Genomic DNA, 125,144 nt, shown 5'->3' with positions numbered 1-125,144 from the left:
TGCTTTCGAGCTCCCAACATATTGCTGCTCCTGCTAGGATAATGCGTATCCAGAATATGATCGCCTGTCAACTGTATTGGCACCCCAGTCTGCGTTCAACCTACTCCGTACAATGGTATATCTGATTTTTGGTACATCAGACCATGACTCTCGGTGCCCCTCAGGTATCTGAGGATTCTTTTGGCTGCCAGCCAGTGCTCAGTGAATAATTCGTATTGAATTGACTCAGGAAATGACCGCGTACGCGATATCTGGCCTCGTAGATACCGCAAGATACATCAATGCTCCAATGAGACGTTGGAAAGGATATTGTCTCATTATCTTCTCATTAGCTCGTGACGGTTTTGTCAGTTGCACATTTGTATCGATTGGAGTCCTCGGGTTTGCAATCTTGCATGCCAAAACGCTCCAAGATAGCTTCAGTGTATTGACGCTGTGTTAAGACAACACTATAGTCATTCGTCTTGTTGAAATTCGATTCCCAGGCAATGATTCACTGGTCCCAAGTCTTTCATCTCGAATGACTCCGCCAAATTCCAGCATTCACCTCTTCTTTATCCATGCTCGGGTCGTTGGTTGCGATCACAATATCGTCGACATAAATCGCAATTATCATCACGCAGTTTTTCCTTCGCGACGTAAACATACATGAGTCTTGGTTCGTTGGTTGCATACCCATTTGCTTCAGTTTTGACACAAGACGACGATCCATTGCAACCCTGACTTGTCGCAATCCATAAAGTGCTTTCTTCAACAAGCATACACTATCTTGATGTTGCGTTCAATGCAGTAGCCAGCGTTTTGCAGTTCTTATAATGTTCTTCTTTCCTGACTATTTCCGCATCTGAACCTACGTGTTTCCAGCGATGATCTTCGTCCGTACCTCGCGTAACTGCTCAGGTACCTCCATGTACACGTCCTCTTCTAATTCCACCATTGAGTAGGCGGTTACCACATCCATTTGATGGATTTGCAACCCCAACCTGTCGACAATGCCGCCAATAATCGAATTGAAGTCGATCTTGCCACGGGAGAATAAGTTTCATGGAAATCCTCCCCTGCACGTTTGTGAGCAACCCTTTGCTACAAGACGTACTTTCTTCTTTGTGACTAGTCCACTATCTTTGTACAGACAACAATCTACTACCAATCACTTTTCGCTTTTGTGGTCCTTGATACAATTTCCCAAGTGTTGTTCCGTATCTGCGCAAGGTATTCATCTTCCATGGCTGTTCTCCAGTCTTCGACGTCGTCGCTTTGCTCCGCTTCTTGCCACGTTGCAGGATCGTGTGTTATTTGTTAGGTTACATTCCATAAACGCGTCATCATTGGTCTGGAGTCCTCACCAGGTAGACCCTCACATCCGAAACTTCACTATCCTCACCATCGTTTCCGTCATTGTTGTTAGTGGCCTGATATAGTTTTCTCGGCCTTCCAACCGATCCGGTACGCAATAGCATCGGTCTTCCCCTTCCACGTTTCGGTGGTTGAAGCCTCGTTGGTAAAGGAGTAGAGCCTTCCGTTGCCCTTCGTTTAGGGCGCTCTAACAATGACATCTTGAGGTACTTCTGTGTGATCCCTTTCCTTGATAGCAACTTGAGGTCCTTCGGCGTGATGCTCCTTTGCTCTGTCCTCAATCAACTCGTCTCCCTGTTCGTGTCCCCTAGTTTCGATTGGTCAGGTTTCTCGTCCTCAAGAAACTCTTGGTATTCACGATCAAAAGCTGACTCGTTCAAAAATTTCACGTCGCGACTCACGATTACTTTACGCGATTTCGGTAGCCACACGCGATACGCTTTCGATTCGTTTGAGTATCCTACGGAAAATACCCTCCTCCGATCTCGAGTCAAATTTTCCTTTTGGGGATTTTTGTCCGACACGAACACTCTCGAACCAAAGATTTGAAAATATATCACCGTAGGTATTTTTCCCTTCCATACTTTATACGGTACCTGTCCATCCAACGATTTTGTCACGCACCGATTTCTCACATAACACGCAGTATTTACCGCCTCTGCCCAAACACTGGAGAAACATCCGCTTGACGCATCATGCACCTGGCCATTTCGACCAGCGTCCGATTCTTCTCTCCGCCACGCCGTTTTGTTGAGGGGTATGCGGTGTTGATAATCGCCTCGCGATACCGTTTTGCTCCAAGAATTGGTCAAATTCCTTGTTGCAAGTATTCTGTTCCATTGTCCGACTGCAATGCTTTTATTTTTCTCCCTGTTAAAGTTTCTGCCGCGGCCTTGTATTTTTTAAATGCACTCAAAACATCGCTTTTGTTTTTCACAAAGATAACCTCGCACCAACGCGACCTATCATCGATAAATGTCACAAAGTATTTTGCGCCAGAATGTGACGCAGTTCTCATCGGTCCACACACATCTGAATGTACTATTTCTAATAAGTTTTTCGTACGACCGCCTTCACTTTTCGGAAATGGAGCTCGAGTTTGTTTCTCGCGAATACACACTTCGCATTTTGACATTGTTTGATCGATTTTAAGTTTTAAACCCGTGCACACTCCGCTTTTCGCCATGCTTTTTAAGTCTCGTTCGTTTAAATGTCCCAACTTGTAATGCCACTCGTCGATCTCACTTTTCGTATGATTCACGGACATCGCCACATTATCTCCTTTTCTCGCCGCATCGTTTTCATTTACCGCGTCTTTGCCCCTTCGCACGTAATACAAATTTCCGATTCTATCTGCTCGAAAAATTATTTCTCCGTGCTCACCGGTCACGGTCGCGTCTTTTTCACGAAAATGTACTTCATATCCGCGATCCGTTATTTTTGACACCGATAACAAGTTTGTACGTAAATCCGACACGTAATATACTTTTTCAAAGTTTACATTTGTCTCCCGTTTACCATTACTCACGGCCATTCGCACGTTTCCCGCGCCCGTTATACTCGTTGACCTCACTGTTCGCCAAATTCAATGTCTTATACACACTTTCGATTTTCTCGAACTTTGTCTTTTCAGTACACATGTGTGCAGTGCATCCACTGTCCAAGCACCATTCTACACCATTTACGCTCTCGCGATTAAATAGCACCGTCTCAACTGTGTTCAACATCGCCGTGTCCCCGCGCGCGCGTTCCGAACTCACCGATTCATTGTCATTGTCTTCCACCTGTCGTGCACTCACTTGTAAATTCGCAGGATACTTTGCCAGACATCTTTTGGCAATATGACCGGTTTTACCACAACGGAAACATTTAAGTTTTCCTTGTCCCGCACCAGCTTGGCTTTCGGTTTTATTGTTCCTCGAATCTTCACGACTGTCATGTGGCACGCGCGTGTTTTGACGAAACTTTGACCTTCTCGCGTACATAACATTCTGCTCTGTATTGTCGCTCGCTTTTCGCGATTCGTATTCTTCAAGTATTTTCACTCGCAATATCTCGGGATCTGGCAATTCATCTCGTGTCTCAATAGCGCAACGAAAATTTCCAAACGATTCTGGCAGACTGTATAACAATAAGATTGTTAACACTTCCTCGTTGACTACCAAACCGATCTCTTTTAATTTTGCCACTGCCTCGAAAAATTCCGTTAGATGGGTTCGCACATTGTCCCCCTCTTTCAATCGTGACAAAATAATTTCTCTTCAAGAGTATCGCTTTTCGCGCCGGTCCCTTCGACTGGAATGTCGATTCGATTTTTAGCCATACTTCTCTAGACGTTTCTAGACCACGGATCACGTTCAACTCCGACGTACTCATCGACAACACGATATCGGCTTTTGCTTTCGCATCTTTATTTGTCCATTCCATCGCATCTGTCCCAGACGACGGCTTCACTTTTGTCCCGTTCACGTAGGCCCATACGTCGTTTTTCACCAGTATAGCTTCCATCTGCATTTTCCACGTATCATAATTTTCGGCAGTTAACGGCTCGATTTTCATAATCGCTGACATTTTAACACCACTTTTACTGTCTTTTATTGTCTCAGTCTTTATCTCGCGATTTCTCTATTTTCGCGTACTGGTTCTCACACTAACGGTCTTCCCGTATACGCGACGCGCGGTACACCGCAACCACGTTTTCGCCGAGTTCTTCACTCGCGACTTTAAATCGAACACTCGCGTTTCATGTACTCTGGGCCCATAACCTGTTGGCGAGTAATAATCAGAGTTTACTTTATATAACGCAAGTTTATTCGGATTACTATACGATTACAATGATTACACGTGGTCAACCGTGCGACGCCAGAAAGAGAACTGAACTCGAATCTATAAGTATCGAAAAGAATAGATAGGCGTCGGTAATATCGCGACCCGTTAGTTCGAGTGGAGCCACTTCGTATCTCCAACAGGAACTCTTTAGAATTGAGAATGTTCAGAATTGAGAATTGAGAATTGAGAATTGAGAATTGAGAATTGAGAATTGAGAATTGAGAATTGAGAATTGAGAATTGAGAATTGAGAATTGAGAATTGAGAATTGAGAATTGAGAATTGAGAATTGAGAATTGAGAATTGAGAATTGAGAATTGAGAATAAAGAGTTTAGAATTACTTAGTTTAATTTAAAGAATCATGATACTGTACAGATTAAATTATTTAATTAATAGAGATTCTCTATTAATTCTTAATTATCCACTGGCAACTCAAGCTCTGGTTTTGTTTTTAAATTATTTAAGATTTTTTAGATTCTTAAAATTCATGGTGAAATAATAATTCGTCATAATTTAATTCTTACTAGAAAGAAGAGGTGATATCTATTTGTCGTAACTAGATTTCTTTTATATAAAGGACAGAGGGAATAGAAAATCGGGTTTGAATAACGGATACTGATATTTCTAAATTAAATAATGAATATTTATAATTAGAATTGAGAATTGAGAATTGGGAATTGAGAATTGAGAATTGAGAATTAAGAATTGAGAATTGAGAATTGAGAATTGAGAATTGAGAATTGAGAATTGAGAATTGAGAATTGAGAATTGAGAATTGAGAATTGAGAATTGAGAATTGAGAATTGAGAATTGAGAATTGAGAATTGAGAATTGAGAATTGAGAATTGAGAATTGAGAATTGAGAATTGAGAATTGAGAATTGGGAATTGAGAATTGAGAATTGAGAATTGAGATTGAGAATTGAGAATTGAGAATTGAGAATTGAGAATTGAGAATTGAGAATTGAGAATTGAGAATTGAGAATTGAGAATTGAGAATTGAGAATTGAGAATTGAGAATTGAGAATTGAGAATTGAGAATTGAGAATTGAGAATTGAGAATTGAGAATTGAGAATTGAGAATTGAGAATTGAGAATTGAGAATTGAGAATTGAGAATTGAGAATTGAGAATTGAGAATTGAGAATTGAGAATAAAGGGTTTAGAATTACTTAGTTTAATTTAGGGAATCATGATACTGTACAGATTAATTTATTTAATTAATAGAGATTCTCTGTTAATTCCTAATTATTCACTGGCAACTCAAGCTCTCTGGTTTTGTTTTTAAATTATTTAAGATTCTTTAGATTCTTAAGATTCATGGTGAAATAATTCGTCATGATTTAATTCTTACTAGAAAGAAGAGGTGATATCTATTTGTCGTAACTAGATTTCTTTATATAAAGGATAGAGGGAATAGAAAATCGGGTTTGAATAACGGATATCTGATATTTCTAAATTAAATAATGAATATTTATAATTAGAATTGAGAATTGAGAATTGGGAATTGAGAATTGAGATGTGAGAATCGAGAATTGAGAATTGAGAATTGAGAATTGAGAATTGAGAATTGAGAATTGAGAATTGAGAATTGAGAATTGAGAATTGAGAATTGAGAATTGAGAATTGAGAATTGAGAATTGAGAATTGAGAATTGAGAATTGAGAATTGAGAATTGAGAATTGTGAATAAAGAGTTTAGAATTACTTAGTTTAATTTAAAAAACCATGATACTGTACAGATTAAATCATTTAAATAATAGAGATTCTCTATTAATTCTTAATTATTCACTGGCAACTCAAGCTCTCTGGTTTTGTTTTTAAATTATTTAAGATTCTTTAGATTCTTAAGATTTATGGTGAAATAATAATTCGTCATGATTCAATTCTTACTAGAAAGAAGAGGTGATATCTATTTGTCGTAACTAGATTTCTTTTATATAAAAGACAGAGGAAATAGAAAATCGGATTTGAATAACGGATACTGATATTTCTAAATTAAATAATGAATATTTATAATTAGAATTGAGAATTGAGAATTGGGAATTGAGAATTGAGAATTGAGAATTGAGAATTGAGAATTGAGAATTGAGAATTGAGAATTGAGAATTGAGAATTGAGAATTGAGAATTGAGAATTGAGAATTGAGAATTGAGAATTGAGAATTGAGAATTGAGAATTGAGAATTGAGAATTGAGAATTGAGAATTGAGAATTGAGAATTGAGAATTGAGAATTGAGAATAAAGGGTTTAGAATTACTTAGTTTAATTTAGGGAATCATGATACTGTACAGATTAAATTATTTATTTAACAGAGATTCTCTATTAATTCTTAATTATTCATGGCAACTCAAGCTTTCTGGTTTTGTTTTTAAATTATTTAAGATTCTTTAGATTCTTAAGATTCATGGTGAAATAATAATTCGTCATGATTTAATTCTTTCTAGAAAGAAGAGGTGACATCTATTTGTCGTAACTAGATTTCTTTATATAAAGGATAGAGGGAATAGAAAATCGGGTTTGAATAACGGATATCTGATATTTCTAAATTAAATAATGAATATTTATAATTAGAATTGAGAATTGAGAATTGGGAATTGAGAATTGAGAATTGGGAATTGAGAATTGAGAATTGAGAATTGAGAATTGAGAATTGAGAATTGAGAATTGAGAATTGAGATTTGAGAATTGAGAATAAAGGGTTTAGAATTACTTAGTTTAATTTAGGGAATCATGATACTATACAGATTAATTTATTTAATTAATAGAGATTCTCTGTTAATTCCTAATTATTCACTGGCAACTCAAGCTCTCTGGTTTTGTTTTTAAATTATTTAAGATTCTTTAGATTCTTAAGATTCATGGTGAAATAATTTGTCATGATTTAATTCTTACTAGAAAGAAGACGTGATATCTATTACCTCGAAAAAAAAAAAGAAAGTGGTAGTATTATACCTCGAAAAAACCTAAGTAACAAGTGGTAGACGTACTCTTTGTATCTCGAAAAATCTCGAAAAAATCTAAGCAGTAGTATCTTTATTTCCAAAAAATTATAACCCATGTGATACACATCACAAAATTATGTTACCTTATCAAAGAAGAGTCGTGCTTCAAGTGATCTATTACAATTACAAACAAGAAATGATATCTCATTAAATTACAACGCCAATTACAGAGAGAACATATATATTGCCTCAAAAAATAATTGTTGCACTACTTTGAAAAATCTTTACATGGTGTCAATTAGAAAAAGAATGTATGATAACAATTTTATAAGATTAAAAAATTTTATTTAAATTTAACAAGGGAATACAAGATATTTAAATACAAAGTTTACATGTGTATTTTCTAGTGGTCACAAAGAATTACAGAGGAACAGTACAAAATAAAAATATTTTATTAAAATATTTAATCCAACGAGGGAATACAAGGTATTTAAATACAAAGTTTATATATGTATTTTTCAATAGAATAAAAGATTTAATCACAAAGAATTACAGAGGTAACAGTACAAAATAAAAATATTTTATTAAAATACATAAATTTTTCTTGTAAAAAAACTTGGCGCTGCTAGACCTCGAAATTTTAAATAAATAAATAAACTTATCCTATACTTAATTATAAGCCGCATTATTCGCCGTCGTCACGCACACCCATATCACTCGCTCGCACATACACACCACGCTGATAATCATTTTGTTACTCCCGTAGCATTCTTCTCTGAATTATTTTTATTTGTTGTTGTCCTTATTTATTTAAAATTTCGAGGTTTAGCAGCGCCAAGTTTTTTTACAAGAAGAATTTATGTATTTTAATAAAATATTTTTATTTTGTACTGTTACCTTTGTAATTCTTTGTGATTAAATCTTTTATTCTATTGAAAAATACATATATAAACTTTGTATTTAAATACCTTGTATTCCCTCGTTGGATTAAATATTTTAATAAAATATTTTTATTGTGTACTGTTCCTTTGTAATTCTTTGTGACCACTAGAAAATACACATGTAAACTTTGTATTTAAATATCTTGTATTCCCTTGTTAAATTTAAATAAAATTTTTTAATTTTATAACATTGTTATCATACATTCTTTTTCTAATTGACACCATGTAAAGATTTTTCAAAGTAGTGCAACAATTATTTTTTGAGGCAATATATATGTTCTCTCTGTAATTGGCGTTGTAATTTAAAGAGATATCATTTCTTTTTTGTAATTGTAATAGATCACTTGAAGCACGACTCTTCTTTGATAAGGTAACATAATTTTGTGATGTGTATCACTTGGGTTATAATTTTTTGGAAATAAAGATACTACTGCTTAGATTTTTTCGAGATTTTTCGAGATACAAAGAGTACGTCTACCACTTGTTACTTAGGTTTTTTCGAGGTATAATACTACCACTTTCTTTTTTTTTTGAGGTAACAACATATACACTACTATACGTGTACTTGGCGCCTTTCTTTACCTTTTTTTTTAAGAAAGGTAATTTTGTACGGATATATTTTACAGAAGGCGTATAAAAGATGTAAGAGGACTTGCGGTAAAAATTGATGCAAGTCTTAATAACTTCAAGGATTAAACTGACGAATATACAAAACCTACTAAATGTACTCAAAGCTACTTAATGATTAATACAATGCTAAATGAAGTGTTGTACAAAATTTGAATAGAGTCAAAGATTGCGGTCAGCTACATATTATATACACGAAAATGAATTACGAATGATTATTACGTAACGATGTTCATTGCGCCATATTATCGCTATATTTTCGCTTTGTTAAAAAATTATAATAAATTATAATAAATTGAGTTAATCGCAGCGCGCGACAAAGTTATGTACGTGAGCACTGTGAGCGATTTAATGATTGTAACCTTACTTGTATACATTTCCGAGAAAAATATTTCTATATTATGTTTAACAACAATATTAAATATTAACATTTCATAACTGCCAAACGTTTCCAGTTGAGCGCAATTGCACGAGTTACGAATCATTTATAGACTCTTTTTCTCAGTTAACTACACTGAAAAAAAAAATTGCTAGATTGAAGAAAATTAAATTTGAATTAAGAAAACCATTGTTTTGACTATTTGCAAGAAAATTATTTTCATAATTTGAAACATTTGTATTTTTAGAAAGAAAAAAAACATTTATTAATGTAGAAAAATTATTTCTTTAAAGTAAGTAAATGTTATTTATTAAACAAAAAGTATATACTTCAATTGAATAACTAATATTTTAAACTATAAAACGCATTACAAAATAAAAGAAATTTTGTTTTTCAAATAAATATGCAAATTTTTAAAATAAGTAAATCTTTTTTTTTAATGAATCAAAAGGTTTGATTTTTACAGTAGTAATAAGAAAATATATTTTTAAACCAAAAAACTGCTATTTTGAACAAAAAAATCATTACTAAAGTTAAAGAAGTAATTTTTTGTTTTAAGTAAATTGTTAGTTGAATTAAATAAGCAATACATTTTATAAACCTTCAATAACAAAATATATTTTCAAATAAAAAAACTTATTTAAAAAAATATATATATATTTTTAAAATAAAAAAATTCATTTTTAAATGGAAACCATGTTTATTAAATTTGAAAAACGATATTATTTTTAAGTAAATTATTTTTTTCTCTATAATAACAAAATTAATTTATAAATCTACAGTAACAAAATATATTTTCAAATAAAAAAACTCATTTTTCAAAAAAAGAAAATATGTTTTCAAAATAATGGCTGATGGACAAAGAACGAGACGTCTGTTGCAGTCATGGCAAAAACATAAGTTGCTGTTATAAGCTGTGGCGGTCAGCTGTCCGCCACGAGCGAACTTGAGAACGCTGTAGAAACTCTGCCGAGCTGCCCTAGATATAGGGGTCGATGTTGAATCTTACTTACGCAAAAGTATACTGGCGATGCGCCGCGTAGCGGGCGCGAGCCGAACCCTCTCGCCGCGCGAAAAATTTTCTGCGTGTATTTACTAAATTTGAAAAACGATATAATTTTTTTAAGTAAATTATTTTTTTCCGTATAATAAGAAAGTTAATTTATAAATCTGCAGTAACAAAATATATTTTTAAATAAAGAAACTCAGTTTTCAAAGTAACAAAATATATTTTTATTATTACAGATTTTTATAATTATTTGTCTGCATTAAAAATATGATTAATTTACATGCAAGTAATTTATTTACTTATTTGAAAAAACAATTAAATATATTCAGATAAGTCATTATTTTATTTGAAATAACTTATTCTTTCCATTAAGCTTTGATTTATTTATTTTAATATAATTGCATGTTTAGTAAACCAAAGTATCTATTTTTTCAAATAAAGAAATTCAGTTCGTAAATTTAATAAAATATTTATTTAATTTATGATATTAATATTTAAAAAGGCAATCTTTTTCATGTTAAAAAATAAATTACTGTTTTTGAGAAAATATTATTTAAATTAAAAATTTTATTTGAAGAAAATTAGTTACTAAAATCATAATACTTTTATTTCTTTCATTGAAGAAAATATATTTTTATATTTTTTATTATTACAAATTTTTATAATTATTTGTCTGCATTAAAAATATATTTATTTCACGTGCAAGTAAGTTATTTACTTATTTGAAAAAAATAATTAAATATATTCAGGTAAGTCATTATTTTATTTGAAATAACTTATTCCTTCAATTAAGCTTTCATTTATTTATTTTAATATAATTGCATGTTTAGTAAAGCAAAGTATCTAATTTTTTTAAATTAAGAAATTTAGTTCGTAAATTTAATAAAATATTTATTTAACTTGTTTTATTAATATTAAAAAAGGCAATCTTTTTCATGTTAAAAAATGAATTGCTGTTTTTGAGAAAATAATATTTAAATTAAAAATTTGTATACTTAAAAACAAAAAAATAAAATGTTAAACAAATATTTCTAATATTTAAATAAATATTTGTAAGCTTAGAATAAATTCTTTATAAAGTTACAAAATATTTCTTTAAATCAAGGAAATAATACTAAAATAAATATATTTACTTAATATAAACAAATTTTTTTTTCAGTGTAGTTTCTGCTGCATTGAAATCTTGCATAGAAAAAAATGTATTAGCATATCGCGCAAGAATCATCGATATCTAAGTAAACAATTAATTAAATATATACAGTATATATGCGTACATCTGGATTAATCCGAAAGCTTAGTCTCCATCTTTTAAAACATAAAAAATAATTTTATGCCACAACAGTTAAGTGCGGAATATTAAAAAAAATGCGCCATTTAACAATAACTTCTAAGGTAACAAGTTTAATCTACGGTGACCTAAATTTAAACGTGAAAAGAAATTAAATTATTTCAATGAGTTCTCGAATCGTCCCCAATCAGAAATAGATATAAGTCACGTAGAAACGAATTTCCTAATTCGTCTGAATTATTCGATACAATGTTCTAGTTTAAATGTGACACTACTTTGTAAAATGTTTAGTTTTATTGTTTTCTCTACTCTACGTTCAATATAGCAATCTTTATAAATTTCTTTCTTTCTAAATAAAAATGTTCTACACAATCGGAAAACTATTTTACAACATGAGTAAAGAACGAAGTCAAAAAGCGAAATAATCAATTTTGACGCGATTAAAGGGGATCATCAATGGCGATTGTATTAAACTCTAGTCCATACTGACTAAGAATCGCGGATTATGCGTGAAAATTGTAGAGTTTCTTGACAACTCTTATGTACAGATGGATTCAAGTGTTTCTGGCTTCATTCATCTGGTCCCGTGCTACTTGTTCAGCATGTCCGATCATTACCAGTTTTTCAGTAAGGGAAATTAGCTTTGAAAAAATCAATTAATTTCAATGAATTTGCGCATCTGCAAAGAGATTCTCGAAGATTAAATAATAATAACTACTTACCTCATAATTTTGTATCATAAAATAAATATTTTCATAAATATTAGTTTGAATGCGACCTTCAATCTGAGTTTGGGCAGCAACTCCCTTTGAGGAACAATTTTGTACCACATTGTAAGCTTCTGTCGACCATTTACCTGCATAGGAGTAACATCAAAGTATAATTACATACATATCCAAAGACAAATAATTTTGAGTAGAGATGTATATATCTAAAATCTACTTACACGTAGGAATTGATAATAATCTCGTTGATTGGAATGTGGCTTGGATCAGTCAACTCGCGAAACTGTAATATAATAATAAATCGATTAGAATTTTCGGATACATCACTTCATACGATTCTTTCACACGATGACGGTTAATGTTAATTTCCGATTACCTTATTATTATGTTTCGCGTGTTCTATACTTGTCATCATGACGAAACATCTGACCAAGACATTGCGCTTCTTGGCTACCTCAATGTATCTCTTTCTCGAAGCTGGATCGGGATTGGTATTGTCTATACCTATACTTTTTCTTTGATTCAAGTATTGTTGGACTGCGGCAATGCACTTCTGCCAGCTGCCTAAAGTGTCTCTGTTGACGTATCCGTATTCCTTCAGATAATTCTTTGCAAAATGCGATTTTCCGGAGTCTAGACTGCCGACCATAAGTACCACCTGTTAATGGATATCTATAAGCACGAGGAAAGAGCGGGCCTCTGTTCACATTTGACGTTCACGATGATATTCGTGTTATGCACGATGCTTCTGTCGAAATCGAGGAATCACATGCCGGAAAAGTTTTACCTAGGTATTTATCATTAAAAGAATACTTTGTATAATTCTCTTTTATGTTATTTTTTTATTTTTTCTCATTAGATTATGGTACAAGAGGAACGAGCACATTTTTCCAGCGAGTAGATGGGAACATTTTGATCCAACGAAAAGTTACGACAAGTATACAGTGTCGGATAAAAATAGGAAGAAAGATAAAATCTGATAAACTTAGATTCAACGAATTGTCCAATTTCGTTTAAAAGATTCAGATTCAAAGGACTGTAAATATTATAACCAGATAAATAACTTTGTTTCATTGTACAATTGATTCATTATACAACAGACATTATACATATATATATTATAATATATATACATATATTATAATATATATATATATATATATTATATAATATATATATATATTAAAATCACAGTCCTTAAAAATACAATGTAGCTACAATATATATACATATATATATATATATATATATTATAATATATATACATATATATATATATATATATATATATATATGTATATATATTGTAGCTACATTGTATTTTTAAGGACTGTGATTTTAATTCATTCAGTTATGTGATAATATTTAATTCATTTATTCGATTATGTAGCTCTACTAAATTACAGTCCTTTGAATCTGAATCCTTTAAACGAAATTGGACAATTCCTTGAATCTAAGTTTATCAGATTTTATCTTTCTTCCTATTTTTATCCGACACTGTATACTTGTCAAAACTTTTCGTTGGATCAAAAGGTTCCCATCTACTCGCTGGAAAAATGTGTTTGTTCCTCTCGTACCATGATCTAATGAGAAATAACATAAAAGAGAATTATACAAAATATTCTTTTAATGATAAATACCTAAGTAAAATTTTTCCGGCATGTGATTCCTCGGTTTCGACAGAAGCATCGTGCATAACACGAATATCATCGTGAACGTCAAATGTGAAAAGAGGTTCGCTTTTTCCTCGTGCCTAATTGCAATATTACATATATTAAAATAACATGCCAACATTGTGATATTGCTTCATAAGTTTTATCATTTAGTATCTTTACCTTAGTTACAATAAAATCGTAAAACGTATAATGGTAATATAAAAAAGATCCTTCTTGACATACATTAACTGATCTGCCATTACTGTTTTAAGCTCACTGAATTCACGCTTCAGAACTTCTAAACATCTCTGAAGAAGCTGATAGATAGAATTACCTGTATTTGAAAATTTAATTTATGCAGTAGAACATTATATATCACGCCAATGTTACTCCAAAAGTGACACTGGAGTATTTTAATAACTTAAAATTCTCTAAATTCTCTAAATTACTGAGACATTCACCTTTCTTCATTATAACACTCCGACGATAGCCAGATTCATCCCAATAACTGAATGTGATCTCAATTTCTTCTTCCTTCAACGCGTTCTGCTTTCTAGCCCATTCTTGCCTCAATTCTTCCTTAAGTTTATTTTCCTCCTCCTCCCTTTCTTTATCTGGCAAGAAACTTGTATCTACATCTGGATTTTTCTTAATCTTCTTAATCGCGAGGCCATCAGATTGCTCATTTTCTGACTGCGGGGATTTTTCGGCATTGTCTTCGTCCAGATTAAAAGACAAAGCTTGAATCTGTCTCATCTGTTTGTTCTTTTCTTTTCCTGCTCTTTTTCACGTTCCTTGTATCAAAGCATGATATGTATGACTAGATGACATTCAGAGCACTGGGCGAAAATCACATAACATTCAGAGCACTGGGCAGAAATCACATATATATATAATATATATATATATATATATTCACGGCAAACCGCATATATAACATCGTGTTATTTTTATTACATTTAGGAAAATTATTTCATATTAACTCAATAGACGTTAAACTTGCATACATATGGAGCTTTCCAGCAAGTGACACAAGCCGACACAAACGTCGTTCTATCTTTCTTTTTTGGCAATGAGTAACAAAGACAAAACGATACCTGTGTCGACTTGTGTCGCTTGCTGGAAAGCTCCCATAAGTGAATCTCGCGTTTTATGTAAAATTTTGTAAGAAATCGGTAATCTAACCTATACTACGTTTACGCGAACGTTACTTAATTCTGTAGTAACTTACGAACGATACGATAATTCCTCCGCATAAACGGGAGATTTTATAGTAACTACGATGAGATATCGTTCGTATAAGTTACTACAGAAGTAAATACTCACGTAAACGTAAACTATTATAATTCCTGTCACATGCACTTAGTCGCGTAAAAGAGTCACGGTGCGGTTTCGCTTCGCGTCGTATAATAATATAGACCGGGAGCCCGTAACACTAAATTTCTGTCAAATCTTATTCATCGGGAAACCCTATATATTCGATAGAGTACATCCTTCTAATATTGAAAAGTCATTTCTTACACCTGGAGGGTGGGACAACCCCTGCGGGGAAGTAAAAAAAAAAGCAGAGGGTATGTCAAATTTTATTCACCTTGAAACTTATTTGCTAGTTAGTTTTTAATAAATAATTTATGAAAAAACGTTTCTTACACCTGGCAAGCGGGACAAAATTGTTCTTACAGGTTGTAAACAATGTAATATTTCACGAGGGTGATGTCAAATATTATTCACTTTGAAATTTATATGAGAGGTAAGTTTGAACTATAAATAATATGAAAAAAAAATTCTTACGGCTTGAACGCGGACCAAACGAGTTCTTACACTGTTCTGAAACTAAAAACATCGTCCACGACGCTCTTTTGCTGCAGTGCGCACACAGTAATTTTCCTCTAATGTTAGTATACAAATCGGGTTTGTCACTTATGAACCTTATTCTTCTCGTGTCTGTTGTGAGAGAAACACATATTCTTGTGAAATATGTCGAAGAAAGTCTGTGTTTTCTGCGGCAAAAGGTCTCAAAAAATTCTCGATTTTACAAACGAAAAATTAGAAAAGTGTGCACCGATTTTAAATATTCGGAAAGAGTACAAGTTAAAATTTTCGAATGTGACGCTACCAAAAATTAATAGTTCCAGTAAAGGATATCATTCCGCTTGCTATCAAAGTTTCACTGCATTAAATAATAAATATAAAAAAGATGCAAAAATTGAACCACAGCAATCGACATCTCGTGAAATTGACGAAGGAGTTGCATCAACTTCTAGAGGGTAAGTTTAATTCGTTTAATAAGTAAAATTTCATGTGTGTTGCGTAAACAGAGGGTCGTTCACCTGACGATTCGAATACAACGGTTAGCTTTTATTTTCACGAATTTGTCCTTGTATACATTTGAAATACAGAGTTTATACGCGCTAGCAAAAAGTGAACTGTTCTTTTTACGTCTACTTTATTAAATTAAGAAGACACGAAAAACGGTGTTTAATAAAAATTACGTTTGGATTTTTTATAGCTCCGAAAGTATAGAATGTTCCGAAAGGGTACAAGCGCCTAGCGATGATGATACACTTGATTTGGAATCCAGGTAAGAATCAGAGAATTATTTGTTTAAGTATCAAAATTGTTCATGACATAATTTACTGTATACATGCATGCATTGAATGATTTATAATATTTTTTCAGCAATGACAATATCGAATGTACGAGTGATGCGCAACCGTCTGATAGTGCTCATGAGGAAAACAAAGAAATCAAAATATTTGATTTTATACATTATACGAATTACTTTAATAAAAATAATGAATAATATACAATGAAAAAATATTCCACATTTTATTGTCCATCTATTTTGCATGTTCGTAAGTGACAAACCCGATTTATATACTAACGTACTACATTAAAGGAAAATTACCATGTGCGCACTGTAGCAAAAGAGCGTCGTGGGCACTCTTAATTTTTAGTTTCAGAGTAGTGTAAGAACTCGTTTGGTCCGCGTTCAAGCCGTAAGAATTTTTTTTTTCGTATTATTTATAGTTCAAACTTACCTCTCATATAAATTTCAAAGTGAATAATATTTGACATCACCCTCGTGAAATATTACATTGTTTACAATCTGTAAGAACAATTTTGTCGCGCTTGCCAGGTGTAAGAAACGTTTTTTCATAAATTATCTATTAAAAACTAACTAGCAAACAAGTTTCAAGGTGAATAAGATTTGACAAGGACACGTTCAAAAATTACATGTTTGTTATAATTTTCTGCATCTATGTACCGCTGACCGACCTCGCCAATATCATGTACCTTTCTTACTCGATTAAGACAACTAATTCTATTAATATGGCGGTGAATAAGATTTGACAGAAATTTTGTCGCGGGCTCCCGGTCTAATAGGATAATTACATGTAAATAAAACAATTACCTTGAATCAGAAAAAATATTAACGTCGCGTCGCGTAAAGAGTCACGATCGGTCTCGCTCCGCGCGTATTTGACGTGGGACACTACCGTGTTATAGGTTAACTGACTGTGTGACAGCGCGCTGAGCGCACTATCTGCACTGCGCGCAGTACACACACGTATACATCGAAACTGGCGATACTAGCAGCACCGCCAGTGTCGAAAAAGTGAAAGTGACGCGACTCCAGCCAATGACATGAGAGATGAGAGACGGTCGACGTATCTTACGTATCTTACGTATCTTAATTATAAAAATTTTCACATTTGGACTTTGCGTCGCTATATCTCCGCTCGTAGGGCACGTAGCGGAAATATTATAAGAAACCCCCCCCCCCTAATTCGACCCCAAGCTATCGATCAAGCCTACTTAGAACTTGATCCGTTCACTCGTTATCGAGATCTCAACATCTCGAGTACTCGCAACCCGTCGCGTCGCGTAAAAGAAAAAGAGTCACGGTCGGTCTCGCTCCGCGTGTACTTGGCGCGAGACACTACCGTGTCTCTTGATATCACAAAATTACGTTACCTATAGTTCAACCTAAGTGATATGTATAAATCCAAAAATCCAACCTAACCTGCAAGACTTCAAAATTTAAACATTAAAATTTAAACATTACTACTAAAATTTTTGATTAAATAAAAAAACAATAAACATAATTTAGAGAAGAATGCGACGGGAATAAAAAAGCAGCGCCAAGTTTTTTTACAAGAAAAATTTATTTATTTTATTTTAATTAAATATTTTTATTTTGTACTGTTACCTCTTTAATTCTTTGTGATAAAAATGATTCTTTGTAACGTTACAATTTTGTTAAGGAGAATTAAGAAGCTATTACCACTTGGGTTGGAATAGGAAGACCTTTGAATGGGAACACAAAGATATGTACCACTTGGGTTTTATTTTTTAAAAGTAGTTGCACAACAATTATTTTTCAAAGCAATATATATATTCTTTTTGCAATTGGCGCAATTTAAAGATTTCACATCTTTTTTTGAAATACATGTCACTTGAGTTGAGTTAGGTAACATAATTTTGTGATATAATAATTTTGTTAAGGAGAAATTAAAGCCACTACCACTTAGGTTGGATTTTTGAATTTACAAAATACATTGCGTGTACTTGCCTTTTTTTTACCTTTTTTGAAATTGGTAATTTTGTATATCTACTTACGGCGTACGTCAAATTCTGCGCAAGTTTACCCTTGACCTTAGTCTCATATTTACTGACTACGTGTACATGATGGCCTTTATGAAGCAGGGCTTTAACCAAATGCTCCGTCTAGATGTGGTGGCTAGGCGACTGAATAGTCTCTATCAATAAAATCGACAATGGTTTCGACGCAGTCACAAGATCACTCATTAAAATACAGCAAACAAGGAAAATGACGACTTAACATTGTTACACAAAATATCTCGCGTGGTTTTTCAATCCTAAGACCAAATAATCTATATGCCTAGTGTAGCATTCCTCCTCTGCTCATTTCAAGATAATGGCGTTTATCATAATCGCGTCACGTAAAAGAGTCACGGTGCAATCTCGCTTCGCGTGTACTTGGCGCGAGACACTACCGTGTCTCTTGATATTACATCGGCTGCATTCCGATATTCACTGTCAGTATACTATTAACGTTAGTTAACGCTAGTTTTATTTTTTTATACCGTTATTATTTTCTATTATTATATTTTTATTTATTTTCAAATATCGTTCATTGTCGAATCTAACTGAGATTATTTAAAGACTGATATTTATAAATTTTTACTACTATACAATAAAAATTTTTAATTTTAAGACGGTGACAGATCTAACTTTTAAAATAGAGAGAAGATTTTATTTTAATTATATTCAAATATATATTCAAATATATATAAAATATAATTTAACTTAATATTTTATTATTTTTTATTGTTAAAATTTAATTTTGGTTTAATTTAAAAAAGATGTAAATTTTGTTTTAAATTATAGATAAAATTATAGATTAAAATGAAATAAATAATAGATATATGTATACTTATACTACAAAATTTAAAATATAATATCCTTTCTTGAATTAATATTAAATTAGATACTCCTAATCTCATGTAAAAATATCGCTAAATTTTATTCAATACCACTCACTTCAAAGTGTGATTTAAATTAATAAATTAGTAAAATACATAAAATTGTTTTTATATTCTATTATTCTTGATAAAATTTATAAATACAAATGTTTTATGATTGTTAGAGAAATGAAAAAGGCGAGACTGTGTGAAAGGCAAATGAGGAATTTTAGAATCAATTTAGATAGCATAAAGCTGGCAATGATATATTTAACTTACATTAAGTTACATTAAGCAATCTGTAGCTTATGTGTTTATGCGCGACTATAGCCATTCGCGATTGACGTAATCAATGAAGAGTCCAGCATCAAGAGTTCCGGACCTTACGGAACTACAGATGAAAAGTAAGTATTGCAAATCGTGCGACAACGACGATTTTAAGTACTACAGAATGAGTAAGAAATGCGAAAACTACGAACGTAAATTATACGTGCAAAACTTTTCGGCGAAGTGATTGTGACGGTTTTACGTCGTAATAACAATGTATCGATAATAATAACTGAACACTTTCTAAAAGACCGGCGGCTATATTTAACAATGTTTTGCAGCGATTAGCGCGTGAGATGTCTTTAATCGCGATATTCCCAAACAATAATGCTTACCTGTTTTATTTAATGTATATAAAAAATTAGTATATATTTATAACAGACGAGACAATTAATCAATATTTTATAGATAATGCAATTAAAACAATTTAACTTAAATAATAACTCATACGAGTAGGGGGGACCGGGGCAAACTCGACACGATTTTTTTAAAGGCAATTTTCAACAATTAATTAAAATTTTCAAGCAAATTTAATGGTACACATTTAAAGAGTGTTCTTTCAGATACAAAATTGCTTAAAAAAATTTTGCTGTACGTCGCTTAGTTTTGCCCCCAGGAAAGGAAAAGTGATACAAAGACAAATTTTCAAATTAAACAATCCCGGGGCAAATTCGACACTTTGCCTGATCGACAATTTAATCTGGAATTTATTTTTTATTGTCTGAAACTAAAAATACATTATTGTGTATTTAGAAAGTACAAAAATTCGGAATTAAGTAAAACAATCATTGGAAATAAGAAATAATGAGAACAAAAATTGTTGAACTTTCAATTATTTTCATCTAAACTCATGTCTGAAAAACAATTTATATACTTATTTATGCATCTTTTCTCCTCTTATTTTTATGACGGTACAGCTAAGTTGTTGAGAAAATCTCAATGTTAAGTACAAAATAAAAATATATTTAATTAAAATAAAATAAATAAATTACTGAAAAAGGGGCATCGAGCCATAACAAGGTGTTCATGTTTACAATGGCTCGATGCTCCTTTTTCAGTAATTTATTTTTAATCTTGTAAGCCTTTATTTTTATATAAAATAAATAAATTTTTCTTGTAAAAAAACTTGGCGCTGCTAGACTTCGAAATTTAAACATTAAAATTTAAACATTAGTACTAAAATTTTTGATTAAATAAAGAAACAATAAACATAATTTAAGAAAGAATCCGAAGGGAATAAAAAAGCAGGGAATATAAAGTCATCAAAAGTGAATACTTTACGAGATATTTCATATTTTATATTAAAAATATCATGACAAAATTTAAAATATCTCAAGAAATTCTTAATAAAAGAGAGCTTTGTTATAGTGTTTTGAAAACGTCTTGATAAGGCCTACAAAAATATGCAATAAAAAATGGAGATTCCATTTAAGAAAACATGGATCACATTGACCTGGCCTTGAAAAAATCGCTCAAAGTCAATTCCATATTTTTATCATCCGTCCCCCTTAATATCCTACAACTTTTATCTAAAACATTTTTCCATATCTAAAGCTGTTTCTGAGATCCAGGGGGCTGGGTCAGACTTTAGAGATACCTTGTATAATAACTATAATTATATTTCAAATATATAATTATGTCTATATTGTGTTTTTTTTTTCTATTTAAGAAGTGCTCTACTGTGTAAAGCAGCGGAAAATCGAAAAGAAGTTGAGCAAGCCATTAAAACTTGGCTGAGACGTGCAAAAGAAAGGGCAGGGAAAGAAGCAATATAAAATAAAACATATTCTTCATTGTAAACATTTGCATTTGCATATGCAATTTGTGAATTTATTTCATTTTTGCTCATTTTCAGTCATTTTTGTTTTTAAACAATGCAAAAGTGTGAATTTGGAGTAAAATTTCTAGAAAATCTGGGAATTTTTTTTACAAAATTTGAGTAAACACCCTTATTGAAATTTCCACATTAGTTTTTATAACTATTTTGAACAAAAATTACTGTTTTCTTTAATTAATCTGCAATACGCGTGTGCAATACGTTTAACAATGTATGTATGTGTGTGTGTGTGGATACATACATATATACATACATATATGTATATATTTTATATAGTTTTTAAAATAAATATATTATTTTAAAATATTTATATATTTCATTGTTTTTATCCTTTTAATGTACAATTCTGGATGTTTCCTTTTATCATGTCCATAGGACGTCCATTGGATATCCTGTGGACATGTTTTAGGGATATAAGCATGTCCACCAATTTCATAAACAGATATACTATGGATATGCATAGAATGTCCGAAGGACGTAAAACGGATAGCCTATGGACATCCTCAATATCCTTAAAGGACGTCTTATGGATGTCCATCGGATATCCGTGTGCTGTCTAGGAAGTTACCACATAACCCCGTTTACGCGGAGGAATTATCGTAAGTTACTACAAAAATAACGCTCGCGTAAATAATATACTACGTTTACGCGAGCGTTACTTCTGTAGTAACTTTCGATAATTCACTCGTTTACGCGGAGTAAATTATCGTAAGTTACTACAAAATCCCGTTTACGCGAAGGAAAATCCCGTTTATACGCGAAGGAATTATCGTAATTAAGTTACTACAGAAGTAACATTCGCGTAAACGTAGTAATAGTAATGACAGCGCGCTGAACCGGCTAAACGCACTATCTGTACTGAGCGCAGAACGCACACGTACGTATGTACATATGCTGTCACGCACTGCGACAGTGCACTGCGTGGCACTGCAGTGCACGGTCTGCACGAGCATCACTGTCCTCTCGTGTCAAAAAAAGCAAAGGTACAGATGCCATTTTTGTCCGACGACGACGACGTTTCTTAAAATATGAACTGGCGATACTAGCATCGCTAGCGTCGAAAAAGTGAAAAGGACGCGCAACTAGCGCTGTGGTGCAAAAGTGAAAGTGACGTTCTGACGACGATGACGTATCTTAATAAAAATTTACACACTTCGGACTTTGCATCACAAAATCTCCGCTCGTAGGGTACGTAGAGAAAAAATAAAAACACTTTTGTCGTATAATTCGACCCCAAGCTATCGATTGAGATTAGTCTAAATTCGATCCGTTCAGTCATTTATTGAGACTCAAAATCTCGGGTACTCGTAACTCGTCGCGTCGCGTAAAAAAATCACGGTCGGTCTCGCTCCGCGCGCACTTGGCGCGAGACACTACGCCGTGTCTCTTGATTTTAATGTGTTTCTTTCGTTTTTGAATATTTTTTTTATTTCTCCTTACTGTTTTCAGAAAATATTTGGTGGATCTATATATCATATTGTCTTCAAATACTAATAAATTATAGAATAATAAAAAATATACAATATGTAATTAATAAACAATGACTTTTAATTGGGGTGTAAAAATCACCCCAGGTGACCATTTATGCGAAAAAAAATCAGGCGCCCGTTTCTGGATATATATTCCCGTCAACGTTACGACGGGACGTCGCGGTGTTAAAAAATTTCCCGCGCTGGATGCGCGAAATTGAACAATCACGTGACCGAAATTTGGTAACTGTCGGCCAATCAGCATCGCGCTTCGTTTAATCGAGTAGTTGGAAGCGATCGTTTCCGCCATCTTTTTACTCCGTCTCGGTCGAATTTCGCGTATGAACGAGTATTCGGAGTACCGGATTCGGCAACGGATAATCGTCGCTGTGCGATAATCAGTCCCCGTGACCGCGGTCAGCACGTATCTCGGACATTCGCGATCGGCGTCCGTCGCGATGTCTCGCGTCCGCGCGTTTTCCAGCAAGCTTGTCTCGCGTACCTAGCTATCTCACGGCACTCGTTCGACGAGAGTGTCGCGAGTCGCGAGTGCCGTTCAGTGTTCGGAGTATCGAGGAGCATCGTCAGGAGCATTGAGGAGCAATGACAGGAGCGTCGGTGCGGATCATCAACGTGGATCATCCTGGTTGATTAATCGCGACAGGTGGATGGTCACTATAGTCGCAGCCGTCACGATTACCGGGTGTGCTTTCTCGAGATTTTTCCACGGTCAAGATGTGCCGAGATATGATTCGTTTACCACGCGAAAATGCCTGTAGTATTGCTTTATATGTAAAGGTGTCAGTGCATAAAAGTATATATTAAGTGCATAAAAGTGTGCGTTAAGCGCGGAAGAATAAAAGGATTAACAGAGGATTAATCGGAAGATGAATCGATTGGCGTTCAGCTGCCGGCCGGTGAGTCTTCCCATGCATGCTGTTTTTCGTTCGACTATTTCTTGGGTTTTTCCATCGCATGTTGTTTTGCTGCACGTTTCTCCGAATTGCCTAGAATTGTCGGCAAAGGCCGCGTCGTGCCCCCCCCCCCTGTCCTCCCCCCGCCGCTCTCCTTCCTCCCCTCATCGCTCGAGCGCTCGGGCGATGTTAAGTAAAAACAACCCGCGCGCCCTTTATCTGATTTCGGCGAAATGTGATCGGCACGAAAAATCCCGTAACAAGTCACGGGCTTGTGAGTTAAAAAATATTTAGTTAGAGTAATAAATATTTAGTCAATCATAATAGGGAAGATACTTTATTCTTTATTAACGACATTTATAAAAATTTAATCAATACTCATTGCCAGAAGAGAAAAGAAATAGGAATATAATAATTTATTATAAATGATTTTCGAAGTAGACGTGACGCTCTGTTTAATAATAATTTTTTAATATATGTAATTCAGAATATGACGGAATTTATATAAATTTTATTACGCCTAGATTACGTAATAATCATTCCATTAACGTGAATGTCAAACCCTGAGTTCCGTAAAAGCGCATATGGGCGCATTTATCTATAGCATACGTAACGTTTACTAGATAAAATGCGTGCATATGCGCTTTACGGAACCCAGGGAATATCTGTAATATTTACAACGTAATGCGCCATAAAATTCACGCATAGTTTCCAGGTAGAACAGGAAGTCACAATAAAACCGAAATGAAGGCAAAATGACGATTTTTAGACCATTTTGCCATGATTTTAACGTCATTTTTACTTCATTGCGACTTTTTGTTCTACCTGGGTTTACGGTAAAATTTTATTATACAAAAAAATAATCAATAATACAATAATACTGTAAAATCGATAAATACGATAAAATCTTTCTGAATGAAAACAATCTTGTAAAAGAATGCTGAACACGAAAGCATGTATTAATATAAGAACATTTAAAACATTTAGTAACGAACATTATATTGAAGATAAATGCAGTTATCTTTATAGAATTATCTCTTGCAATTATCTTTTTTATTCAAGATATATATTCAGGAATCATCTCTTGCAATTTTCTTTTTTATTCAAAATAATATTCAAGAACTGCTTCTTGCAATTATTCTTTTTTTTTTTTAATAAAAATTTAAAAGATCGAATTACTTTTAAAAATATATTAACTATCGATAACTGACTCGAAACTGTTTCTGCTGCTCTGTCGCCAGAGTACGTTACCGGTATCGCTCAGTTGGTCGCGTCGTTTCAATCCGGTCGATAATTCTAGATGTTTCGTAACGTGGTGTCAGGTCAGTCAGTTGTCGGCCGTGTCGGAATCTAGCAACAAAAGCTGCGTGGTGCGCAGTGGTGCGTGCTGCGTTTGCTGCGTTACCGTTGCTACGCTTAGCGAACGTTTCGTTTAACGATTTATCGCGCAAAGTAAATTGCGACACGCTCGAATATCGAGGAACAATGACGAAGACCGAGGACCAATTTGATGGAATGTTGCTGGCATTGGCACAGCAACACGAGGGCGGTGTGCAAGACGTAAGTATCGTTTTCTCGGTTGTTGAGGTTAACTCGCGCGATAAAATATTTGCAATTTCACGAAACTGTCCGGAAGATACGATTTTTTTGCTCTTTTTTTTTAGTTGCTGGACACCTTCTTCAGTTTTCTGGCGAGAAAAACAGACTTTTATACCGGAGGTGGCGAAGGGGCAGCTGAAAAGGTAATTTGCGTGTATGAAAAGTAATGTGACGTAATTTCCTTATATTATTATTCTAAAAAGTTCTAAATTAACCAGATTTGTTCCTTTATGTGCAGCTTGTCATGGGCAAATTCAAGAAACACGAAGCCGGTGCTCTCGCCAAAGCTGCATCTGAAAAAGCGGAAAGAGCAGAGCAAGAGAGAAGGCGTAAGGAAAGACTCGAGAAGAAGAGAAAAGAGGAACAAGTGGAGGAAGAGAAAATAGATAACGATTCTAGAATAGTTGAATTAACCGACGAACAGGCTGTTAAATTACAGGAAGAAATAGAGAACAAGGTATCTATATAGTGAAATAGTTGTTATAGGCCGGTATTCATAGTCAGATCTTATATTTAAGATCGTTTCAAGTTTATCTTTAGATGCTGTACGACTCATTTCATTGGCTATGGAATATCTAAAGATGAACTTAAGACGATATATAAGATCTATTATATATAAGATCTGACTATGAATACCCCCTCCCCCAGTCATAATTTTTATTCTGTTATTTCATGATTTCTTTTAGATATGGAAGACATTGTACAAATTAATTAAAATTAATTAAAATTAAACTATGATAAAGAGGCTTGCTCCGAATCAAATTTAAGGGAAAATATAAAGTTGGGCCACAGAGCCTAACGTATTAAACTATTAAATTCATAACTAAGTTTTAAATAGTATATTGTTAAAACATAAAAATTTAATTGTCAGATATTAGATAAAAGTAGTATACTTATTATTAAGATGATAATCTATTATAACCTAAACGTTTCGATCTTGATTGAGATTCTCAGTGATACATAAAATTGACAGTAATTAGAGCGCAAAATTGTAGCATTAAAATGAATACAAAGCCGTGTATCAAAATTCGTGTGTTAAAGCGCTTGGTTGCATTTCTACTCGAAAGCACACTTTCAAATTGGCCCCACACAAGAATGACATTTCGTTCAAAAGTGACAATTTAAACAAATGGCCAAGACCTAACTTTGCCATTTCTTGAGATATCTGAAATCCGCTTGTGCAGTCTCAAGCGGATTTGAGATATCTCAATGTCGGGTGCGAGTTAGTTAAAAAATTTTTTTGTAATTTTTAATGTATTGAACTACAAATGAAATTTTTGTTACTACAAACATCTACAAACAAAATGCTAACTTTTTCCGTATCGAAAAATTAATTTTTCCAAAGTCGGGTGCCAGATTCACATAGGTAGGTTGCAAAAACAGCATTGCAATCAAGCGTTTTATCACATGTTTTGACAATATACTATTTAGAACTTAGTTATGAATTTAATACATTAGGTTCCATGGCCCAATCATTTTATATTTTTCTTTAAATTGTACAAATTATAATACTCAATTAAATAATTTTTTGTTATACAGAAATTAGCAAATGACTCTCCTGTCGCGGGATCTAGCAGCGATAACGACAGTGCTAAGAATGATGAGTGCGAAAATACCGATTCTAAGAATGACAACGTTGAGGACGAAGAAGATGAAAAGGAGAAAAATAAGCTGAAGCCTAACAGCGGTAACGGTGCAGACATGCCGAATTACAGATGGACGCAGACTCTTGGAGAAGTGGAGGTAAGTGCTTTATGTCGTACTTTATATACGTTTAATACACATGTGGCGCCAAAACATCTTTTTAAAGAAAATTTTAAAGAAAATAGAGATTGAAAGAAATATTTGTTAATATTAATTTTCTATTATTCTTTATGCCTAAGCATACAACATTTAGTTTTATTTTAATTTATTCAGTAGTTGAGTTTTTAATTGAAAATATTGAATATTTATACACTGAGAAAAAAATATTTACATGAAAGAAAATATTTATTTAGATTGCTGCTAATAACTTATTTACTTAATATAATACACAAATTTATTTAGAATTAGATATTTTTACTTAATTTAAATAAAAATATTTAATTCTAAATAAATATGTGTATTATATTAAGTAAATATCCTATTGGCAGCAATCTAAATAAAATGGATCTAAATATTTTTTTCTCAGTGTATTAAAAATATATATCAAAATAAACAAATATCGAAGTTGTGGCAAATAAATAAGAAATCTAATAGATTAGGATGCTTACCTCAGGATATCATATCATTCTCCAGCTGTTATGTGAATATTATATCAATATGCTGCAAAAGGCAGGTGGAAATAAAACGACGTTTAGTATATTTGACAGTTTCTTGTTGAATCGACGATTAATACGCAAGTAATATCACAGACGCGAAAAGCGATCGACCCGACCGCCCTTCATTGCTTTTCCGTTTACATTTGCTCCCGGAATAACAATCCGACGGAAATCCAGATATGATTAAGGCAGCTTGTTAGTAAAAATTAAATTACAGGCCCTAAATAGATATTCGCTATCTTGGTCCCATCTCGTCGATTGCTTCGAACTGTCCGTCGGTACTCGTTATTCAAAATACTATTAGATTCGAGATTTGCGTTGGACGACTAGGATTAGTGACACTCGAGTGATATTTTATCGTATACCTCTTCTCTACATCGGCTCTCGATAATGTCGACACGCGATTTACAAACGATAAATCGATTGAGAACTAAATAGGAGAAGTTTTTCCGTTTTTATTCGCTACGCGAAAAGTTATGCTTTTTATTTGGAGCAATCGCGGATCACTATCGTGTGTCACTATCGTCCGTAACCCCTTACCACATGTATCTTTCTATGCGAAGAAATATGCGGCGTGCAGAGAGGTGTCATAAGTCACACACGTAAAACAGTGAAGAAATTTTAGAGAAAGTTTGCTTGTGCTCTACATGACACGCGCTACGCGGTAAGAAGTTAATTAACATAAAATATATTATGTTATTCGTCGGATCGTATCTTGCGGGACGATCCGACGAATTTCGTTAAATTCCAGCATAAATACGCAAGAGTATCCCATCGCGAGGATCTCGTCAACCCCTTAACAGTACGTTGCTCATTACACAAATGTAATTACTGATTTTCACGTACCACACGTTTGTCGCGGTGCAATACAGTATGTATACATATATACTTAAAACTCTAACCGCCGGGAACGTCTGCGGACCGAAAGCGGTCTGAACAGGCTTACAACGCAGATGTACATATACGTATAAATATGAGTAAGTCAAATTAATATCGTGACTGGATCTTGCGTTTTCTCTTTCTCTCTCTCGTCTTCATGGAAACGTTTTTCCCAGCTCCGTTCTCTCCGCAGTAGTCATTTTCTTCGTTGCCCGTTTCTATCACGATGATCATCGTTCATGGTCACGTGCCGTTTCCTCCTCCTCCTCCCGCTCTCACCCTCGGCCTAGTTGTACTTGTCGCGAGCCCTCACTGCAATCAGAGGTAAACATCAGCGAGGAAGTTCGTGGATGGTGAATCCGCGGAGATCGCACGCGGTGTTGAAATGCAATGGATGTGGCAATAGCCGCTGCCGCTGCGGCAGATACTCACTTTCCATGTAAAGGATCCCGGCGAGCAGACCGACCATGAACAGAAAACTCATGGTGCACACGAGAACGGTGAGCTGATTTCGCGCGCACCAAGACTTCCTGTAGACGGTGGCCGGTCTGCCGAGACCGTTCACGACCGTGAAGTGGGTGCTGCTGGCCACCGAGGCGGTGTCTATCTGCTTCGGCGCCGTCACCGTGGGCGGATGTATAGCGGCGAGATTCGCCAGATTCGCGGCCGTGAGTAGCAACGTTCCCGACGCGGCGCTCTGCAAACCATATAATCACCGGAAAATTTGATTATAAAATCCGAGAAAACTCGGCTCGAACTTTCGAGAAGAGTCTTCCCACGCTTATTATTTGCCGATCGCTTGTTCCCAGCGTGACCACACGGACGTCAGATATTACTGTCTGCAATGTGGATCGCGTCGCGTCGCGAAAAGAAATTGAACTTGATATTCCGCGAAAATAAGACAAGTTGAGACCTTAACCGATCTTTGTTTACACCATCTCAAGGTGTTTATGCCTGTCTGTTTATGAACATTTTTGCATCTATGTTTCAATGTGTTCGTGAGCGTTGAAGTGTTCTCGGCGGCTGGAAGTGTGCGACGATGCAATCGCCGCAAAACTTCTTCAAGCACGTAAAGTAGAAAGCTGGACTTATCATTTTGATATCAAGACCGACTGGCAAATTTATCGTGCGACTTCTGTGCGTAATTTAAAATTATTCGCAGAATTTTATCATTGGCGTCCATCGGACGAGGGACTTGACGAAATAAAGTAGCTTTTCATCGGATTTACATCGAAATTTTAATCCCAGGGCTTTTAAGTTAAACGAAAAGCGAGTTTTAATTTTAATTTAATTTAAAATCAGGCCAATTTTTCGATATTCCTGCACGAGTAGTCGTGTTTAAAGAAGCGAAATTTACGTGTGTACTGGCGGTGGATCCTTGAGACGACGTCGACCCTCTCGAGGGGGAGTTCGGATGCAAGTGATGAGCCCAGCTACCATTTTCGCTGTCCCTCTCGCTGCGCCCGACCAAGGACGGCCTTGGGATGTGCCAGGAAAGCGGGTTGGCGGCAGCTACCGCTGTTGTTGTTGCCACCGCCGCCGTCGTCTCGATCTGAAACCAACGTAAATCGACGTGAAGCTTCGATTGCATAAGCGATAATGCCATGCCGATTGCTGTTCTACTCTCTCGCCCGCATGTCCTCCACCTGCGACCGCGTGCCGTTTATCTGTCGCCAGAAAACATTACTCTACATATAGTTACGCGAGGCACCGCATCGGTGAACGCATTAAACGCGCATTTAAACGGGGGCTTTTAGACAACGATAAAATTTAACAAGCCATGGAGATTGTTTTATTGCACGATTAAATCTGTTTATACCTGTGTATATATCTTGGCGCGAAAGAAAAGCCGACGTGACGTAATTTCTAGCACCAAATCGGGATTGACTAGCTACATGCACGTTACCAATTTTAATTTTACATTTTCTGTGCAAATACCTGCCTTCTCAGTTTATTATCCGGATCGTACTTATCCGATTTGATGTTTTCACACGTGCGAATGATCATATCATTTTTACTGTTGCATCAGCAGACCGAACTGGGAAACTGTCGCGTTCGAATGTCAATGTTAAAATCTCTATAATTTCTTTGGTACTAAAGCTAGTGTTAGTCGATTCCAAGTTTCACATTTCGTGCAGTTGTACAATCTCGGCCGAGATATGCGATACGTGCTTACTATTAATTGATTAATTAAGCGATGAGTATGCCGCCTCCGCGCATCTATATCTTTATCGTCAGACAATGCATGATTTCACTGTGAGCGGGGGCCTCATTCAAAAATCTGTCGTTCCAAATTTTTTTATCGAGCAGGCGTTTAAAGCGCGCGACATCAAAGCAGAGCGGTGGGCATCGCGAAAGCACATCTTCTGCTCCCACTCTTCCTTCCTGCGAGAGGAAGATTGACGAGAATTTTCGGCGTCTCCCGGGGGCGTGGAGCACCTCGACATTCCGGTTTGATCGTTGCATAACGCTCGTTGCGCTCTCGAATTCCGCGCGCCGCCGCGCCGTCGCTTCGCGCGTCAAGTCTGCCGCCGTTGTTTTTGCACCGTTCTCGTCCTTCGCGCAGAGAGATGCGAAGAAATTCGTCGTCACCGTCATCGTCGTTCCTCTCTCGCTTCCTTTTTACGTGTTAATGCGCCTGGACTTTCGCACGCTGCACCCATTATACCTCGATAGATCGTACGCGCAGTTGGATGTTGGATATTTCCGCGACTTCGCGTCGAGAGGACGCGACGCGACGGGACGCGTGCCGATTACGCCAGTTAATTGGCTATTTTCGCACGTAAATCAAGTGCATTTCGCATCGGTGTGGCCTACCTTCGCGACCGGGCGCCGCCCAAGGACTGCGCTCGCTGCAAGAGTTTTGCACTGAACGAGTTTGCGCGTTCTTTTTCGTCTCCGACGTCGGTTTTTCAGACGCGCACTCGCGCGCTTCGTCCCGACCGGTACGGTAACTCTAATGAAACACCGTGTTTCGTACTTGCGGTTCTGCGTAATGTACATTCTCGAGCGAATAAAGAAGACTTAATTGAACCGCGCTTGGGGCCAGTAAGGCGCTAAGTCATACACAGCGGAGAGAAATCAATGTAAGACTTGTATATTTATTTACAGCGTCGATTATTATTCACGTGAAAAAATGCTTACCTTGTCTTTAGAAATGGTACATTAAGAACGCAGTTCAAAGGCCACAGGGAAAGATATTAAATCTTCTTAATGATCTGTAGCGTTTTTTTTTCTTTTACGTGCTCGCCTATTGAATTTGCATCGCGCAGCTTAATGATATTGACTTTAATTATACACAGATTATTCCAATTTATCTCAAGTCATTGCTCGCTATATAAACGATCGTGCCAAATTAGGAGTACGATAACAAGAGGCAAATTACGATCCGATATGTGATTGATTTATTGCACCCGCGTCAAATGCACATCATTACTCTGTAATAATGCCCATCATCATTATAATTGGAATAGTAAACTCGTCTGTTACCTATATTTAACACGCCCTTGCAGAGAAATAAGATTTTATACAAAGAAATTTAGCAAATAAAAATGTCGGTGGAATAGATGTCATCGTAATAAAGCTAGATACAAAATTGAGTAATATAAATATCTGTGTAAAATTATAAATGTCCAGCGTGTAAAAAGAATATTTGCAAAAGTGTCGAACAAAGCGCGATTTTATGATGAAATTGTCGAAGCCAAAGTCATGACAGTGACAGATATAATACTTCGCGAGTCGATATCTCAAAAATCCCCCATCGTGCGAGAGCGAAAGATAGGAGGGATGCAAATGACAGAATAAGAAGATGAAAAAGAGATAGGGAGAATGACATTTACGGTGAGGCGTCGTTAGGAATTTTTGTGGAACTCAATATACCGGTCAGCCTCGAAGCGCCGCACCTGTGCCATACCCATGTAACATGATACTCTGAAACGGATTTTGAACTCCGTATGTGAAGTTTGTCCCTAGGTGTCAAATGCAATCTTTTTCGAAAAAAGAACTGCCTGCTTTGACATATTAATACACATGTGTTATATTGAAATAAAGTAAGACATGTCAACAGTTTTCTCAGAGAATTTTGAGAGTTGTATGTACATTTGACATAAAAAATTATCCATATAAAAAAATTAAATCTGATGAGCTTTTTTCTACTTTTGAATATAAGAATAATGTTATGTTTATGATAAAGTCCAATGAGATAGACATCTCTACGAAGTTAGCGTTCACGCTTACGTCTACATTTACATCTACATTCGCATCCATTCACATTTACATTTGCATTTATAATGTGTAATATACATATACACGGAGAGAATCTCGATACGTTTCAAGATTTTTTGCGATTATTAGGTTGAAATCATAAAAATAAATTTGATGATTTTTTTCAGTTTTAATGGTTGACCAAGCATTGCATGAGTAATTTTCTGTAAAAATTTGAACAAAAAAACTTTGGTATCTTTAAAAATCTGAATTTTTTATTTTTTAAAGTTCTAAATCTCCATAAGTGAATTTTTTCTGAAATCTGATATTTTCTAGAGAATTCGGAATAGTGCTCCAAAAATTATACCGAAAAGTATTAGAATGTAAATTAATTCTAATTTAAAAAAAATGTTAGATTTAAATTTTATATAAGGAAAATATAAAATTTACACTTTAAGTCCTTATTTTTACGTTTCCAAATGTAATTGGTAACGTAATTGGAATTTTTTAGAAAAGGGTCAGTGTCGAAATTCCGAAAATAAGGTGCTAACACTTTCTCAGAGACATCAAGATAATATTAACTGAATTTGCGTAACGTTCGAAAAGAACAACAGTAACGTGTCCCATCTCATTGGTAGTCGAAAAGAGTAATACCGCGCGCGCAGAGAAATTTTGCTCGGAATGTCCTTGGTGTCCGTGTGATTAAGGTACGACATTAAGTTTGATACGGTGCATATGTCGGACATTATGAAAATGCACGCTCAGCTCGCGATGTCTGCATTAATTGCGTCGCCAATCTTTTAAGGCGGCGCTGCTCCTCATTTCCGCCATTTCCTCGGATAATTATGCTGTCATCGTGCAAACTTGTCGTTCCAACCTTCTGGGAATGTAATAAATACGATCTTCGAGGTGAGCTTTTGTCTATTAATGCGGCAAAAGTGAATAATTATCAGTGGAGCGTTATTTGCACTATTTGGAGCAAGGCTATTCGCTGTAGAAAAAAGAATCTTCCCGTTCTTCATCGGGCATCTGTGTGTTAAAACGGGAATGCGTGATCAGAGGACAAATGTCAAATGCCATAAAACTGCTTGCGCAGTATTAAATAGCTAATAAAGATGGTTATAACGTCAATGCCGCATATGGCACCGTCGTAATCATCGTTATTGTCCACCTCTAATGTAAACGTCCTCATTAAAAAACGGCGCTCGGTGTACTTGCCATTAACGAAGATCCTTAACCATTACATCCTGTCACAGCGGAACGGTAGTGTCCGTAATGAACGTTACATTACACTTTTTTCTGTCCGCAGTTCGTGCATCTATGAATAATCCATTGACATTTTACCGTTGTGTGCACGCCGTTCCTTTTGACATCTCGTTAATGTAAGCAAAACCCCAAGCGGCCCACGAGTTTCCTTCGCGATTATATCGCGTTGCCGTTTTCCTTCCTATTATGTAAGGGCTTGTAAGAAGAAGCCGCGACAGCGCACAAGTTGGAATTCAATATCGCCATAGGGCATGTAGATTGACTTATTAATCGACGGCACGTTGCACGAAACTTCCACGGGCGAAACTTCCGATATTGAAGATGCGGATCTACGTCATTCTGCACCTAAGGGTATATTTCCTCGTTATCGGTGGCCCCCGATAGTCCATTTCGCTTCCTAAGTAGAGCGAATGAGCGTCACCTCGCCGGATGCGTGAACGCTAATGAGCGTAAAAAGATATATGTTACAAGGTAGCGAGATAACACAAACATCGCCGTGTAACCTTGTGCATCTTGAAACGGATTACTTTACACTTGCGCGTCGATCGATTCCGATCTATCGAACCGATTGGCAGACTCGCGGAAGCGACAACTTAGCCACCACGCCGAAACGCCGAAACGCACTTCACAGCCGCAACTTTTTCCTAGCATTAATTATACGTCGACACGTATATATTTTTTTTCATTTATATGCGCGTTTCACTATACACTCGCGAGCCACCGCATCGTAAAATTAGCCACACTTTCCAATACGTGCGAAGCGAGAAATAAATTACGAAATGTCTTCGAGGGGAAAAAATATATCACGGAGGATTGATGACAAAACTTGTTTAAAACGGGATTGAGATATAGCAAATTCAGACTCATTTCTTTCCATGACGACATGTAACATCACCTTGCAATAAAAACTTCACCCGTATAAAAATGTTCAACATTTCTCATATCCGAGTAGTATTGCATTGATCTTCTGGTGTCCTCTGCTGTCAGTAATATTTTTTCCTTCTACAATATTTGAATATTCATATAACACCTTAACATGTGCTAAGAGTGATTCACGTAGGCTTATGTATATAAACACACAATCTAGTATCAAAGATTGAATTATTTCGGGACTAAAGGGATCAACAGTTTGATCGATATATGTTTATTTCCACCAACGTAGATTAACTTTAATCTCGGTTTAACTTATGATACTTTTTATCTTTTCTTAGTTCTGAAAATTAGAAGAAGATAAACAGTAAGTTAAATCGAGATTAAAGTTAATCTACGTTGGTAGAAATAAACAATAGTTAGAAAGAAGCGATTCTTTGAATAAATAATTAGAATTTTAATAAAATATGCAACGTATATGTCTAGAGCGATAAGGCTCTAAGGAAATATTCCAGACCACATGAGATATAATAATATCATTTTTCGTGATAATATGTCAAAGTATATTTAGCACAACGTGTGTTGTACGCGGTGGAATAAATTGACTCTTATTGTTAGAATTAAGAATTAAAGATTTTTTCCACTGTAGACAAGAAGTTAAGACTGTAACTCCGTGAATTAGCATATTTCATTACATATTGCACGTATACCTCGTCAAGTGCGAGTGAAAAGTTATCGGCATGGTCAGTTCCGTACTTTGCAGGCTACCTTTCTTCCTCAAGCATTATTCAAGGATATGTTTAATAGCGAGTAAGACATTACGTTTTATCACGAATCTAGCACACCATTTATCTCTTGAGCTCCTATATCTTCATTAGAACTCCATCAGCTAATGATCAAAATTTCATTAGTCTGCTTGTTGTGCAGTTAAATCCGTTTGGCCTTAATTTTTGTTTATCTCATAAAGAACTATCCAAATGTTATTAGAGAACGTATTGAAAATGCATTTTCTCCTCACATTAAAAGTTAATAAACATTTTACTTGGAACAGTGCCACGTAAATAACCTAACCTATAGAAAATCAGTTAGGCATAATTTAATAATTTTATAGTCCAAGAAACTCAACAGATATTTAAAGTAGCGTCATGTGGTGCCTGTAGCTTTTCAAGGTATACATGAGAAGTGCTCTTCAGCATCTCTTGCGTAATTTATCATATATTTTGCAACACCACATCACTTCGAGAATCCCGATGAGGATTTACGATCGTTGCTAAAGAAAACAAACTTGCCAATTTCTTGCGGCATTCTGTAATTCGAGATGCATCAATTGAGAGACTATCATTCGACGATACTATCGCCGGTGGGATTATCATTCTCGAGTCCTTGGACATTCGAGTCCGCTTTGTAACATGTTTGTGAACTAATAAAGGCACCTGAACGCATTACGTAGATAATTATGAAACGGGCTTACGATTACGAGCTTTTGCTCCGATGTAACTATTTCGCGTGCGTCGCGCATCGATCGTTGCGTTTCACGCCTAAGAAACACGCTGAGAACGCGAGATGATTATTGAGGTGAGAATTTCCCTCGAGGAAAAGAATCGCTTTCATCTTCCGTCACTAGCGAGAAAACTTGTGCTTAAATGCAACGAGACACGGAGATACACGCGTGAAATGAGAACGGTAAGCGATAAACTTGAGTTTTCGTGCCGAGAACAAAGCCTTATTTTTGTCGACGGTCGTCGCGCATTATCAGATGGGATTACACACTCCGTTGCAAAATTTGATTATATAATTGTGCGTGAAATGTTTTCTTGATTCCGTAATACTCTAGTTCTCGCGCGCTTTCATCGCGGACTTCGCAGAGTACCTAACTGATAACTGATACGTACAACATATTACTTTTCATACCTTCGTTAACTTGACAGCGTGACAGGTTTAATTAGAAACATAATGCGCCAGTATCATAATCTTTTTTCTTTCACGTACATTGAGAGATAATTTATTAATTATTCCTATTATCGTTTATATGAAATGCTGGCATTAAGACCGATCTTATTTTCGAGGACGCGTATCACCGAAGAAACGCGAGAAATGTGATGTAAATCGATTTTGCCTATCTGTCCTTACCGCCTTCCTTTTTCTACGTATCTCGTATCTCGGATGGTCGACCCCGAGGTCAACCTGATTGCCAATTAGTAAATACCAAATCGATTTGCAAGAAAAAAAGGTCGTCACGACACGTCAATGTATGAGGAAAGATTGAGAGATGATTCTAAATGAGAACTATGTGCCGAGTCCTTATTGGGTAATTATTCGTTATTATGAGTATCTACCTATGCGCTGATTAAAACTGACGCGCGATGGTTTATTAATACTTTATTTATTAATGCTTCACCTTCTGGTGCTTACATAGCAGTTTAGACTGCCGGACTTTACACGACTATACATTTGTCAAAATCTTGTTTCCGGTTGGATGGTTTATTAATACAGAATATGATTTTTGAAGTCGTAGATTGATTTAAAATGGAAAATCGAACGGTTTTGTAATTATATCCTTAAATGGTTATAGAAATTCTGTGTGTGCGTTAGCATACGATATGAAAGACAGTATAACTTGAGAAAACACGCGGTTGATTCTCTCGAAAGGCTCGAGACGTAGTTAAATGTTTAACATAAGCGATTGTTATGGGAAGATGAAAGTCGCCGTTACACGCAAACACGTGCTCTAAGTTCACATTCGACAAGCGTTCAAAGAGTAGGAAGAAAACCATTTCCTGAAACGGACAGTGCGTATTTGCGCGTTGAACACACGCAAACCATACGGCATATGGGCCTCGAGAGTTTTCACCGTTCTGTTCCTCCTGCCATAATTCATTTTCTCGTAGCGAATGTCCAATCATAGTAATTTTATCGCTGTGACGAAGACGCGAAGACGACGTAAGGATTACACGACTTCCTGTAACGATCCGACAACAAAGCAAGTTGTGTCATTTTCTAACGTTACGCACAGCGGTATGCGTAACGAATTAATTGGATCGTAAATAAAGCCTGCGCGTGTATCTCGACAGATTATCTACAATGATACATGTGATGTGCGTGCGCGACCAAGTAAACAATTTAATATATCTGTATAAATATATTGTACATAGTAAAAAAAAATATTTCCTATTTGCAATTATATCGAATAGTATATGTAATAATCTTCATTAACTAACCACAAGAATCCGTAATTTATATTCCTGATTTATCCTCTAGAGATGCTTCGAGTAGTATTGTGTTATATATTTCTTCTCGTAGATATACTTATAATTTAATTAACCCCAGCTATCGGCATTTAGCGTAGACTAAATATCTATCGCACATTTTTTTTCTACCCGTGCTGACATACAACCGGCCGTTTATCTTCGTTAATCTCCATCTAGACCTTCGGCATGGCCCGTGGCGATTTGTCAAGCCGTAAGTAGGGGCTTAGCACGCGATAGAAGTTAATTTTGCACCGTAAGTTTCCGATGCCCATAATTCACAACATCCTCGACACCTTTTACGGGTGTCCTCCGATAATTTCGCGGATTTTGCAACTTTTCGATACCCGTCCGTCCTTGATGCTCGCGAATGAGCGAGCAGGAAGAGAGCTAATCGTTTTTACGACCGCCGCTTCTTTCCTCACGTAGTTGAGCTGAGTAACGTAATGCAAATACTTTCTTATATGACGTTTACAAATCTCAACAACTTTCTTTTTTCCGTAGTCTAACCACGAGGATTCGACAGATGACACAAGATGTATGTGTACCTGGGCGAGTGATACTCAACGCCCGCCTACCTTCCTCTGCTTTCGATCACTTTCTTTCCCTGCCCAAGGGCAATCGAGAAATTTCGTCGTTTGACTGGGTAATCAGCGGTAAATTCGATAAGATAGAGTACGTTGCCGTATAACCATTTGGGTGCTGATTGGGAAATTGCGTGTCCTGAACTCGATATTTGCTATTATTGCTAGAAATTCCAGTGATTAAGCGATTCTAACGAGGTATATATCAACGCCAAGAATTGCCATCTATAAATTCGACGTCGTTACGGCCGCTTTCTTCTTTCCCACACGTAAGATTTAACGGTCACGGTTGGTGGAGAATGTCGTAAGACCGTATATATCGGTTTAATATAGTCTTCCGTGCTACGCGCGGCGAGACTGCTTATTAAAACGAACGGCGCGGCGGTCGGTGAAGGACAATATCGGTGAACAAAATACGCGGATTTTATTAATCGTAACCGTCACGCCACGAAATGTCACTGGCATATTCCGACGGACTCGGAATTTGTGTACGGCTTAATCGTGTCGGCTTGGATCTCCCCTAGGTCATGGATTCTAAATTGATTTGCATTTACAATGTAAATAAAAAATGCCCGACAGAATGGCGCCCCATAAATCGTAAAGATTATGTCCGATTCGCGTGCCAAAGGACGTTTGAAGACGGCTTCATGTTGTGTTCTTTTCTTGTCCCTCATTTCTGTCCCGAATCCCGATACGAGTCTAATAGCTCAGATATTGCCGAATTCGGTCATCAATCGCTCTCGAAGTCGATCGGTCGTGTCGTAATCCATCATAGTCCCTACACAGGTAACACGTAACGTATTACACTTGGTCTCGTGAAGGCCGCTCGTAAATTAGAATGTGCAGTCAGTTGTTTATCGAAACAAAGGACGTTTTGGAAAGCTTTGGGAGAAGACCGTTTGATGTCGAAACTTGTGATTTTACACGATCTACGCGTTCGCGAGAATTAAAAATCGATGAGACCTCACAGCTCGCGCGGACGAAGACGCTAATTCCGAAGCAAACTTTGGGTTGCAAAATGTGCACTGTGCTTTAACGTAATCGAACGTTCCTCTCTTGACAGTCTCGCTTTTTTCCATTAAGATTTCCGACGTGTAAATATCGGAATATTCCGAAGATGTGACTCAAAGGTCGGAAGAAAGTTCGGTACACATCTTCCCGATCACGCAACCTAACGAAATGTTTCCTCAAAGAATTCGACACTCCACAGACGGTGTTATATAATTGTGCTGTAAACGCGATGTAACGTTTAGCGGTTCGACGTGATAACATCACTTCGTCATCGTTTTCGGTTCTTTTCATTGAATATGTACCGCCTTGACATGCTCCACTGTGGCTATCGAAATCGGTTCCCGAAATCGTGTCGAGTGACAGCCGGTATGCAACTTGGACGGACTGTATATGTTATAAATAAAAGCTTTTAAAGCCTTGTGATACACAAAGTAGTTTGTATTATGTAAGTCATTACATAAGTAATATACAAATGGTAGACGCACACAGTTACAGATAAAGCAGATTGAAGTGATCAGGTCGAGGGCTTTTACTTTGAAAAGTGATTTTTTTTATGTATGTTATCCATCAAAGCTGCCACATGTTAGTATTTTTATTACACAAATGGCGAAAACAGTTAATTGAAATCGTTAATTTAATTCACAAAAGCCAACTATCGTCACACGTAAATTTGATTAAATAAACAAAGCAGTATTGCATTATTATATTATTAAAATTAAAGTTTAAGTTGCATGCTGCATCTCACAAACAAGAAAGTATTATTAATCGATTTCTGTTTTATTTAAACTTTCCTGCTGTGATTATATTGTTTGCAGTGATCAACATTAGTAGAAAAATTATTTTTTATTAATATTTTTGCTTGAAAAGATATCGTTAATAATACTGATTCGATCCAATTTATTTTTTAGTTTGATGAGATCTTTCTTTAAATTCTCTAAATCAATTCTCCAAATGTTTTGATTCTCCAAATGACGAAATCTCTGGGTCTTTCCGCGTTTTCTGTGACAATTAAAAAGAGAAATATGAAGTGAGTCGCTTAGGTGTTAATTTGTGTCTTGCCGCGTACGGATAAAAAATTATTTATCCTACCGAAAGATCCTGTTCTCAAGCGAACTCGCGTCCAAAATGAATTGCAACCAGGTCTTACATAAATCCAATTTGTAACCTGCCGTGTAGCGATTTTTTCCCCTGTCACGCGGAGCTAACGCGTCGCGCAATTATACTTCATTGTGCGCGGATAATCCGATCGACGGCAGAAGGGAAGATTCGCGTTAATAATAAAATCGCGTCTCAAACGGAGAACTCAAATAGTGAATAGTTTCTCTTTTATCCTCGCAGTCGGATGTTAATGTCATGGAACTTCCCTAATCGACATATTGCAATCAGTCAAATAATTCTGTTGATGGGTTCGACCGCGAGGCGAATCATCGTGCGCTAAATATGAACGTGTGGAAAGTGAAATCCTCGGATCATCGTATCGATCACGTGTCGCATAAAGCTAAGAGAATCTGTAATTCACGAGAATTTTCTAAAGGGATTCATGAACTTTTAAAAGTATGACTAACAAGCGAAATTATTTCATATATATATGCTTTAAAATTCAAATATCCAATTTTTTCTACAAGAAACATCGAGTTTTTACATTAAAAGTAGATATAATATAATAGTCTTATTTAAAAGAATATATTTAACACTGTATCTGATTTTTTAAATGTCTAAACACATTTATAATTTTATTTTTTTATCGTTTATAAAATTGAGGACTTTTACTATATGAACATTTAACGCGATATTTTTTATATTATCGTCGACAGATTTCTCACTGAGTTCGCTAACCTCGTCGCTTGAGGTTAGCGAACTGATCACTCGTTAATGAGCTCGATAATGACGATAATGATTTAATTATGGCAATCCTTTAATGAATAACTTCCATACGACAGCTGAAACTTTATCATTCAGTAAAATTATTCGTAATTCTTGCCGGTTTGACGTTCGCGCTTGAAGGTTGTTTTCAACACGTAAACGCCAAGGAAGCGATCATTTCCGACACGCCGCTGCAGTTTGCATGCTAAACAAGGTGATAGGTTAATACGTTGCTAATTTCGTACACATGGCTAATTTGTACCGTGAATTCACTTGTGCACCGTAACGAATATTGTATTTTCGTTCATTCGTTCGTTCGTTCGTTCTATATAGACGCGAATGACGTGTAAGGTATTTTTCGTCGTGAGCCTTTCTTTTTCCTCTCACAATGACGTTAAGTACCAAAGTTAACGTTCGCCTTTGAGCACTTCGCAGCCACTTTTGCGCTTTCGAGGCGTGCCACGAGGCAAAAAAGAGCGAGATTATACCTTGCATGACTAGTCGGTCGGCAAACGACACTCGTTTTACGCATGCATTCCTTCCGTCCGTACCTCTTGACGGTCTGAGACACGTATAATAAAATCAAGCAAACAGTTAACATTTTCTACTCGTTTATTATAAATAATATATTTATAGCACATCCTAGAAAGAGATCAGATTCTCGTGTGACCGAATTTTTCATTCCTAGGGAGTCATTGCGCTGTCATGTAAATGATTGATATCGCGACCTTCGAATCCATTTGGCAATCGTCCTTTATCTTTTTTCGATCGACATTATTGCGAGATACAATCGCAAAATAGGCGTAGGCGTTAACATTCAATCATTATTTAGCTGTCATTTTAGGCGTTTTGTTTACTCATCGGTCTTGCCATTTAAAAATATTTAGCTCGGTGCTTGCGCAAATTATACATGCACTGTACGATGCAGAAAACGGACGAAGTAATAAATCACTCTGCAGTTACTTTTCGTTCTGCAGCAAAAGTTAAAACGTGGGACGGGATGGTCAAGCGAGGCATAAATTGAGATTTAAAAAAAAAATATCGGACAAAGTGTCGGGGGAATTAAAATTTATGACAATTGGGTGTATTATTGGAACGTCAAAATTCTTATTTCTTCGCGCATAAAGCATCACTCGAAAAATTCTTGTAATAAAATCTAGATGAATATCTTTAAAAGCGTAGGGCTCGGAATACGCTGTAAAGTTTTCGTTAGTCATTAAAATTTTCTTCGGTCGTAAATTAAAATCCCCCCAGGAATTTACGTCGGACAAAAGCGAGGTTCGTCGCGATAAGCGTTTTACGGTGCTTACGTCTCACGTGCGCCTCACCCGTACGCGTAATCACGCGAGTGAAGTCGTAAACATTAAAATTACGAGAATTATGGAACTTACTCGTAAGATGATTAATGACTCGCAGGTGTCTGCTCACCGCCTTGTTGAAATCTCTTGTTCAACCCGCGGCAAGTTTAAATACGTAGATTGTTCTCTTGCGACAGTACTCGCATCCGCGCTTTATTTCTTTGATCTTAACGTCGAATCGTTACGAAGACTAATGTACGGACGCTCGTAAATTGCGAACGAAACTCAGAATTAGATCGACAAGGAAAATATCCGGCGCGCGGCGTTTTGCGGAAGAAGGCGATAATTAGGAGAATTTTATTCATTATCAAACCGGAATTAGAATTTTCTAGGAAACGTATGTCGTTTTGAATTTTTATGATACGCATACGCGATGAGGCTGATATATATCCTGCCGATTGCTCCGAGCGTGAAAGTTTAAAGTATCGGTAGGATATAAGTGAAACTGAATCTTTTACCATGAATAAATCAATGACTCGTGTGTTTTCGCGGCTGTTGCGCGGACTTCGGTAAAAGTCGCGTCATTATGCACGCGACGTTATTCTAATTAGCCGTCGCTATTAATACTAAGGCAAAGCCTGGCGTCGGTCGCAAACGTAAACGAAGGAGCGAGTCGGATCGTTTTCCAGTTACGGAGCACCGCGCACCGCGGTCTGTCGAACATAAAACGAAGTCGAAGGAAAATGATACCGCCGTACACTTGAACGGCTCTGCAAAAACCGGAATAATCAAACATACATAGGGTATCCTGAAAACTGTGATCTTTTAATGATAGATTCTTATCATCTTTCGCGAGTAGATTTTCTTTTCTTAAACGAGAGAGACGTCGAGCGATACTTCCGTATCGGAGAAATTGTGTAATTATGCGTGACGCGCGCTATTGTTGAGCTACATCTTCTTTTAAACGCTAGGTAAAGTTCACGTTTTCTATCTCAGGGTGCGCAGGAATTCTCAGGGATAACAATTACTACACAGTTAACATAGAATATATTAACGTAGCTCGCGAGCGCTCGGGAAGATTTTTTTTTATCTAACGCAGAATACTTTCCACAATTACTCTCGACACGCATATTATCTGGGAACAATACTGCCCTTCGTTTCCCAACTGGTAGCGAGGTTATAGAACTCCGTTTTCGCGTTACATAAAACTTGAACGGCTATCAAGCTTATTAAGTATTCGCGGTGAGCGGTATTACAGTGTTGTAGCTTGTACACGTTGCCCGTGAACCTAATGCATTCGACGCCTTTTACCGGAATGCCTCGATTATTAAGACCGCGTCGCCCGTTAAGGCTCGCCACTCGCCATACGCGCTCGTGCGTTGAACTTGTTCCTCACACCGTATAGTTCGTGTACATGACCGTAGTTCTGAGTAACAGATATCTTTCGAGCGTCAACGGCTTGCCGTCATAAATCATCTAGCGAAGTCCGTGACTAAAATAGATCTAATGCTGACATGTACGCGCGTACGACACTTCTCGAATCTCTACTAGACGGAAGTTTGTTGCCGATGAATAGAATCGAGATTAGCTGCACGTCTCATTGACCATTTTACGATGGAAAGGAGTCATCGATAAACACAGGTATAATTAATAGCGTAGATATATTCTCGCTCTTTTAGAGCCGTGCAAGAGCTATTTGGTTGTAAATGCGCACGACCTATTAGCTCACATCAGTTCGCTCCGATCGTTTCACTGGATCGCGACGCGATTCGTGATTACGCTCGCGGTTCCCTTTGTTCCGCGACGCGTTTTCCCGCCGAACCAAGAGACAACCGTTCGTCGCGCAACCGTGAAAGTGCCTCCGGGGTCTCGCGAGGCACGTTGATCTCCGATGTGGAGATCGAAACGTGGATGAGCAGCAGCCACCTGAGTGGCGGAAGGAACGGTGAAATAGAAAGCCGGCGAGCCGATAAAAAGCGGCGGGGGGACATGTGTGTGATTTCCGCGATGCTGCGACTTCTATTCCACATTCCCCCTCCGCCACGCTGAGGATTACCGACGAGGTAAGACGTTACTACATCGAGGACTGGATTATCGAGTAGCAGCTGTCGCGCAACACACTTACGTCTCTAACGATATCCTCGCCGCTGTTGGAAGCCTCCTCCACGTTGATACGAATAGCCGACATGCTACGAGGCGTCGATCCCTCGCGAAGCCACCCTGATAGGATACTCTCTTCTAGATCGTTGTCGAAAGTCGATGATGCTTCCTGGATCCTCATCAGTATTATCCGGGAGTCGTTCAACTCGTCAAAAACGCGCGTCCTCAACCAGATCACCACTCCTCGTCGTGTCGCGGCTGGTGATCTCCCTTATACTAATCCACGGATTCCACAAGAAACCCACTATCGGTCACCCTCGAATAACGAATCGATTTCTCGCGCGAGTGCTCCGTGCGTGACGTATCGACGTCTATAATTTGAGATCTTCGTCTTCTCCTCGATACTTGGGGAGGAAGAGATCGCTACGAAGCGCGTGTATCTCAGGGAACGTGTTTTCGAAGACAGAACCGAAATCGGAGCTCGCCGTCCTTTCTCTCCCTTCGGAGCAGGACAATGCCTCGTCGTCTCGTCAACTTAAATTTCCCTTCGGATGTGCACAAGCGCGTAAACTCGCTTTCGATCCCTTCGCGAAAATCTTGCACGGAATCACCACCGAGGGATGACCGGTAGTGCGCTGGTCACTGTTACATATATGTATGTGTATGTATGTGTGTGACGCGCGCGTTTCGCGTCCGTTAAGAGGAGTACCGCACGCCGAGTATCGTGATCGTCTCTCTCGCACGCGTGCGACTAGAGCCGCCGCCGTATCTGGCCTTTGGACTGGCTGGCACCAGTCTACCAGATCGGTTTTATACCTTCGGTATCTCCCACTCTCGTGGACGTGCGAGCGCGCTCGTGCTCGCTCGCTCGCTTGCTTGCACCGCGCGGCACGTCGTTGTCGTCGTCGGTCCTGCACACGGGCAGTTCCACCACGGCCGAGAGGATCGATCTTTTTTTTTCTTCCTTCCCAGACGCACGTATGTGGTCCGGCGGCAGGGCCCATGCGTCGCGCCTTGTCCATGCCAGGGGACACTATCCGTGGGTGGTTCTAGGCGCAAGGACGAACGAGCGGTCGAAGGAAGGGTCCACCACCGTGCCCTAAGTCCGGTTGACGTATGCCGGACCGGATCGCGATCGATTTCGTTTTTCCCTGTCTCGCGGATGCAGGAAATGCGGTGAGGGCAGACACCGAGGCGCGTTATCTCTTAACGACCGCGTAACGAGGTCTAGGAAGTGTGGGCTCGCTCTTATCTCGCGGATTCCGTATGTAACCGCGGCACGCCTCGACACGCGAATTTTATTCTCGAATACAGACGCGGGGAAAGGGGCGTATCCTCATTTTTATCTCGACTTCCGACAATGGTTTTAATATTGTGGATAGGTTGGCATACGTTTGCCACATATCATTCTTTGGCAATGTAAGACACTTGTTTTATCTACTGTGCAGATTGGTTCAAATTATGAATGACGACGACAAGTAACTTTTCACGAATTATGATAATATAAATGCTCAATGATCGCTCGTTTCATTAATTCAATCGAGATTTTATTAATAAATGTAATAAGGAAATTTTAATTAATGTCGATACAATCGCTTTTAGAGCAGATATGAGATTGTTGATGAAAAATTTCGTTGGTGAAATATTAAATGGCCTTACATTATCATTAAATTAAACGTTAACTCTTGCTGTCATTAAATATCTGTCTCGTATTTTAACGTGCAACGAAATATCTGCTCTTTTTATTCTTGTATCTTGTACTTCGTAATTCACACCGTCCTTCGGGTGTGTTTGTCGGTCGTAAGTAAGACCAATGACCGGAAGGGAGTTCCGACTTATCGCATGTTCCTCGATTTACCTAATTTTTATGCTGGTCCGCGTAATCTGGACCTCGTCTTTCATTGACTCGCATATTGCTCGTCGTCGGACCGTCGCCACGCACGAACGCGTAATTTTCTACGAGAATATCGCATGACAGCGATATTGATATAACTAAAATAGCGTTTTTCACTGGCAGAGCTGGTGCGCATTCAGTGCACATTAAAGCCGTCGTACACAAACCAACGTAAAGTGTATGTTTAATATAAACGGGTTAAATCATGAAATCGTCAATATTCTTTATTGCACTATTTGGCAAAATATGTACTGGGTATTTTATCAGTCGAAATATTTGCATTTTACTTTAAATATTAGAGATTAAATCAGTGTACAACGGCTTTAATGTGCACTGAGTGCGCACCAGTTCTGCCAGTGAAAAACGCTATAAAAAGAGAGAAGAGAAACATTCCATTCCTTCTCCAAGCTCCATTCTCAATACAAATTCGCGTAAGTAACGATGCGATGAGAGAAGTAAGCTACAAGTACTCGACGAGATTTAGTTCTCTCTATTATTCATGAATACGGCACATTTGAAGAAAGTGCACCTGACGCGACGGCACCTCCACACTATCGTGTTACATCTGTGCCGTCGGGAACAATCGCGCGCTCCATTTTATGCAACGTCAAAGGCGCGCCGAGGCGTGTGAATCGCGCGTTTTCTTTTGTCCGATCATACCGGATAAAATGAAAAACACCGACCGTGACTACCGTTGACCGAGTATTACAGAAATGTTGTAACAGATACTCGACGATCGCGTGGGAGGCTCGTACACCCATATAGCCAGTTTTGCAGCAATCGCATCGCGATTAAGTTCTCATTATGACAGAATTAACTTACAAAATCTGCATCACGATAAAGATGACGAGATTCATCTCGCGAAATACCAAATTTTCCGAAAGATCTCGGTCGGCGGTACTCAATCGGTTGAGTATAAGGCCATAAATAGAAATTACACGATGTGGGCTTACATCTGACAGCGGTACGTGACTTCCGAATCATCGTCACCTGACGAAAGTCAGCGTAACCGCGACGAAACGGCGGTCCTTACGCAATGCTTTATCCGGATTACCAGTATCAATCGTCTCGTAACCTTGAATTCCGCTGACCAAAGGTAGCATCATCGGCATTCAGTTGATCCAGCGTAAAAATACCATACTCCGATCGATTCTGGGAAGCTCCCTGACGTGTCTCAACCTCGATCGGACCGACTGACTCACGCGTTCGCTCGCGAGGTTCGCGAGGACAAGGCGCGCGTTAATGCATATCTCACAAATTAGACCTAATCACTACATTCGGCTTTCCGCGCAAATTAAATATTCCGCTCAGGAGTCTCGCGCGCGCATACGTAGGCGCTCTATTTCAGGCAAGGACTTGACGCACGAGGCTTCCTTCTCGGACCGCTTCCTTCCTACCCCGACTCCTTTCCTCACGTCTCGTCGTTCAGTTCGCGGTCCGCGGGAGAAATCTACGAGGTCGTGATCTCACGGAACGATCTCGATCGTCGGGGAGTCAAGTGCACCGTCCCTTCTCGGCCGACCTCCGGTCGCTTGGTCGCCCCAAGGCGAAAAGTTACGTGGCTTTTATAGCCCGATCTCTCGTGAGTTGGCATCACGGACATCTCGCAAAAGTTGCTGTTTAAACATCGGCGCGTGCCTCCGTCATCGACAATATCGGTAATTTATTAGATCACGTCCGACCTTTATACATCGTCAATTAATTTTCGATCTTATATATTATATATTTGTGTCAAGAGGAAAAAATTGACTTTAATTGGCCTGAAGATTATATGTAGGTATATGAAAGGAAGTGCAGCAAAGCAGGGATATTTACACTGTACACTTACGATTATGCTCGCCATACAATTAGTCATTTCTACAGTTGTCTGCTACCCATTTTCTTAAGTATATACCAGAGGACAAAGTCTTTGCGTGCGAGTCGATTAAAGTTATTAGCCGTGTTTCGCAAGCGGACATTAATCGCCGGCATCGTCGCCGACAAGTCCTGAGAGATCGTCGTTGGTTATGCTCGTCGTCGGGAAAAAACGAGTACATCCTCACGTGCAATTTGTACGGTTTCCATTAATGGCGATTGCGCCGCGATTGAAATTTAAATGTGACTGCGAGTTACCGCGCGCGCGACGCACCTACGCTACCTCATCGCGCGATTTAACGACTCGCGCTCGTGTCTATCACGATTGATTGCATGCCGGAGAATTCCTCTTAACCCTTTATCGCGCGAGATTTTTTCCTCGGCGAAAAGTACTTTATAGACCGGACTTCTCCGATGCCTTTTATTCCACCCGAGTCGCGGCGTAATCAACGCCATCGTATTCCGCAATTATGTATTACCATATTTATAGCTCTGACTGAAAGCGTTGATCATTCCTAACACATCGTGATAACTTAAACTATGCAGTTAATTTTCAAAATACATTATTAGTAATCGTACCTTGAATCAGTGTCTCTGATTGATATATTTCTTTTTTTCTTCCTTTCTTTTCGATTATCTATAAAACGTTGGAAATGTTTAAAAAAAATGTATTCTATTTCTTATGTAGTTCACTGTGTGACACGACATTTTTATTTGAATTTTAAAATTTTGTTAACAAAAATGGACACACGCCTCTGAAATTTTTTCTGCTTCCGGCTCGGTTTTGTCTCACGAATCTATCAGGTGCTTTCGATGAGGCAAGGTCACTTTTTCGACAGCTTCCTGATCCATGTCGCGCACCGCTGCCGGGAGAAATGTGCGTGCGTACGTGGCCCCGCATGTACGCGCTAAAAACACTGTACGTTCAATGATATATCGATCTTTTTCGATCGCGAGCAAGGTCAAAAGGGATTGGTTTTACCTCGCTCTTCCTCCTCTACGTTACATACGTCGCGCTACCCGCTTCGCCGTCTTCGTTCCGCCTCATGTCGTTTCTCTTCTCGCGTAGCGTGTTTCGTCGTTTCGCCCACTCTGCGTCGATATGCGAACCTTCGCTTCGAGAAATTAATTGCGCGCCCGTCTACCTGTCCCTGCTGCGCACCACCTCCTCCGTGCCTCTTCTCGACTTGTTCAAGAGTCCAGGCGGGTCGATCGTTGGATGCTACGACGCTCAATGCACGTACGCGTATCTCTCATGACGATGAATGCGTGACTGCGGGGCCGGGCCACTTGTGAGATACGTTTGCGCGAGGATTTTCCGGGATGGGCTCAGCAAAAAGGTTCGCTCGAGAGTGAATACGAAGTGTCGGTTAACGATAGAAAGCTTAAAAATGCCTTTTATGTCCTAACTTGACCGACAAACGTTCTACCTCGACTTAATCCTACACCCTGATATTTGTCCACGTCTGCCAGCTTGATTCCTCGATAAATTCGACGGTGAACTCTATGGCTTATGCAGATTATGTAAATTCTATTTGCTCATTCGATGGAGTTGCGTGCATGACAAAGTGCGTGCGACAACGATGCGGATGAATATTTAATCGTCGATGATCGGAATGAATATTCTGCTGTCTGCGAGAACGTCGGTCGCATAGGTAGACTATTCTCATAATCGCGGAAACGTTAACAATTGTATAGTTGTAGTTTCGTACGAATGATTGACTTGGTAAACATAGCCAATGGCTATGTGTCAACTACAAAGTGTCTTGTTAAGACGGAGAAACGCGATCTAGTTAACATTGCTGACCGTAATCATGCGTCTCCGTTAACTTGTCCGCGCACTTGCTAAACTTGCCGTACACGCTAATTGCTGTCCCTAATTACATTTTTGCCGGCGGAGCAGACGGTATATGTCATGATGATGCATGTAACGCGACGCGTGACTGTATGCTGCGCAAGAATTCACGCCACCGGTACCGCCATTATACGATGCCGAACTTTCCCCTATGGTTCGTGCCGAAGACAGTAGATGACGAAACGATCATGGGCGGGTTTCAAGCTAACGCCGCTTGAATCATTCGTAAAGTGTGAAATCTCCGCGACATTTAGACGCCCGCCGCCTTCGATGATCGGTCACCTAGCCTGGCGCGAACGATTGCCGAGGAATAAAGAAAAAAAACTCAGTGACCTTTAATCTGAAATAAACTATAGAATATAAAGGGCTTCGAACCTATTTATGTGAATAATTACTATGATATTCAGCCTGTTGCATTTGAAGTGCTTATTAAAAGATTCTTGTAACAATGTGTAGCAGGCTTGTTATTTAATGAATGCGTAGCATTGCATACAAGACGTCTTTGTACAATGTCACTGGAATCACATCATTCACTCTAAACAGGCTTTAATACTAGGTTACGTGTTGGGCATGAGTTGTTATTATGTCATATATCGTGAAAGAATCCCGGCTCGACTTCCTGATTAGCATGCCGACACGATGGTGCCGGCACAATCGAATATGTCTTCGTAGTAAACTATACTAAGATTAAAAGCGTCGGACACCTATACCGTAAGGTAAGGTAATTAATTCCGGAATGTACTCGCGCGTGTCCGTATTTGGACGTACTTGCCTGGGAATCAAATCGGTGGGATCGCTAATAGATCCGCATGTCCGTACGAAAGCCAAAAATCGAGGTTTACGACACCTGCGATTAACGGTGAGCCGAAGTGAGCGCGAGTTCAGACATTCTTACAATCACGGAATGTAGAACCCTTCATCAACTTCGTGGAGGTTCGTGAATGGTGTTCCGTGTGAGAGAAGCCGGGACAGAAACAGGGGTCTGCGCACGAACCCGGACACGGTTCCCTCGCTCTCGCGCGCATTACGTTATTGCCACGTTGCTCCCGATTCGATCTCCCAATACGTTTATCTCATCGGCGCAGAACGGTATATCCGTGCCCGTGAACGCGCGAGACATGCGATACGATATATTTGCTGCTGGTTTCTTGTTGAAATCGCGAACGTTTTTGTACGATAAACTCGAGCGATTGGATTCGATATTGGGTTTGTTTTCTATATTGCTGGACTGGCTGCACTAGTTTAGAGGTTTAGAGTTTATCTTTTTCCTTTTCCAATGTGGAGTAAAGAAGATAAACTCTAAACCTCTAAACTAGTGCAGCCAGTTCAGCAATAGAAAACAGATCCATTGAATGATTATACAAATATGGGTAGTCTGAAAAGTTTTGAGCCTCAAACATTATTTTTTCGGTCAAATTCGGTCAAATTTTTCAACATAGTCTCCTTTTAAGTCGATGTTAGGCTCAAAACTTTTCAGACTACCCATGTAGATCGCGTGTAAATCATTGCTGTTATTAAATATTTAACACTAGAACTATCAAAATGTCAACGGGTCAGAATGACCCGTTTGACATTTTTAAATAATTTGTTGCTCATTTTTAAAACATCTTAATTTCTGAAATTTTATTTGACTTTTATTGAAATTACATAGATGATTATTTTTATTAATTTGTTTTCTCTTTTTCTCTTTTTTGTAAGATTTCTTCGATAATAGAAATAAATATAGAGTAATCTCTGGTAGTTCTAGTATTATAGAATATTTCCTTCTTTTAAATATTGGATTTTTATGATATCGGTCTCTTTCTAAAAGCATTAATTGCTATAATTAAATAAATTATTAAATAAATAAATTAAATCAAATATTATATTATTGAAGATCTAACTATTTAACACGGAGATGCAACAAAGAAAGTTATCGCGACGTGCAGGAAACGTATCAGTATCTAGAGAGAAGAGACTTTCCCGAAAGTAAACATACGTAACAACCAATTAACAGAGCCCCGTGATAATTGGTATCCGCCTGTGCAAGCCTCCTACTGTATTTGCGGAATTGAAATTCTATTGCTAACTTGTGTGTTTTATTCTCTCGTGTGTTTGATCTTTACGCGCGCGCGAAGTAAGCACTTTAGATGCGAACAAATATTTCAGAATACATGATGGATATCACCGGTGCGGTGTCGACAAATTAGAAACGGTAAAAGAAGAATAGACAAATAGCACAACATTGATTAAACTGCACAGATGCGAGACTTTTCATTAAAGCCCCGTACTGTCACAATTATACCACATATATAGCGAACACTTTTGATTGATATTACGTTAGATTAATCCATAGTAATTCCGATAAGGAAAATACACGTTCGGGCCACCTGGTTGATTGATTATGTCATACGCGTAGGCACACGCGAAGAAACAGGAAACATTTGCGATTATTTATGTGCAGTGGAGAAAATGCGCGGTGATTTCGTACTTGTGATAATACTCCACAATTTAGACGTCGATTCGCCGTAGACAATTTATAATCTCCACGCTCTGGCTACCGTATTCTATTCTATTAATTATATCGATATTAACATACTCAACGATATCGATTAATTGTTTGTTCTCGATATGTGATGCAACTGGGAATAGTTATGATTAATCTGTTCAAACTTTCGCGAGTTTGTGTCGAAGTATTGTACCGCCACGAACTGTTATAATTTTCTCGTGCAATTTGATCGGCGCGCAAAATCCTATTCTCGAATGCGCCGCGTACATGTGCAACCCACATCCGGGCCATGAATCAAAATCCACGTAACGATTTTCCCAACTCTTGTTCGCATTATCTTGCTTAATAGTTTTAGTAATACTTAACCGATATCGCGGTCGAATTTACGGCTTGAATTTTCTACATCGCTTTCACACCTACGCGTCATGGAGAAAATACACGGTTTTTGCTGTACATGGATATTGTCATTTAATCGGAGAGAAAAATCCATCGGGACGAGCAGATATTGGCGATTCATCGAGAAATCAATCATTCGTGCTGGGCTCATTACTTGCTCATCGAAAAATTATACGTCTTAAATGTTACGCGAGATCCTGGAATTTATTCGCGACTCTAAGCAAGTTCCGACATCTGTTCCGGCGTTTAAAATGCTCGTTACGTCACTGCTAAGTAAAATTCATAGCTACATAAAGACGTCGCAGTATCCCGCATTATGTAATTACGTCATAATTTTATGAATACATTATGTTCATACTTTCGTTTGAGTTTGTTACGGTCTCGCGTAATTAGTCTTGCTCGTGCCTCATTTATATCTCCGCGTATACCTTTTTGCGCCGTACTCGTCCTCTTCTCGCGACTACGCGACTACCTCGCCGTTTGTCGCTCGTTAAATCGGGGAAGGAAGGACGCGGAATTATGCAAGTCGCGGCGAGGAAATCTTCGCTATCTCCTACGTGTCACGGACCACGTGGACGATTTGTGCGGATTAGGTAAGTCGAAAAGAAAGTGGCCATTGGCAGGAGGGGCGCGCCTTCGTAAGAAGGCGCGTCGTCTTTATATGCGTGCACGTGACTTAACGTCGGCGTTAACTCTTCACGTGCTGTTGAGGAAGTCATTGCGTAATAGCCCCGTAGACTCCGGTAGTTACTAGCGATCGAAGATATCGGCGTTTATTATTCAAAGACGAAGGCGAGAAACTCGCTGAGGAAGAAAATGAGACGCGATAATCGAGAAACAGAAACTGCCGCAATCACACCATGTTGATAAGGAGAGATGACATATAACTGTGACGAGTAAATCTTTGCGAATCCGTTTCTCGATTTTAACGAATGTAGATTACACCATATTGAATAAATCACATGAAAGGGGGCTGCGTATTTTTGAATATAATATTTTCTTATAGTAATAATGTAATTCCACCTTTAACCTTAGGGTATTAAGTTCTTCGTATCTTTTAAATTCGCAACATTGTATCTTATCTCTGGGCGAAGTACGATTGTTTACTACCGGCTTCACCTCCAAACTGCATTGAAACGTAATTCGATACGCGGTTGCGAAGCCGGTTTTTAATGGTCAATTACGATAAATATACAGGCATATAATTAACAGTGCGATGCATAGCGCGTCACCGTAAGTAACGCCCAAGTTACGACCTATATATTCTATATCTCTGTAAGTTCGACAGCGCTGTCTTTATAAATTACAATTGCCGTAGCAGCAATTCTGCTGCCTGACCTTCGGTAGCGAATTATAATTATGCCGGGGCGTAGCGATTCGTGAGCAACTCCGTCGCCGCCGTCGAAGCGCGATGCAATTAAGTTTTGCGGGATACGTGCTCGCGCGAGCGATACGTCGTCTCGTGAATGACGGATACTAGGCGTAAACGCGCTTTCAGCTTCTCAAACCTTCACAAGTCGATGATTAACGAGTTCGTTCGGTCGGACGTGTACGTTCCCGAGTAGGCGACAAACGTCGAAGAAAATGCATTTTGGTCTTAAAACGATTTAAATCCTCGTAAGTCTTCTCGGACATTTCTCAGTCGACCGCAGCGATTGCATTTAAAATTGCGCTTGAATCAATGCTGAAGATAATCGGCCGGACCTTGAAGTATATTAATGCGATAGTCGCCCGAAAAAACGAAGATACGTTTACATCGATTGCAAGATCGAGATAGCTTGGATGGAAGTTTAATATTTTATCGTGAATACTTTATAGATGTGTTTATAACATGGAACGTCATTAAGACCCGTGCGGAGCAGAATAGTTGCAAGTTGATGTACTGTTATTCCAAAGGTTATCTCCGTCAGTCCCTAAGCGATAGGTTAAAGATTTCATTAAAGATTTCCGCAAATACTTGCATCATAGGTCTGGTATTTCGCACGTTACTGATGAAATTCTTCTCTATATTATAAACGTGACTGTATGTAATTTCTCAAGTGTCTGACACCGCCGGCAAGTCAACGATCTATAGCCAAGGTTAATCATGACGGTGATAAACCAATTCTGTCCGAACCGATCTATCCGGTTCCTGGTTGTAAATTTATAACACTGGGTACTGGCTAACGTCAGATCCTGCTAGCAACCGGCGGCGAGCGAATAAGAACGTTCTATCTTACCCGCCGGAATTTGGGGATTCCCGATGACCACTAGATATGCAGGAATGCTCACGTCGAAATGCAGCTCTTCAAGTTCACGGTTAGGTATCTATTATACAGCGAGGCAGCAGCCAAAATACAATATTTACATATGTACTTCATAAAATCCTGTTTTGAAGCTCTTAAATAAGACAAACATTGTTAAAGACACTTTAAAATACAGTCCCACCATAGAGGAAAGTACGCGGAAAGTGAAATCTTGGCGTGATATGTTTTTCGATAAAAAATTAAATATAAATTTAGCCTATGAATTTTATTAACAGAATCTCTCTAGGATTGAAACTTTCCATAAGAATCACTATGATTATTTCGAGAAATGAAAGCGATTATTTAATATATTCGGTTCTTACCTAATATATACTTAATTTTAAAAGTGCCTATTTATACCATTCAATTATGTAATCATGTCTCTGTCTAATTTTACTTCACTTTAAAATGAATGTAATGTCGGAAACTGTCCGTACTTGATAATACGTACCAACCATTATGTGCTGTGCGTTCCGAGCTATTATGTGCTATCAGCTTACGTGGTTACAGCATTTTCTCGGAAAAAAAGTTGCAAATTGTAATTTATGCACAAACACGCGGTCAGACACCACTTTTCTTCCGTATACGATCACGATGGGAATTTGCAAGACTTCGTTCACACGACCTACTGCCGAGCACTCACGCGATCTTGTATAGTGTTGTCATTTTCACTCTTCATCAATCGTTACTTCTAGCATTCCTTTGGGACACACATGCTGGCAACTGTATTATTACGAACATTTCATTAACTTTACATTACATTTACGATTGCTCAAGTCATTATTTAATGAAATGATTTAATAAAATACGACGTCTAACACATATTCTTAATTTATTTTCAAACGTCTTTAAATTTATCGTATATTTTTTTACAATCTTTTAATTTATTTTATAAAAAGGTACCAATATTATGGAACAAACTTCGGAGCAGATTTTATTTAAACACCAGATGATGTGTTATGATTAAGAATCATATATTGCAAATATTATTCATGCAATGTGACATTTCTCCATTGAGAAAATAACACTTTTTTTGTGTAACGTCAATTTTTGCTTATAATTTTATGGCTCACAATTTCGCGGCTGTCGCATATCGAAAATTAAGAGACCATATCGTACCCGTCCGTAAATCACTTTGACACTCCGTAACATTGTCCCATCTGTAGGGATTCCGCGCATAACACTACTCGTTTCATAAAAACGTGTCTTCTCACGTGAATCATCACAGTTTTTACAGCGAAGGCAAGAGCCTCGATTTTCTTCTCGCTCGCGAATGGATGAATACGTGCTTATAAGCGTGCAGTATATTCCACGTATGTACTCCGAGAGAATAAGGGAGAGAGAGATAGAGATAGAGAGATAGAGATAGAGCATCTCTTTTCTTTGCGAGTGGTTGCAGTCGTTTTTACCGCGATAACTCTTAACTCGAAGAAGAAATAAAAAAGGAGAAAAGAATTCGACGGCACGAGCGCGCACGCGGCGCATACACACGATTCTCATAACGTAACACGAGTAGCAAAATGGGACGAGGCGCGCGATCGGTTACACGGCCGATCTCTAATTGGCTGACCGTCTGCGCGATTTCACAATTCGTTTGCGACTCGTCTGGACCTTCCGCGCCCCGTACAACGCCTGGTCAACCCACGATGTTCCCGAAGTCCGATTGTCCCGAAACTTCGGCATTAAGATTGTAAAACGCGCAAACGGCGGGCGCGTTGGAAATGCAGGTCGGCGTCAGTCCAACTTTGTCGAAACGAAGACGAGAATATGCGAAACACTCCGTGTGGGCGATTACGACCTCTTCAAACAAAGATTGAGAGAAAGGAAGCCCAGCGGTGCAATCAATCCTCCTTTTCCCCTCTTTCTTCTTCACGTTCGGTATCGCCTCCTTGCGTTCGGCCAGAATTCGTGACGTGCTACGAATTCCGCGCACGTCATTTCGATGTTGTGTCGCCGCGACATATCGTGACACCTACGCGTTTGCGTCCCGCCGGCTTCGCAATTGTCTCGAGTAACGGTCTCGAGTAACGGTGTGTATTCGAGATTTATGTCCATTTCTACCAATGTGGATTAACTTTAATCTCGATTTAGTTGATTTGTTATCTTTTTCTAGTTTTAAGAATTGGAAAAGGATACTAAGTAAGTTAAACCGAGATTTTAAAGTTAATCTACATTGGTAGAAACGGACATTAGACGACTGTATGATGTTTCTTTAACCCGTGAAACAAATTAGCCACATGAACCTTCTGGTTCACTCTCGCTTTGGCTCGTTTACGCGAAATGTCTTTAATGAGGGTTGCAAAATTTCGTTATGAAACTGGTGAAATAATATCACAAATGGCCTAACCAAAAACACTCGAGTTAAAGATAATTGGTTTCTTTTGCGAATTTGGTAACGGGTTGTAGGAAGTGTTGTTTCTTCACTTTTGTTACCCAGTTTCACTTATATTAGTCAAAGTATTGCATTTAATATTTTGAAAGACTTTGCTTAATCATATTCATATGTTTATGAATAATCATATGTTTATGCTAATTGTGGATTGCGTATGTCTTTAGCCACAACCCGGATAAATTTATTATCAGTTTCTGATCTTCACGAATTATTTCGCGATTATACACGTGAGGCGTAAATATATGACGCATAAATTTGTACAACATTCCAATGGTATTCTGATATCACTTTTTACGGTACAAAATTTATTCCCGGCGCCGACAAGACTGTGAAAAATTTATCTTTGGAATTTTGTCGGAACAGTTTGTATTTGTCTGAATAAAGTTTAATCGCTCGATTGCTCGTAGGTTGATATTAAATATTCATCACCACATTGACGTTATGTGGATCCCGGTACACATCCGGATTTGACTTTTTATACTATCGGCCTATTCTAATTGTGAGAGTCACAAAGTAAATTAGAATTTGCCACGTCATTGACTGTTGTACGCTATATAAGGCAATCAAGATTTCTATACTTAATACAGTCGCCATAAAAGAAAAAAGAACTTGTGGTCTGTTCAGTTGAGCTCAGAAAAGATTCAGTCGGCTCAGAAAAGATTCAGCATAATAGCGGAGTCGACGAAAAAATTCAATTATGCGAGAAAGATGACAAAGTTCGAAGAGCATTGCCCTCCAGGCACACCACTTGGTTAGCATTTCCTTGGAATTCGTTTTTATAAGTTCCTTGACCCGCGCGGACTGCAAGAAAAAGAATTCCACAACCAATACTCGAGAGGAGGATCCATGTACGAAACGATTCGCCATTTTTCATGCTGTTGACGCTTGTTGCCCTAAAACGCGAGGTTGTCGCATCACTTCACGAAGAAGCGGTTGCTATTCGTCGTCGCAAGGTGAACGGGCGCGTCAAGTGTTTTACCACACCTCACTGTGCGTAGAAATTTTCATCCTTTCTTCTTTCCTCTTTTTATCTATTACGGCTACGATGTTTTTCTGCTCTGTTAAACGCAGTCGCAGAGGTGCTTTTTGAAAACCCGATATCACCTCGTTGATACAAAGATGACGAAAATGAGCGTACTAATTATTAAGTTTCACCGCGAAAATTCTTCACGAAATCTTAGAGGCAAAAAACTAAGTGTCACGACGTGAATTTTACGGTGATTTTATATGATTATTCATATTGTTAATATTCACAAAAACGTATATAGAACTTTTTGTCAAAATATTTATTTAAATCGCATCCAGAGATTTTTGACTGTTTGAAAATACGACAAACGCACATATGTCGCAGAGATTTCGTGTAATTCGTTTTTTTGCAAAATTCCAAAGAGAAACCACAAAAAAACCGAGATATTGTGGAACAAAAATTACACAATTTTACTAGTGATTTTGCAAAATCCTAGGTTCTGTGAGTAAAATCGTGAATTGAAATTTTTATTAATCTATATTTATAAATATATTACAAATTATATTTATATTTATGTTGATAATTTTTATTCATTCCACAATATCCCGGTTTTTTATGGATTCCTTAAGGTTTTTGCAAATTCCTGCGACACATATACGTTTCAATCAATCATTGTATATATTATATATAATACTTATTAAGTTTCTGAACTATTAGCTTCTTATGTGGATGTCATTAAATTAATGTATTTACGCGTACGCGCAATTTTCTTATACTTGGTATTTTCTTGTACATTGCGGTGGACATTACTTCGGCACAATTCGCGACAAGGACGTGATTCGAATTACTCGCCGATATACACACCCGTATAGCCATGAACTCCCATTCTGCAGATCCCGGAGAGCTGCAGCTTCTCGATTCTTCTTCGTCCCCCCCCCCCTGCCTCATTGTCCCGTCTGCCTATCTCGCCGTCTCCCGCTGTCTGCGAGACTGGAAAAATGTCTAATTGCAACGCGGGTGTGTGCGACTGTCTACGATCCGTCCGGTATGCGATGGGATCGCATTTCTCTACCTCTCTTTGTTTTACTCGGGCTGCCTCCCCTACGACGAGTGAGAGAGAAAGAGAGATGGCCGTAAGAATTTATATGCCCGGTACATTTATATACGCGGGCAAACCTGTCCGCTTGACGATAAACCTCACGCGTGTATACGCGCCTTTTCTTTCAACCGCGCACCACCCCGCTTTAAGATTCTTTTATCCCCGGTCGGGTATTATTCAGTAATGATTCGCCGTATCCAAGGTCGCGCGCGAACAGGTTTTTCGTTCGCTACCTCCGTGTCCGCGAGCAGGAAGGGTAAAATATTGCCAAGAGGGTGTGCGCGCGCGGCGATCACGGTCGCGCCGCAAATGGTAGACAAAAGGATCGTGTCTCCGAACGTTTATCCGACGTAAATCCAATTACGCGTGAAAAATCGCGATGAGAGATAAAGCAAATACACGGCGAGAGATCTAGCAGCGTCACCGCGTATACGGTTAGCGTGATTCATCGCGAGCACTTGCCGAGCACGGCGCGGAGATCCGTTAAACCGATGAAACGATCAAGAAATAAGGGGGCTTAATAGACCGGATTACGGATGAGCCCCGACGCGTAACGGATAATCGCGTCGGCGCGTAACCGATTAATCTTGCGGCGAAGTGACGTTTCCCGCAACGACTTTAAGTTTTTTTGTCCAGTGGAATCCCTAGTTGCATATCCATTAATTTATATGACGTACCGATCGCGGCACTCGACTACTGCTTTCGCGGCACTTGCTTCGCTCTTGCCGAAGGCGTTTTATCGTCGCGATACATATACATTATGTGATTAGTCACCGGCTGTGTGTGTCCCCAGAACCCGGAACTTGTTATAATTATGCATTTGCTCTATTATATCCAGCGAAGGCGGGCTATCGCCCGCACGATTTTATCGGTAATGCCAGTGCGGAACGAAAGTATAAGATGACCGTCGACCCTTACACGGGGATCACAAATCACCTTCGTCTTCTCATAAGGGCATCATCGCGAAAGGAGCCGACGACAGAAGCCGTTAATAACGCCTCGCTGCGTTAAAAGCGCCTGCACGACAGTTTGTGAAAGGAAACTCCGTCCTTAAATGTATCCTTCCTTAAAGGAAAAGGTCATACTTTATCTATATGCGTTTAACCCGCATCAATTTATCAAATACTGTCATAACCGTTGAGCTATACATCAGAAGTTCAAGATTGAGATCTGGCGGAACGAAGCACGCATTATTTTACATTTCTATTATCGAACGTCAAATGTATAATTATATTTAACGTACGATCATAGGTATAACAAGTAATATAAATTAATAATATTTTATCATAAAATATCTCACGTAACATTGGATCACATTTAATTAATTAATTGTTTTTCTAGTTTCGAACAAATGCTGAATATAAATCTAATAAAAGTAAGTACTGAATATAAATGCGGCAATGAATAATACTAACAAGACTGTGGAGCGTTATAGTTTATGCTTGTGGTGCTTATATCAGGAAGTTTTCATGAAATACGGAAGCTTGTAGAATGATGCACGAACATGCGAGATTTTATTACAAGAAATATTTACACCGATCCAGGCTTAGGCTTTTGTGGTATATCGCATAAGGAAGTATAATAAACAGCAAGCAAGGTTGCGGTGCATTATATCTTTTTAAAACAGAGGCATTAAATAACTCGCGGGCAAGAAGGAAATTTTATGACAATGCTAAAACGAGAGCAGCGGAGGCATTGAAAAAAACGCGCGATGTGAGAAACTGTCTTTTATTTTAATTTTATAAAGAAATTGCCGCCGCGATTCTTTGATTTTAATCGTCTTATAGGTAGCGCACGCCGATTACGATCTCGGGATTTATACGAAGCGAGGATGTTTGCGCGTTGAAACGATCGCATAATCATTATCGTACGTTGATCGCGCAAAATGCTACAAGATTATAGGCCTTTCTATGTGGTTTGTTACGTTTTCTTTATGTAACAAATTATTATGGGATAATATTCTATAGCAGAACGTTTAACGGGATGCAGTGGAATGATAGGTTTATCATTCTTCCGTGTATCTAATTGCTTCTTTATTTATACACATATGTATATAAATTACTTAAAAGAAAATACTTGATTGCTAAAAGATTGCTAATTAGCGAAAAGATGACAGTTATGTCTTGGCGAGTATTAAGCTTCACCTCGAATTCTTTTGATCGAACGATTTTATAAGTTGTTCGGTTTTCATTTTATATATTCCAATGAAGTTACTCGCGCTATTTGTCGATCAATGCACTCCGATTTCCATTCAGTACGGCGAAATATTTTTCGTACTCTTTGGCGTGAACGTAATATCAGATTTGTAACGCTCTCTCACGTATTTTGTGACCGTGAAAAGCACCCACGTAACATACGTGAACAGATAAGAAGAAAGTGAACGCGCGAATATACGTAATAAGCTGCAGCATTTGTTACATATCTAATTTTTTATTTATAACTACGTTTCTGTTTTTAATGCAAATAAATTAAATCTATTTGTTTTTAATAAATTTAGCGAATTAGTTTCTATCGATTATGCATCACGAATGTTAATTTATATTTAGACCATTTCTCTACTCGATATTTTTTTATCTTGTCGCTTGAGCAATTGCGAGAAATGTTATCTATTTTCTCCAGGAGTTTCTCTCCGCCGCGAGAGCTCATTGTTTTGCAATTCGATATTGTAACGCCTGGCACGTGATTTCATTCACGGGCAGAATAATATTTACATAATGTAATTTCGTTGCAGCTCCCGTAATAATCCGCAAGTAAGAGAAAAAAAAGGAGATTGATAAGGACGAGCTTATGTAAACATGCATCGGTTTATTAGCTCGTTACGTGGCGCAAACATTTCTTGCATTCGCGTCTAAGAAATGGTGAAAGCGGCGGCAACACACAACACCTCGTTTTCGTCATTGCATTACTCCTATCTCTCTCATGCTTGATGCTATTCATATCCCGCCCGTCTTTTGTACGTCCGTATAACTTTCGGAATGCACCGCCGGATTTTAATGCAGACCCGCGCGCGACGCGCTGCATCATCGCGCATGACGAAGGCTAAAACGTGATTATACGCATATGCAGGGGGCACGAAGCCGCGACGGAATGATGTGTGCATGTGATGCCCGGTATCATTTTGCTCATATCGCTTTCCCGCGAATCTTTGCTCGCACACCATAGGAGGATTCTCCAAGGGCACACAGGCAGCAGGCACGCGAGCATTAAGATCAGAGGGCGTTGCACCCCGCCGCCCATATTGCGCTGCACCCGAAGCAAAATGATTAAATCGAACGCTTATAAAAAGTATGATAAACTCGGTTGTTCGGCCAGCTTTCATTATGGTCTTATTTAGCTCCGAGATAGAAAAAAACAGCGAGATATATGCATATTATGATATACTTAGCTTTTATTCGCGGAATTAAATTAGTGATCTTGTAAGGGCAATTACAGTCAGCCTTGATAGAATTCTCAAACTCAATGCGATAACAAAAAGACACGGCAGAGTAAAATTTAAATACTCGGGGGACAAGCGTTTATAGTACGATAATCTGCATTTATCATGCAAACATAAATATTAAGAAGGCAGACGCAAAATATCGTATCAGTGGTTCTCAAGCCATCTTAAATGTGGAAATATTTTGCTGCACAATTCTAGCAATATTTGGGTTACATTCATTTTGCTGGTGCCTATAATTGCAAATGATAGCGCGGGTCCGATTTAACTTTTACTAAATCATGCGGATCTATATTCTATATTCTCATATCAGTTAATAAACGTTTCCGCGTTCTTGGCACACACGAATCGACCTCTAATTCTCATTAGCATTTTAATAACGTTCAGTCGGGACTTTGTACTAATCATCGCCGACCGAGCATTACGCAACAGCCACTTTCTAATTATAACTTAGATAATCGAACAGGACTTGATTCTCTCTATTCTCGACGATTGTACGATTGACACTGACAAAAATGCCAACTGTTTCTCCGACACAATGACCTTCCGGCCGTGAACATTTCGTATGTACCGCTTTCACGGAAACCCGACGTAGAGTTATCGCCACCGCCGCCGCCGCCGCCGTCGTGTCATTGAAATCACCGGTCTCGGAAACGCGCGAAAGCATCGGTCTGAGGGCATTAGGCGACGACGTGCCCCATACGCCCCGGCGAGACGTCGCGTGCACGGTCCTACTTTCGCGTGGATAAAAACGACAGTTCCAAGGTGTGTCTGCCCCTGGTCCAACTTCCGTGCTGACGAAGCGATTTATTGCAAGAAAAGTGCGACCGAAGGAACGCGTTGTATCGCGTGCGTCCGGCCGGTCGGATGCGCGCGTCGCGTGGTGTGATTAATAGCGATGACTTATGATAATTGGTCCTCTTATCTGCGCACGCGGTTATTTATTATTTTGCGAAGTGAGTAATTGCATTTGCATGCAAAAGTCGTTAGAATCGCCATCTCTTGATTTCCCGATCGTTTCTCTCGCACGTCGCGACGAAGTTTCACCTACTTCGCCGAACCGAACTATCCTTGTCTCATGTTGCATTTCGCAAATGATGATATTTGATTCGAGATTTCGTCTATCGAGTGCGCGTTTCGGCGAATCGACACGACCCTTGGGGTTCCCAAAAAGTGCATAGATCTCGAAATACGAGAACTCGAGTTATCGATTGCGTAATCAGCGCATAAATAACTATGTAAAATAAAATAAGGCGCGCGCCGAAATCCAAAGGTGTTTCTTTACGTGGCCCCAATCATGCGTGTTCTTCTTGTTTGTGAACTTTTTACGACGAGCCGTTCATCATCGGTCGCGTCAACGCGCTAACAGCTCGCCCCCGTCGTTTGAACTCCCTGCCGGGTGAGGAGAAGAAAAAAAGAAGATTGCAGTGAACGTGGTGAGTCCGACCCAATCATCGACGCGCGCCACTAATCCGAGGAATTTTTAAATATTAATTATCTGGAACACAATGAACGCTTGACGTAACACGTGCAATACCGTGACGTAAGGAGGATAAGATCTTAAAATGTATACGCGTAAAAAAGGCGAGCACTATAGGAAAGCGTAAGCGAGCGTTAACATTGGTTACGTTAATTATATCCTGCTGAACAGCTATTACCATCAGGCGGTAAATGAAACGTTAAAAATAAGCGTATTCTACTCCTGTTCGTGAATTCCGATCGCGATGAAGTCACTCTCTCTTAAGAGGAAGCTTATTATTTAAGAATCTATAATTAATTGCACTGTTTTTGCGATAATAAAAGCTTATTTATAGCTAAAAGAAACTAATTTTATCTACAATGTTTTAAAGCAGATTATGAGGGGAAAAAATAATATTATTTAATTTCGGAATAATAAATTAACCTTTTTACATTTATACCTGTTCACTTTGAAATAACAAATTAATATATGTTAAACAAGGTGGAGTGTGCAAATATTTGTTATCGTTAGCATCTTCAACTGCCTAATTTATATCTCGTTATAACGATACACGAGATCTTAATCGAAGGTACATGAATAAAAGTCATTGTGGATACACGTTACCTTATATTTTACGATGTCAAGCGATCGACAGTTAAAAATAATGAAACGGAAGCATGTTTCAAAGGATATCTCTTACACATTTTTTTTTTTTTATTTCTGTTTTAAACCAATTATGCTCTTAGTCCAGTCAAATTGTCATTTTACCTGGAAAAAAATCCAACATTCAAAATTCCTTTTGGGGGGTGTTGGGGGCATGTAGAAAAGCTTAACTCTAAGTTGGCGGGACAAAATATGCGGAGGCTTTTCCGCCATCTTGAAAAAACAAAAAAAATCGTTTTTTGCAATAACTCGGCTCCCTGGAAAGCTACAGAGAAAGTAAGGTGACCAATTTGTAGTTTTTTTGCGCTCTACAATTTATGTTATATGACTTTTTTTCCTACGATGGATATTTGCCGACATATTTGACGAAAACGACGAAAATAAATAGGTAATCGATCTTAAATCGCTTCTATCTCGTCTCCTACTACGTTTATCGAAACAATTATTCTTATGAAACTTGCAGCATTTTTAAAGATCTTTAATGTGATGGGTGACTCGTTGCATTAAAAGCTACAAATTGGTCATCTTACTTTCTCTGTAGCTTTCCAGGGAGCCGAGTTATTGCAAAAAAACGATTTTTTTTTGTTTTTTCAAGATGGCGGAAAAGCCTCCGCATATTTTGTCCCGCCAACTTAGAGTTAAGCTTTTCTACATGCCCCCAACACCCCCCAAAAGGAATTTTGAATGTTGGATTTTTTTCCAGGTAAAGCATTGGTTTCCCGACAATTTGACTGGACTATCTCTCGATCCTGTTCGCGGGATCCTATTGATAATCGACAAAATAATGCGACTGGGCTAAATGTAGTCTCGTTTTACCGACTCGTTCTGCATATTCATGTCGATATTTCTTGTTCTTTTTGTTTCCGAAAATACACCCTCGTAAAAACGGAGGTAATCATACGTGGGAGGATAACTGTCGAACGCGATCATTGGATGCAGTCGTTCGCGCGCGGTTGTGTGTACGATGTACATTCGGAATTAAAGCCGAGAAAGGCGGGTGGGGCGCGCAATATGAGCGGGATATATGAGCGCGCTGATCGGACCAGTTCAAACGAGTTTGAGGCCGAAGGCGAACCGCTCGGTCCACGAAAAGCACGAGCGAAAAGTGAAAGGGACGCAGGTGGGGACACACGAGGGAGACATTTGGTGATGCGGGGTTCGGGACGGCTCCCCGTGGAAGCTCCCCGACCTAGCATAACTGGGCAAACAGCGATCGAACGCTATTATCTCCGCTACCACGTGTCACTGCGAAATGGATTTCCTGTGGGAATCCCGGGGGAACGTACGCCGCGGACTCTAAATCGAGAATCGGAGGGTATCGTCTCCTCGGTCGAACGCACGCCGACCTTGAGGAACGGCGAGGAATCCCGCGTGGAGTCAGCGGGCCACTCCGTTCCGCTTTCGAGGAAGGAACGACCTTCGCGCGTGTGGACGATCGCCCGCCATGCGTATCATCAGTCGTGAATTTTTACGTTGATGTTGCAACAAAGAACGGCCCGCAACCCTGAAAGAGAATCTAATCGGCGGGACCCTTACGAGGGTCATTAAATCGCTCTCATGACGGCCTTCGCCGATGAACTCCGTGCTCGGCAATTGTGACAAGGTATCGACCGTGACCTTGAAGAGACGGTCAACGGACGTATCTAGCCAGTTCTGGACGAGCGAACAAACACGAATTGATTTATATCGGATTAGGTTGAGTGAGCACCATGGTCATCTCGTGAATCTTTCTAGAATTTCAATTGATCAGCGAAACGGCTATGTTTCGAACAGTTAGGGCGAAGAATTCGATTATCGTTTATCTCGGCTGAACGGTGAAAGAAACCACTACCGTTCTATTGTATTTCTTATTGAGATTTTCTCGGCTTTAGAAAATTTTCCGATCGAGAAAGTTATATATTAGGAATTTGATTGTTTTTTCTTTCCTTTTCGATTTCTATTTTTAAGAATGCGCGGCTATTTATAAATTGAATGCGTCGCTCACGTCAGGATATAAGAATTATTAGCTGAGCATATGACGTGGCTTCCATTGGCATCCGGTATTCACTAAGATTCACGAATTTCTGTTTTTGTACCTATCCAGTTCAATTTACTCAGTTGTTTACTGATATTTGCATACTTGCTCGTGTTTCGAGGTTCCGTTCATCGAGAAGGAAAGAGTCCATTTTGAGGTTGTTCGTCATCATCTTCACCCGTAACCTCAGCAACGCTTATATCCGCGTCGCAGACAAATCATGCGGTTATTACACGTAATATGCGAGGAGTCGCGGTCCACGAAAATCTTATCTAAGCCTATAATAATGATTACATGTCTCGGGTTCTAACAACATTCGTCTGGTGAACTCGGTACTTAAAAATCGCGGTTACTCGAGGATACTCGGAAGAGAGTCTTGTCGGTTGAAGTGATCGGTTACTTTGGATATTCACGAGTACGAGTATCACGCGCCGTTTGTTTCTGGTAAAGAGAAATTTCGTACTTTGTAAATAATTGACGACAGATGAATCTCGCGTGCGAGATCTTCGCGAGTGCGAAGTTGCTAGAGATGCTTCTTCGGGATCGCTAATAAGCTGAACGCGATATACACGCAATTGTCAAGTTCTGCAGTTATGTCGCTTTAGGCGCGCACGACGTCAAGTGAAGTCATTACGATGGAGACCTTGTGTCTTCCACGATTCGAAATCATCAACATACCGTGCTTTATTGCGGAATTGCGTCAATCCTCTCTCTCTCTTAAGGCGGCGATCTTACGCAAATAATGCCATAACGTCGTGACAAATATCTGTCGGCTCGCGACAGATGATGTCTCGTGCGAGAACGTGCTTCTCGGCGTTCGTGCCGGCTAACGAGCCGGACCTAATGGATCACTGTTTCTCGGCAAATTTTCATACTCTTCGCGATATCTGGCGCAATATTATTTCTAATGCGGCTGTTGCGCGCGCGCGCGCGCGCGCGACCTCGTGACGCTCGCGCGGTTTTTCAATGCAGTTAGTGGTGAAAATCTATTAGCCGCGCGCGCTGAATCGCCGCCGTAAATTGCTCACCAATAAGCTGTCGGATCGCTTTGTAACAAAAATGATTTATTAATAAGGCATAATCATACGACGACTGCGACGTGACGTCCGTTACGTGTACGCCTCTTTCAATGCTTCTCCTCTTTGAATCGCACGTGCCGGTAAGACCCTGGAGACGGTATTTTTGCGAGCTACCTAAACTTATGAAACGAGTCGTTCTTTCGCTCGAGCTTCGTTAATTAAGCGAGCGTAATTAGCATCGCACTGCACGTCACGTGTTAGCGTGATAATATCAGTTATCAGTTACGAGAAAGTTAATTATCAGTAATTGAATTCGATGTACGTATTGTTTGTTGGGTCTTGTTTATGTCTTGTTTACTTCTTCAGTATTTTTATAATTGCATCTAATATCCACAAAATTAATTATTTAGAATACTAATTAGAAGTTTATTATATGTAATTGGTAAACAGATGACTTCCTTATTTACTTATCTTATATTTTATATTTACTTATTGTATGATCGCGCTGAGATATTTGCAACAAAGGAATTTGCAAAGTTAGACATAAAATAATCATTTTCTTAACAATGTCTTATAGTACAACTGACAATGAGTTTTTCTACAAAACGAGTTACTCAACAAATTATAAATAAGACTCGTGTCGCGAGATGAGTTTTATGACGACTTAAAAAGAGACAACAGAGTCATTTCTCTTTAAATAATTGATTGTAAAAAATCACTTCTTTAAAATTGCATACAGTTATGGAAAATATTGGCAAGAGTTCTGCGACTATATTTTATTAGAAAAGCAAAATTTTCAGATCTGAAATGCATAATTAATAATACTCCGAATATAAAAGAGATAGGTAAATGGATTCTCTCTCTAATAATAAGAATGGCTGATCAGAGTCACGTTCTTCTAAATTTAGCGAGATAAATCATACGTAAATTACTTTTTTATTATGAATAGCTGATTTCCCTTTAAAAGCCATTTTTCTTAACTTCAAAACAAATCGCCATCGAGTGTCATCGTTGCACGTAGTCCCACATGTATTATGTGTTACATCTCGCGGTAGTATTACGTTATTCATCAAGGTCGTGATTGCGGTTTTGTTGGAGGATGATTAGGCACGATAGACCGGTATACCACGCAATGAGCGATGTACGGTAACACGGAAATGACGTTCGCCGAGGAAGAAGAACGGGGCAAAAAAACAGATCCGCGAGTAGCGTGTGACGTAAGCCTTCTCGACGAGGCAGCAAAAAAGTCGAAGAAGAAACGTGACCGCTTGTTACGGCGATCAATACTCAAGTGGTCGACTTCGCTTCCTCGTGATAATTTTTTTTCTGCCTCCTACGACTTTCAGGCCTGTATAAATAGCGCGAGTCTCGAGAAGAGAACACGCGGAACTCGGAGGCCGGTGGTTCATTAATACGTCGCTCGAGAAACGAGCTGTACTACGTGTACATCTAATGAATGGGCATGAAGACATTGTACCCAACGTTTCGTTAACAACCTGACGGCCGATTAATCCAATTACTAAGTAAATCGTGTGAAAAGCCTAAAGTCATTGAACCCACGTTGCACTCAATGCTGGGAATTGTGTTTTAGTCGGCGCAGATTGAAAAACCGGTGATTAAAACGCGATTATTAAGAAATACCTTGAAATTTTCTGGAGAGTCGCGATCATTAGTATGAGAGCATCTCATCACAATGATTTTTAATAAAAAATTGCTTTGCATGCATAGATACTTCATATTAATTATGTCACGTTTATTTAACAATTATTATATATATATTTGAATATATACGCAAGAAGCTCTATTATGTTTCATAAGAGATATTTCTTCTTCGAATAATATAATCGAAAACATTACCCATAGGCCAAACGTAGATCGATTCATATTCAGATAAATCTGGTTACTCGGCCGCACACCTTTTAAGTTCGTCACGCTCCCCCTTCGACAATTAATTCAGTTTTACCACCGTCCCGGATCTTGGGATATAGATATTCTCTGGACCTGTGTATGGGTGCGTATACGGGACGTTTATAAATTCCTCCCCGACCAGTCTGTGGAATGTGGATTTTTTTAGCGGTGGCGAATGCACGCAAGGGCAAGGTTTTTTTTACGGTATTCGCGGATCTGCCCGCGGAACAAAAGGGGCGGGGAGCAACAAGCAGGTGGGTCGCAAAAACCCGCAGAAACTCGTCTTAAGACAAAGGCAAGCGCTCTGGTCCGCTTCGAAAATTGCTCTCTCGTTCAAAAGATTCGAGGACATAGGTAAATGCTCATTCGTCACCGATTTAACGAGACTGCAGGTTCACTTGAAACCGCATCGGGACTACGCATAATAAGGGGGGGGACTCAGGAACTTTAGTATATCTTATTTAGTGTCTTCTTATTATGTCGGACTTTAAGTGTGGAAGAGGTTCTAGAATTACATCCCAGTCTGGAAGTTTAGCATATATCCTGAACCGACGTTCACCTTTATTATTATAAGTAGTTAATTGAGGAAACACTTATGCATTTACTACACTGTTAAATTCGTGTCAAATTATGCTCAATTCGAGTCATTTTTAACCATTTCTATAGGTCGCCACTACTCCTACTTAATATGTTGTTAATTTAACTAAAACAATGTTAATTTAACTAAATCAGTGAAATTAAAATAATACGGTTTTGTATTAAAATAATAAATTTTGACACACGTGGTAGTTAAAAATAATAAAAACTTAAGATATTGGTTTAAATGTCATCCTTTAACATTTAACGGTGTAGAATTCGATTTAATAATATTCTTTTTATTCGTTATTAACAGTTATTTATATGCCGTTATTCGTTAAGAGGATAAATTCCCTGCAGAGAACAGTAGCAATTAAACTAAATAATCCAGTAATAACGGTGTGGACCTTGCATTAAGTACAAGGGGAAGCGTCCTATCCAGGATTTTTATCTCGCACGACGAGCTTCACGAGCAACTTTGATGGGAGAATCAAATGCGCAGGATGTCTCTCATAATAAGGACTCGCATTCGTGTAACGATAATGCCCGTCGCCGTTTTCTTCGAGGAAAAGATGCGAATCTCGAGAGAGATCCTCTCGATCCTGGTGGCCGACCTTCGGCGTCTCCTTTCGGAGCGCTACGTAACACGACACTGGGGCTATCCCGTTCTCGAGAGCGCTCAATGATACGGCAGTCATTCAAGTCGCGCTAATTAAGGCAATTCTATCATCTCGCGATACTCACGCGGGGGTGTTTCGAGTGTCGTTTCTGCATGCCATTTACGAGATCGCCGGTTCCTGGATACACGTGGGACTCGCGCGTGTATGCACCGACGAGCAAAAATTATAAATTTAAATGCGCCCGGGCAATCTCTTAACGAGATGCATGGAAGTCGTTCGAGTCGAGCGCGGCGCGCGGGAGATACTACTGGTAGAGCACGATCATACGGGCCCACCGCTAGAAATCGTTTCGCCTTGTTAATTGACTCGCGTCGGTTATTGCACGAGCCTCAATAATCGTAACACGAGACTCAGCGAACGAGCGCTCCTTGCCCTGGGCTGAGCGAGGACGTCACCTCGAAACGAGGTTAATCGCCCGCGAGTGTCAGCGGGAGCCAGTGGCTCGTGCACCATTCGATATGTCACTTGGTGCACGCCACCCGCTCCAAGTGCGTCCTGTGGCACGCACAATAACGTCATTGTAATTAGCGATCGCCTCGTGAACGATCTTATATGGTTGACGTGTGGTGATATAATTAAAACGACAGACCGGCCGGCAGGCGAGACAAATTCCATATGTTTGTTACGTTGAAATACGGCAACAGGAATTTTAAAGGGATCTTTTGAATATAACATGATACACCTATTATATCACGTATATATAAATGTGTGCTACAGAAAAAAAAAACTAATCGTATCCGGTATGCAAAATAAAATAGCAAGCGATGAACTCGAATGTTAAATATCGTTAATAAATCAATTCTACTTGCTGTTATATTTTTGCTTGTTGTTTTACACGATTTAATGACGATAAATTATTTTTGATCGGTATTTTGAAATTTATTTAAACTTTTTTAAATTTATGAAATTTTTTTAACGTCGTGCGATGTCCGTTTTGCCGCGAATATATTTGGTTATACATTTCTTCATATATCTTATATTTCATGCAAAATCAAGTTCTTACCGGTTTGCAAACATGTCAACGAGATTAGCTATCTGCTTGTCGGATTTACGTGTAATTTATTTCAGAAATACACCCTCGTCAGTGTCAGTCGATGGACTCGTTGCTCGACTCTCGCCACCTAATTTTATGTATAAGCCTTCGTAAAATAGTCATATTATACGGATAGGGCCACTTATACCGTTCGTGTCGTACCGTGTGCGCGACTACAAAAACATGACGGGAGCGAAAAGAGCATTGCGTATCTCAGTGAGCTGGCACGAGATTTACACGCGTGCAAAAGTAAATTTGTACCTTCGTCAACGCCAATCAATTTATTGTTCTGCTGTCTTAAACCCGCTACCTGTGATCGATGTCTTGAGATTGTACGCGCATTCACATGGCACGGCTTATATCAACGGAACAATGCACATGGAAGAACCGTGACATCAGCCGTGCTTTTCTCGGCAATTTATTATCAGCAAGAAATATTAGGTGATGCACCTTAAGTGCTAATATTACACGAGCGATATAATAGGCTTATTTTTATCATGCGAAAAAAAGCGGTGAAGAAGTTATAGATTGGTGTTTTTATTTTTTGCTACAATAAATTTATCAAGCGTGAAATTCGGACAAAAAGTTGGCCAGTTTTACGCTGTGTTACAAAAGATACATGAAGGCTATCTTATTCGCAACGTCTAGTTCCAATACATAAGATCAATAATTGCATAACATGATACCGCGCAAAAAAAAACAATATTTGTGCGTGATATTACATAATCTTTATACTTTGATACTTTTATGCATAATCGTTTGCGGCTACAGGGATTATATCAACATCTTTGAGATGTCTCATATTACTGCAAACCGCAACTAGAAGAGCGTAGCCATTTGCAGCCGTTGTTTCCCCAAATGCCAACACGAAATTCATTTTGCCGCGCCACGTAGTTTCTCACTCAAGTCATATTGATATACCACATAATACATCAAGTAACAACGAGGCAAACGCCGCCGGCCGCAGTGGTCGGGGGCCCCCTCCTAGCCAAATGCAATTGGCGGGTCTGAATATTCCCACTGGATAAATCTACTCAGTGAATTCCAGTGTGGCAGAAACTCCGCGTTACCTGTCATCGTCCTCCCCTTGTACCATCCCACGTGAAAATCCGGCTTACAGCGAATGTATATAACAACGACTGTGTCGACGTCACGCGGTTTGACGTTCGCGGGACAATGAACAGACCGAGTGTTGAAGAGCGATCTTAGGACGCGGTGATTGCGTAGGGAATGCGCCGGTTGGAGCGGGGGAAATGCCGTTCGGAATACCGTCGAAGGTTTCGTCGTCGTTGCCCATCCCGGGATCACGTACCTTGGTCGTAGACCTTACTCGTGCCGCCGAGCTTCTCGCGTACTCGCACGGCTGATGATTGCATAACGTCTACGAGCGCTCGGTACGCGCGCGCGCGCGCGCTCGCTCATTGCCGCCGCGCCGCGTCGATTCTCAATAATGCGCGTCGTCGGGTCTCCTTCGAGAGCTCATCCCACTTAATGCTCGCACGAAAGGTTACGCCGACTATACGTTTAGATTAGCAGTGACGATACGAGTGTCTGTGTAGGTAAACGATTGGTCGCGATATTGTCGATTTATCTTCTTGCGGCAGAAGCTGCGGGAAGTCTGTTCTAACAATAAGTGTGCACTTTTGAAGACTGTCACGCCGTATATTGATGAATGAAAAATGTAGGTAAATATGATTTCCAACGTGTGTGCGGAATTCCAAGAGAATATCGTAAACGGAACTTCTTTCCTCCACGAATATATTTTAAATTTTCGAGGGAATAACTAAAAATAGTTGATTATGTTGAATTTTATATATTCTGATGGGGATTTTTATTTTCTTCTCGATGTACGATTCAACGGCATGGTGCTTGCCATAAAAATCTTAAAAATAATTAATAATTGTCAACCTTTTGAGGGTAATTGCAATTCTATGTAACACACGGAAAATACGGTTAATCCACAATTGCGCGTTTAATTTGTGATAAGTGCAATAATAGTTTATGTATACGTTGTTTGTTCGACGATGATTTACCATCACACGTAATACTTTTTTCGCAAGCCGCTTGACGTTCTAAATTGGCTCCAGCCTATGAAATATGATGTGAGGAATGATACGAGTATCTAATATCTCGAAGAATAATCCGTAAATTTTGTAGAATGTAATAAGATAGACATTAATCCGTGTCTAGCAAAGTTTAATCCTAAGAAGCGACGCTTTCTTTGTAAGATTCTTGAGTTTTTGCGCGATCCCGTGCTGATGCGCGCACGACGGAAAAATCTGATACTAACACACGCCTCGATAATCTTTCGTACTTACGAAATGTTCAGTCGCCGCGTAGTCGTAACGCGAGAAGAAAGAGAAAGAGAACCGACAAGTTACCCGCTGCCATTAATTGCTGCTACTCGCGCACGCGTTACGCTTTATATATGTACGAATTACGCAAACCTCTTCGCGATTTGCATTCGATGCTTTATGCGTAATAACGGTCTAATCCGTGTTGCACGGTGCGTGGACAATTACCCGCATGATGTAACGTCAGTTTTTACGAAATCCCGATAAGGCAGACAATGTAAGAAGCTTGACACGTTCCGCAATGAACGGCGCGGGTAATGCATCAAATTTCAGTCGTGAAATTCTAAGGAGATGAAAAATACTCTAAGAAAACACATACTATTTTGCATACTATAGGTATGCGCACAACGTGCAATTATTGCCAAAAGGTAGAAAGACACAGTGGATATGTCTATATCCCGACTTTCTTCTTCTGCCTCTTCCCTCGCGGTCTTGCGCAGTCTTATCCACCGTATGCAATTAAATTTGACATATCTGGGTAAGAAGCTTTTACCCATCGCTTACTCCGATGCCGATCGATCGCTATTGGCATTCCAACCGTTTGACTATCGACACACATCTCGCAAAAATCAGCATTCCTCCGATCGTTTTTCGCGACACTGCATTCTTATTTAAAAAAAACAAGGCTCAAATGTCATGTTCTTTCTTTGACGTGCCATTGCGACGTCGCCGTTCATGTTCCGTCCGACTAAAGACTCCGTTTATCTCGGCTGTATTTTCAAATAACGGTTTGACAGTGGAATCGCGGAAGAGGACGAATCAAAGGGGAGAAATGCGTTAAAAAGAGCATTGTATTCCTGACAAATGGATTCAATTGAAGATACGTTTTATCTCCGAGAGCGCGGAGAGTTCGTAACGCTTCTAATCGATTTCAAGGTATCTCGGAATAACGAGTGAATGAAAGGAAGAGGGAGACAGCGACCGACATTAAAAGTCGCCGAGTACGACGTGACTGGATAATCTGGTCATGGCATCTTGCCAAATAAACGATTCTCAGCCGTGGTCGGCCAGTGGAATCGTGACTTTTTATTATGCCACGGATCTGTTCTGTATACGCGCCGCCGATGAAAACTTCGAGGAGACAAAAAAGCGCGAGATTCATTTTCAATTATGCACAAAAAATGTATACTGTGCAAACGTACATTTTCTCTCGATTACCAAATTAATATGTAAGTTTTGTTCATCTGGTAGCATAATTTTACTACCTAATAAGGTATTTGTTATTCATTAATTAACAAGTACAGATTTCTAGGAACGTCTTTGAATATTTGTAATGTGAAAGATGTTATTACAATCTATATAGCGAAATATAACGAAAGTTTTAATCGTAAGATTTTACTGCATTAAAACCGGGAGCCAAATGAAGATAATTGTGGACGTAGAAGTGGCAATATATTTTAAAGTTATTAGTTAAACTTATTACTCTCGAAAGAAAATGTTTATATTATGTAATTCTGTCAATCATTAACAATAAAATATATCGTAATAGTGCTTAATAGTAAACATATATTGCTTGAAAGACGGTCTGTGGTATAATTATATCTTTATAATCCGTCTGAGAAATATGGCTAACATAAAAGAGGCTATTAACTGTCTGTTGGGAATCGTCGAGGAATTAATACATATATATCAATATATATGAACATGTGTGTGTAAACATATATACATATACACATACATTACTGCCTGTTTATAAATGTCTTACGTTTTACGGTGTTATTGCGACACTATCGGATTTGGAAGTGGACCACCGTGCACATGAAAAGTCACCCGAATCGCGAAGACGTACTTGTATGATCACGGCTGGCCGTTGCGTATCGAGAAAACATCGAAGTCACATTAAGTCGCGTCCAGGACACGCCATTAGCTGAATCTCGAAAGCCTTGTGCGTACGTGGAAAGACTCGCGGGAACAGTGAAGGAGCGTGAGGTCCTTCACACCTACGCTCTATTCTATTGATTATCTATTGAGTATCCGGTGTCTATTGTGTGCTATTTCTTCTTCACGAGAGATACCGTAAATATTTTCTGTACGTGATTTGCCTCTCTTATGAAGTAACATTAATTCGAAGAGATTTTTCTTAGCGTGTTAAGTACACGAATTACTTCATCCACATAAAGGTTCTTTATTTGAATATAGTATCTAAGCGAATATATAAGATTAGAAATTCAATCAAGAATGTCAGTTATATTTTTTTCATCATCTAGCTTAAGGCAGAGATATTTGGAATTATTGTTTGAATTATTCAACGACATTTTTATTCATGAAGATGTTATCCTTGGTCATTTTAGTATACCTTGTAACGAAATAAGTAAATAATAAGACGCGAGCATATTTTTAACTGTCTGACACATAAATATGTTGTACGACATAAAATAGAAAATAATGGTTTTTCGATTAGAAAGAGCTTCGATCATACTATATTCTACCCTTGTATTATTCATCATACGAGCATATGACTCAAGTTAGAGAATGAAGGATACAAAGTGACCAATATCAAAGGAAACAGCTTGGAAAGTGCGTTGTGAGTGAGATGGAATCTGGGTCATTGCAGCAATCAAGAAACAAAGGAGACTTTCCATTATTATAGTAGTATAATTAAATTAAAGAGCGCTTAAATTCTGCTCATACACATTGTAATCCTATCACAGTTTGCTCTTAATCCTATAACCAACCGATAATTCTATCTGAACATATTCGCGTAGATTATAATACGGTTTAGCTTTATGACGGAGAATTCTATTTCGGAGAATTCCATTTGTCAAGTCGCTGAATAATTTAATGATTTTATGCTAATTGCGGGATTCATGTAAATAGATCAAACAGGTAGTCACATCCCAAGGACTTGTAGTACGATAATTGTTTATTTCACTTCGCTATTGGATAGTAACTTGCTCTTTTTTGCAACAATAAGTTGAGACAGTAGCGAATAAATCGATCTAACGAACCGTAAAAGCACTACACTATAATCTTTCCATTCGTAGGAGATTATCAGAATACAGGTAATAGACAATGCTGTAGTTTTCAGAATCTTGTACTCTGAGTTGTCCAATGAGTCTGAAAAGGGGAACGATACTATTTATAGATAATTTCCACCACAATTTTTAATTGAATTTCTTATTTTGTTATCTATTTTCATTTCATCGTAATTCTATCTCGTGAAAAATAGATACATATGTAAAATATATATTTAAAAATCCTTTCGTACATATTTCGAAATGTTGCCAATAATGCCAAACGCAGAAAGAGAATTTACGAACTTTATTCATTGTAATACTTATATATTTGTATCATTTTTTTCTAGTATCTTTTTTCTGGTCTTCTGTTATTCTTTATCCGCCTGTGCAAAGAGTTTAGTTATTACAAAATGTATAGTTGAGATCTGGCGGTACTGACAAAGGAAATTCCACATTTCGATTTGATTTTGAGAAAATAAAAATTAATGTCCAGTTCTTCTCGACCGATATCCCGCGGCGAATTGAAATGGTCGAGCGGAGTCGTGGCAGTTACCGGAGCCAGCGGAGCGTGCATGCGACTTTTCCACAGTCACTTTCATAATACAAGCCACTTCCGAAAGTGAATCAACGTATCCGACGTTAAGAGAAGGTTACGCATAAGCTAATGCAAACTTATTTATAAGGCGAGATCAAGCAGCACGCTGGAGGAATTTCTTTGTGCACGATTTTCGATATGCGGTTATACAATGGAATTTTTAGAGGCAGTTCGCTGATACATTGCCACTGGATATTATGCCAGTGAAGGTAATAAAGTCACACGTGCGAAACAACAATGCTAATATTGAGGCTTTATACTGACATAAGTGTCTTTATCGCTATAATTCAACGACGCAGTCAGCCGTAACCAATTTAATTGCAACATTTATTATAGCTCTGATTTATTATTAATAATTGCATTAAATTTTATATAAATTCAAAGATTATAAAGAATTACAAACAATTTTATATATTGAATGAAAATCGATATTAATTGGTCAATAAAAATTCCTTATTGAGATACAACTTATTCGATAAAGAGAATATATCGCTCATTTGCTACAACATAACTCAGAAAACAAAATTTTCTAAAAAATAAGTTTGAATGTTTTGAATCATTAAAATTTTTAATATTATACTTTTAAATGCAATTTTGGTGCAATAACTGATTATAGAGGAACAAAAATATCTAGATACATATTAGCTCTTCATTCAGTGTATTGAATTTTCACCCTTCTTTTGCAAACAGTTCAAAGATGACAATTTTTTAGTTATGTCATTGTTGTAGCAAATGAGCGAATTATATGTATGTGAAGCAAACATATATACTAATTGTAAGAGAAATATCGAGAAATCGCTGCTCTTGGTATCATATCGAGGAACAATAAAATGAGATTAAGGTGATCGGCCAATGTTACTACGGTTGCCGGATAATTAGTCAGGCTTTTTAAACTGTAATCCCTTACCAAACATCGAATGGGTTGAAACATAATGAAAAACTACCTTAATGACCTAACTTTCACGCATTAGCACCACATTGCTACAAGGATAATGATAGAACAGTCAACCGTCATGGCCAATAAAATAAATGCAACATAAAATTTTGCTTGTGTTTTATCCTACTTTATTTCTTAGGGAGGGAATTCCATCATTGAGCGCCGTAATATTTTACACAGGGATATAAAAATTTGATTCTATCGGATATTGCGCGATTAGCACTTAGATGCAATCCAGTAACTATTTCAAATATCCAAAATTACAATGCTTGGTTATTCTGTTATGTAATCAACAATCCGGTTTCGAATTGTCGCGAGAAGTACTTCGTAGAGACAATATAGCTTTTTCATTCTCGCACTTTAAGCCTGTCACCGATAAAATATTGCTGGATTGTTTGGCGATTTATAACTGCTTGAGAAATTGAACCGAAATAATTTATTATCATTTTACGAATAATATCATTTCTCGTAATAATTCTTTTTGAAAAATTATTTCTTATTTAATAACATTATTGCAGCCAATATTTCTATAGTAATTTTTTTTTAAATAATTTCTTAATATTTTTAAGATTTTTATATCTCTTTATTTTTATATCTCTTTTATGCATGTTACATTACTATATAAAATTTATAAATAGTGTTTTGTAGAATTATATTTTGGTCATAATAATGATGATTGTAGCCTCAATGACAATACTTTGTAATGATCATCGAAGAAAACGGTCAAAGTGATATAACTCTGCGGTGAATCCCGACAATCTTAATCAACGCTTAACGATGTTACGTGATTTGCATTGTTCTCAAGTGTCACGGACACTCATTGCACAACGGCGTTTTGATGAGTGATTGACCTACAGGCACCTTCACCATAGTTTTTATAAACGTCGAAATAAGACACGTATTCAAGCGCATTAGTCGCGGTTGAAGTGCCTACATACAACAATTGCAACACTTTTCACGTTATTGCGTGAGCCACGTAAACTACTTTCGATTCGATTAAAATGTATTCTAGTACCACCACAATCTATCTTCATTTTTGGAAAACAAAAGCTTATATAGTATATATAGTATAATTATATAGTTTAGATAATCATCACATAATTGTATCGTTTAAATAAAAATAATTATTAATTGTCTTGATCTATTTTACTCAGCAGGAGTGCAATTGCTTCTGAATATTAAGATAACATCAATTTTGCAACCTATTTAAAGCATTCCTGTCTCGAGGATAGTTATCAATCGAACTTTATTAATTGGTTATAATATTTCTAAAAAAAAAATGTAAATAGTTTTCCAAATATATGTTTTGAATGTGCGTTACGAGTATATATCAGTAATGAACATTCGAAACTTAAATTAACACGAATCAAGTTTTTACGCTTTTACGTTTCACGTTTCAAATTTAGTACGCGTAAATAAATCCAGTTCCAATGGAGTCCAGTAAATCTTGCATAATAACAGGCACGTAACGAGCGTAATACTCACCAACATTTCGATCAAGGACAATTCGACGTATCTCGAAGATCACGTGGATCTTAAGATCCACCGATCGCCACCTTCCCAATTAGTCTGCGTGAGATGACCTTCTCAATGGCGCACCGATTTCGCGGTCGTCATTCAAAATTTCACTTTCCTCCCGTTCGGTAAATTCGAAGCGCTCGAGTTACAACGAGATGAGGGTATGAGCTAACCGTAGATATGCGTAACCTTAGATCGGGATTCGAACAACGTTATTTTGTAATATCATCCGTGACACAACGCGGGGACGTGAGAGGCACGCTGCAGATGCGCGGAGAGACATGCGGGTTTCGGCCGTAATTCGAAGACTGGTCATCGCGGTGGCGGTGCCATGGTATTCAAAGATCGAAACCGAGTGTCGCCTCCCGCGGGGGCTCGAATGATCCGAGGAAGGCGCGTCCCGCTAGGAACGGGGAAAGACGGGCGAGAGGACTGTCACGGAGAGAGGGGACCGAGGGCCCCCCCGCAATCTTCGTGGAAGGGGCAGAGGCATCCGAACCCCCCGAGTTTGTTGGTAGGGGCCTGGGGAGAGGGCCCCCAGGTGAACCGAGCGAAGGATAGAGAGGGCAAGCGAGAGATGAGGAACGAAAGGGAGAGAAAGACGTCGTCGTCGTCGTCGTCGTCGTCCGTCGTCGCCGTCGTCGTCGTCGGGGAGAAGAGAGATAACGCAAGACGCCGCCGCCGCGATCCACACGGTGAATCGTTCGTAAGAAACGCGCATTGTTGTGTGTCAGCGCGCGCGATAGTTATGGGCCCCAGGCAACCTTGTCCCAGTACCGTGCGGCCGTTCGCGCTCATCCAGCGTGCTCCCGCCGCTAACGCGGTGAGCAAGGGGACGGACGGGTGGGCGGACGCGGCGCATATCCGACGAAATACGAGCGTCGATGAGGAACCGTGAGCGCGCGGCTCGGCTCGGCGCCGCCTCGCGTAAAATAAGACTTGCGCCAGCACGACGAGGAGGAATCGAGGAAGAAATCCTTCCGCGCGCGCGCTTTGCTTTCGCGACCGGAGGATGCGTAGTATCCGCACTATCTGGGTCATGGATGCACCTGAGAAAACAACGCTGTATTTTGGTCAGATCGCCCCTCCCCGTGAGCGCACGCACTTCTCCGCTCCCGTCGTTCATTGCCGTTAAAGCGGGACCTCAATTTGTATCGCGCTCGGAAAAATAGCGCGCGATTAATAAGAACGGAGAGATACATAATGTCGAAGTTATCCCACGAAATGCGCATTATAACGAGCTTACGGCTGGGACCACAACGGCTATTGCACTCAACGATATGCAGATTGCGATGCGAGACAATTTACGAAAGAGAGCCAAACACAATACGCACATTGAGAGTCTTGGTCCCGGCGTTTTATCTTCCGTGTCTCTTTCATTTCTCTCTCGTGTTTTTCCATGTCTCTTTAGACGCTTTGATACGCGAGTCTACACCGGGTATCATTTACATAACGGATGCTTATTTTAATCAAGTGACAAGTCAATGCGGCGGTTCTACAACGGAATTATATAAGCGTCTATGGAGAAGCATTTAAAGGCAACGCGATATTTCGATTGGTAAACCGCATTATTTCTATACTTGGACTTTTTTAATGTTCTGACAATGATGAGGGCGCCCTGTTACGTATATATGCATACTAAGCTATGAAAATAATTCTGTGTACGTTAACTGTACATAGAACCGGGAGAGAAAATCATTCATTTTATTTACAATAGTGAAAGCGAATTAAGAAAACTGAAGGAAAACAGCGCAGTTGAATAATTGCGCATTGTGCTACATTTACGACAATTGTTACGAAGAAAAGAGCTATATTTAAATATTCCATGATGGAAGGAAGAAAGAAGTTCGCACCGGAGATGGGGAGATACGTAAATGAGAGGCACTTTACGAGGTGGTACCGCTAATTAGTTTTAATCACGGCGTTACTTCGATATCTCGAAAATTCCATTCGTACTCTCCTCTCTGTCTTTATTATTCGAACACGCTGTAATTACTTCGCTGTATGATTATCATGTACATACAACGGTTGGCATGTAACGTCATGTACGCGATCCGGGCAGCGTGATCATCGATAAGTCGATACCTCCCGTGCGAGAGCGAATGCGTGATTCGACGATATCCAGTGTCGGATCGTGACGGATTGTGATTATTGCTGAACAGAACGTCCGAAAAAGCTTCTCTCTTCTTTTTTTTTTTTTAAATACGTAAACGCAACAAGTCGGACATGTGGGTCAGGGACGGGCAAGAAGTTGTTTTGACGGCCTAGACGAGTTGAAGATGCCTCTACCCCTTTGACGATAAGACACGTGAATTACATCGACTGTGGAAACGGTTTTTGATCGCATATATACGGGAGACGAAAAGACATTTGAGATACCCACGTTACAATCTCCTCCGTGTGCATTTATCGTGGCCTCTATTCGTTTGTCTCTAACAATAAGCCTGAATAGTACCACGTGTGAATTCGTCGCGAATACGAACGAACACGCATGACACATACATTATTTGCAATTAATCGAATGGCAGAGCGAATAATTTTCGATTGATTAACGCAAAACTCATCGATTAAGCAGAGATATAGTTAAATGAAATAGCAATTGCATAATAATATTACTAAGTCACTGCAACGTTACTTGTTCTTCTGGCATAATATGTCGAAATATAATACATCGAAAATTATTGTCTTCTCGTAGCTTTTGCGTTCCGTTGACAGAAAAATATATATTATATTATAGAGCGTACTTTTATAATTATTAAAAGATTTTTGCGAAATAGAATTGATATCTTTTAATCTTTGACATATTCAATTTATCTTCCATTTAAGACCATTTAAGAAACTGATTTTAGCCTTAGTATATTAACTTATTATCGTATATTTACTTGTCATAATGTGCTAATTGGCAAATTTTGTTAATGTCTTACTATCGTACGTTCGTTGCTGCCATTTGCCAGTCATTGATCATGGGTCAAGAGTTTCTGTTACAAACGTCAATTTTTTGCGCCGTAATTTCGATAAGGAGAATGGCTAGAGATTATCTTTCAAAGTAATTTTTTCGTACAGATGCTATTCACTCCATCCAGGTCAATGTCAGCAAGAGCTATTTCAGTGTCGTTTCCGATACGAATCACGAAAGCCCTTTTGTTGAAAAGAACAGAATTGACGGTAATCACTTCGTTTATTACATTTCGAGTAAATTTCTGAGCCCACGCGAATAAAAGGATCATGTTTCTGACAATCATTGTGGCAATGAAGTAAATTATCACAATTGTCCTTTTACGTTGAACGCGGGTTGTGAAATGTAAACAAGTTTATATGATTTCTGTTACATTCAAGATATGATTTCTGTTACTTTAAGATATCGATCTGTACTATTATGAAGTCAATTGATACTTCTTGAAGTCAAATGCAATCGATGAATGTGAAGAGTAAGTAGTAGCTCTTTATTTTTCTTATTTGTGTCTATAATCACATAATACCATCCACTCAAAGTTCCATGAAAGATGTTGAGAAAGTATAATAGCTACCAGAAGTACTTACGTACGAATGAGATAAAAATTTGAAACAGGTGCATTACAAACAGAAAAAAAAGATTTGATCAGATGTTGTAAAGTTAAATTAATCAATGCAGAATATTTTTATTTTTAATTTATATTTTTAATATTGGTATTTAAATAAAGTATGAATATTAATTAGCATTTACTTGGAATAATTATCTCCGTGAAAAAAAAATTTTTTTTTTTGAAAAACTTGTATTATTTATCTGTTTGTTCTTATGCAAATCTATATCTTGTACTGGAACACCGCAGAAGAGTAAAGATTTATGCGTATTGATTATTGCATACACAATAATAAATTGAGATTGCACTTAATTACGATTTATCTCTTATTAATCGGGTGGTTCCAATAAATCGCGCTGAAAGGATGCGTCGTTGCTCCAGGCCGGCGAATCATGCACGATTTAAGGCACGATCGTCCATGCGCCTTTTCTTAATCGGCGAACCGCGAAGACGTCGAGGGAGATGTTTTTATCCGTTCGATCGAGCGTGCGGTGGAGCGAAATCGATTTCGAGCAATCGCGTCCGCCACCATTAAGCCGTATCTCGTGATCGCTCATCTGATGCGATGTGTGTGTGTGTGTGTGTGTGTGTGTGTGTGTGTGTGTGTGTGTGTGTGTGTGTGTGTTTGTATCGAAAAATCCGACGTTAAAGTATCGCTGCGCGCTATTGTTGTATTTGGAGTGCATTTAAGTGCACTTAAGATCACGCGAACGTCTATCGGGGCATCTGGTTTACGAGAAAGTGCTAACAACATATTGCAAAAGAAAAACAACTTTTCTATACAAATCAATTTTGAAATTAAGGCGTGACGAATTTTTGAGGATTTATCTTTGTATGTTACTTTTGGGACATACACTGTTTCCTTAAAAAATGCCAAATAATTAAGATAACAAATTATGTCATGGACGAAGATGCGTCTCGATTAAACGCAAAAGTGGAGAATTATAACATCAGAAAATCTCCATAGCGCAATATGTCGAAGGTCGGGGAATTCATGCGAGCGTTCGGAGTATACTGTCAAGTGCAAGGTTTTCGATATAAGCACGAAGGCAATCAGGGGGTGGGGCAGGGCAGGGCAGGGCGTCTCGTTGGACATCAGCGGAGATTGGTACCCCAGGGAGTCCGATTTTGTTCTTTCGTTCTCTCTTCTTTTTTTTTTACTCCGTCGCTAATTATTTTGCACGAAATCGCTTGGAAACCAAGAAACTCCTCAGACGCCCGACGACGCTCCCTCTTGTTGTTTCGTAACGTTTCGTAATATCAATTACGCGATACCTGTCAAGTTAAACACGCGCATGGTGTGGCGTCGCGTATCGCGTTTCGCGCGCCGTGGCATTATTCTTAAAGTATTTAAGGCTGTGTAATTGAATGAAGTCATGTCGGCGCGAAGGATCGACCGCCAGATCGAATTCCAGGGCGTCCCTGGGTTAAAAATTCCGCCCTTTGCGAAACTGTAAAATTACAGCGCGGGTAAACGCCTCTCCTCCCCCAGCTCTACGGTTTCGTTCTTAATTAAGTTGCCCACAGGCTAGGCGAATTCTCCACTCTGTGTGTGTGTGTGTGTGTGTGTGTGTGTGTAACACAACAATTTTCATAGCCCCGCCGGCAACGTGTGTTAACATTCTCTTTTACGTAAGGAACATTCTTCACGCCGGATCGAGGTTCGCGTTTGTTCGCGAGAGAAAAAATGGTATAAAAATATGGCAATCCGATATATTTTATAACACTTTGGCATGTTATGTAAAACGGGATTGTTAAACATTGTGATCGAATATCGCGATTATTTATAGCGACTTTTTTTTATCCCGTACAAGTATTCTTCGCGCTGTATATTTTTGCCGGCGAGTGGAGTAATGGGGTTGTGCCGATGAGTTATATGCGAGCTCGTAAAAAGACCTCAAAAATATTCGATTGCACCGAGAAGCCAGTCGTGACATAAGTAGGAAATGTGGGGAGATAAATTAATATAACCGCGCGGCGCGCGCGCGCGCGCGCGTACGTTTGTATCGGCGCGCGTATACGGGGAAGGGGTTAAGTAAGATGTATTTTTAGAATCGACGCATCTCGCAGGCCCGTTTACCGAAGCAGAAGTTGCATCTCGGAGCCGTAAGAATTCGCGAGACTGCCGGCGCGCGGCTGTCGCGGCGCCGAAATTCTAAATTAACCGGTTTTGCAATTTTGGCGCCACTCACCTTTGAGAAATCGCGGTCCAATTTCAACGAGTCTGCGCATATAGATACGTAAAGTTACGTTATGTAGGCATACAAAACGTGTTCCAACACGATGTACCTGTTTCGCGACTTGTTTCATCTCAATTAATTACGTCCCCCGTTACACACTACGATGTCGATCGGTTTGTTACTTAAATGCGATTGCGTCTCGCGCCACATACTTCGTATATCAATTTAAAACATTCGAAGCATAGACACCAATTTTTATAGATTAATAATTACGCGAATATATTCACTATATCTTGCGTAATTAACGAAATTTATTTTCCCCATTTTGCACTTTGCATCTTAAAGTTCTATCGAACAGCCTGACATCTCGTAATGCTCGAAACTTTTTTTTACGTAGAACTCGTTCCTTCGCGAGATCGCACCTTCGTGCTAACACGAAGCCACCGAACGATGAGATAACTTTGCGCGGGAAGAGAGTTAACGACTCCCGCGAGATGCGGCAGAGAATCTGCATCTAGTTGCATCTACGATTATCCGGCCAGGATGTGGCGATCGGTATTTAGGCCTCGCCAGTTACGCAAGTCGCGCGCGACCGTCACGACGATGGATAAAAAACTATTCCAGGGAATGAGGGGGGGGGATAGTAGCTGATCGTCATCAAGCTGACATTGAACTCATATTTTCCGTATGCGTCTCGCGTTCTGCCGGACATACGGTCAGGCGGCCTGTGTCTTCTTTTCACCTTCTCGTATTCTATCTCGCTTGCTCGCGCATGTGTCTTTGTCTCGCTTTTTGGTCACGTATGAATGCTCGTCAAAGGCCCAAACGCGTTTGACACGGCTGCTTATACTCACCTACGTGCCCGGTAACGCGTAGAGCCGGGCATCCGCCAATTGCGAAATGCAGGAATAAAAGGGGAGTTTAAATTCTCGTAAGGTCAACAATGACACCCGGGGTTATTCTGGTAATCGCACGCGCAATTAAAGAGCGTGCCCGGCCATGTAAAACCTATGTTCTCATCGCTTGGAAGAACGTGCGAACATTAGCATTTCCGAAATCCTGTTTAACCGGGAGAGGTGAATTTATTAGGTCGAGAAATAGTAACCAAAAACTTGTATAATATTATACAATATGTCCGATTTCATGTTTTTGTTTAAAGTTTCTTTTAAATTTTTTAATAGATGTGTGTGGTTTATTTAGTCTTCTAGATAATAATAACCTTTTCACGCATATATACAGATATATAATATTATTACTTTGAAAACTTTAAATGTATGACCTTGTATACTAAACATGAGACACCTTGTATTGCAAAACGAAATTTCATTTTCGCAATATCTCGATTGCAAATAAAAAAGGTATTATCTCACAGACCTCTTCGTAAGATCATCGCGCTTCTTCAGGGTCATCGCGGTAATTGTCTGCAGCAATTAAAATATGCGCGGGAGGTGAAATTATTGCCCCATGCGTTCTCCACAGTTTTGTCATAAGGACGAACACGCGTAAGACACTGAAAAGAAGCATGAAGCAGCAGGAAGGGAATGACATGCAGAAGGATAACGACAAGACTCGATTCGATATTTCTTCTCGTGATCGCAGCGTATGGGGAGTAACGAATAAATGGCTACTATATGGCCAATTATCGTTTTACCGTCTTGCACGCGGTCCTGCAACGCGATTGCGCCGAACCACTTGGCCTATATTGGTTAATGTGAGGTCACGCACAGGCACGAGAGGTCTAGGCGGTAATTGACGCGGAATTAGAATATACATTTCGCACATCGTATTTAATAACGTTGCGAAGGTGGCCTTCGTATAGACGGAAAGCGCTTCGAGAGTAATTCCGAATAATTGGCAATAGAAACGTGATCGTTCCGTTCGATGCAAGCGGTGAGTTCAATCACAAGCGGAAATTCTGTTCGTATTGCGCGTTATTTTGAAAGTACCCGTCTAATTTAATCGTAATTGCAAACGTACGCGTGCCACATTTAGCCTTAAATGTCAGTTTACAGCCGGGCCTTCGTGTATATCCTTTTGTAGCTTGTAAAATAAAATACGCTTCTGATTTTCTTTTATAAAGCGGAACGGCGAGAAAGACTTGCAGAGATTTCAATTATATTTTATAACTCGCCCTTCGGTCTCTCCCTCTTTTGATATGTTTGTCAGTTATGAAACTGCAGAAATTGCAATGCCTGCGCGCAATACGCCGGGGTCATCGCGGCAATTACTATGCAGTTAGAGAATGTGCGGCGCTGACGATCGACGACGTTTGCGCGCCTTGCCAAGAACCGGTAATTTTGTAACATTGTTGCCCGATTCGCGAGAAAAATGTAATAAAGCCCCGCTTTTAAGACGAACGAGCGTAATTGTGGCCGAAAAACGGCCGTGCATGCGTCCCCGCGTCAGCCGATCCGCAATTTCTCTTCATATTTCGAGCAGCGGCAGAATTGTCGCGTTACGAAAGATTCCCGCACTACTTAGCGACTTTGTATTCTCGTTTCTTGCGGTAACGAGATGTCCTTAACCAAATAATAGCCTTCATTAGCGCGTGTCTGGCCTCGTAAAATTTTGAAATTTAATGAAATGCAAGATCCTTGATTATCAGAAACTCGAAGAAGCTCGAAAACCGATAATAAGTTTATATTATTGTTAACAATACAAATACTCTAGTCTTTGTTATATTGCGTTTATATTGCTCCTTTGAGAGATCGCCATAGTTGATAAAGAATCGCCGAAATCAAAGGAGATAATTCGTCTCGCAATTACATCGCAGCAGTTACGAATCGCGCCTAGCCATCCAAGTTAATCAAGGCTTAATTAAGTGAGAGCCGGTTATTACTAACGATCATAATTGTAGGAGCAGCAATGTAATGCAATAGCTACAAGATACAATTATTTTGCGTCGCCTTTCTATAAATTACCAACTTGAAATCTTATCTGTTATCGGTCTCGTTCCATTTCAAAGGAAATATGAAACACTTTAATAATTCATGAAGCTCAAGAACCATGAGATGAGTTGCGATTTTGCGAGATGTGATTCTAAATCTTACCTGCAAAAAATGCAGCCAGCGATTCATGATTCAAGTCAGTATAAGAATTCTAAGAAAACAATTATAAATTGAAGTTAATTTTTCTTTCGAGGAGATACATTTTTACGAAAGGTAAAAAATAGATAGGATAGCGCCAGTCATTGGAAACGTTATCCATTTAAATCGTGCATTGTCACCTGGAGCGTGATGTGGTATAACATTTATCTGTTTCAAGCCGATCTAATCAAACCATCATTAATTACACATTAATGGCACCGATTGATGCATTCGCGCGGAAGAAGAAACATAGATTGGGCAGCGTGTCTGGTACGATTAGTTACGGTGTCAGTTTGGGCGCGCGCAGCCTTGTAACATAAATACGCAAATAATCCGATAAATCTCGATATGGACTTCTGCTCATCCTTCGGAGTCCTTGACACCGACGTAGTGTCACCGACTGCGTGCTCGAGAGTCGCCGCGGTGGAAAATGAGAGTCGGCTGTCAGCCGACCGTTCGCCGTCCGTCGTGGAAGCGACCCGGATCAACCTCGCGTCGTTTCCCAATACGCGTATAGTCTCCACCGCGCGCGCGTCACTCCTCTCAATGACCTGTAGTCCCCCCTAGAAAAGACGTTAATGATCCTTAGAAGTTATCGACCGCGAGAGGTTCCGCTCGGCTACCTTGACGAGCGTGGAAGACACTCTTTCTCAACAATCTCGAGAGTTTCTGATTTGTACGCGGCAGAGTTTCTTATTTCGCCGCGCGTTCGACGTTCCTGGATTTTTCCTGATGGAGCGACGAGTGATATCATGGGGTAACGATGCGCGAAGTTTGACGGTGACGTCTTGATCTTGAAACGGGCATTATGCAGACGGATGCGCAAACTGTACAATAATGTATTACATTTGCGACGCGGCTGTAATTTTCCCGCCATTCAGCATGAACAAAGAAATTGTAACGATTAACGTTGAGTAACGTTCGACTGATGCGTGAAAGGTGCTCGCTGACCCAGATTAATAATCGCGATCCGAGCGATTTTCAACTAGCGGCTTAGTCGCGCCGTTTTCGCTCCTTCGCACTGACGTTTTCGCTCCTTGGAAGTGTCGGCTTGCTCTCTGATGCGGCAACCGATGAAATTAATTTGCTCGACGATCACGATGTCTATCGTGAGAAATCAATAAAAGGTTTCTTCTTTATTATCGCGAGAATATATACGCCGATTATGGAAAATTAAAGCGGATTAAAATTATCTGTATGGTCATTCTTAATTAAAATAATTCACGAAATTAATGACGGTCAGCGATAATTATCAAGCGCGTTATAATAATCAGTTTTATTTCCCAATCCGAGTGTGCTTTAGCAACCGGCAATTAATCCCCCCCCCCTCTCCCCGTTTACTATAGCGTGTTCTCAATCGCGGGGGACAAGGAGAGATCGTTACCGAGTGACAGTTTGCTAGTAATTAGCGGTATACACGCGTCATATCGATGATATATGACAAGCATGAAAGTAAAAAGAGAGAAGATGATTATGATAATGTTTATGAGAGAGAGATGTTACGTTGATAGCGAAAAATTCATATAATCCGCCAATTCCATCTGCCTGCGAAACACGGAATAATCGCAGAAGACAAACAGATAGCCACGCGTAACACGTCACGGGATAATGGCCCTACCTAAGGGAAGGTAATTATCAGCGACATGAAATTGCTTTTAAGTAAGTGCGATGCAGAAGCGAATATATGTATGCGAGCTGCGGTTATTCGTCGTACTAATAGTTACGCAAGGGCGAATATCGTTATACGAAAGTAAAATACTTGTGTGCCTCATAAAAATTTACGATCATCCCCTAACAGGTGGCATTCCGAGGATATTGCTCGACGGGTTACGATGCGTCACGGTAATAGATGTTGTCGTTCCCGATGGGCACGAGGATCATTAGTTATGCGTTTAACTACCGGCTAATCGGCGAGATATTTTGCTGTATCGCTTCGAAAACAGGATATAATGACGCACTTAAACGTAATCGAACGCTCGTGACGATCCCGTCCGCGTACGTACATTTTTGTGCGCCAAGCATGTCAAGGAGATATTTACAAAATGTGCGCGAGGCGTTGTGGCATTTAACGCCTTTGAGAAACGAGTTCTACACCTCAATATTTTATTAAACTCGCGATACCGAATAATGTAAAATTGCAATATGGCACACAGATCGATACCAAGTCCGTTAATTAGCATTACCGAACAATATTCACGGCGTATTCGGTGAAGTGTACCTACATTTCATCTCGTCGTATTTCAGATACGCTAATGCTTTCTCGAGTGCGTCTTAAGCCCTAGAAGATAATTCGTAAGATGTAACCAAGAGCGCGATATAAATATAAAATACCATTCGATCGTGGGCATCATTTGTTTTCCTAAATTTCCAACGGTATTTAGGAATTTAGGAATTTTATCTTAATTTTTATCGGAAATGAAGTTTTTACGTGCGCGAGATTACTGGTAAATTGATAAATCGACGCCTGTTTCTTTTCTCAATTGAAATTCGAGTTCTTTAGCAAGGCGCGTGTAAAGAATGGGTTAATTGACGCATTGTAGATCTATAAAGTGAAGATTTCCGTACAAGAACAATTGTATTTCAAATTTATTTACCATTGTTTATATATATGCTAAGAAATACAGGAAGAAGAAAAACTCGCGATATCAAAGAAATCGAAGAATGAGAAATTATACAATTACTATACTATGTACATATTTGTTTTTCACATATATTTAGTTATTTATCATAGTGTTAATCGGGAATGCCATATCGGGATATCAATAAATTATCGTCTTCTGTAAAATTCCCAAGTGATCTAAAGCGGAAGATATGTAGGTAACTGCCGCAGGATACCTGTATCGTTGATCAAAGGTGTTAAAGTCGCGCGACTGCGAAATGGTTTATTTTCAATCCTAACGGTTTGTCACAGAGTTAAAAAAATTTTGTTCAGAATGTATTGACAGAAATCATACGACTCTTTTGTTTTTAATAAAACGTATATACATTTTTATTGTATTTAAAACCGATCTGAAGTATCAGTGCAATTTACTTAGCATCTTGTGTTGAACTTTGTACGGGAAAACATGTTATAATGTATAAATCTTTATATATCTATTTAGAATTTAATTAACACTGATTTTTGCTAGATAAAGCAAGTTATTAAGGAAACGGTTACTAAATGCTTCTATATTAAATATGCTTCTATATTAACTATGATTAGGTAATGTACCTTTGAAAATAACCGGAAACGTCGGTTTGCTGATAATAATCTGCAATTTTCATCACTGCTAAACCTTTTATAGTCGTATCTTTTCATATCCGGTTTTCAAGTCAGCGGAGCTGGATAAGCGTGGAGCAGGACCAGGTGAAAAAATGCGCTCGATGAAAAAAATGCGTAATTTTTATAAGAAGTCAACGATAGGTACTCGTTCGCTTTGAGAACAATGATCATCGGCGGCGCAGTTTGCACAAGCATAGTTAACGGGGTTGCGATCGCTCGCGCAGTTTTCGCGTAGTTTATGGCAGACTGTGGGTGGTCCTTTAACAAAGGACCGGAAAAGGTATTCTTCACGATTCTACGCGCCGATAACTCGAATATTCCCGCGAGCTCGTTCCTGTCCATGCTACCGTGATATTTCTTTATGTATCACAGCGCGTACTTGCGTTTTTACCCTCTCATATAGGTATAATACAATATCAAACGATGAGATGAACAGATACAGTTATAACAAACTATGTTAAAGTCATGAAATTTAAATGATATCTACTTATTAAACGTTATTTTAAGACTAGTATTTAGTTTACCGATTAATAATTAACAAATTAATTAATTGCACGAGAGATCCACTCGCAAGTACATACCAAGTCTGATAAAAACATAGCTTTCATTATACATATATTACGTAAGTATAAACGTAAAGACTACATAGCAGAATCACTAACATTTTTAACTGCAGCGCCGCAAGATCGATGCTTCAGATCGATTGCTTAAGCGACACGAGAGATTCGCGCCGATCGCGTCAAGGGGGCTGCTGCACACATGTTTCACTTCCCTTTTTGACTTAGCGTCTCTCGAAGCGCCCTATCTCCGCTTGATCCTTCTCCATCTCTCGATTTCACTTTTGGCGGTCGCGGCACACCAGTCCTCCCCTCCCCGCGCGCGCGCGCGTATCCCCTTTTCTCCTCTCCCGGTCTCTCCTTCTCTCGGTAATTGCGTAAGCGGCGCATATGCGCACCGATAGCGCGCAATGACGATCTACTGCGCGCGCCTTCGGATGAAAAGGACCATTACACCGGGGCGCAATTTGCAAAACGTGCATTCGCCGCAAATCCGCGAAAGTAGAGCGATTGTTGTTACCGTCCGTCTAGCGGCGATGCAATTTTCCACGTGCGCGCATTATTCGCCTATCCACAGGATTACCCGTGCACCGATATTTATCGCTCAAACGACGAAAAACTTCATCTCCCTTTCGTGAGAAAATTTTAACGTATACCAATCAACTCGACCTCGCGTATTAACGTCCATATTGCGTTATTCATACGGATTTCATTGCGCAACAGTTACGAGCACTGAAGATAACACTTGTTCCGTCCTGTTCGTATATTTCTTCACGCGTGGCACTTGAAATCTTCATAGCGCGTTACTATAATGAACAGGAGCAACAGTTTCGTAAGGCAAGCTTCTCGCATAAATATTGGTAAAAAGTTTGACGGGAGCATCTGCTATCCGAATCGTACGTGATTATCGCCTTAAGGCGGTGAGGGCTTAAGAGAATTACGAGCTAAGCACGCGTAATTGATACGCGGGATAAAGTCATCGCGCGTCTAAAACGAACAAATTGGTCAGTGGCCATCTACGGTTAGATATGTTCGCGCAAAATTATCTGAGATTACAACATTTGCGCTTTCTCAAACTGGAATAGAGAGCACGGTCTTATTATTGGCCTGGGTTCCTTATGCACACAGGACAGAGTGCTTATTTGCGTACTCTTGCTCGCTTTTGTTGCCCCTCGCGATCACGTATGGAGCATTATCTGTCCGATAATGTAACTGATCTGTCGTAACTCACTGAATTTCTGTTTGCGTCAATAATTTGATTTGATCGTGAAATTAAGAAGAGGCCCACGTCTGTCGAAAGTTTACTCTTGTCCGTCCGCACTTCGTCAAGGATGATGTCGACCAGCAGTGGGAATCGTTAAGTGACGACGTGCTTAATCGTTTGCTTTAAATACGATTTGATCTATGCTAATATATTATAGAATTTCAGGCTAAAATTAACATATTGCCATTAAATATGGTAGTTCGAAGAGTTAATTAGTAAAAATCGTTTGATTCTTTCCATTTAAGGAAACGATACGTATGACCGTGAACATATCGCCATAAAATATTTCTTAATTCAGAGATAAACAGTCGTCGATGTTCGATTTCGTAAAATAGGAAACATCCGATATGCGACGATCGCGGGGGTACCATCATCGTGAGACACGCAACATTATCTACGTCTTCATCGTCGTCGTCTTATTTTTTTATTTTCTCTGACATAAGATCACTGTTTACGCCACTGACATCGGTGGTGGTGATGCCGATGGCGAATCGAGGTGGGGAATCGCGAGGACGCGAAAAGCGCGAGGAGCAGTCACGACGGGGGGGAGAGGTGATGGTGGTGGAGAGGAGGCCGCGGGAGTGAGAAACGGACGAGAGGCAAGGCCGTTCTTTGACCCGAAACGTGGTCAGCTCGGCGCCAATTTTTCGGGAGGAACCGGTCCTCACCCGGCCCCCTGGAATTCTTACCGGCGCGGCGCACACACCGTTGCCGGACCACGATTTCGCCGAGAGGACCGAGGGCGACACGTTGTTGGTACCATCATGGTAGCGGGGCCGCACCTGCCTCTCCCCGTCGTCGACAACGCATCGCGCCTGGGTGTCGCGACGAAGCCCCGAACGATTAATATCGAAAGGATCCTACCTCGCGAGCCTCGTCAATCAGCGATTATCAAGGATCGCGTAGATAAACAAGGAGAGAGAGGTCAGCATATCTCTCACGGACCGTTTAACAACGTTGCTTGAGCGCGATATTTGCGTGTCGTGAGAAAGCACGCGTGTCTAGATAATTCATTTTTTTTTTTTAAATAAATCTTTATGCGTCATGGGATATTTCCAGGGTGATTTACGAGAATTGAGATTTTAAATTAATCAAAACGATAATAAAATGGAGATAAATGCATTATCTCAAGCGATATTTCTCTCCAACAATATACTATGATATTGCATACTACGATAATAATGCATTCACATATACCGTATGTATATCTGCAATAAGATAGTTATTGCTTAATATTATTCGGATATAGGTATCTAATATCTAATCTCAACAAATATCCCTGGCGATACCTTATTCTTTACGATTTCGTGTGGATATAAATTGCGCGTTACATCCGCTCGTTTTACGGAGGTAAATATATTAATGATTGAAGTAAAGTAACGCTCGACCTACATTAGCCCGATTCCAGATTGTGGTGTGAAGAAATATTTACCTACGGCCTCCCCGCCCCTCTCCGGTTTACTCCTCACCGCGACCTGAATTCCGCATCTACCGGCTGTAACAATTTTTGCCTTAACGCCCCTGACGCCGATACACTCTTGCTTCGGGAAGCGCATCCATTGTCGGCGCTTATTATCGCGACGGCAACTTCTCCATTTTAATCTCGGCAAGCGGCATGTCTTTTGCAACATCTTTTCATATACGTATAAATTATCCGTCGCGTTTTCGCGCGTATTAACGCGTTATTGCGCACCCTGCGCAAGTCTCGTCCCTTTCCCCGCCCCTGGGCCGCTGATCGTTGCGAATTGCAACGAACAAAATCAGCATCGCGAATCCTAATCCTTTCCTCAAGCCGGATGCACGTTCGCACAGGCGCTGATTTATCTGTGCCTCGCATCTCCCTCGCCTCCTCTCTCGATCTGCATCTCTCCTCCATTCGGGTCCGTTTCTTCTCGTGGCACGGAACGATGCACACGTGCACGTGCTTTCGCAGAAATACACCTGTACACTCGCGCACCTGAGCGCACTCGGTGAGAGAAGCTCATCGATCTTCTCGCATCCTTTCGATCGCGTTGTGGCTGCTACTCCTTGGCTCCGGTTTATCGTAATCGTGAATATTAAACTACTGATATATTGGCATACTGAAAAAATATACCACATACGTAATATTTCTACATAAATATAATTTGTATATAATATTATTGTATATACATTTGTACATTGTATATATATTATATATAATATTATATACAAATTATGTATGTCGAGATATTATCGTATGCGGTATATTTATTCAGTATATATTATACTAATACTAATGTATAGGGTATAAAACTAAAGGTGTTACAGATTATTATTTTTAAAACTAAGCGAAATATGAAATTTGTGTTCCCTATCAACCGTTTGGTATCGAAAGTAACATCATATGATAAAGTTATTTTTTTTTCTAATCGTAAGTGTAGTCGTTAAGACTCACAAAAATTTCATATTTTGCTTAATTTGGAAATAATAGTCTGTAACATCTTTAGTTTTACACCCTGTATATATTACAACCGTCGTAAAATATTCCAACTTTTCTTATTTCCTATTTTCTTTATAAACAGTTACAAATATGTTTTTTAATGCTGTGACTCTGTCTCTGAAATAAAATGTTGCGCTAGTTTTGCTCTATAAATACGTGTTAACTATTTAATGATGATTATTGATTATTACAGGAGTATATTGCTAATGTAATTAAGCTACCGTTTGGTTATACATTCATCTAAAGCATCTACCGGAAGTCATAAATTATATTTTTATCTGTACTGCGCCGCTTTATGTCTCATCGTTAAAAGACCGATTAGCGATAACAGTGTTTAGTTTTGCATTAAATGAAAAACGTGCATTAAATGAAACGGCTGTCACAGGATAATTATATCCTCTGCCGTACCAGGCTGCAACTGATTATGAAAAGCGCGAGACGGCACTTGTATGGATAATTGCTAATTTAAATACCAGATTTTGTACCGTTAATAACGACGTGCGAAAAATCTTGCATTAATCGCGATCGACACATGTTACTTACAGAATACGATATTATTACGTGACAGTATGACGAAAATTTTTCTGCGTGAACTGAAAACAGATATTTAGAAAACTTCGAATTTAATATAATTAAACATACTGGAGTAAAATTTCATGGATTGATAATTTGTAGCATATTGCGTAAAGCAATGCAGACTGATTTAAACGACGCGTGATTATTCCCCAGTTTTCTATCGTACCATGTTCGTCAGACAAGTTCCTCTTTTATCTGCCTGTTATCATCGCTATGAATATTTAATCCCAACGTTAAAGATTCACGTAGAATCAATTACTGCATGCACACGTGTGCATGTACGTTATTACTTTACTTCACTCGTTTACTTGACGCTAGAATGAGCATTTATGAATCAATCTTTATTCACGCTAATAGGTATAAATGGAATCCGTCAATACAAATGGCCATCTTTATATAAGTTATTCTTGTGTCTCGTCTTTTCTTTAATATTCCACTACCGCTTCGTAATATTTTTTATCGCTCGAATCACGGCAATTTGTTACACTTCATATCCTTTACGATAGCTTCACTGATATAATATATTCAATATTATCTATTTTTTTTTCCAATGCGCTTTTACGATATAAATTTGAAAATACGATGACTACAAAGTAGCAAAAATGTGTCCTTTTTCCTAATGATACCGTAATCGGCGTAACCCATTGAATTTTTGTATTCTTTTTTTATATCTTAATCATGTATTTAACATTACATTGTCTCTGTCAGAAGCTACAGTGAAAGCAAAAGAAGAGAACGAAGGGTTAGTCCTTTAATTAAAAAAAGATGGGATATACAAAACAAACTAAAATATAAAAGTGAATAAGTATTCTTGATCTTCGCCCTGAAGAGTGGCTGCAACGTTTGCCTAACGTTTTACCAAACTAGGTTTTTTATACTTATTAAAGTAGTATGTCAACCTTGTTCACGCATATTTTCGCTTGCGTTTCGCATCGTCCTTGGTGTCTTGAGGAGATGTCTTATTCATTAGTCGAGTCTCTATGATTGTCTGCCACTTGATTAATTTTATTTTGTCGCCGATGTACTACTGGGAATTCACAAATGGAAAAGTCTTAGTCGCGTACTCATATATCGTGACATCGAATCGCGATTATAAATTTTGATCTCGTCGCGAGATCTCGCGCGTCGAAAAGAGATGCGTTATGCGTTATTCGACACCGTGAGTAACGAGCGAACTATTCGGTTGCGCAAACGAATTGAACGTAGCCGATTCTTTAGTATCAAGGATTTCGACGAAGCGCCAAATAAATCGGTTATCCACGAACGAGGCGCCAAGCGGCCGTAACAACCTTCGAAGTCACGCTCGTTCGTTCGCAGCGACAAATCGAATGCCGAGATCCTGAACGTAGCTTCGCCGCTACTTCGAGACTATTGAATCTGTATAATGTGCAATTTCCATGCCATTTCTAAAGCTTATGTACGTTTAAAAAAATGATCTCGACGCGATGGTAAGAACGAGTTTCGCAAGTCTTTGCAGTTACAAACAGCATCAATACGACACGTCTGTTTTATACGGGTGCCAGGTTAAAATAAGAACAGCGATGAAATGCGTGAACAATGAACTAACGATATTTTTTGTAATGTTTTTAAAATTCATATCTTAGGCCGGTATTCATAATCAGATCTTATATTTAAGATCGTCTTAAGCACAGTCTTAAGATGTTATAAGCCAATTACAGAGCCGTATTAGCATCTTAAGACATTACTTAACACGGTCTTGAAATAAGAACCAACTATGAATACCGGCCTTAATACGATTTTTTATAGGCGTTCGGAATAAAATAATTTTATGAGAGCAAATACGAAAGAAATCGAGGATCTTTGTGCTGAGATTATTTGAAGCGATCTTATTTGAACGCAAAGCATGCTTTTAATCTTTATTCGTACAATCAGAGATCAATTCTTTACTCGGCAAAAACTCCAGGGAACAAGCTGTGTCAATACAGCTGTGGTTACCAATCATAATACACGTAAGAACAGCTGATCTTTGCACGTTAATTTTTAAATTATAAAAAGCCAACCGCGTTTATATAGCATGTGTGATTTGACGGCAACATTGAATTCGATCGTAGCAAAAACCGATGTATTGGGATAAGAAAATAACATTGCTTTAGAGCATTGTTTGTGAAAACATTGCCAAATAAGCTTAAAGAAGAAACGCAGTATCATTGCGATTGCGAAAAACAAATAATAACATAAATTCTTAATTCTAACACTAACTTATGAACTTTATACTACTACATTGACTTTATAGCGAGGATTCCACAAATGTCTCGAAGATTATTAAAGCGTATACATTACAGTCTACTTAGGGTAGACCTCGGCGAAGTGAGCAGCCTTACCGCCGTTTTCTTCCTCGCCTTCTCGCGGTGCCGCTTTTATAATGATATTCCATTTTGTTAACGTCGGGCGCAAAGTCGGTAGCCATGATCCGTTTCCACGCACCGGTGCACCCGGCTCCGCCGCCACGTCGTCATTCTGGAAATCCAAGAACGAGCGACTACGAGATGAGTCGGATAATCGCGATGTGGTATACGAGCCGCTATATTCTCCTTGTTGGGAAACCGACGTATCGTAAAAATATTATAAGTAAAAATACACGAAATAAATACATAATCTCAATTGATAGCCCAAATGCTAATTACGGAACTTGAAAGATCGTGTCGCGAGTGACGGGTTACGCGGCCGCGAGTTGCGCGAAGCTGCGAGCCGTGCAGCGCGAAAATTACGTAAATGCGTGAGACCTCACCTTGTCACCTGAGTAACGTGGAACGATAAATTTCGAGAGAAGGTTCAAGATAATGCAACGGGATTTGCATGCGTAATAAACTTAAGCAGCTTGAATTGTTTACCCGTCACAAATTGGAATTGAAATACAGAGACGTAAGTCTGACGCGCGTATATAGAAACCACTCCGTCGCGACGGAGTAATATGAATATGTTAATGAATTTTGCTATTCACTTTATAATTTACATCAGGCTGAAGGTCCAAACGGATATACGACGACTGTCCGCGATAAGCTAATTAAATTAAAAATTCAAGATCATAACATGTTTCTAATAGTTGGCATACGTTTACGCGGTATTAAGTTTTAATGAATGTGAAATTACTGACTATTATTGGCTCTCATTCACTTGACGTTGACTCAGATGACTCGTGCAAATGTATGACTCGATAGAAAAGCGATTGTTCGACACTCTAGATTCGAACGCTTTCGCATAAAGCGGACATTCACGTTCGTGATCGATCTACTCTTGACCCTTTCGAACTGGCAATGACCCAAAGCCAAGATCTGGTCCGCGTATGCCTGCCATCAATTAAAGCGGGCACTCTTCGCGGTTAACGAGGTGTGTCCCAGGAATGTCAAACCTTTGCCATTTCGCTTCGTGAATCGTTACAATGCACCTTTCAACCTCCAGTTCGCGCTCGAAAGATTCGAGTACCCCCGCGAACCCTCCAAACGTTCAAGGTCTCCTTCTGAGGTCATTTAAATCAAAATAAAATTACGATTTTTTTGTTTCCGAAATCCGAGGTCACGAGCTGTGATTCGGATCACAATGATCTGCAATGAGATCGTAATCATAGAAGGACAAAAAACGCGTCCGTGCAGAACGAGCTGGGAACAATTCTCACCCTCCCCGTCATTCTAGCCATTCTCTCTTTATTTGGACATATCAACTAGACCATGAGAGTCTGCTGAGTTTTTACGTGTCATTATTTTAAGATACGTGAAAATAAATCGATTCAAATTCATTGTATTGATTAAAAGATAGGAAAGGATTATAAGAATATAAAAAAATAATATATAAATATATATTATTCTTTTAATGAAATTATTAAAACAGCCAAAAAGATTGTAATTTTTTATTAAATCTATAACGATGCATTTTTTTGAAATAAATTAAGATTTCATGACTTTTGTTGTATAACATATAGATGATTGATTAATTAATTTTTCCTCTTTATCTTTTTTTTCAGACAAATTTTTTCCACACAAATACACACATATATTTATATAATAGAAATAATTCTCTTTCTCGTTTTTATAATACCATGAATAAATTTCGACGAGCTTTCTTTTCATGCGAGTTTCGTAGGCGCCACATGTGAACAAACGCGTTTGAGGGAACATATCAATATAAAAGTTGCGCTTTTTACAGATTCGAGTGCCGCTAAAGGTAAACTTTTCGGTCAGACCGAGAGAAGTGGTCGTGTCGATCGCAAAGAAACACCTGAGCTGCGGACTGAAAGGCCATCCGCCAATTCTTGCTGGGGATTTCCCGCACGAGGTCAAGCTCGAGGAATCTACTTGGGTAATTGAGGACGGAAAACTACTGCTAATTAATCTGGAAAAGGTGAGTCGTGGGCACATAACAGGCGCGGTAGCGTCCGCACCCGTGTGGCATTTTTTTGCGGCCTCGCCGATCCTCGGCCTTGCCGGAACGGTGATTCTAAGATCGCCCAGTTGCAGAGATTTAAGATACGCATGACTGATCGACAACGAATCTGGCAGATCAACATGTCTTTCGATATATACGAACCGTAGCATTTAATTAAGCACTTATCCAATTAATTCTTTCGTGTCTGATTATTATGTAAACATTTCGTAATTTTGCTTGTCGTTATCCAGAACTTGATCTCATGAAACAGTATATTATTTTGGGGAGTACGTATGTCGATGTCGATCGTGGATGATGGAGAGGAGTATATGGTTGGATGTGTGGAGTATGAGTTCCCAAAATTACCATGCGACTCTCTACGGGTCGCGATGGTGAGACTCCACGTGTATATGCCCGCCTAGCTCTTGTCGTCCGATGAGATCGTCGGAACGTCGATCGGAGCGATGAATATTTTTGCCGAATTTGTTTATATCTTTCGGTCGGCGCGGTCGATCGCTCGAGAGAAAACGCGGTTAATTAGTGTGGTGCCATTTTGATAGGGGCACACGCGGCCACCACATTATAATTGATCTGCGGGATACATTATGAGAGAGAAAGAGATGGAAGTCATCTTCAATAATCCAATTTTGATAGTGTAAATAAAAGATGAAAATGTCGATATACGCGTTAAAAATCAAGATACTGTTAATGATATAATTATTATATTGTATATATATATATATATATATATATACATATATGTACATTGATTAGTTTTATTAATCTGTGTAATAATTGCAGTACTTTTTATCATCGGCAATGAAACTAACGTTAACCGATTGCAGGTGAATAAGATGCAGTGGTGGGCACATGTTGTAACAAGCGAGCCAGAAATTAGCACGAAGAAAGTGAATCCCGAACCTAGTAAACTCTCTGATCTCGATGGAGAGACGAGAGGTCTCGTGGAGAAAATGATGTACGATCAGAGGCAGAAGGAACTAGGACTTCCGACGTCCGATGAACAGAAGAAGCAGGACGTCATCAAAAAGTAAGAAAATATCTCGTCTTATCATGATATATTATACATAATGTCCACATATTGATCTAATTGTTGAATTACTGAATTTTTCTAGGTTCATGGAACAACATCCCGAGATGGATTTTTCGAAATGTAAATTTAATTGAAATAATTCGACAATACGCTTAATGATATTCCGGTACTATACATTGTTACTTTTAAGATACATCTCGCTTTTCATTATCATAATATAATGTGATCTTTTATGATCGACGTTCCCGTATCGTTGAAGAGGAAAGTCCATGCGATTGCCAAGATGGCAGCACAGTGTTAGACTACGATGCCACATACAGAGTTCTGCTAACGCAATCGAAATAGTGTTTTCGATTAATCTCTCATTTTCTTCGCCTTTTACATTTTCCTTGCTTTCCTTTATATTTTTAAAGAAATCACAGAGATGCATCGCACAGTTATAAAGGTTTAATTTTTGTATTGCGCTTTTCTTATCTATCGAGCTCATTCAGTGGAAAAAAGATAGATTAGAAATGTATGAAACAAATGCAACTTTGAGAATAAAAATCGTATAACTGTTTTTTTTTTCTTTATCAATATATCATTTTAATATGTAATCATCAATATGTGGTCCAAAGGTAAGTAAACACATCTTCGGTGTGCCATGTCAGATAATCTTGACGTTGGCAATCACTTTAAAGAGAATGTCTAATTGACTATGTGACTACCAAGGCAAGTTTACCTTGCGTCACCGCAAGATAAATAAAGAAAAATATAAAAACGTGTAATCGACTGCGATAATTTCTGCGAAAATTATATTTCTTCCCTGATTTCTTATACAAACATATTTTTGAAGAAAGTGAAATGTGCAATTTAATAACAGGTTACGGCATTATTATACTTAATGCTTTACATTTAATGCTTTCAAATGTATAGCTCTGCATTTTTTATCTTATTGATATACAACTTGAAATTTGTATCTCGATTGCCTACATATTTTTCACTTTTATGCTCGTTTATGCGTGAACACTAATTACAGTTATAATACAGTTATACATATAATACGCGCTGTGTTTCCTAAGTGTAATCGTCCGTCTGCTTCATCACCTTCGTAATCCAACGCACGTAATTGGATAGTCTGGCATATATACCGAATTTCCCGCGTTTGCCACAACCTTCGCCGAAACTAGTGATACCAAAAATTGTCCACGGATGATCGGGTTTCCGAGGATCTCTACAGAGCAGAGGTCCCCCGCTGTCACCCGCGCAAGAATCCATCTTACCGCGGCGATAACCCGCGCAGAACATATTGTCCGTAATTCTGTAATCCACATAGACCTCTCGGCAGGTTTCGGTGGACACTATTGGAACCTAGAATTTAATTTGACATTTGTATTGCATTATTAAGTAATCAAATTTTTTTAAATTGAAACTGCATACTTTAACTTCGTGCAGGACATCCGTTCCGAAATCATCCGTCACGCTGGACTTGCCCCAGCCGATAATGGTGCACAACTGGTTCGTAGGTAAGGGCTGCTTTGGCGCGGGCAGACATGCGATTCCCCTCGAAGGAGACGGGGTCAAGGTAACTGGTAAACGAAGTAGAGCCACATCGTTATCAACGGTATCGGCGTCGTACTCCGGGTGGATGGTCACCGAGTCCACCTACGCGGTCATAGAATTAATCAGCGGCGGCATGAAATCGTCGATCTAGCTCCGGAGTACGCGACACATACCCTAAGCTCTAATTCCGTGCCTTCTTTCACCGTTAAATCGTGCTCTCCAATGCGAACGTAGAGGCGTTTTCTAATGCAATGCGCGGCAGTCAATACCCACCTCGGGGATACCAGTGTCCCACCGCAAAAAGCTTCCTGGAAAAAGAAAAGCAATTAATTTTGTGGTCCAGACAATATAAAACCGTTTTCTTTTCCCCGACAATTTGTAGGCATTTTTCAGAGACTTCTTACTTGTTGTTTGTAACAATATGATATTTATCGTCACGAGCATACCCGAAATCGATTTAACACGGCCACTTGCCACGGCCAGCTCCCAGGTGCGGCCGGACGACCGCCGATAATTCGCGTGAAATATGATAATCTGGATCCTTTATGGGTGTTCGCCACCCCGCATTTCCAAACGTTCGAATTTTTCTCCGGCGCGAAGCTATCCACGGTGTTAGGATTGAGTTCGAACTCGTCCAATACCAAGTCTAGAAAATAGTAACTACTTATTTTTTGTTATTAGTATTCAATATCCAGCGTTGTCGGAGTATATTTACCATCGCCGTCTTCTTCGTGGCTACCACGGATCTTCCGATGGATCCATCTTTGGCAGAAGCTACCTTCGACGTAGCAGTAGGCGCTCTCACGTATCACGTCGCGCCCGCAGATGCCCGGCTTTCTGCACCATCTGATCAAAACAAATATACACATGTTATAATGTTAGTTGCGTGTAATCTACGAATTTCTGTAATACCTGTGACGTTGAGTAGTGCACAGTCTCGTGCAAGGTGACCATTTACTCCATTTTCCATAATGCTTTCCAGAATGCTCCTTGGTATTTTTGCCTTTTCGCTTTCCATGCCTAGGTTCTGCTTCTTTAGGTACCTGTTGAAAACGCGCGCACATATTAGCAATCGAAAATCGGATATTATCGCGTATCGCGATTCATTACTTACTTGAACTACGCGAAACCTTTCGTTTCTTCGTCGATGTCCCCGGCGTTGGCGTTGCTTGCATCGCCTTCGACGACCTTCTCTATTATGTTCGCAACCACGTTCCTCCTGTATCGTGACAGACCGTTAATCGAAAATCCATTTATGACACCGCGTAATTATGTAGTTTGCATATTTACTCTAAGTACAGTGGTCCCGCAATCGTTTTTCGATCGGCACCTCCTGACGCGATTTTGCGTGCAGTGTCGATCGCATACCGACCATTCGCTCCAGCTTGTGAAATGCGACAGCTTTGTCACTTCTGTATAAAGGTATTAACATGTGAGAATAGATAATATTAAACAGACAGAGAGAACAGTGAAAAAATAGATAATGTTAAATGGAATAGATAATATCAGAAATATTAAAAAGGTATGTAAAATTGAGAAAATTGAAAGAAAGTACTTTTTTCGATCAGGACGAGGAAATTTATGGAAAAACAGTGGCGCACATACACTTACTGTTCTTTGGCAAACGCTCTACGGCAAGCGGCTGGTTAATCGAATGGAGGCAGCTTACATTGCCTTTAACTCCAAAGACGAACGTCTTATCCTCATTCTAGAATTTTTAAATACAATTAACAATATTAACAATATTCATATCTAGATTTTTTTTCATTATTATGTTAAATAAAAATTCCGTTTTATAATGTTACAATATACACTCTTCGATTTATTTCGAGTGCTACTGTTGCGATATTTAATCAACATATCGTTATATATTGCGAACCTTGACATTTATTAATCTGTGATAGTTATTAGATTAGACATTCTAACGAATTGATAAGTTGTAATTGTTTCATGTTTCGACCTTGCCGAAAAGATTATAACATCAGCGAGAATTATACGTCGTATTATGTCGTCACTTGACACATCTCCTGTGCCGACGGCGGCTGCATGCTGATACGATTACCTTAAAATGCTCTGAAATTATTTGTCCTAGACCGAAAGACTTAATAGATACGGCCTGGCCAGCACTCTACTAGTTCTATCATTTATGCTCCAAGGCTGTGTAACGCCCAAGTCGCGACATTAAACTCAATTTGCCCTGCTAGTAATAGCATCGCGACGTAATCGCCGACGGCGCTAATCATGCGTTACACGATGTCACCGTGTCGACAGAGTACGTAGGCATATAAAATTACTGTCATTTCCCCGTCGCGCCTTCTTGAAGCTCCTCGAAATCTACGCTCGCTCTGAAATTCCGAACAATAGGTACTGATCGCAATCGCGATGATTCATTACTTAAGGTTCATGAATTCAGGCGCGATCAAAATGGCACTTGAAACATCCTTTTAGCAGCCTACTGCCTATGACGTTTGAAATAATAAAATTCGATTACCTATAACCGAGACTGCCTCGAAGAAATTTAATATTGAATTCGTAAAAGGAAGAAAAGAAATATATTTTATTGGTATATATTTTATTTAGTTCAAAACTTAATTAAACTATTTTTAAGTATATTTAGTACTTGTTGGTGATATTTTTTTGGAAAATGATGAATCTAAACTAAAATAATATTTATCTAAAATTTTCAAGTTTACGCTGCCTACGAGAATCTCGAACAGAAAATATGTTAATAGATTTCGAAGAAAAAAGAATGACATTACTGTAGATGTATCAATTTGATAAGTCTGCAAATAAGTCGAATGTGTATGTTTTTACTAAATATAAAAATATTTTAACAAGTTTCAATGAGATGCACGCTCTTCCGGGTAGTCTCCAACAAATATTCCTTAAGCAAAATACAACCGTAATTAAATATTCATTTTCAACGTGTGAAAATCGTGATTATCATTACTTGGTATTTAAAGACCGGGACAGGAACGATTTCTGACTGACAAGATACCTTGAAAACGGTTACGGTTTAAAATTAATACCGTCGTGCCCCGCTGCGAATTTTTGTGAAGGCGCGCGAACGAGTTTTCAGTTAAATTTCTTTCCTCAGATTGTGCTCGCCCAATGCATTAATTAACCAAAATATGCAAACAAATCTGCGACTGCGACCGCAGATGAATCTTGAACAACTGGAATCTTGAAACATTTCGGGGATTCCGAAACGATTACCAGATCATTAAATTGATTTCATGTATTTCGAGATACCGCCTACACGTTGAATATTATCGAAAGGTTAACAGAATTACACGTGTATCCGAACCGGATTTCTCGACCGTGCCCCATGAATATTTAATTACCATTAATCAAACGTAACAAAGCGATATTCTAATGTAGAGACGTATATCGCGAAAAATATACGTGAAAATAATATTTCGTCTGGTAACAATTCCGAAACAACGAAATTGTTTAATAGATAATAGGCGATGATGATTCATTAGTACGGAATTACTTGCCGAAAGAAGGGACGCAAGATATAGAAAAACGCTAAATGAAAGAAAAAGCGAGCTCGAAAAGGGCAACAAATGGAGTAAGAGAAATTTGTATGCGGCAAGGTTAGCGTGTCCAAACTAGGCTGAGACGTGCCGGTACCTTGCATCTCGGTGACGATCGCGCAAAAAGTTTGTGCCGCTAAAAGGGAAAACAATTCCGCGGGGTAGAGTCGAAGAGCATGTTACTTGTTGCCGATGCGACTTCCATCGTCTGAAAAATCCTTTACGAGATCTATGTAAGAACGGCACGAATATCAAGGAATCAAGGAATCTATATCCGCAAAAAAATCAACTTTGCTAAGTAGTTTATATACAATCAAATCTTTAAATCTTCTTTCTGATCTTCTTTTGATATTTCTTGCAATTCGGACAATTTCATATCTTTCGTTGAGATAATGTAATATCTCCACGTCTATTTTTTGTTTATTTCATGTCCATATCTTTACGTTTTTTCCACGAGGAAGAATAATTCGCCTTAGATCTATTTGTGTGGTGCAAATTGGTAAATAGAGAATTCTAACATGTCTATAAAAATCATTGCGACACAAGATTAATTATGAAAATGAGAAAGAAAATCAGAATGGAAAAAAATAGCAAATATATGCTAAGCGGTTAAGAACAATAGCGCATTCGAGATATGGCAGACAATTCAAGATCATCGTTTAACCCAATCTGGATCGTGAATGCACGAAGGAACGTGATGCAGGCCGTTTTGGATGGTAGACGAAGAAAGGTTCGGAAGCAGCTTCACGAGCTAACGCCTGAGCTATACCTTAGATGGTATCGTATATCGCCGGTCTGCCCACCGTGTCCGCGCATATTTTAATATTACGAGATTGACGCATTGGTGGCACTTTCATCGACATAATCTCGCACTTATACCTCTTACAGTTTCTTAAATTAAACGGTCTGTGATAAATAATTTTTCACTGAAATCAATGTGTTTCCATATTTCAACTTGTAACTTATTCGTTTTTAATTATTATTCGAAAAGTAAACTATATATAACGTCAAAATTATAACTTGCAGTAATATTAATCTCAAAAATTACGATAAGCTTTGAAAAATTTTCGCAAGTAGTTTCGCATGGATTATGAAGACGAGAGACAAGATTTGGAAAGAGTGATATCCGTTTCACGAATTAACACTTCCCTAGATGGTAACGTCGTTGGAGTTTGCTCAATGTCCGAAAATGGTTTGCGACTTCTTCAGCGAAGGGTTGCTACAAATTCAATGTGGGATCTCGTGGCCCCGGTTGTTGTCTCGCCGCGCTGTCAACGGAATGCTCGCTATGGCGAGTTTCCGATCTGATTTATGGTACACGTACAATCGGAAGACCGTTTATGTTGCGTTTGTTATGATCAGAGGACGATTTCTAAGATTTCGTTAATCTTACTCGATATCTTGGAGAACAAGAATTTTGTTAGATAAGAAATTGAAAAGAGATTAACCCTTATGTATAAGAGAAGAGGTATCCGGGTACATTTTGTGTTTTGACAACATAAAAAAAACTAAATTTTTTTTATGTTTTAGTCGCATTAGAGGGCTGCAACTTTCTGAGAATTCCTAAATCAATAAATATATTATTTTAGCACTATTTTTGGACAGATTGATTTAACAAGGAAGACGGGGGGATCAAAAGTTGTTTAACACCTTAATTACGCGAGTACCCGCCGCAGATACCTCGTCACTCACATTAGGGTTAAATAATATAAAGTTATATTGAAAACGTTCATGCTTTTGCGTCTGTGAAGTTGGCAGTTGGCACAATATTCTACGAATTTCAAAAAAATACTAAGAGTTTTAATAGCATTTTCTATAGTTTTACAGTTCCCGACAAACAAAAAGAGTTCCGCATTCCTTATATTAAAAAATAGAAATTGAAAAAGTGGGCTAACTTCGCGAATCAAACACGACACCTTCTAAAATACCAAAACGCGTTGAATATTATAATTTTTTACAAGAGTTGCCGACAGGTTTAATTCGAATTCCACACACATATATATAATTTCAGATCAATATTTCAACAATTAATAATTTTTGAACAATTTTTGATATTCACGTCCAGCATGACATTTAGTGAAAATGTGTCGTGCTGATGATTTTCCACAGTTCTAACGGTTATAATGCGCACTCATTCATTTGTTCTCAAGAGAAATTACGGCTGTGCTATTTTGGCGGGACATTTGACTCGAGTTCGCCATCTCATAGAGAGACATAATCGCAGGAGTATGCTTGCGCGTACAACAGAATGATCATTGCGACACTGTCACGATGGTTGCATGAATAATGTTAGAATCGTAACACGGGGCCGCAACTCATAATCACGCGTCAGCGTTTATTCTGTTCTGCCAACAATCGATTAAAGTAATAGACAGCGTCGTAAAGTACAATAATACCGTGCAGTTTGCATCGATAGCTGTTAAGAACAATTCATGCTCCTTGAAATGCAGCCCGTTCAGCAACGCATCGCCCATCGCCAAGCATAACAACGCAACGTTACTCCTCTTTTTTGCGCCACTTCTTACTTTATATAAGAGGGTTCGATATCCTTTCGAGTCGAGGTTTACGAGAGCTCGTAAATACCGCTTTAATTAGATTTTTAATAGCGGCAATAAACGCGCACGCGCGGCCCGCCCTGAAAAATCGTCGTCTATTCCGCGAACGACATTGTCCAAAACGAAAGCGGCTTCCTTATGGACGAACCTTCAGAAGCGTGAACCATTTCACTTCCCAGCTCTCGCGAGATGTAACTGAACCACTCGCCGCAGCCTGGTCTTTATCTTCCCTTCTGATCCGTTTGCGGTAATATTATGCGTCTAATATGTCACATGTTACATAATTTCTCAGTTGCCTTTCTAGCGAGAGTAAGAGTGTGCAGAAATTTACTAGCCACAATAACGACTTTACTTCTCTATTATGTTTCTCTTGTAAATTTCCATCCACAGACGTCTCTCGTAATCTCTCAATTCTGCGGTAAGAATGTGTCACTTAACTTATCATCTCCATTGTTTAATATGTATGTGTAACTTAACGCGACAAAATAATTTTTTTATCTGACATTCTGTGGACGTTATAAATTATAAACCTTTGCCGAGTCGTTGTGACACTGATAAAAGTTTAAGTAGAATATTCCCGCGAACAACATTCTAATCAAGTATCATCGTCGCAGTTGTGAATATCGATATTCGTTTGGAGGATCGCATCTTGATAAAATTATTTATCATCGCGTAAATCTCACCATCGTGTTTACTATCCATCCATTAATCATATATGCAGGGTTAATTTATAAGTACGTATCATTTCGTGTCGTCGTGTCGAAAGGTTGACTGCGCTTCTCTCTATATTTTATTTTTCTTCCTTTAATCACCTTGACTTTCTAAAAATGTTCTTAGTGATGCAATTCTCCTAAGACCGGATCCAATTATCAAGTATCAATTTTCGTTACGCATCGTAAATACGTTATATATCTTGCATACGTTTACACTGGAAACATGTTACGTATGTACACACGTTATTAATAAACTCATAACTAGATTTGTAGATAAATGTCGCCTAATTTTCTGCGAATATAAATAATCATTGTCGAGAGCGATAAAATAAGAATGTCGGAAGACGCATGCAATTTCGCAAATCCTCCAAATAAGAGAGCTCTAAGTTAATTTACATTGGCGTCTCAAATGGGAGTTTAGACCGTAAAACTGATCATTATGATCAAATTGGTTATTATACGATCGTTTGAGGGACACAACAAAGGGAGTCACCTGCAGCGCTTTTAACCGTCGCTAACTATCCCTTTTACCTGCCGTTCCTTCCTTCCCTTCGTTCGTTCTTCCACATATACGCGTTTGCATTTATGGCCACGGTTATTTCCGGATCGGCGTCTCCGACACTGTACGCCACCGCTTTATATTATTAGAAGTGTAATTCCTCATTGTTCCTCGGCAGTCAGCACTAGCATTCGCTCGTATGAGAGGTTCTGTGCGGAGATACATCAGCACCCGCGGCTAATTTTACGAGTATTCTATTGATGCGCTCTCTATGCGGAACTATCACAATAGCTGTGGTCATCGCTTCCTCATTCTATCTTTGTTTTATTAGATGTGATAAAATTGAAACGTGCTTTTATCTTAATTCTCAGCTTTTGCGAATATACAGTCGTTGACTTGATATCTTTATCCGCTAATATATCTGAATGCATGATAGATATTTTATTTTAGTAATAAATTTAGTAATAAGTTCTTGTATCTTTTATGCGAGGCTAATTTAAATGTTATCGGGCTTTGTGAAATTAACTTTAACGCGGATTTATTCAATGATGGTGAAATTTGTGGTGTCGCTTTCTCGAATAGGATGTTTACGGGAAACGGTGTATTTATTTTGCAGAAAACCTACATGGACAACGGTTAATATGCGATATTAATGAAGGCAGGTCTTTGTGCATAGACGAGTTATACCGGAATAACTCGTTTCGAGATATTCCCACTCCATTGCATGGATTGCTAAATCCAAAGTAAAGGCACAATGTCACGTGCGGCAATGCACCAATCGTGCTAACCGGTTATCATAATTTTACGCGCTTGTCTTGTACTTTTAGAGATGCCATTTATAAGCGTAACTCATAAATGTTATTATCCGTTAACAGGATAATTGGAGACGTTAAAAATTCTAATATTTTCTACGAGATAAAACTTGCTACATGCGATATGAAGCAAGAATGATTTATTGCTTGAAATATTATAAATATATTGATTGTGAAACAATGAAAAATTTAGAGATCTTTCATTCTTTAAACTTCACTCTTTTTCACAGACACACGAATGCCATTAAGCAAATTTTCCATTCACACATACGTGTAGGGCTTCGCTTGAGCGAATCATGCGTCCCTTATCGGTGAATCAAACGTGAGACAAGTAATTTGCGTCATGAGCCGTGGTGTGTATCGGATGCCAGTGATATCGGACTTGGACAATCACACACTGAACTCTCGGCCGATCGCTGAATTCTAATCATTCGTTCCGCTGCGACCGCTTTTCCCCGCATACATCGACGATGAGACAATGGAATCGCCGGTCTTAGCACAGACGACGTGAAACGTCGCGTCGTCTTGGCAAAGAAACCACGAGGAAGAAGATGAGGAACGACAGGCGGATGGGGGTGGATGGAACGGAGGAGAGACAGGCCCTAACGGGCGACGAGAATCTTACAAGAGAGAGAGAAAGAGAGAAAGGGAGAAAGAGAGAGAGAAACGAATGCATCTCGAAAGCGGTTGCAAGTCTCAGGACGTTGCTAAAGGGAACCGTACGCGACATTCTCCTCTTCTGCCTTTACGTCCTTCTTACGTTCTCTTCGTCCTCTCTCGAGACCCGCCCCCTCGCACTTCCCTCTCTTTCACGTCAATCCCGCGTGGTACCACGTTTCTTTTCCCGATGACGGCAACTTTTTATCAGCCGCGGGACTCACATACTTCCTGCCCGGACAACGGGCTGAAATTCCACGCGGTAGTCGTCACGATACACAGTAAGAAGCTAATCGAGCTGAATCCACCAGAAGGACCTGCCGAGTGATCCGGAGGGTCCCGCAGGAGAGAGAGAGGATTCTCCACGGGGTGCCAACGAGACGTTCCAGTCTTTCCCGGCTGTTCTTGCGCCGGTGAAAAGCACGCGCAGTACCAGTACGTTTTTTGCGTAACTTAATGAAGCGAAAGAAAGGCCGGCTTCTTCTCCATTAGGAGATTTAACTCGCAGCGCATGGACTTCGCTCTTTTTTCTTTGCCTTTTTCTTTTTTTTTTTTTTTTAACGAGTACTCATTTCTTGAGACGCGGTATTCGAGACGTTCGCTGCTGTCGAAAAATGACAATTGATTGCCGAACGCGATGAATTTAGCGCGAACAGATTGCTGCGAATCGACTCTATAACCTTATAAAATTACAATACATAAAGAAATATCGTAATAATGAAAAAAGATTTTTGCCAATATGCAATGAGACATAGATATATTTTCATGTTAATATAATGATAAATACAATATAAATTTTGTCAGACCGTCTATCGATTTAAATAACAAAAGAGGGTTCTCGATTAAATACTGAAACGTTAAATAATATTGATTAATATAACGTTAGTAATATTTTGTGCGCAATTACGGGTGAACGTTTTCTCGGTTGATGAACGATTGATGATCCTTCACGTGACGGTGGAGAAATCATTTGGAAAATCGACGAGCTTCCGTTGCCGGCGCGGCGTATTTGCGCCAAAATTCGCAGTAATGTCTGGCGGAGGTTGCCTCTTCGGGAAAGTGGAAACAGCTGCTGGAATGCCCCGACAGGGCCTTTCGGCGTTGTAATAACGGGGACTGCACGAGCATCTCCGAGGATAACGCGACAGGAAGTTTCACCGCGGGGTGCCCGTGGTACATGCAACAGGGCCGAGGTCAACTGTCGACGAGTGATACCTACGCGGTTAGAAAGTCAGAGGAGATGTTCAGCGATTGATGCAACGTCTCCTTCACGAACGTCCGACTACACTCGCTTTAATGCCGAGAAGCGGCTGTTAATTGGAAAATCGGCCGTTGCGGTTGATTCAACTCTCCGGGATGCGAAAGACGCTTCTTCAGCTTTAGAGCTTGCTCGGTGAGAATGCAAGGAGCTCTTCATGGGGTGCCAAGGAGCGTGCAGGAAAACTTGTTTTGCTTTCCTACAGTAGAAAGGAGGAATTACTACGCAGGCGTGATTATGCTGTCACCGTATTGATACGAGTCGCTTCTCTGACGTCGCAAAGCCCGATAAGACACTAAGCAAAGTTGCATAATGTACGCGCGGAGATGATCAACATAGAAAAAACATACATATATCTTGATAAATACGAGGAATATCATAAATATTATAATTTAGTGATTGATGACACTATATTTAAACTTATTTGGTGGAAAAGTCAAGACACTTAACGTCATATGAAGAGTGCGCCCAACCTGTCGGCAATATTTGCATGACGGGGCACGTTAATAAACGAGCTGAAAGGAAGGCGCAGTTAAGTTTCCTCGAGATTTCCTACCTAGCTCGCAAACGTCAGCTATAATCGACATAGCAATAAACAGACCTTCCTTTGGTAAAATGAATGCGGAGATATACCACTAAAAACACACCTCGCGTTCCAAATACCACGCGATCGCGATATCGCCGTAAGATAAACTAGAGAAACAAATATCCGTCGTTCGATTATTTTCAACAAACTCGAATTTATGATCGACAAGTTGGCGCGGAGTCGAGAATGGAACGGCGCGCGTACGCTCCTCCAAGTTCCAATATCTACAGAGTACCTGGCGTAACGTATATCTTTACGTCGATCGTGTCATAAATTGGCTTATTAGTTCAACGTATCGGATAAGAGGACTCAGGATACACGCTTATCTGTTTCTCTATCTATCGTTCATGCTCGTACGAATGTTCTGAATTCTGATCCTTCCTCTTTCCCTCTTTCTTTCCGTCTCTAGCGGAAAGACACGGGAAATCCGGTATCGATTGTGTGCCTAGCTGGAGAATTATTTGACACCATCGACCAAACGACCGTGCCTGGGGCACGATAACCCTAACGAGTTGTGATTTCGCGGATACCCGATTACGACGTGATATCATCCACGCACGCCGTAACGTCACGTACATACATGCATCGAAAGAGCCGGAGTGGCATTCGTCCGGCCAAATATAACCCGCGTTGCTACAACTGACGAGGATTTTATCTGCGTGAAAATTGGCACTCGAGCGCGCACCGCTAAATTTCGATACAAAATCATCGATCGCCGGATGTGTTCCGCGATGCGAAACTTTTCAGATGTCAGTATACCGCGATCGATCTCGCAGATCGTATTTGCATCGGTCGTATTTATACGACTGAAAAAAAAAAAAGAAAACGCATACTTGAACTTTACGTAACAAACACGATGCGTGTTCTACATTGCGTAAGATAAATTGACAATTGTGCCATTTGAGGCTTTAAGGAGTTCACGCTTCCGCGTTTTCTTGTAAGATGTATTTTGTCTAACTGACGTTCATCCTACGCGGAGTTCATATAATTTTCAGGCGCGTCTGCGCCTCAACCTTGCTCGTAACGGAACCTTGTGTTTTGCGAAATATAAATACCTCGATGATTCCCGCGCCTGGACCGTAGCTCCTTTTTTAAATCGTAGGCGATTACAGTAAAATGAGGATTTCGAGCAATGTTATTACCGGTCGGCTAGCGATAGAACTAGTTTACGTGTCGGCATATTAACCTCGAAAACTGTAAATGATTATTGCAGTCTAAGAATGGCCACGAAACGAAATTACAGTAATTATCCCGACGTGCTTAACTAAAACGAGGTTTCTCCGCTTTGGTCGGTAATTGCGCTAGTATTGCTAGGTTCCTGCTGACACGATGCTTTATCGGTTGCTTTAGGCCTCTTGAACCTTCCCATCTTCCTTAATCTACCTACTAATCACCAATTTACCTTTGATAAATTGGACTACATTAATCCGGGTCTGTTTAAAGTGAGTTTGGTATGAAAATACTATCTTATTTGTACTAAGTACGCACATTTAACAATTTTAGTTTTAATGCGAAACCCTTTTCCAAAACGTTTGACTTTGATTCCGTTGAATAAATATAAAAGCATTTTATCTATACGCGCATTCAAAGTTTCTAGTTTATTAATTAAGATATAAGTGAGTAAATAGCGGGCATATATAAAATTGTAGCATGCAGCTTATATACGTGTAGCGGAAACTCGAGATTGAGTGTGTAATTTTTCGCAAATTTATGTTATTCAGGTCAATATCAATTTATTCTACATCAAATTTGAAGCGCGAGATTACACGCGCTTTCTGAAATTACGGTGTGTATTAACTGAGCGCCGCGGCTAGATATTACCAGATATACGATTCGGCAAACCAATTAAGTAAACTCGTACACGATAAATATCCAAAATTACAGTGCATTAGCTGGGTACAAGATACGCGTAATACCACGTTTTTCCTGACTAAACGATTTTACGATCAATAATCGATCGGCCAGGAAAGTCCTTGCTTCCCGTAATATGATGCGAGGTCGATACTTCTGCATCCCCAGAGGCTGAACGTATCGTAATCGTGAAAACTATTGCCCACACTACGCTGCAGTTAGCAATTATCAGAATCTCTCCAACTAATGACGCGATTCCACGCAGCTTCTAAGTTTCGCGAAAATATGTACTCAAATAATCAATCTGATAAATAATCGATTTCAAATCAAGAATCTGCAGAAACTGCGTTACAGCCTTCATACATTCCATGTTTTTGCCATCAACAATAATGATTTTTTTTCTTTTACAATAGTTTAATCTAAAATTTTCTTCATCGCGCTCAACTTAATTATCATTTCAAATCAGTATTTCTCTATATTATTGACGATAGAATGCAAGATGTGGTAAAATAAAAAAAAAGGTATGTTTACTAATAAACAATATTGCAACTGTATATTTTTAAAATTATATTTATTTTTCAATGTTATGTATTAATATGATTTAAAAGAATAATATGAAACTATACAATAATTTTGCATTTAACATTTTGTTCCTGTTGCAACTAATGAACAATAATCCGAGATAAAAACTAATGTAGAAATCTGAAGAACTACAATTTTGCAGTTGCAATACTTTTCATTATATCGTCGATGTGTACTCACCGGGCCGTTGATGGCGACTGCGTAACCGAGGGCGAGCAGGACGACGAGGACCCGAAAGATCGTGGCGTCGCCGGCGATCATGCCCGGAAGCGAATTGGTGGATCGCAGCCAGCAGGGCGACGAGCGTAGACGGTTCGACGGCGACGGGGACGCATTCGTCGGCGTGACAGTCCGGTGGTGTTCCCGTCGCGGACGCATCGCGTCATGATCGCGACGTGCTGCCGCTCGCTTCCTGCAAACGTGGGCCCGACGTGGCTCGGGCTCGACGGCTGTTCCACACGTATCTTCTACCTACCTACCTACCCACCCTCGGGACGGAGGACGAGGGAGAGCCTACGTGCATGAACGCGTGTGCCCGCGCCGCACGCTCGTGTACGGCTACGGCGGCGGCCCTACGCGCCGCCACACGCGGGTCTATAAATACGGGCGCGACTCCACGCAAAGAATTTCAAACAACCGCGCCGTGAAATACCGTCGGTGAGCCCGGGCAGACTCTGAGGCTCGATCCTCCGACCGAGTACCACCGTCGTCGAATCCGTCGCGAGATACGATAGGCCTCTTGGCCTTGACACTGCGTGTCCTAAGCCCGAACTCGATCTGAAACCCAATATAGATAGATCTGGCTTTAGGTGAATATACAGCGTAAAGACATTGGATCTAATGGAGAAAGTTACGGGTTACTTTCTCAGAAGTTATCCAGAAGCGGTACCTATGATTGCATCTATTAAGGTAATTACTCAAGCGAATCGCATTAATTTTATTTGAAAAGTTGCAGAATTTGAAGAAGTTACTTTTATATGGGAAAAGTTCGCGACGCGCGTTTAATCATAAGTAGGACTTCAGTGATGATATTCCCCAACAATCGTATACCCGTTTATTTTATACGCGCCGCGAAGATTCCTATTATAGCGCAGCATGATTTATATCTCTTCCAGCCGGCGTTCAAGTCGGCCAGCTAAGAAACGAATAATGTAAAAAAAAAATATACATTTCATGCATTTTAACCAGTTTGTATCCAACGAAACCGTTTGACGTCTCATTCTCGCGTGCAAATCGTTACGAGATCAAAAGATCCTACTTGACGTTTGTACCCCTTGAAGAATACGAGCGCTTTCGTTGCTCTATACCTCGGTTCCCTAAATAACGTGCACCAACAGGGGAGATCTTATCCCGGTGCTTCAACATCTCCGAAAGAATAAATAGCTCGAAGTTGTGAAGAACGATCGTATCAGGGTCGATCGGTAGACGTCGCGGAGACGCCGATAGATATTAATGGGGAATCTGCTATTTTCGACGTTACCTTCGATGAGTTTACAGCAGTAGCAGACGACGACGACGGACAACGTTGGGGACGAGTAGCGGTAGCAGATGAAGACGGGGCGCGATCGTGTTCCGCGTGAATGTCCGGTCTGTCGGCGGGCTCGTTGTAATAACGACGATCGTGCCTGATAGTCGTTTACCGCGAATCGCCATCCGCGGGATTAAAGGCGAGCCCTGTTTCATGAAGATATCATTCCTTCTCTCCAGCCGGTAAAATTGTCCAGCGTGGAATACGACGTGGTGGTGGTGACGGGGGCTGCGGGCGCACACCGCGCCGGCCAACCGCGGAACCGGCTGATATTTTTAGGTTCTCCCGACTTCCAACCGACTGTCTGTCTTCACCTTTGAGAGCCTACCTAGTCGCTCTCTCAGCTCGCGGTGATATCTTTGTTCTTCCCCGAAGTACTCTCCCGCACGTACGTCGGTATTGGCGGCGAATCATGCCGCGTCTCGGTAATAAGCTTGATCGATGAACCCGCGATGAGATATTTCGGTCCTCCTTTGAGTCGGCGTTCGATTCGCGCGATTGCGTTCCTCGCGACTTGCTGGATCTTGGATTTGTTGTGCACGAATGAGCATCCCATTAATATCTCGTCACATTTGTTTCTCAATAAGGTAGAGTAACGTTTAGTGTCCTAATTGCATCGCGCGCATAGTCTCAACATCTTGACACAGATAAGTCAGCAGAGCTGCTTTTCAGCTACTCTTCAGCCTTTTCCCCCCGAGTTCTTCGTCTATTATTCTATCTCGCGTATGTCATCGACAAGCTGATATCTCTTTTTAGTCCATTAGAAGCTCTCTACCGCCAGCTTCCTCATCGATCGATTCTTCGATAATAAAGACGGATGAATCGTCGAGAAAATACAATCGTCGTTCTACACCGGTAATTTCGTGCAAAGACGTTCATCTGTCATCGGAAGCGCGGTAGGATGTAGGCTAGCTTGATCGCGCGATTCATCGGCGCGAAATGACACTGTTCCGATGTGTCGCTCGTGCGGGAGCCACTCGGGCAAGCACACGCACGTGGCTCCAGGCCGACTGACGAGATACAAGCACGCGAGAGGAAGTATCAACGGAGGCTGCTGAGAGGAGTGGCTGCCAAGCCAGGCGGAAGTGGAGGGTGATTCTGCAGCGGGAACAGAGCCGGGCGGCGGTGGGGTAACGACGGCAGATGGGACCTCTATACCTCATCGAAGTCGAAGACGCGTTTACGGTTGATCACGCGTAACGCCCGCGCGAAGATGGATTCGTATATCGATGCGATGTGTTTGTTTATCTGCACCGTGTTCGGCAAAACGGTAGGAGAGCTCGCGGAAAGCTCTTGCTGCCGGTCGACAATCGCCAACCGGACAGACTGGTCTCAACCGCGATAACATCGGCTCTTTTCCGACATTAATTTTAAAATAGATTAGCCGCTTAATAGCGCGGTACTAAAATGCTCTTACGCCCTGCATCCCGGTTGTTATGTTCTTGCGCAGCTCGGATCGCGCCGACGGAGATACTTGGCGATTTCTTGTCCAATTAAGACGTCAAAGTATGTACGACGTACACGTACGCGTTACAGATGTAAAGAAAATATTTTAAAAGATCGTGAGATTCTTGAGTCGCCTTTAATATTAGATACTTATGCTTCTATGTAACATGATCTTTAGTATTTTGGTACTACTGGACATCTAGGTCACTCAGACGTGTATCTTGTGTGAGATGATGATGATGATGAAAGATGCGTGAATCCCGGAGAATCGTCGTGACACTAGAAAAGCTGCACTCGACAAGTCTACGGTGTCCAATATTAACGTCATGTCAATCGAATCGTACAGCGACGTTCTTCGATTCTTTAGAGTTTTTCATAACAGATATGAAGACGTAACATATATTAGAGATTATTGCGTATCATTAACGTATCATTAACGGTCAGTCCAGGAGGACCGCACCTTCGTAATTCTAAACTTATTCATTCAACTTGGAAAAGGGGGGAAGCAGAGACCGACCACGGTCGGTTGAAGGATTCGGTTAATGACACACGTCGCAGTTGCCTACCAAAGTATCCCTGTGGTCCGAGCCACGCCCCGCTCTCGCAAAGAAGATTACACGAAATTGGCTGTTTTTGAGGAAAAAATAAGCAAGAAGCATGCCCGCTCTTCAGGCCGGTGATTTCGTTCCCGAAACGAGGACCGCTTTTCGACCTAAGCGAGACTGACTCACGTAAACGATATACGCTCGCGCTCTCGCATGAGCAGGTTCGGAGGCGTTCCGCTCGTTTGAGGAAACTGTTACATTGATCAAAATTGCTCGCGTCCATCTCGCGCCGTATATAACGATTACGCGTCGACGTCACGACGTGCTCGCAATAACGAAGATTAACTGCGTTCCGCAGTCCCGCGCGGAACGCGATTAAGGTACGCGTCTCATTATCGCCACCGGTATCGCGGCGATCATCAGTTTCGCGACAACGTTTCTGCCCTATTCGATAATGTCGCCTCGAGGGAACCAATTCTCGAATTACGTATGCGTGATCAAATTGATTGGCGCCCGCGGTCTCCAATCATGAAAGTAGAAACAAATTTTTGACGACAAATATATGTATATAGCCTCGCGTTCATCGTTGCTTATTTTTTTTTCTCGAATTATTCTTCAAGTTTATCGTTCGGATAATATATATTATTGAAATAAACATAGATTCACAAATTAGTGTAAAAATATTTCCAAATCAGTTCGCCGATGAAAACGAAAGCAGACATCGAATATCCCATTATAAGTACGTAGATCGTCGGATGGAATACGCTAACGTACTTAAAGTCCACATGACCTCGATTCACTTGGAATGCTGTCTCCTTCGTCTCGTTTCTCAGGTACTCGCGATACCATTTATCGCGAATGCCTGCCGACGCGAGCATCAGACGTAAGTCGCTGACACGCTTGACGTAAGGCGATCCTTCCGAAAAAACATTACCGACCGCTGGCGACAGATAGCAGAGCTTCGTCATTTTCATCACGGTCTCGCCGTTCCGCATGTTGTTGACCGCGATCAGCTTGACCCAATCCTCATACACAAAGCAGGATACGTTCTGGTGCATCACCAGATCCTTGAGACAGATATCTGTAGAGGGAATCCTTACGACGGTTTTGCCCGATTTGCGTACGTGATATTCGAAGTCGTTGCTGTGCAGCTTGATGATGTCCAGCAAATTTTCATGCACCATCAACACCAAATCAGAATTCGTCAGATTCTGCAGGTGATCGAACTGAACGTAGCGATCGGCCTCGAAACCGATGCTCGTCAACTCGGCGAAAAGCATTGAGGAATAGGAAGCGGAAACAGCAAGAATACAGAGAAAAATGATTCGTTCGTGTAACTTCGTGGGTGACGATGGAAAAGATGCAGCCAGTATGATACCAACGATTCTGAAAAATTGCCATCTGCCCGGATTGAACTTCATAAATCTCGAGCACAACCAGAAGATTCCTACGATCGAGAAATTCATAACGACCAATCGGATCGCAGTGCCGGCCAAGAAATTCTGTTTTACGAGCAACTTTGGCACTACGAAGCACCAATTCTCGATAAAGAGAGGATCGGTGTATTGTACGGTGTATTGTACGAGTAAATTGTTTCCCCATATCGGCATCGAAATTAGGAGAGCGTCATATTTTCCGGAAGCTATGTCAGGCATGATGCCATATTGAGAGCCGTTAGCCATTTTCTGGAAATATACGGCCTCTGTTATTATCTTAGGCACACCGGTGAAGTTCATTTTATCCGCCAAAACCTCAGACAGGAACTTGTCCACACCTTTCAGCTCCTGTCCCTTGGATGTTGATACAATGTCGCTATAAGGCGGCCGGCGGGTAAAGGCGTACACCAGCGGGTAACCCTGCATATTCGGAAATTCATCTGTAAACCACGTGATATCTGTAGAATATGGTTGTTCGGTAAGAGTGTCGGTGAACGGGTTGTATCGATGGACAATCGTAGAGTACTTATCGGAGTACTGAGATTTGAAGTATTCCACGGCGATCGCGTCGAGAATCTTCTTCGACCACATCGCTCGAAAGAGCGCCGCGAGATCGTGACACGGTCGACGGAGTATCATCAGCACGAGCACCTTGGGCCGGACACGGTCGTGAATGAAGCGTTCCGTGTCTTCAGCCACGAGCTCGCTCTCGACGATATCCGGTCCTCGCCCCGAGACGTAGATGTACACTACTAGATCGCGTGACATTGCCCAGGAAGAAACCCGAAGCTCTGGCTCCATCCGATCCGCGTTTACGTAGAGCGTCGGTACGCGTTGAGTGGTCGCCGCGGCTATTTTACCAAGAATATCGTTCGCCCGCCCGTCTAATAGCGAATCTCGAAGTATGAGAAGAACATCGTTAGCTCGTGACGTTCGCAATACTTTGCTCAAGATATCCGTGAAAAAGTCTTCGCCCGGACGATCGTTCGGCGGGGCGAGACCGCTTTGAATTTCGACGAGACGAGAAAGCATGATGGTCCAGAGCAAACGTCGCCACATGATTCTTGTTTCACCGATGACGAAAGGAAATGACTATATGGTTATCGGAAGTAGTTGAAATGACGACTGCGAAGAAAAACTCGACATTGAATATCGGCAACTTGCAATTGCGCAACTATAGTTACGTAGGCCATACATTAACGAAGGAAATATGAGTTCCGTTAAAACATTTACGGGGAATTGCTTTTCATGGAAAAACATTATAACCGCCCGTCGCACGTAATAGTTAAAGATCATTAGTCTTTGCCACTAACATATATTGATTTTTGTATATCGAGGATAAAAAATGGACCTTTGCCTTGAGTGTCAAATAAAAGCTTCAAAGTGCATGCAATTTTTTGTATAATTGAACCGTTATATTTTAATTTGCTCGATTATCTTTGGTCACTTTCTTGGAAATTTAGAAAAAATTTTCCAAGAAAGTGAATATTTAAACACATTATTCCTTTGTCAGATCTATCCTACTACGCATAACTTTTTATCATCAAAATAAATAAAGCAGATCTGTGAGAGAAAATCTATTAAAATATTATAAAAATTAAAATAGTTTTTATATTATAAATAAATCGATAAATAAACTGTTTCAAGATTATGTCTTAAGATCTGTTGCTTTTTAATCCTTCGAAAATTAAGACTGATTATTTCTAGAATTCTTGGACTACAGTTTAAAATAATTATTATTTATTAAAAGTAGTATTAAATTTGATGTGCTCTGCAAATTTAAAATCCGATACGAATATATTATTGATACATATTAATGGTACTATTGGTACAC

The 125,144-nt window shown here is 39.4% G+C and overlaps 3 protein-coding genes and 1 long non-coding RNA gene across 4 annotated transcripts; 2 read left to right on the top strand and 2 right to left on the bottom strand.

Annotated features, from left to right (window-relative positions):
• The first annotated feature begins 15,768 nt into the window (after nt 1-15,768).
• Nucleotides 15,769-16,555, top strand: LOC139781712 (uncharacterized). Its single transcript, XR_011720642.1, has 3 exons — nt 15,769-16,018; nt 16,261-16,332; nt 16,431-16,555. It is a non-coding gene; the product is annotated as an uncharacterized lncRNA (long non-coding RNA).
• An 8,556-nt stretch (nt 16,556-25,111) lies between these two features.
• Nudc (nuclear distribution C, dynein complex regulator) lies at nt 25,112-104,320 on the top strand. Its single transcript, XM_071720594.1, has 7 exons — nt 25,112-25,347; nt 25,452-25,529; nt 25,625-25,843; nt 26,926-27,129; nt 102,492-102,686; nt 103,556-103,758; nt 103,844-104,320. Exons 1-7 carry the CDS (start codon nt 25,273-25,275, stop codon nt 103,893-103,895), a joined length of 1,026 nt encoding a protein of 341 aa, XP_071576695.1. The 5' UTR covers nt 25,112-25,272; the 3' UTR covers nt 103,896-104,320.
• Nucleotides 27,721-45,798, bottom strand: LOC139781711 (uncharacterized). Its single transcript, XM_071720595.1, has 4 exons — nt 45,031-45,798; nt 29,923-30,117; nt 28,998-29,262; nt 27,721-28,877 (listed from the first exon to the last, which is right to left on the bottom strand). Exons 1-4 carry the CDS (start codon nt 45,184-45,186, stop codon nt 28,852-28,854), a joined length of 642 nt encoding a protein of 213 aa, XP_071576696.1. The 5' UTR covers nt 45,187-45,798; the 3' UTR covers nt 27,721-28,851.
• A 208-nt stretch (nt 104,321-104,528) lies between the features above and the next one.
• LOC139781709 (coagulation factor X) lies at nt 104,529-120,910 on the bottom strand. Its single transcript, XM_071720592.1, has 11 exons — nt 119,836-120,910; nt 118,536-119,132; nt 106,915-107,011; nt 106,594-106,715; nt 106,418-106,522; nt 106,216-106,346; nt 106,019-106,149; nt 105,750-105,949; nt 105,477-105,611; nt 105,181-105,405; nt 104,529-105,111 (listed from the first exon to the last, which is right to left on the bottom strand). The coding sequence occupies exons 2-11, from the start codon at nt 118,731-118,733 to the stop codon at nt 104,818-104,820; spliced, it is 1,638 nt and encodes a 545-aa protein (XP_071576693.1). The 5' UTR covers nt 118,734-119,132; nt 119,836-120,910; the 3' UTR covers nt 104,529-104,817.
• Between the last annotated feature and the right edge of the window lie 4,234 nt (nt 120,911-125,144).

Source organism: Temnothorax nylanderi, unplaced genomic scaffold (assembly GCF_030848795.1).
Source record: "Temnothorax nylanderi isolate EJ_2023f unplaced genomic scaffold, tnyl_v1.0 TNYL_tig0356_pilon, whole genome shotgun sequence".
Taxonomy (NCBI): Eukaryota; Metazoa; Arthropoda; class Insecta; order Hymenoptera; family Formicidae; genus Temnothorax; species Temnothorax nylanderi.
This window is presented reverse-complemented; position numbering and strand designations above follow the sequence as displayed.

Bases quoted from the DNA above. Each gene is read 5' to 3' on its own strand.
- Nudc (XM_071720594.1), top strand. From the start codon at position 25,273: ATGACGAAGACCGAGGACCAATTTGATGGAATGTTGCTGGCATTGGCA. The intron at 25,530-25,624 runs GTAATTTGCGTG...CTTTATGTGCAG, and splicing joins GCGAAGGGGCAGCTGAAAAG to CTTGTCATGGGCAAATTCAA. The intron at 103,759-103,843 runs GTAAGAAAATAT...GAATTTTTCTAG, and splicing joins AAGCAGGACGTCATCAAAAA to GTTCATGGAACAACATCCCG.
- LOC139781711 (XM_071720595.1), bottom strand. From the start codon at position 45,186: ATGAGGATCCAGGAAGCATCATCGACTTTCGACAACGATCTAGAAGAG. The intron at 30,118-45,030 runs GTAAGTGTGTTG...CGTTGGTTTCAG, and splicing joins GCGAGGATATCGTTAGAGAC to ATCGAGACGACGGCGGCGGT. The intron at 29,263-29,922 runs GTAAATTTCGCT...TATGGTTTGCAG, and splicing joins GATCCACCGCCAGTACACAC to AGCGCCGCGTCGGGAACGTT.
- LOC139781709 (XM_071720592.1), bottom strand. From the start codon at position 118,733: ATGCGTCCGCGACGGGAACACCACCGGACTGTCACGCCGACGAATGCG. The intron at 106,347-106,417 runs GTAAGTAATGAA...CGTTTTCAACAG, and splicing joins AAAGGTTTCGCGTAGTTCAA to GTACCTAAAGAAGCAGAACC. The intron at 105,950-106,018 runs GTAAATATACTC...ACTATTTTCTAG, and splicing joins CCACGAAGAAGACGGCGATG to ACTTGGTATTGGACGAGTTC.